Source organism: Filicampus tigris, chromosome 11 (assembly GCF_054856515.1).
Source record: "Filicampus tigris isolate MCC_2025a chromosome 11, RoL_Ftig_1.0, whole genome shotgun sequence".
In the NCBI taxonomy this organism is placed as follows: domain Eukaryota; kingdom Metazoa; phylum Chordata; class Actinopteri; order Syngnathiformes; family Syngnathidae; genus Filicampus; species Filicampus tigris.
In genome coordinates, this window is record NC_141227.1 from 5,337,382 (window position 1) to 5,481,560 (window position 144,179).

The 144,179-nt window shown below is 39.2% G+C and overlaps 3 protein-coding genes across 17 annotated transcripts in view; 1 reads left to right on the top strand and 2 right to left on the bottom strand.

Annotated features, from left to right (window-relative positions):
• Positions 1–4,709: 4,709 nt before the first annotated feature.
• Positions 4,710–88,900, bottom strand: rims1a (regulating synaptic membrane exocytosis 1a). 14 transcript variants are annotated; one of them, XM_086046088.1, is made up of 32 exons: positions 88,442–88,900; positions 84,575–84,649; positions 71,385–71,595; positions 69,197–69,208; positions 50,736–51,004; positions 48,170–48,858; positions 40,507–40,547; positions 39,494–39,607; positions 39,269–39,368; positions 38,634–38,757; positions 38,120–38,137; positions 37,057–37,103; positions 34,765–34,880; positions 34,553–34,683; positions 34,130–34,301; positions 33,792–33,945; positions 33,448–33,501; positions 28,733–28,892; positions 27,868–27,972; positions 27,336–27,395; positions 24,240–24,329; positions 22,333–22,416; positions 18,637–18,746; positions 18,320–18,438; positions 16,952–17,112; positions 16,605–16,819; positions 14,398–14,430; positions 12,600–12,765; positions 9,677–9,789; positions 9,368–9,469; positions 9,082–9,221; positions 4,710–7,106 (listed from the first exon to the last, which is right to left on the bottom strand). In XM_086046088.1, the coding sequence occupies exons 1-32, from the start codon at positions 88,591–88,593 to the stop codon at positions 6,888–6,890; spliced, it is 4,356 nt and encodes a 1,451-aa protein (XP_085902214.1). In that variant the 5' UTR covers positions 88,594–88,900; the 3' UTR covers positions 4,710–6,887. The 14 variants fall into 14 exon arrangements, with proteins under 14 accessions (XP_085902214.1, XP_085902213.1, XP_085902217.1 ...); XM_086046087.1 differs by having other exon boundaries at positions 28,733–28,895; XM_086046091.1 differs by lacking the exon at positions 33,448–33,501 and having other exon boundaries at positions 28,733–28,895.
• A 5,257-nt stretch (positions 88,901–94,157) lies between these two features.
• Positions 94,158–113,026, top strand: asrgl1 (asparaginase and isoaspartyl peptidase 1). Its single transcript, XM_086046102.1, has 7 exons — positions 94,158–94,268; positions 98,675–98,881; positions 100,256–100,398; positions 102,185–102,339; positions 106,443–106,564; positions 107,514–107,624; positions 112,089–113,026. Exons 2-7 carry the CDS (start codon positions 98,695–98,697, stop codon positions 112,298–112,300), a joined length of 930 nt encoding a protein of 309 aa, XP_085902228.1. The 5' UTR covers positions 94,158–94,268; positions 98,675–98,694; the 3' UTR covers positions 112,301–113,026.
• A 28,667-nt stretch (positions 113,027–141,693) lies between these two features.
• LOC147139498 (opioid growth factor receptor-like protein 1) overlaps positions 141,694–144,179 on the bottom strand; it is a 20,240-nt gene continuing 17,754 nt past the window's right edge. For both annotated transcript variants that reach the window (XM_086045780.1, XM_086045781.1), the window contains exon 7: positions 141,694–144,179. This exon is cut by the window's right edge and continues 941 nt beyond it. The gene's annotated coding sequence lies outside the window, so the exon portion shown is untranslated.

Genomic DNA, 144,179 nt, shown 5'->3' on the forward strand with positions numbered 1-144,179 from the left:
ACCGCAAAGCGGGGTGGAATATAAAAAACGAAAACGATTAGGGATGTCTTGATATCCAAATGATACGATGATATCACGACATGAACCTCACAATATAATAATTATCAGGATATTGTGGGGAGGTTGGCGATATATAAAAAGCTCACGATACTATAAAAAAAGAGCTCATATTGAAAAAAAAAAAACGACCTATGTTAACTGTCAATGGTTTTTTGAAGTGCTCCTGAGCCACATGGCATTCATTCACGTCCTTGCCACTTTTGTGCAGAGATTCTCTGAACATTTTAATGATGTAGAAGATAAAATTGATACATTTCTTGCAATTGTAAGTTTGAGAAAAGTTGTTCTTTAAATTGCTGAACTACTTGCTCGCACAGTTGTTCACAAAGTGATGAGCTTTATCCCAGCCTTGCTGAACAGCTGAGCCTTTCGAGGATGCTTCTTTTGTATGCAATCATGACACCCACCTGTTTCCACTTAATCTGTTCACCTATGGAATGCTCCAAACGGGTGTTTTTTTTAGCTTTCCTCAGCTTTCCCAGTCTGTTGTTGCACCTACCCCAGCTTTTTTGGAAGGTGTTGCAGGCATCACATTCTAAATGAGAGAATATTTTGCGGGGTGGGAGGAAAGTACATCAGTTTGAATATTAAATATCTTGTCTCTGTCATGTATTCAATTGCATATACAGTAGGTTGAAAAGAATTTGCATTGTATTCTTTTTTTATTTACGTTATACACAGTGTTCCAAGTTCATTGGTATTAGGGCTGCTCGATTAAGCGATTTTGACCCGAAACCGAGTTTTCTGGATAAAATGATGTTAAAACGTTCAATCGGCACGTTCAATTTTTTCATTTTTGGTGTATCTAAGCCACGGTAGTTTCCTCTGCATTTCCGCTTCCTCCCACGAGCGCGCATACCGGAAAGACTACAACACTATCCATGGCTACCAGCGATTCTGCTATTTGCTCAGGAAAGTGAGCGTTTAGTTAATAAATCGGGTCAAAATAGATCTGTAGTGTAGTGTGTGCCCCGCATGTAGAACACAAGCGAGCAAGTAACTCAACGTCTGAAAGGCGTCCCTTTTTTTCTCCTCTACAACGGACCTCTGTCGGTGCATCCGTACTTGACAGTGCATTGTATCATTGAGTGACAGTTGTGCACTAATCATTGATTTATGTTTAAGTAAGACCCGGGAGAAAGGTGAAAGGCTAGTCACTATAGCTGGTTGGCAAAATGACTTCTCTCATGTTGATTTTCGTTTTAGATGGGATATGCACTTTCTTCTTTCATTATTGGTTTAATTAAGAACAGATCTGAAATCTGTTGTGTACGTAAAATGTTGTTAATCACAATGGATTGTTCTGTGTGTATTAAGTAAAATTGACTGGCATTTTGAGTTAAAAAAAATTAAGTTTAAATAAAAGACATTCAAAATACTTCATTTTTCATAAAGTTTTTATTTTGCAAAGAAATCGTAATCGTAAAATCCTGTTTGAGAGAAAATAATCGGGATTTTCTTGTTAGGCAAAATCGAACAGCCCTAATTGGTATTGTGGTTTGTTTGAGTGTAGATAAGAAGCGAATTAGCATAACAAAGGCGGTGCGTTGAAATACTGTTAAACAGCTTGCATCACAGTTCTGATGTTCAGGATTCCTCCAGCCTTCCTGTGTGGAGTTTGAAAGTTTTTCCCGTGGTTACAAATGTTTTCTCTAGGGACTCCAACCTCCTTCCACATTTCCAAAACATGCATGTTGGTTCACTGAAGACTAAATTGTCCAAAGAGGTGAATGTAAGTGTGGATGGTTGTTTGTTTGTGGATGGTTGTTTGCCTGGCAGAGGTGGGTAGAGTAGACAAAAATTGTTCTCAAGTAAAAGTACTGTTACTTCAGAAAAATATGACTCAAGTAGAAGTAAAAAGTAGTCATCCAAATAATTACTTGAGTAAAAGTAAAAAAGTACTTGGTGAAAAAAATACTCAAGTACTGAGTGACTGTAGCGTTTCATTTATTTTGTATTTTTTTAAAAACAACCATTCAATTAGACGAAAATACAAAATAATCATCTTCAGGCAAATCAAAGTCCATCGAATCAATAAAATGAATTACATTTAATTAAAGAATAACCTAAAATAATCTTAAGGTAAATTCCAGTACTTTAATAAACAATAAAATAATAATAGTATAAATAAAAGAAAAAAATTAAGCACAAGCAGCACAAAATTTCAGCCCCTGTACTTTTTTTTTTTTAACAGGCTCCGCAGGCAGAACAACAAAGTAGCCCATGAACTCGTATAAACTGTGTGTGTGTGTGTTTCAGTCGGTGTGTATGTGACAAAACATGCAAAAACAAACAAAGAACCTCCTCTTCTGTGTCTGCATAGTCGGCATTGCTGCGTGACATTTTCGATGCGTTTCATCCGAAAACAACTTTCCCGCAGCTGAAGTTGAATATGATCACGTGATGAGACTATACGTCCATACGGCTACGTTTGATTGATGAAACACGGTCACATGGTTGAGTCACAGGTCTCTGACCAAGTAAATGCGCCTTTCGCTGAGAGAGAGAGAGAGAGCGAGAGAGAGAGCGAGAGAGAGAGAGAGAGAGAGAGAGAGAGAGAGAGAGAGAGAGAGAGAGAGAGAGACGTACGCGGAGGGGATTTAAGTAACGGTTCAATGTAGTCTAATGTAGCGAAGTAAGGGTGTAGTTTCTTCTTCGCAAATCTACTCAAGTAAAAGTCAAACATATAGTGATTTAAAACTACTTCTAGAAGTACAAAATTTCCCAAAACATACTCAAGTAAATGTAACAGAGTAAAATGTAACTCGTTACTACCCACCGCCGTTGCCTGGCATCCAATCTAGTTAAAATGTTAATATGCGTGTTAAATGTTTACATATACAACAGGAATACAACAAAATGCTGTCCATTTCTTCTGATCTTCCTTGAGATGGTTTTGCTGCTTTATTGGAGCCCAGCAGTGATTAATTAAACGAATTGGACTTGATTAGGAAAGGTCTATATAACACCTGGCAGCTTGCAGTGCATGTCAGAGCAAATGAGAATCATGAGGTCCAAGGAACTGTCCAAGCACAATATCTGGCCAAAGTTACAGAATTTCTGCAGTGCTGAAGGTTCCTAAGAGCACAGTGGCCTCCATAATCCTCAAACGGAAGAAGTTTAGAAAGACCACAACTCTTCATCGATCTGGCCATTCAGCCAAACTGAGCAATCGAGAAGAGCCTTGGTGAGAGAGGTAAAGAAGAACCCAAAGATCACTGTGGCTGAGCTCCAGAGATGCAGTAGGGAGATGGAGAAAGTTCCACAAAGTCAACTATCACTGCAGCCCTCCACCAGTCGGGGCGTTATGACAGAGTGGCCCGACGGAATCCTCTCCTCAGCGCAAGACACATGAAAGTTTGCATAGAGTTTGCCAAAAAACACGTTAAGGACTCCTAGACTATGAGAAATAAGATTCCCCAGTCTGATGAGACCAAGATTGAAGTTTTTGGTGTTAATTCTAAGCGGTATGTGTGGAGAAAACCAGGCACTGCTAAATTAACTATAAACTTTGTCCAGAGAATAAATAATGTCAGAATGTAAATCATGAATGAAATGATCAACATTCTCAAATTAATTTACATACAAATAATAGTGATGGATAATGTATAATTGATAAATGGTCTAACGAAACAGATAGATAGGTAGACAGATAGGTCGATACGGCATGTGTAATGAAAGCAAAAATATGCAAGTCAAAACTGACCTGGCTAAAATTTGTTCCTTTTTCACCAAAAAATAAAAATAAAATATTTAGAATCATTCAAAGTTCAGTTAGTTTTAATTCTCTTTACTACATGGAGACAAAGGTTCGAGGTGAGTTGAACAAAAAAATACCAACCAAAAAACGGTAATAATAAACGAGCACATCGGACCCGTAATTAAGAGGGCTTATTGTAGTTTGTTCAATTGGATTTACCGTAACTTGACGTCATCGGCCACCGGACGGCTTCGAAGCAGACCGTTTGCATGTTGATTGCAGCAGCCAATCAGACCGTTTTACATACTGCGATTGATGGGATTAAGTGACATAAACAATAACTTCTCAGCCATTTTAAACACAACCGATGGTGTGTGAAAGCAGATGAAATCAATGAGAGTGAGAGTTAAAATGGATGTCTATTCAATTTTGCTGTTTGAGGCTCATGGATTAACAGGAAACTATGACTGCAGTGATCGTTTAGTTTAATGCTACAGTGTCTAAATGAGATAATGAACTCCCTTCCTGACTAAATTTTGATATCAATAAATTTGTGTTACTGTCTCAAAATTTGTAACGCTTTACCAGATCCAGTAGCTGTAATAATATTACAAAAAACTTTAGAGTAAATCCTATTACTTCAATACTGCCTAAATGTAGTATTTTACTGTACTGCGTTACTTTTGTAACAGTTGCCCCCAACAATGCGTTGCCACATCGTTTTTACATAATACGATTTTAACCATCTAAACGTATATAAATTGGAAGAAAACCATTGGAAATATGATTGTTTCCTCTTTGTTTTGTTTGAGTGGTCCAGGAGAAAGCGGAAAGGAAGTTGTACTTATTAGTCCGCAAAGACATTTCTTTGCATTGTAACACCCACTACACAAGTCCCCGTTGACAACAACAGCTGTAATAATGAGGACTCTTCCTTGGAAAGAGCAGGTATCTTCTTCCGCACAGTCTTTTATTTGTAAATAATAAAAATGAACTCTTGAATATAAAACATACACGTCAGTAGAGCCACATCTGTTATACAAACAAGAACTGTTGCAGTGAGTACTTCTTCGTCTTTCATCTAGCATCATCATTTGGGTTTGGGGAGTCATGGGTTGTAAACAATCAGTATTCGAGGAATAATACTGACAAAGGAAACGGCAGCCGGCCACACTGCCAAGATTTTCAACACAAACATTTGCAACATAGGTCTGTAAAATCAGATTCTTCATTGGCTTTAGAAGTCCAGTTCCAATCAATAGTAATAAAGGGGAGGTGGGGAGTTCGTGAAAGGAAAAACAAAGCTTCAAATGTTTCTACACTTTTGCTTTAACAACTTGGAGAGTGGATGAAGAAAGGCCTTTTAGCGCACCCCCTTGTGGCTCTGCGCCGCTCAGCAGCTCGAGCTCAGCAAAGGGTGCACGTTCCTCTCTCAAAAAAAAACAAAACAAACAAAAATCAGGAATGTTTGCGTGTCACTGACATTTCTCTTGTTAATAACTTCTCATTATTTTCTATGTACAAGGTGTGCATGTGTGTTTTGGAGACAGGCAGATACACTTTTTTTTTTCTATATTCATATATATCTCTATCTTTATAATTTCTCTCAAACTCTTAAAAGTACTTCATATACATGTAGCTGTTCACACATTCTCTATTGGTCTGGAGCCCGACAAACTGACGTTACAGTTACATCCTCATCATCACCAGGGTCTCAGCTATGCTCCGTACTACAGAACAGCACTGTTGTTCAAAGGGCTTAAAATAAAAACTGAAACAATGAGATTTTACCGTGGAGGATTCCTGATATGGATACATTGTTTCGACCCCGAGTGGAAGGTGTGGCCTGGGAGGAGTGGATCCTCCCTCGTTGGTCCGCTCCTGCTATTGGGGCGGGGGATGGCTTGGCTTTTCTCGGTTTGTATTCATATTCAGTACAAGCAAACTGTACAAGAACATGCAACATACAAGCTGGCCTAAAAGTATGTGGAACTAACACACATCTTATCATTTTTTTCCAACTTTTTTTTTTTTTTTTTTTTTTTTTAAAGAATTGTTTGTTAGTTTCTCATGTAGTTAAAAACAAAAGACAGCGAGAGACCAAAACGAAAGTGAAATTAAAGTAAGAAAATAACCATGCATGCAGCTGGGCATTAGGACAGGACATCCCGTGATCATGCTGCTCCCTTTTACAGGGGAAATAGAAGGCGGGGAAGACAGGGGTAGCGGGTGTTAGGGTTAGGTTGTTCGGACAAATGTCACCTGATAGTGGCTTTTGCTCAAAAGCAAAGCATTGCTCTAAAACCAAATAAATACATTTAAAAAAATAAAATACAAAAAGAGTTTGTACCATATGGCACCATTCTCTAGGCTAAACAAAGACAAACATTCAAAATGAAATATACAAAGCACGTAATCAATTTGGCCTCTTTTTGTTTTGTTCGGACAAAGAGCAAAACCTTTTTGTCTCCATCATAATAAAGGACTCAAGCTTTTCTTGTGCTTGTGTTTATGTCTCACAAGGCAAGGGATGACTGTTTGTGTGTGCGTGCGTGTTTGTGTGTGTGCAGGCTCCTTTAACTGAAAAAGTTCTCTACACCATGCCGAATGGCAGCCTCTCGTGCTCAGCTACACTTCCACCGTTACCTTGGCAATGCCAATGGACATCTCATGCAGCTGTTCATCTGCACGAAGGTGTGTCACTTTGAAATTTGACCAACTCCGACCCAAGTGTTTATAGCACTCGTGGCTAGTGAAGGACTTTGATCGGGTGAACAAAAGTAAACATACACAAAAGAGAATTGACAATCAAACTAGAAAGAAAATCTCCATCTTGGAGGAACAAATGTAGGCAAAGGTTTGCAAAGAAAAGGCTCAAGTAGAGTAGATAAAGAAGTAAAGGTGTGAGAAATGATTGTCAGACTCCGACTAAGCTTTGATTGGCTAGTTCTTTCCCGCCTGCTCTCTCTCTCTATCACTCGTTTTCCCTGTCTCTCCGTCTGGCTTTTTATTAGTAGACCGAGGTCTTCCTGTCCAGTTGCCACCCTCCGCTCCATTGGGGTCCAATAGGTATGTTCCTCTATTTTGTCATTTAAGGGATTTTGGACGCTTGACGTCATCGCGGTCACTAGGACCGCACACCCGGAGGTGGTCCTGAGCTCTCCAATGATGTCTGAGACGCCAGTCGCGTGAGTGGAGCTAGAGTGGGATCTACCAACGAGGATGGCGGAAAGAGTTTGTACCATCCAATCACCGTGCTTGATAGGTCCAAATCTTCCAATAAGATCTGTGCTACACCCATAAAACATTTGTGGTCCAATCGTCCATAGTCCCCCCACACTATCACCTAGAGGAGAGAATAGCAGAGTCAAAACAGTGTTTGGTGGAGGCCAAAGGACAAAAATACAAAAACAATATGATTTCTAAACAACTATATTCAGTGGTACCTTGACTTAAGAATGTAATTCATTCCGTGGCCATGCTCAAAACTCAGATCCCTTGCGCAAGAGTACAAGAAATTAACAGGTTTTATGAGGTTTAATTAACTGAAAGTCACAAATGAACGCATGCATGCACACACGCACCAGGGTCGAAAGTTTGGGAATTTATTATCGCTTGCTTTCATTCCATTTTGACTTTTTTTTCACCAAGTTAATTACATTTTAATAATTTTAAGAACGGGTTTGTTAATTTTGATTACTTTTTAGGTTTTCAGAAACGCTTTGTTTTAGTTGAGTTTTTTGTTTTGTTTTAGGATCAGTCTTACTCTTTTTTTTTTTTTTTTTTTTTTTTTACGGGGCATTTCTATAGTGCAGGGGTGTCCAAGTCTGGTCCTATCCAGACTGTTTGAGACGTCTCCCTCTGCCAACACACCTGATTTAAATGATCAGGTCATCAACAAGCTTTATAGAATCCTGATATTGAGCCTGATAATTTGAATCAGGAGTGTTGGAAGAGGGACCCTGGAAAAGTGCGCGTTTAAAAAATAAATAAAAATAAAAACAAATAAACATTCACCATAAGTATTGTGTATGAAAACTCAACAAAACAGCGAGCCTAGTGAGTTCCAATGAATGACCTTGCTTGCTTGATCCTATTGCGCCTCTCTGTTATGTGCACCAGCAGTGAATGACCAGAGCACTGTATTTCCAAAGTCAAAGAAATGGAACTGTACAGGGGCTCCCCTGTACTGCAAAACAAAGAGTTTACAGCTCGTCACAAGAAACAAGTTAATAAAAACATACACTTGCAGCGCCGCCAACGAAAGCACACCCAACACCGTCACACAATAGCAGTACTTACCAGGGCTTCTAATAGTACAATGACTCGCTCTTTTCGCTTTCTTGGGAGCCATACTGAAGGCTAATTTATAGCAAAAAAAAAAAAAAAAGATATCTGAAATTGGGGCATTCCTAAGTCAAGGTACCACTGTAATTACAAAATAATTAAACAAACCAAAGCAGAACAAGGGCATGAATCAGTCACAGTGACAACCACAGAACAAAAACGGGAGGGACAAAAAAACAATTGATCAAACCGAAGGGCCAAATTGACCAGAGGACCTCAACCGGTGGCACTTCCCCGCCACTTTGGTTTTTTTAAAGGATTATTTCGTAATCAAATTCCATTCATTTTAGACTACCCTTTCAAAACCAATATTTTTAACAGAAATATTTTTCTGTACTGTATTTGAGTTCAATAATTGCTTTTTAGTCCTCATGGTTCATTGTGAAAATCAATAATAAAATGATTTTGTTATTAAGTTATTCCTAAATCATATTCTAGCTGATTACAACAAATAGACAAAGATTCTACTCACAAAGAAAAAAAATATTTGTAACCAAATTGTAAAAAGATGCTTTATGTGATCATGTTCTGGACTTTGAATGAAAAAAAAAAAATCCTGGACCTTTTTTATGTGAATTTCCCTGAGATACACTATTTACAAAGAGGTGGTGACACACAAGGGCAGGTAAGGAGCCGAGGGGAGAGAGGGGCAGTGCGAACGGGACACAGGGTTGACAGCACACAGGGGATCGGGTAAAACTAAAAACACAAACCACAATACTTAGTCCAACAGAAAATCTAGTGGCTGTTGGGAAAAAATGAAGAAAAGAAGAAATGATTTGAAAAATCTTCACTCCATAAATAGATACAGTTATTGTCTAGTTTAGATATGGTAAAGCCTTTCTCATTTATTAGGTTGCAATGAGAAGCTATTTTTGATGGTTCAGTCAGTCAACACCGACGCTCACCGACGCTCACGCCTACACACACGCACACACACACACACACACACACACACACGCTCATGAGATTACCTGAAGCACCTTGCCCTGGGGGCTCTCATCAAATAGCAGATGCTGCTGGTACAGAGGCTCCAGGGTCTTTCGTGCAATCTTAGTTTTCTTTTTGGCTTTACAAGTTCCATTATCCAGCAGGTACACCTTGACGTAGGGAGCTGTTGATGCAGCAATGGAGTCAGACAGATTTAAACAATAGGCATAACGGGATGATGAAATTGAAAAAGAAACTGTGAATATGGCGAAGTCGTGAAAGAAGAGGGCAATGGAATGAGGAGGAAGGGACTATGGAGATTTTGGTAACCTGGGAGGGATTTGGAGCCTGGTTTGGGGGTAAGGCCTCGTGCCCTGATCACCTCCACCTCCAACTGTCCTTTCTTATCCATCAAACCAATTTGAACGTCACCTGCATATGTGGGAAACACATGAATAACACATGCTTAAATGTAAGTAAATATAATCATACTGTACCATCCTTAACATTGACTAGGCCATTTAGCCACATTCATTTTCTCCAAAATGGTCTCAGACATGTTTCTCAATGAACATAGAAAACAAAACAAAGCAAAAGGCTCGTTGGTGACAGTGGTAACATAAATGGTGTAACGCTCACCCATTGCAGGCGTTGCCAGTGTTTGGCGGCCAACCAGCTGACCGGGGCCTAAACCATCAAGGAAGTCACTGAACTGGCTGTCAGCACCCAACCTCATTCCTGAGAAGATAAGACTGATATATACATACAAACACACACACATGTACAGTGCATTAGTTCACTGTTGCCGAGATGATGAGATTGTGAGCAGAACACAGGTCACAGTTTTTTTCAAATCACATTTAAATTTTGTGTGTTTGTAGTTTTGTTGTTTTTGTTTTATTCAAGCGGACCTTATTATTGGAACTTTATTGTATAGTACAACATCCTCCTCTAATTTGCAGATCTTTCAGTAAAATGTTGTGATGTCAACACTGCATTATTGCTTTTACAGTGTATAATAGGTGTTGAACCGCCAAGTTGATGCATCAACTTTCCCACTCTGTAGTGACGGTTCTAATTTGAAGTCGATTAATCGGCAATCACGGGCGGCACGGTGATCGACTGGTTAGCACGTCAGCCTCACAGTTCAGAGGTCGTGGGTTTGATCCCGGCTCCGGCCTCCCTGTGTGGAGTTTGCATGTTCCTCCCACATTCCAAAAACATGCTTGGTAAGTTGATTGGACTCTCTAAATTGCCCCTAGGTGTGATTGTGAGTGCGGATGTTTGTCTCTGTGTACCCTGCGATTGGCTGGCAACCGATTCAGGGTGTCCCCTGCCTACTGCCCGAAGACAGTTGGGATAGGCTCCAGCACGCCCCGCGACCCTTGTGAGGATAAGCGGTATAATGGATGGATGGATAATCGGCAATCACGAGTTTAGGCATTAACAAAACACACACTTCACTGAAATCAACAGGTAGTCAGTCGTCGCATTAAACTAGCAATTGTGCCTCTCATGAGCCGAAATATTTTTACTGAAAGAAACATGTAGCATGGTCACTTGCAAAATATCCTGGTCTGTTCTCAAATGTAACTAACAAATGCACATCCCTCTGAAAAGGCACCCTAACCGGAACTGAAAAGCAACCTGCAATACTCCCATCAGTAATTTGCGAATTCCCCAAATGCCCTCCTGTAACAAAGAAAGATAAACAATATACTGTAGTACTGTACTCTACTATACTTAGACAATGAAACACAAGTTGTGCAACTGAGTGACCAAGTTTGTGTTCGGAGGCGCGCACATCGCGAGTTAATGTCTGAAAAAACATCTGTGACATCATGAATTAATCGACTTGACTATAATTGCAAAGGCTGTGCACGAATCAGTGGTGACTCCAATTGAGATGTAAATTGGCGGTTAAAAATGAACCCCAAATCAGAATTTTCTGATTTAAGTCAGGGTAAACGGGTCATAGCTTATTGTCCCACGTATTGTCAAAGAGGAATGTTTGGGTGGCAACTCTCACATCTGTATCTGCATGGGGAGGGCAAATGCGTGAAAAAAGCACGCTTCATTCAAGCACAACGCAGGGAAGCAATTGCGTGTTTACAGGAATATTTGCAGGCTAATGAGCAAATTCAACTGTTATTGCAGTTGTAGCAGTCATTCAATAAAGCCCAGCTAGGCAGTGTATCAACGCCCATTGCCTTTGATACTTCACTGTTGCTCCTATTAAAATGAACTAACACAACCCAAGCCAACCTAAAACACCGTGGAGGTGCACCATAAGGATAATGATGTTGAAATCAAATTGCAGGAATGCAGAGCCTAAGTGGAGAAGAACTAATCACAAACTGATGCAACACCTAAAATTGCCCAGAAAGTAGACGCCCATGTCAGAATTTGAGTAAAAAAAAAAAATGTAGCGGAAAATGGTTGAGTAGCTGAAACCATCAACTAACTCCCTTGACTCAATACCATCTGACTTTTTCAAAACTATTGTGCAACCTGTACAATCTGAGTTACAGCAAATAATCAGTTGCTCACTTCAGTCAGGCAAGTTTCCCAAACACCTGAGAGTACTTTAGCTCCTGTCAAGCCACTTCTAAAAAACAGAACACTGGATACTTCCTTGCTAGCAAATTACAGACCCAGCTCAAATCTTTCCTTCTTAACTAAGAAGGTGGTTTTAATCAACTCAGCATTTTCTTGAACTCCAATAAACTCTTCGATATATATCAATCAAGTTTCCGACCTCATCACATCACAGACATAGCTCTTATTAAAGTACTAAATGACATAAGACTAAGCACTGACTCAGGAAAGGTGCCAGTTCTAGTCTTATTGAATCTTAGTGTTTAGTGGTTCAGGTCCTACTTGGAGGAAAGGAGTAGTTTTATGACCATTGGAAGTTTTAAATCTGGTCGAATATCCATGACATGTGGGGTCCCTCACAGGTCAGTCCTTGGACCCCTTTTGTTCCATCTGTGTAAGCTACCCTTGGATCAAATTATTCAGAACACAAATGCTATCATGGCTATGTAGATGATACGCAGCTACTGTATTTATCAATCTGCAAATGTGCTTACAAAAGTAGACTACATTTTAGATTCGGTAAAGAGCAGGTCTAAATGGTAACACAGGTGGTGTAATGTGATTTTGGTGATCGAGGAGCAAGCAGAGAAATTCTGTGCTCCTCGGATATGTGTGTAATTAAGTAAGTCTACTTTTGCTACTTCCATTCCACATTGACGCACAACGGGGCAAACGCCTCATTCTGCCTCATTCTACCTGCGCAAAGTCCAGCAAAATACCAAACTAAAGAAAACGCCACCCATGCGCAAAGAACGCGCTTTGCACTAGGATGGCGCTGGGAATGATAATAGGGCCACGTGTCCGATAAAAATATCTGATTGGTGATGCGGCATTAGTTTAAGCAGGCTGTGTTTGTCGATCGTTGTGACTTAAATGATGATCAGATCACGCTGTATGACCAAGTTATGCATAAATCCAGGTCATTCCAAGAGATTCATATTCTTTTTCTTGCAAGTGCACTTACTTTCCCTCAGAGCTGTAGCTGTTCATGCTGCCATCAGTGGATTCTCTACTGGCCTGACGGTTCATGGCTGACCCTCCTCGTGGGTACTCCACTGCCATGCCCGTCTCGACGCTCCTTTGGATACTGCTGCTGCCAGCCTTAGCCACCTTCTTACCTGCTGACGCCTCTGTAGCAAACAAGAAAAACGTGTTTATCTTCCTTAATTTTTGCATGTGCTCTTGTAAGTGTGTAATGTGTTACTTGACTTTTATGTTGTGTATTCCTACAGAGTCAAATAAAGGTAATGTAAAGTAGATGTATTTATAGTTTCGCAGGCAAACAAATCCTCCATGTGACGTTATACAGTATCTAACCAATTTGCACACCTTGTGACTTTGAAACATAATATTTTAGGTAACAGGGTCACTACTGTAAATGGTAATAGTCCCAATTACCATATCTTACAGTAGTTTGCACATGTTTAAAATGTGATACTTCAAAATAAAAGGAAATCATGCAATCACCATACTTTGCATCCAAAAATGATTGGTTCAGCCCTTTCTAAAAGCCATCTGTTTAAGTTGGATATAGACATTTGAGTGTCGGTAACTGTTTAAGTAATACAAAATAAATTGAGAAATCCATACATAACAAACAGCTGTTTTATTAGCTTCTTCAAGAACTGAACCACACTCAAAACCTTTTGCTGCATTCAAGATTTCTGGGAAGTTGGAAATATCCCTTCTGGTGATCACAAGGGCTGTCATCAAAGTGTACCAGTCAAACATAAACAATAAACATGGTGGGAATATGATTGATTAATTAATTGTTAATCTTCCAGGAAATGTAACCAAATATCCATCATTACTTTATACAGAATAATGTTTAGTGCATTTCCTCATCAAAGGTTGGAGATTTCCATCTTCCCAGCTTCTTGGAATGCCGCAATAATGCTGTTGAAGTGGACGGAGTAAAGAAGCGTGCTGAAGACAGAGGTCAGGAAGGGCTGGGAGTAGTGACAAAACGCAGCTCTGGTCAAATCTATTTCATCTCTTGCTGTGAATTTCTGTCTGGATTATATATATATATATATATATATATATATATATATATATATATATATATATATATATATATATATATATATATATATATATATATATATATATGTACAATATATTCAGAAAGAAAAACGACTATTTCTATGTTACTTGCAGCGTAGTGGTACATACTGCTGTTTTCATGCACATCATACGGGTTTGATTCCTGGCTAGTGCCCCAGTACGCAGGCACTGCTGGTCCGAAGTCCAGAAAAAAATGGGTGGGTTGTGCAGTATGAGAATCTGGCATAAAAAACTGTCCCAAACAAATCATGCCAGTAGTAACTCTCTGTGGCAACCCCTGATGTGACAAGCTGAAAATTGCAACATGATAGTTGGTCAACTTTTTCTTTAAAATACAGTATGTAAACAAATAAATCGTCGCTGTCATGTGAAAAACACTTATCTCCATTTTTTTTTCATTTTCTAATTTTTATATGAATGGTGTTTCCGCGTTACAGAAATCGCATTAATGTGAAAAATAAAAAAGTTTCCAAAATCGGAGATAAGTGTTTTTCACAGGATGGCGACGAAATAGTAGTTTTCTCAGTTCTAACAGCTGAGGCAGCTGCTTCATAATTTTGTTTTGCTGTGTGACTCAATGGGGTGTAAACTAAATTACGATAATGTGAGTCTTAAATCTAATTTGAAGCATAACTCTACTTTTCTTATTGTTGTAACTTTCTTTCCATTCTACACTGTCTTTCTAATTTGTTTACCTTTCTGTCTGTCCACCGCCTTACCAGCCGCTTCTGAAATAACACATAACAAAACCAATGAACAACAACTAAAACCAAAGCACCAGAAAGACAGATAAATGTATTAGCACGTATGACAGATAGTCTCATACTGTCAAGACAACAGATACAGTACATGTATTATTAACACACGGTAAGAGAAAAAAGTCCTCACACTGACCATGCGAAACACAGTGGCCATTACTGAGGTGCTTTATTGATGCATTCTTGAAACAGATATTGAACCTTCATGCATCACCAGTGTGTTCGTTCCAGGGATGTACACTGTATACACTTTGTATACCAATTATATAAGGGAAGTGCTAGCGTCTAATGTCATTGACAGAGTAGCGCAACACACACTGCCTTTTTTTGGGGGTAGCGTGGGATTATTTTCCATTCAGTGACTGTAGGTGTAAATTTGAATGTTTGTCTGTCGTGCCCTGTGGTTGAGTAAGCAACCAATCCACGTTAGTCTGCCTTTTGCTAAACGTGGGATGGACTTCATCGTTTCCCAAACTCCGAATCAGATAATAGAAAATGTTTGAATGGATGGATGGATGATGGAATAGCTGTCCACTGATTAAATGTATTGTAATTTGTTTGCCCTTTCGATTATCCGCCTTCTTCTCATGCCAACTTGAAGAATCGGTAAAGGAAAGCACACCTTGATAGCAACACAGAGTTCAAAATTAATATGCAGATAGGAAGTTAAATGAACATTGTAGTTTTACTAAAGAAGTTATGTTTATTGTCACTGTTGGGGGGAATCCTCATGTCTCCAAAAGCACTACTTTCCAAAGTTGTCAAACACTGCATAGTAAAGTTGGTATTACACCTTTTGTTGTTATCATATACTGCACCACAACATTGATTTGAATGTTATGGATACGTAGTCACCACAAGCCACGCACATCAAAGTTGCACAGAGCGACAGTTCCGACAAGAGACAAGGCTTTTTAACACTGAACAAAAGGTAATGACTGTGATTATGTCATTTTCCCAAACTCAATGTAACTGTTTAACTACGTGAGCAAATCAAAATATTAGAAACAGCTCCCAGTATGATGAAATAATAACAACAATAATAACAATAACTTCAATTTACATAGTATGACATGTCATAGTCTGTCTTTTGAGTTTGGTTTTTGACTTTAGTTTCGTGTTTTTCCTTGTGTTCCTTTGTCTGTCCGTCATTAGGTTGAGTCCAAATGTGCTTGTCATCCCGGTCCCTGGTCCAAGACAATCAGCTCCCTCCTACCCTCTGTGTCTTGTTCATGTGTTCCTCGAGGTATTGTCAACTTGTCTGTATTTAGTTCCCCGCTTTCTTTCAGTCCTGGTTGGTTCGTTGTTGTTTGTTCATGGTCATTATTAGTCTGTTGTCAAAATCAACTCAAGCCCTGTCCCAGTGTTTGTTTAGTTTCTTTTTTAACCTTGTTGTTTTGGAATTATTCCAGTGCCTTTTTGGCCTTTTCCATCCATCCATTATCTATACCACTTATCCTCACAAGGGTCGCGGGGGGTGCTGGAGCCTATCCCAGCTGTCTACGGGCAGTAGGCGGGGGACACCCTGAATCGGTTGCCAGCCAATCGCAGGGCACACAGGGACAAACAAACATTCACACTCACAATCACACCTAGGGGCAATTTAGAGTGTTCAATTAACCTGCCATGCATGTTTTTGGGATGTGGGAGGAAACCGGAGTACCCGGAGAAAACCCACGCAGGCACGGGGAGAACATGCAAACTCCACACAGGGAGTCGGGATCGAACCCACGACCTCTGAACTGTGAGGCGGACGTGCTAACCAGTCGACCACCCTTTTTGGCCTTTTCTTTTCTTTTAATTAAATACTTTATATTGCACTTCATTTTTGCCTCCTGCTTTTGGGTCCTCCTCCACGCATTCCATGACAATAGAATATATGCCCGTAGACAGCTGGGATAGGCTTCATCACTCTCGCGACCCTTGTGAGGATAAGCAGTTCAGATAATGGATGGATGGATAAAATATCGAAGAATATATAGAAAATATTCTAATAAAAGCATTCATATGGATCTTCATGATGTTTAGTACACTATTCTTTTCTACTATGTAAAATGTGATTGTGATTGGCGCTCTACCATTTGTTTTATCAGTCAAAACTTCAGTGAGGAAGATCTTGCATGATATTTTGAGTGGTCTCTGACCTGTCTGGCTGAGCTGCGAGGTACTCCGACTGCGCCTTGATGGCAGGATGGCAACAACACGCTGGCTGAGGCTCGAGCGACGCTTTTTAATTCCGCTTCCCAAGCTCCCGAGGGCGGTGTCTGATTGGCTGCCGTCTGCATGCTCCATGCCATAGATCTCGCCACTCACACTGGTGCTCTTCATTATGTGGCGGCCCGTCGCACGCATGGCTCGACTGATCATTGATTTTTACAAAATCAATCACATCACATCACTGCAATACTAATTTATTCACAGAAGTGGAGTAGTAAAAGTGACGTCTAACACATGCTTGAAAAGACTACCGCATATGATATGCTGTCAGTACCTTAAGCGTCCTCTGGGTCTCTCTGACTGGATGGACATGTAGCTGGTGCTACTAATCCGAGAGGCACTGCTGGTTCGAGAGATGGCTGATACGTCACTGACATCACTGTCTGAGGACTTATGGGAAGCATTCTCACTGCTCGTCCTGTGGTCCTTGAAGAGCTGCAGGAAACAAGCATCATATAAATAATGATAGTGTAGTGGTTCAAATGACTGACATTCATGCAATCATTGCTTAATAACCGAAGGTGTAAATTTGAGGGGCAATGATTGACCGCCTTTGTGTATCTGACTTGCAACAAAGAGGACAGTGTGCTTTTTTCAATTTCAACTATTTGTTGGGGGGTAAAGTACAAAGTCTGCTGTATCAAGAGTTGACTTCCCTCTACATGAAGAGGTTGAAGTGAAATTGGGACCCCAGGGTGTGACTTTGAATGAGCTGTTAATAAATACATTCATAAATTATGTAGAAATTGATGTCTTGCTCTCTGTATCAGTCTATCAATCAGTCTTTAAGTGGTCACTTTCCAAATCTGCACGCATGCACGTCCATACGCATGCACACAGGTCTCCAATGCTGAAACAGCCATGCTTAAAGTCCTATTTTCCAAAAAATATTGTTGATTAAAATCCAAGATCATAATAGTGAAGACAATCAAGAGATAAATACACTCATTTCATCGCAGTCCAATGCAAATGTAATCTGAACAACATTTCTTACATTTGGGGGGGGGGAAAAATCAACACAGTGTCGTGCGTAATTGAGTCATTCTTTTTAGCTCCCTTAATAAGAGATTGAACATTATTTCAGGACAACATTGTATTGCTGTTGTCAGAAGCTACAGTTTGTACTGTATATATATAGTATATATATATATAAAATTGAGGCAGAGATGGTACCATCTTGACTATGAACATAATACTTTAAGTTAAAAGTTCCAATAAGAATGACTATTATCATGTTAAAGCATTCATTTATTAAAACTAGAGCCAAAATGTTTAAAGTGTTACTGCAAAGAGCCACATTTAGTTGGGCTGCCATTACATTCAACAAGAAAACGTCCTGTTTTGAATTTCATATTTTTGTTATGCTCTGATTTTTTTCCCCTCTCATTTTGAGAGTGAACTTGGTAGGCAACATAACTCAACGTTTATTCCTTCCTTCTCATTTGCGTCAAAGTGCATGTAGCTGTTGTGAAATTCGCTTCATAAATAAAATTGTATTGTATTGTATTGTACTTTGCAACAGCGTGCGTTGGAACAACATTACTAAGATGTGTTTTCAATGGTTCAGTGAGATTCAATAATGAGATCTCCTTCTACTAACTTATTCTGGAACTCTCAACGTGAAAGATGACTTGAAACTCACCTCCCGTTTGTTCTTGAGTGCTCTGTCTAGGTCCTGCTGGCTGGAGTTACTGGCAGCTGACATCCGGTTTGAATGAACTCTCATTTGGAGTTGGCGGATGCGCTCCTCTGCTACCAGGGCTGGACAAAAACACAAAATAAAACCCAGATTTTATCTAAAGGACTTCTGCTATAACATCTGGTATTCTGGAAGATAGCTATGCGGTTTTGGATAAGTTTCGCGATCCGTGGTTTTGTTTTCCATAAACACAACTGCTCATTTGTACTTCAAAATAGTAAGAGCAGTCTAAACTCATACATAAACCTGTTAATGTTTACCTTGTTCTACACTGTTGCTCTTGGGGGGAAGCTGGGGAAGCTGCCTCACTTTGCGAGATGAGGATGATGTCACTGAAGAGGAAAGAGGTGTACCACCTTGGTGGTGTCCCCTATTATTAAGTAACAAAGAAAAAGGGGAACAGACAGATGAAGGGATAATTTGAGTAGAAGAGACAGAAGAAAAAATACACAGAGAAAATAAATTAAATGCAAAATAATCATGTAAGGCAATACAATAAATTTCATGAAATAGTTTACACTATGATAAATATATAAAACAGAGGAAAAAAAATACTACGAGGTTGACAAAAATATATATTTTTCTTAAAGCAACAACAGCAACAACAACAACAATCGGGGAAAAGGTGGCAAAAACATATCCAGCCATAGAAGAAGCAAGGTGTAGCTTGGTCAGCAAATGAAGCAAAAAAATATTCTTGAAACAAGACACACACACACACACACACGCGCAGACAAAAAACATTCTCATAGAAGGTGGAAGTGGGTGAAAGTGGAAATATCGATGCATCTGTTTGCAAATACTTAGCAAAATATCGCACATACTTTACATTTAAAACAAAGCAAGAATAAAACAGTTCAAAATATTCATTAGGGAAATACAGTGACAAAATCATTACTGTTTTTACACATCCCTGGGTGACAGAGAGAGGGACACACAAACATGTCCACACTATACAATGGTAATAAACACAAATACAGAACAGTAGAACATTCTGAGGAGGTTTGGGGCTTGATATGTCATATGTAACAGGGAATCAAACAGAGAGAGCTTGTTTCTGCGACAGTGTCAAAAGTAAATGAAAGAGCATTTGCTTCCCATTGGATGATTCGAGGGAGAATCCCCTTTCCAAAAGGTTGCAGAAGGAGCCCCTTAAGATGAAGGATTTACGCTGGTGCACACACATACAGTACAAGAGTGCAAAAGATATCAGAAAGCAGACAAAAATGGGGAAATTAAGACGAGAAAATACAAATATATGCCACAGATTATAAATAATGAGAAATGCGCATGGGGTGGGGGCGGGGGTGTCAGGAATGCCCAGTGAAACGTAGCACGTCTCTCAAATTCACAAACATGCTGAATTAGACCACCATCCAGGCATGAAAATGACAATGCGGACATTTTTACGCCGAGCGCAGACTACTTTCTGTTAAATTGTCGGATAAGTCGGGGAGGAACAACACGGCCCCGTAGACTCTAGACTTGACCTGCACTGGCACGAAAATGAAATTACGAACGTTTTTACACCCAGCGCACGGTCACCAGTCTAGCAAAATAATGCCCCGAGACTAAGTGATGTTCATTAATATCCTCAGTGAATATGGTAAATGTAGAAAAACATTTAGCGTTAAAGAGTAGAACGCAGCAGAAAGAATCTGCTCTGCTGCTGGAGATCTCTCATTCAAGTGGATAGGACCCCGCGAGCAGTGTTGGGGGTACTGGGTTACAAAAGTAACGCAGTACAGTAACAATTACATTTAGGTCGTAAAGAAGTAATAGAACTATAACGAGTTAGTCTTAATGATTTTGTAATACTATTACACTTACTGAGTTTCGTAACGTGTTACAAATTCAGGACCACAGCACAACATTTAATCGTATAAATTAATTAGGAGAGCAGTTTATTATCTCACTTACAAGGGAAGCTATTTACTGAAGCGATTTCCAGAATCAGAGCTTCTTTTCTCACTGGGAACGTAATGCAGCAAAGTTGAATGGAATGCTCATTTGCTCAAGTGCTTCATTTGTTTATAATCATTGATCAGCATTTTCCATGGCTGAGAAGTTATTGTTTGTGACACTAATCACTGTCATGGTTTCATAAATTAAAATGTAAATCATACAACAAATACAAGCAGGAAAAAACCCCAAGTAAAAAGCAGCGAATAAATTGCGAAGAAATAAGAGTCATTGTGCTTTTTAGACATGATTGTGATGACATGATAATGAATTTTGTGCAATCAATCGCAGTATGTAAAACATTGGTCATTCCTATTGGCTGTTAGCAATCAAAATGTAAATATGTAATATATTACATTTTGTAAGTAACTTGTCCAACACTGCCCGTGAGCAAGCAGTGCATGCACTTGCCAAAATTTTACCATTAATCCTCAAATATGCATCCATTAGCTCATATGAAATTGTAAATATGATTCTGTGTTGTTGTAAAAGACTATTATGTTTATTGTATATACCGTATATGACTTTGGTGACAGCCGGCAGCTGGCTTGTCTAAATCCAGGAAATGGACATGTGTGGCGGAGTTCCGAGCTGCCTCGCTTTCGGCCAATCATATAGCAGTAACGACACGGCCCTGCTCTGTGATTTAGAACCACCACTGAGATGGTTCTGAAAAGTGGTTCCATTGTAACCGCTTGGCCCCAAAAAAGTCGAATGGAAACGCGACCATCCAGGACCAAGCTAGGCTGTTTTGGTGTGGTGTTTTGGTTAATGGAAAAGCACCGTTGGTGACGTAGTGGGTGTCATGAGGGTGGTATACAGTATATAAAAAGGGACTCTGTAACAAAATTGTATGTGTGTGTACCTCACGGAGGGGAGTTTTAGGCACCAAAGTGTAACATATAGTGTAGATGACAGTCATGACACACATACAAACTTGATGCCACTGAGAGTTCTAAGCCATTGTTGAGGACTAGGTCTTTGGAAAAAAAAAAGAAGTTGAGCACATAGAAGCTGCAAATGCAATTCCCAGAACAACACCACCACCAACAAACACTGTAGGTCAATGCAAGAAGCAAACACAACTGCGCAGAATTTCACACCAAAAGCAGTCCAAGCTTCCGCAAGTTAAAATGAGCACAAAGTAAAACTTGATAAGGGGAGGAAACAATATGAAACCAACAGGACAAAATGTCAACACTATCCACGACCAGGAAAACAAGCCATCGCAACTCTTGGTAAAGAGACCGGAAAGATGCACAAACACAAAACCTTTACACAATGTGAGTGACAAACAGTGTAGAACTTGTCTGTATATTGGCAAGTTCTACATTGTATGCCGCAGTCATTGTGACAAAGTCATGACCACAGAGTACCAGGCATTTAGGATAAGAGAGCTAGCAACAAAATAATCATTTGTGATTTTATCCTGTATTTGTTCAAATAAAGGACAACATTTACAGTCGCTGCTGCTGTTATATGGTAGTTATATACTGCTTTTATATGTCAATGTAAAAGCAAAAGAACCACAACTTCACAAGGATTTCTTGGTGTGAAGATTTAAATGTGCAAGAAGAAAACAAAAAATACTATTCAGTCCAAAAAATGCAATTCGGTTATATCAGTGCTAGATAAAATCACTTTCTAATCAAAATTATTTTTATTTAAAAGTTAGATTTGGTCTATTTATACAAGTTTATCAAGAATGTTTATAAAAAGTGAATCAAAAGTGTACAACGTATCAGTGTTGAACAACTTACACACAGCAGCTACAACTTAACACCTGTTTGCACCTAAAAAAAAACCATGTGAACTCATAACTTGTAGTTTGAGAGAGGAATTAAAAACAAGAGGTTTTAATTGATGGAATTAATTTCTGTATAGTAAAGTGTTTTTAAAAGTTACAAAATAAAGATATTAAGTTGGTACTCAGTGGTGTCAAAAGTCAAGTTCAAGAGAGTTGAGAGAGAGCTCATGGGTCCACAAAAGGGTACCTGTCATCTTCAGGGGAAGCATGTTGGATAAAAATCCTGGGGCTCGGAGGACGTCTCCGGGGCAACGAACGGGACAATGATTTTCTATGTGTGCACAAGGAAAAAAATAACTTCACTGAAAAAAAGGGATTCTAATATCCATTCATATGTTTCGTTTTTTTAACAGACAGTCTGTCAAATAACATCATTTTACAACACCATCAGTATTTAAAATTCATATTATAGAAATCAAGTCCTGTGTAATGCTAATGGTGGGGAAAAAAGTTGCTTAAGTTAAAGTAAACTGCAAGTATATAACCTCAATAAAACTGATGCATCTCCTAAAACTAAGTACTGATGATGTTTTATATTTATGTCATTCGTATGCAGTGGGCCAACATTTGGCGCACCGTTATGACACTGTCAGAGATATAGTGTATATGAGATGTGCTTTTATTTTTTACCACTTGAGAGCAGCAGAGGCAATCCTATTTCCTATGTTCTCTTTGCTTCAGTGCTTTACTGACTATTCTAAAATACCACCAGTAAACTTCATCTTTTATACTGCAGTAAACATGGGTATGACATAAACAAGGAATACATTCAAGATTCAGGCTGTAGATACCAAGACACAAACAACTGCAATTGTTTAGGACAGCAATACCAGATAGTACACAACTCAGTCTCATCAAGCATACAAATTTGCCTGGAAATGATGAAGGACTGTATCTGACATCAATTACTAAAGGTCATTCTCTGGATTAAGTGCACATGAACTGGATGAGAGAATTAGGAATGTAAGACTGGTGAAATGAATCACAGCAGAGAAGAATTAGATCTTGAGGTGTACAGCAAGAAATGTACCGGTAATTGTCTTTCACCAGTCGCAAGTATAAACTCTTAACTTAAAGTGGAAGTCAACCCAAACGTATTTTTTTCAAGAATATGTTCTATGCAGGCCCACTAGTTGAAATAAGGCATTCTGATAAATATTGTTTGTGTAATAAGAGTTATTCCACCCGTTTTTAGCCATCTCTGGGGGCGGTCATTTTGTCACTTTTGTCGACTGAAAATAACATCAAAGTTGCTCAGGGCTCAGGTAACGACCAATCAGAGCTCACCTGTTTTCTGAAGCTGATCCATGATTGGTCGTTATCTGAGCCCTGAGCATCTGTGATGTCATATTCAGTTGGCAGAAGTGACAGAATGGCAAGCCCCAGAGATGAAGCGGGTGGATTTTGCAGCTTAACTCATGTTCCACAAACATAATATTAATCAGTTGGCCTGCATAGAACATCCATCCATCCATTATCTATACCGCTTCTCCTCACAAGGGTCGCGGGGCGTGCTGGAGCCTAGACTGGAGCAGTCTTCGGGCAGTAGGCGGGGGACACCCCGAATTGGTTGCCAGCCAATCGCAGGGCACACAGAGACAAACAAACATCCGCACTCGCAATCACACCTAGGGGCAATTTAGAGTGTCCAATTAACTTACCATGCATGTTTTTGGAATGTGGGAGGAAACCGGAGAACTAGGAGAAAACCCACGCAGGCACAGGGAGAACATGCAAACTCCACACAGGAGCCGGGATCGAACCCACGACCTCTGAACTGTGAGGCGGACGTGCTAACCAGTCGACCACCGTGCTGCCTGCTGCATAGAACATACTCTTGAAAAAAATATGTTTGGCTTGACTTCCACTTGGATCAATTAAATCTTACTGTCCAAATCATTTGAATGAAAACTATGTTAATTTAAACACAAGTGAAGACAAAGGAAATTTGGTCAACAGTGAGTGACTTGGAGTGTTCTGAGAGTGAAGCAAAAATATTTTTGAAAAGTGGGGAAAAGTGCAAGAGAGTAATACCAAAGGCTAATAGGGACTACAGCATCACTACAGGAGGGTGGTGGATACAAAGCATGGTACCTTTCCAACTCAGGTGAGGGGACATGATTATCTGGAGTCAGACAGTTGGTGCTAGCACTCCTAACCCTGTCCAGAGAAGGCTGAAGATCACTAGAGGCATCACAGCACAACATGCCATCCAATGGAGGAAGAGGAGGATGGAGAGGAGAGACAGGGCAAGAGGTCAACCACAAAGAGAAAAACAATGGACAAACACAAAACTTACTTCAAAAGAAAGTTTGGCTGGATTCACAAAATGAGAAGTCTGAGAACTAAGCCATGCCTGGCTGGAGGGCAGAATGATGTGTCTGGATGTGTCTTTAGGGTGTCATTACCTGAGTTACCAAACTCACTGTGCGATGAAGGTACATTTTACCAGGGCGGTGATTCCAGAACAGAGCTTATCTTATCTTTTGACATGCTTGCACGGTACACTGCTACTGATCAGGGGCGGAGCCATGGGTGGGCCACTGTGTGTACAGGCCCACCCAGATTGACAAACTGCCCATCTAGTGATATCCATAAAAAAATATTTTTAGTAAATCATTACTAAATATTTTTGAATTTGTGTTTCATTGGGTTTTTTATTTTATTGACTATTAAGAATGACATAATTGTGGTTGTCTAAGGAAGATATGTGCTTCATATTACTCCGTTTGGCATTTTATTTGAATATATAATTTGTCGGAACAAGAGGATGGTGCTCAGTGAAAGAAATATTCAGGACCACCCTTATTTTTCCAGGCCCACCCGTGCTCTGGCCCCGCCCCTGCTACTGATCACAGCAGATTTCCCAAAAATCAGCATGCACTGCAAACAAAGAACAGAATTTAATCTAATTGGAACAGAAAAGAAGTGAGGATCTCTCATTCTAAATAAGTTACTGTAATTCTTTATCTATCATAGTGACATGATTTGAGAAAGGTTGGTCATATGCTTCAAACAAAAGAATGAAACCAAATTGATAACTTGATACAATATAGTGTCATCACAGCAAACATGGCCAGATCTGTTGGCATTTAGAAAAAAAATAGTTTGAAAACACGTTTTGGTACAGTATGAACAAATTACCATCATTCAAACATTGTGATAGCCAAAATATTTACCTTAAATCAAGTTCTTATTTGTTTGTCTTTTTACTAATGGTTTTGTTACAGCTGTGGAAAATTACTAAACATCCTCCAAAGATTCTCAGACTAAGAAAGGCCATTCCCAAAAATACTCTAGTAGACGAGAAATACAGCATACTAAATGAGCAAGTCTATAAAAATGGTTGAAATGTCACTTGCACTATGGCGGCATTCTAGAATTCTGAGTTGTATAAGCTATACATTGGAGAAAAAAAAAAATTATATATATATATATATATATATATATACATATACATACATACCGTAGTTTAACTATGACATACATGACACATGTAAGTAGGATAAAATCTTTCAATATGAAAAAAATACCATACGAGGGAACACAAGTCATAAGTAACTCTCAAGTCTTAGCCTTAAAGTTTTATGCAAGTCCCAAGTTACTGTGCCAAACAGCCATCAAGTAAAGTCTAGTCCCCACTTAAGTTCAAGCAAGTCGAGTCAATTCATTACTTGGGTTACTCAGGTCAACTCATGTGATCATGCTCAATCATACATTTATTCATTAGTCACATGGCTCTCAGTACCTGTACTTGCATATGTTCGCTGTACTAACACGTCCACAATCAGATTGTACAATAGTCCCAAAATGGTCACAAACCAGTCTCTGTGCTGTCTATTACTTTATTGTCTTCTTAAATAGACACCTAACCAAGTCAATGAGCTAAACTGTGCACTTACTTATTAACATAGCTTACCGTTCCTTTGTGAATTCAAAAATAAATTGAGTCGTATGTTTTGAAAGCAAGTGTCAAGTCCTAAAATTGTCAACGAGTCACGTCATGTGGCTCAAGTTCCACACCTCTGCTATGGATGCATTTTAACACATGACGTTTGTTTGAAGCATATCAAACCCTTAGACTTACCTTCTCATGTTATTGTATTTTTGAATAAAGGTGGCATCTTGGGTGGAAGTGTTTTATTGTGCCTAGTTGACCTCCTGAATTATGGTAAGCATGCATGCCAGCAACGGAAGCAGCACAAGATTGCAGGTGAAGGGAAGAAAAATGGAATTATGTGTGGCTGTTCGGACAACAGAGAGAAAGAGTTCTGCAGGCCAAATGAAGAGGAAAGTTTACCTTTGGTTATATGCAGCTGAATATTTTGTGGTATAAAGGCATGTGCGATAACAGATGATTTCTACATTTAGAAATGTAGTGCATGATGACTGGTTTTATCATTTGATTCTGTTAGTTATTGTACTATGACTGTATATCGATTACATTTGTTTTTATTATTATTGTTATTAACAGCATGGTCTTTCCCAAGTCATACTATACGTTTGCATTTTTTACTGCCAGGAGATATAATGCCAGAAAAGCTTGATGGTTGATGTGATTATGTAATTTACCAACAAAGGATTTGTGTAAAGATGTATGGTTTTCCTATGGATGAGCCGAGGTGTTTGACTCTTTGACTGTGATCATAGGCATATGACTGTACAGGGAAGAAGCATGCTGATCACTACAATCTTGATGAAAACTTTGGCAACGACTCAAGTTTTGTGTACTGCTTCAGTTTTCATGTTTTCGATTCACAGTGCTTCAATATTGTTGCAATTGTTATTTTTCTTTTCCCCAAAAACTTTGGTATGCTCAACCAAACTGCAAAAGTTCTGATTAACAGTTAACATTTTATTTTGAATATTCATTTTGATGATTCTCAAAATCACTCTCAAGTGTAGGAAACAGTAAGCCTCAACCTCTAGTGCTCTCTTGTGGCTCACAGGCAGCATTGCAAGCGAATTACATGTATGCGATCCACTATGTTCTTTTGGATTTTTTTTCTTTCAAAAATGTACCAATTTTTACGCAACTTAGCAGTAAACATTACTGCTTTACTAATGACTGACTTTCCCGACAGGTGCTTTAGCTACTACCAAGGTGTAAAATGAAATATCGCTGTAAATCCTTACAAATTCACACCCAGAAGCACATAGTATGGAATATGACATGATTGGTCAGGTTACCTTAAGTGGATGCACTCAGCACTTTTGCCTCGCATTGATTGGTGGATCATGATGCCTTCACTGTGGTAACCATGGGGATGGATGACACATGAGGATATCAACAACAATTCCCCAAAACAGGAGAGCAAAGGGAGAAGAGAGTGCATTGGAACGAGGACGCCATACACAGACACAAATGTAGACATGAACACGCACTTGCATGCCAAACACACAATGTACAGTTTTGCAAACAACTAATCAGTAGGTCTATGCTATAGCACCAAACCCTATTCAAGGTCCAAATCAACTAGGAAAAGGCCACATTTGCATATCAAAAGTGCAAAAAAAATAAATAAATCAATAAAAACCAAGCATTTTACTTGACTCATAGAATGTGGTTTCACCATCAATGACATTCACACACTCCACACATTGAAATGTTTTGCCACTTTCCAGTATTGCCTACAATTAAGCTATCAGTATCGCTCTAAATAAAGGTAACACAAGAAGTGAGCATACTAGGACAGGACAAATGCAAATTCATGGAAAATACCTGTCATCCAGGTATTCCTGATCTGTGTGGTGACCTCTAGCAGAGTCGTAGTAGTGGGTCGGAGACCGAGAACGCCTGGAGTGCGAAAGCTCGTCGTCTAGACTCCTGAAAAAGAAAGACCCTGAATATATAATTAAAGATGAAAATGACTTATGTCGCTGTAGTGGTCAAGCAATATGGCAGACAATTCTTGGCTGGGCTCATTTGGCTCAGACTGTAAAAGCAGAGCTGGCAGCACAATGAGTTCCGGAGTAGTTGGCCAATTCATTAGAAGATGGCCTCAGTTTGTTGGTTTCCAACATTCCTCCTCTCTCACACGCTATCATATATACTGGGGAAAAAAAAGGTGTGTTTGAATTTACTCAATTTCATTTCGTCAAGTGGTTGCACGAAATAAGATAATTTGGATACGGATACATTTTATAAATAGACTAGACTATGCTACTTACAAAATGTATTTGGATTCAGATGTTTTCTTGATTGTCATTTTGGATATCACTTTCAAAGAACTTAAGAAGCCATTTTGTCTTCTGTCGACTGAAAATGACATCACAACTGCTCACAACGAACAATCACTCAGATGCAGAAAACAGGTCAGCCGTGAGAGATGGCTAAAAACTAGTGCATTTTGATGCTTACCTTATATTCCACAAATGCAAAATTAATCAGAATGCCGTGTTTCAACTAGTGGCCCTGAAGGGAACATATCCTTGAAAAAAATATGTTTGGGCTGACTTCCGCTTTAAAGTAACAGCGTAGCCCACTATCTCTGAAATGATCAAAGTACACTCATACACTTTAGAGGTCACAGCATTGTCCCTTTCAATGAAACAATACATCATATTCAAATCATGTAACTTCCCACCTCTGTGCAGGGACATTAGCTGGTCGGGAACGCAGATAACCCTGCTCCTCGCGGTGGGGGGATACAGAGCGGGAACGTATATGATGTGAGGGCGTCCTCTGGTGCTCGGGCACCTCCAGCGTGGACGTGGGCTCCCGTTGTCGCTCCCTGCCACGTCCCTCTGCTGTCACGTGCCATTGATGGTGCATGTAAACGCATATGGACACACAAAAAGCAGTCATTCACAAGTAAAGTAAATGAACATTTCAAACACTGTGCGTTAAGCATTTTTTCAACCTTTATACGCAAAAGATTTTGAGATCAGCAAGGGATGTTATGGAATATGTATTGTGACATCTAACCATTATATCAGCAGGAACTGGAAATGTTGTAGACTGTTACTTGTGACACCCAAACAAAATAAGTACAAAATCACCTGGCCATTTACTATTCAGACGCCACATACACTGAAAGTATTCAAACAGTGGGGCTAATAACTTTTTCCCTATTTGGGTGGGACATCAAAAGATGAATATGAGACAAGACATCAACATTTTGGATTTTATTTCCAGGTACATGTAGGTCTGAACTTAGAAGATCACATCTTGTTTTTGAATCTACCCACTTTCCATGTACGCTAAAGTGTTGGATCATGTCCTTTTCATATTGAAAATCGCTTAATTTCTACTAAACTGATTCTTCCCAAAAACTATTAATGTGTAATACACTAACAACCTCAACACTTGTGTTCCTACCACGAAAACCAGAGATCTGTCTATGCATGGAAAGCAATTGCGAAGCTGAGTGAAGATGGAGAATCAATTAGAACATTGCGCAACATTGGCACTGGTACAGATGCTACACTGTAAGATACAAACCATTAATTAACAAGAATAATGGAAAGTTCAGGATGGAATTTGCAAAAAAAATTACAGAGATGAGCCAAAAAAAAAAAGAAAAATGCTGGGGAAAAAGTTTTAAAGATTGATGAGATTAAGCTTACCCTTTAGCAAAGTGATGGAAGGGCTCAAGCTTTGTGAGTAAAAACGGATATGCTCATGATGCCAAATGTGCAAGCTCATCTGTGAAACAATGGCTTGGCTCGGGCTTGCATGGTTGCTTCTGGGACAGGCTCTCTAATCTTCATTGATGACGTACAGGGGTCGTTGTTTTACGATGCCAAGATGTTTTGAGGGTACGACCAGCATGCTATGAACTCGACTGAGCAGCGGCGTAAGAATACTTTGTCACGCTGGAAGAGAAGGCGCGCTCAGTTACCACCCGACTTACTGTTTTTCATTTGCTTGTTTAATATGTATGTCCTCAAAGTGCTTTTCATACAAATATTTACTCTAATTATAACTTCATTACTGCGTTACTTTGTTTACGGGAAGCGGTGCATACAATTCAGGGGCAAGTTGCCGCCGCATGAAGAGAGATTGTTGGATATTGAGGACACCCCGCATCACTGTGGCAGCAGTAAAATTAGTTAAAGAGTTCTACAAAAAACAGTCTGTCTGCCTATATAAACAAAGATTCAACCAAACTGATTGGGAGGTCCTTTGGGGCAACCAGTGTTGTGTTAGCATGTTACCTGATAAATAGGAGACTAAAGGGAGTATCCCCTCTAGACAAATGATCCAAAAGTGCAGTGGTGAAAACTTGAAAAAACACCTCAAAGAAGCTTGGTGATGTCTTGATGCACTTGATTTGCAACTGAATAGCTACTGAAGCCTATCTGTTACAATGATCTCACCAAAATGCAGTTTCATTATTAACGTGTTGTGACTCAGATCCATATGTAAATGACTGGAAGCAAAAGGTGAACTTTTGATCTCTTGTCTCGTGTTCATCTTTTGATGTCAAATCTAAATGTGTTTAGTCAATAGCAAAACTAAAGAAATCAATCTCAATGCTCCAATACGTTTGGAGAGGAGTGAATATGGAAGTATGTTAACAATACGCAAACATTTAATAGCACTTAATAAGAGTGCTGTTGTTTTTTGTTTTTTTTTAGAATTGCGTTCTGTATTTGGAAATAATAAAATAAATCATTCTTTGTTGTTGCAGCAGAACATCATCTAAAGATAAAAATAGAAATAAAGAGAGTGATCAGCCTTGAAGGCATATGTGCATCCTTGCTGGGCTTTGTTTTGATCCCAAGGTCCCTGGCTTCATTTCCAACAGTGCAATACCTCAAAGCTTGCAATGGCCCACTAGTTTCTCTTTGAGTGGGTCCACCATTTTTCCTTCCCATTTATATCCAACCAGACACACCAGATGGTTTGTTTTACAAAACAGTTTGTTTCTCAAGCCCATCTGGGAAAGAGTTGATCTAAGGTGTTCAGAAAGAACAGGAACTTTTGGGAAAAAGTTGGAAGGTGACTGGATGATGGTAAGACTTTTCATCACAAAAAGCTATCAGTGTGGTTCTATGTTTTTTGTTTTGTTTTAATGAAGAAATGTTGCTCTGTTCTGATCAAATTGCTGCCAAGAAATACACTCAGGTTTTTTAGTATTGCCTTTGTTGATAAGCTTCTTTCTTGTTTTGAACACACTGAAACCAACACAAAACCAATAACTATTGCCTCTTCGTTTGAAGCTCGACAGTTACCAGGATTGACTAGCAACATTTGTAGCAACAGTAAACTTAGCAAGATGAATTTTTGAGATTTCATACTAGTATTCTTGTGAATCTGTGCAACTCACAAGGTTAATTAATTTACGTATTACTTCTATCCTAAGTATCACACAAACGTGATGTGATGAATTTTTCAGTCAGCTACTTCAAAAAATTAAAATGTTTTGACTGATGTACAGAAATATTCTGAAATATCCAGTGACTCTGACAATTATTATTTAGCTTTTGTACAAGTAGAGAGTTGAAATCAGTTGTCTATAAAAATGATATAAGAACAAGCTGAACTTGGAGTCAATAGCAGATAAAAAGAGAGGACACTATAATTTATTTGTATTTGTTTACTTTGTTTAGTTTCAATTCTGTGGTTTCACTATTTAGAATCCACAAGGCGTCGCAGAGGCGCTGGTGGCATAGAGTAGTGTTTGAGCACAGAGGAAGAATAATATGTCATTCTGGGATAACAACAACTAAACGTGTGTCTTTCCTATTCTTGCCCGTAGTTAGTAAAACACACAAAAAAGATCATCGAAAGCTTTCACAGTTTTAAAACACTAGCACTGAGCACTCTTTGTTTGCAAGAGTGGTTGAATGAGATTGTTTTCAGGCAGAAGTGTATAAACACAGAGCTGGGCATCGTCTATCCGTCTATAACCTCTGGGCGGTATTCCCGGCAGACACACGTGGGCCCAGTCCATGCCATCGTCGGCGACAGCCAGTCATTTTCATGTCATACGCAGGCGTCGCAAAAGCACAAACGCCGCCAAAATGGGGCACATGTCATTGCATCTGTGCGAGCAAAAGGTATACGAAAATGTTTGATTTTTTTTTTCTTTGTTGGCAGCGTGTGAGGAGTGGGACACCTGTGTGTGACGTGGTACCGTTAAGTCCGCTATCGATGCCGTTTGGCTGACTCAGACCGACCGGGCAGGTCTGAAATATAGACAGGAACTCATAGACGGACTAAAGCATAGACGAATGCCCGGCTCTGTGTCAAACATGAGTTTAAGTTGGAATGCTAACCATGCTAACTATAGCGGTTTTGGCACATGGCATAGTGAAAGAGAAACAAAGAGACTACTGAACTGCCTGTTGAACTTAATTCACTTATATTTTGAGAAGATTTTCTCATGTATGTTTATTTTCCAGTCAGTGTTTGTAGCAGATACAAGTAAAAGGTTTAAAAAGGGGTCGACTATTTTTTTTGTTGATAAACTGAATAAACGAGTGCCTATATATTGTCTTCATGTCATTTTAGTGCATGTTTGTTGAAATTGTGAATTTGGGACAAAAACCGTCTGTGTGGAGCTATCTTCAGGTTAAAAACTGCGCTGCATGTGAATTTGGCTTTCAGTCCTCTGATTGAACTAGCAAGGAATCCTGTCATCACTTCCGGAAAGTCACTCTGTCGCGTGGGGTATATATGTGTCTCAGTCTCGTAAACGCCTCAGTAGCAAGTTGGAGTTGGAATAGCACCATTTGCGAACATCATATCGATCTTCAGGTTAGTTTGGTCAGTTTATCAAACATATCATGTCATAGTATAGAAATTATTTAGGTCGTTTGTCACTGCAGCTGTCAATCACAGTCAGACCAGGTTTATTTATAGTTTATCAAGCAGCATTAAAGAGAGGTTTTGTTTTGTTTTGTTGAATTAAGGTAAATAGATTTACTGTATTTTTATAACTCAGGTTATGGCCATGTTTTGGAAAACAAGACTGACAAAAGTGAAAGGGCCCTATTTTTGTTTCAAGGACAAGTGTAGCGCAAAGTGCAATCTAACTGTGTTAACATGGGTGGAGTTTTCTTTCTTTTGGTATTTTGCAACAGTAGAATTAGGAATAATGAGGCATTTACGCCATTATGCACTGTTATGGGATGGAACATAGCCGAGTCCCGATCAATCAGCTCTCACGTCAGTATCAACATACAGTCTACAACATTATACACAGGTGAAAGTGTTATATGGTCACTTGAGTGAATATTATGTTCAGCGTTCATTTTCTTTGACATTTCACTCCAGTTATAAGCATACAAAAACACGACACAGAAACAAATGTTGGAAACATTGCATAGTATAAAAACAATCCCCACCCACCTTTAGAAACTACCGCTGTACCCTCAAATTCAGGTTCTGTTACACGCTGTGAACCTACATACACACAGGCACACGCACAAACACACGCGTACAACATGCGTGCACACGTGCCCGCACACACACGCACACACACACGGTCACACAAACAGGCATGCACACATTCCAGTACACAGTAAGTATTAGGGGAGGGAAGTAAAAGCAGACATTAACATTGACGTACAGTACATGTTATACAAAGGTTAAAAAAAAATTACCCAGCGCACACACACAGAGAACATGACAGCGCTTAAAAACAAACACTCATAATTAAGTACAAGTTACAGACACAGTCATGCAATACTTACGCTGCAGCTTCCTGCCAGGGTTGTCTGTGTGTATGTGTCGACGAGACAGATATGGAGAGGGTCGGGGGAGCGGTATGGATGAGACATCATGCGTTTGTAGGGGATACCAGTGTGGCTTGTCATCCAGCAAGGCTGTCTCCAGCTCGATAAGGATCTGTCAATTCAAAGTCTTCATTGTAAATAACTATTGGTTAATTAATTTGTGGTTTTACTTTGAATAAGTTCAAATACTTTAGTAATTGCTGTCCACGTAATTCTTATATGTTGGCTCAAAAAAACAAAAAACAAGACAAGCACATAGCGCAGTGTATGCGTGTGCATTTGTGTGTGTGTTTTACTTCTCCCATAAAGATGCTGTCTTCCTCTGGTGATCTGGGCTGGTCCCACACAGTCAGCTCCAGCATATGGTTGCGGAAATCTCTACGATGAATGTGAGTGTAGAGAAATGTTTGGTTCCACTTGGGTTCGCAGGTCTTCTTCACTGCTTTTGTCCTACGTTTACTCTTGTCACTATGTTAAACACAACCAAATACAAATGTGAAGATTTTTTGGGTGTTCACTGTTCAGCAAACATCATTGCTGATGATTAAAGCCAGTGTGACGTGCTGTGCCTATAAGGACAGTGTATTGAGCTATGTAATTCATTCCAAGGACTCAAATAAACCCCAAACTTACAATATTTTTAACAAATCTTTTTTGAGGCCAATTTAGAAAATGTCCCCTTCATAATATAAAACAAGAATTTGACAGCTCAGCTGTACCTGCGATCAGGAAGAAAGTACATTTTGACATATGGGCTTCTCGGTCGTCCATCAGGTCGGAGAGGGAGCTCTACCGCCTGAAGCACATTGACTATTAGCTGGTGACCTGCTTTGTCGTACCAGAGCTTCACCTGCAGGTACATAGAAACACATTTGGTCCAAAGACTTGTCAATGTGAAACAGATAACGAATAAACGTGCATACACACTCACAGAAAGTTTTCCTGGCATTAGCTGTGGAGCGTCTAGAATCATTCTCGGACTGGTGGGGGATAAAAGGTTTATTGATGGTCTCTCCATCTTCTGGGACTCAAATGAACTTGAACCTGCTATGAAGCAAAACGAAACAGAAAATCATTTGCAAATCTCAGGAATTGAAGGTGTTAATGGGAAATGAAAATAAAACATGAAAATGACAGGATTTTTAGAGTTCCTGCAATGCTTTGGAGTATTTTTTTTGTTTTCTTCCATTTGTACCTAGGGGTTCAATTGTGAACCCTACAAGGTACTTAACCAAAATGTGTACCTTGGACAATAAAAATGGACCTGTACCCGTTTCACTGAGTGTGTACCAAGGTTACTATAACGAAAACTAACAAAAAAAGTCAAATTAAAATTGAAAAAAACTTTTTTTAAACATGCACTCAATAAATACTCTATATATTAAAAAAGAAGCAATTAATCCAGTACTAAAATTAATAAAAACTAAATTAAAATGAGCATTTTCAAAAAATGAAAACAAACAAACTCACCTTAAACTCTAATTTAAATTATGTGAATTTTAAAAACAAAAGCCAAAATGAAATGAAAACTAACAATAATGAAAAATACTAAATGATTACTATTATTACTACCATTGGTACACAACACATTTAATTACTGCGTGAGAATGCAGTTATAATTGTTCATAAACACTTTTCATCTGAAGTGCCTTCCCTTGGTCAGTTTTGGAGAGCTGCTAAATACACCACTATATTCACAAACCAGCCATACTTAGTGTCAACGTGGTGGATTTTAAAGGTTGGAACATACACCTTTTATGGCAGAAAGTGACACAATCAATCAAAACAGTTCTGCTCCTGTTTGACAAATAATAATGTCAAAAAAGGCAAAAGAAGCTGCAGAGATATACTATATATTTATATATATTTGGCATTACACACTGCGTGCATAGCATCTTGAGTGTTAGTGCTTTTAATGGACAGTACAGCACCTTCTCTATTTGGATGAAGTAGCTTGTGAAAACTGTCAGATGGCTGCTGTGTTATTTCAGGCCTATCCATAATAAAAACACTGTGATTGTTCATGCTTCTTAAGAACAAAAGAATATATCCCACTCTGTATGGGCAGATGACCAGAAAAATGCTGGTTAACTCAAAGAAAAATAACCATACATATAAGAAAGGTCCTGGGAAATCTGCTGGAATAGAGGGAAACGGCATAAACAATCTGGAATTGGACCAACAATTTGGGGAAGAATATGTTTCTGAAGTGGAGTTTAAACCAACATCATTTGTGATGTCACACAACAGTGAAAATTGGAACAACATGATGCTCAGTACATCCTTCCATCCACCCATCTATTTTCTATCCCTCTTTTATTCTCACGAGGAGACTCGCTCACCTGAGTTTGGGAGAGAGAGGGGTTAAACCCTGGACTGGTCGCCAGTTCATACAAACAGATATCATTTTACACCAGAGGAATATATTATTATATATTCAATGTCACTGACTGTTGTTTCTGTCATTAACTGCTGTTGATACCCTTGGTCGACCTGTTCAATGTATGTTGCTCAGTACACTAGTTGTTTCTTTCTTCTTCAGGACATTGCAAATTGTTGTATTCTTTTATCCCCAATGTTTGTGCAATAGCTTTGATCAATTTTTCCTCTTCTCTAAGCGTCAAATTGGCTTGCTTTTCTCCCATAGACAGCTTTCAGGTCTTTTCGTTTGCTTAACAGCAAATTCAGTTTTTACAAGTGAAACCCAAAGAGGAAAAAAAAGCACGATCTAATGTTTATGTAACACTTGAGCGACTAGAAACACACATCAGTCAGGTGTTACAATACTTTTGTAATTTGGGTGGCTTCATATATAGGGTGCTCTGTCCTGAGTTATTCAAAACGTCAAGATGTAAATACCATGAAATGAAAGCTGGAATTCTGAAGTTTTGTCTCATCATCTTTTGATCTGAACCCAAAAGTCGTCAGTGTACAACAAAGGTGAAGGAATTGGACTTGCCATTCCAACACAATTGGAGGGGACCATATTTACACATGTATGATAGGTAAACACAAGTCAAACATAACTTGAGAAAATCCCCTGCTCACTTAATGAGGCAGTGGTTTGACTATGGAATAGTGTATCTAATTTTAATTTATCTCAGTGTGAGTTTTTCATTTATTTATTTTTTTCAATTTTAAAACAATTAAAAGTTGACGAGCATCATAGAATGGATGGGGTTCAACTTTGGAGATTCCACTGTATAACATAAGAGATACCTACTAGATTCTAATGGCGGGTGGGATGTGTCTGGAATTCTTGGGATATCACTGAAAAAGAATAAGCAAAATGCATGATCCATTTGCATGTTTACAACTGGCTGGCTTGAATGCAGTAAAGTTAGTAGTTATGTGGATGCACAGGCTTACATGCTTGATTCAGAAAGTATTCAAAGTGGTTAGACGTTCAAGCTAAAATATCACGGTCACAAAACATGGCAAAACAAATCATCATGGAATGCGGACATTTCTTAAATGAATACAGTGTGTTGAAATTGAGTACTCATACATTCCAGCACTAAATGGTGTTATATCATCAAGCTAATACTACAAGCACTAAAAATTAAAACACAAGCTTTACAAAACCAAACAAAGCATGGTTATGTGAGGATCTATGCATATGATATAATGTTATTTTGTATCATTGTGTTTATCTTGTCCCTGATGACGAAGTTCAAGATTCTTTGTTGCATGAACTTTGGCATTCTTGTCGTTTTAATTGATATCGGGTTTTTTTTATATATTGATCTCTGTATCACCGATAACTATAAGTGGTAGTGGTGGGTGATGGAAACTATGTGGTCAATACTACCTCTACTACTACAACTACTAATAGTAATAATAACATTATTCTTATTCTTCTTATTATTATTACCGTCATGATGATGATTATCACTATTACACAACATACATATAGAAAAAGTAAATAAAGCAAGGGTCATTAAAATCAACTCAAATCGTGCTTCAACAAATCCAGCAGCCAAAATTTAAAATAGCTGGGTTAGCAAAGTTTGGAGCATGAAAAGCATCAAATGATTTCTTCTTGGAATGTTGGCTTATTTGGCTTGTGGAAAACAATTCTACTTTAATAGACAACTCCCATTTTGCAGCCCTTTGAGTTAGAAAATATAACTGAATAAACAATTACAGCGATTTTCAAAGAAGCCAATTTGCCCATATGCTCATCTGTTCTTTTTGGGATGCAAAATGTCACTAGCAATATGATACTTATTTTTCCATAAGGATGAAGGATAAAAAGGTCCTAATAAAATGGTAAGATTACTTACTGATATTTTCTATACACCCTTTGTGAGTGTTTGGAGAGAAATTAATACATTCAACTTGTGTTACAAAAAAAGCAAACTTGTATATCAACATTATTAAAAGCAATATCAATAATATTGAAAATAACTTGTCAAACCTCTAATACAATATCAATAGAAACAATATCAATGACCTTGAAAATAACTGAATTTGAATGTCTGCTATTAGTTGTTATTGTTAATCATGAATTTCAAATAATACCTAAGTAATTTTTTCGGTTGTCTATAGAACTTGAAAAACGGAATGAAATCCTGATTATAATTATTAATAAATTAAAAAAATTCATCAATCAAAGCTGGGCATTAGTGTCATTGTAAATGTAGAATTTTTAATACAGTTTTTCTTTTTTTCGACAGTCAAGTGTACCAAATGAGGTATTAAGCGAGTGATTATCTTTGAATTGTGTTTTTGTGTGTACATATTCTATCACATGAGCTGTCTTTAAAAATCCCATTAGTTTAGAAACATACAACTTACCCAATAGGCCGGGATACAACTAGCTCAACTTGAGGCTCTGCTTGAGATTCCAGGATGATGTTGTAAACTTCCTTCATAGTGGCTCCTGGTAACAGTTTCCCATTCCACTGCAAAACTTCATCCCCTGAAATTAAATGTTTTGTAATAGTAGGTGTGAAAGTGATTTTATGTGATTAGCATTCCAGAATTAGTATTAGATTGTTAAATCTCACTTCAATATCATGGCATAAGATGAACATTTCTAAAAAGGCTAAGTTGAGCAATGCACTGTACATTTTGAAGACATTTTTCAGTTTACCCACATTATTAGTTTTTTTGTAAAAACTACAAATTCCCAACAACAACAGAAAATTAAAAGGAATCATGACCGATGTTAATAATGTTGAAATTGCAGTTTCATTTTGATAGTGTGTGTAAATATTGTCAGATGGTGTTATGTGCAAAGCATATAGTAATTGCAAGGAATATTGAATATATGTATTGTATACATATATTGTATATGTACTGTTATAGTGCATTTCAATTCGACTGAGAGTTGTATTTTATATTAAATAAATAAATAATCTGGTGGCATCCTGAAGACTTGATTAATTGGGCTTTTTTTGTATTTTTAAGGCCTCAAAGTTTCAGTGTACCTGCTCTCAGGTGTCCTACCACATCAGCCAGGCTGCCCTTCTTGACCTTGGTGATGAAGGCACCTAATCTCCCTGACTCTGTTATTCTACCTCCAACCACCTACAAAGAGAAGCAGGCATGCCATGAGGAACATGAAATATATGAAACGCATTTGTAGAGGCTCCTTAAGCAATAACTTTTATCTTGTGAGTGTGTATGCCGTAACTGTTTGTTTCCACCCTGACCTTTAATCCCAGCAGAGCCCCAGCTTCTTTTGGCATGGTTGTGCTCCTCTTACTAAGGGTGATTCTGCCAATCAGATGGTCACCCTCCTTGGATGGTTGCCAGGTTACAGGATGCTGAAACAAAAACCAGGAGCTGGCTGGATTTAGAACTGTGAGATGATACACTAAGATACATTAAATAGTAACAATAAGCAACATGTCAACAATAGAGAAACACTACTATATTTCTTATGCTTAATACCACAGTGTATGCTTTTCAAAATAGAATTGGACAAAAATGTAAATTTTAATTTGAAATTTGAAGTAAATTATTGGCGCTCGGCTTGTTGTCTTTTAAATGAATTATTATATATATATATATATATATATATATATATATATATATATATATATATATATATATATATATATAAAAAATGTCTCCAATGTCAAACCCACGAGAAGCTTCGCCCAGCGAAAACTGCATTCCCAGAGAATATGTGGAGAGGATTAAATAGGACAGGAAAATTGAACCAATTCTTCTGTATATGTGTTACTCACCAATAGATGGACTATCGGGTGTTAACTGAAAATTGCAGGTGTTTGTTTACATTCAAACTGCGCTTGTTTGCATTCACATGTGCAGTAGCTTGAAGCACACGTGAGTACTGTCATGCACACTAGGATTGCGAGACAATTTCAGTATCCTGGCCATAGTCATATGCGCTCTCTGTTCCCTCCTAATGGTCATTGGAGAAATTCAATATGAGCCTCTCTTTCATCTACTAACAGTTTCACGCAACATGATTGGGTAACAAGAGGGAATACAACTCTCCACCCCCTGTACGTGGAAGGTAAATGTAAAACAAGCTCGCATGCATTTTAATAATAAAATAATACTTTACTTAGTTATCTATGATTGCATATTATTTCGATTATTGTCTTTTGTGTTCTATTCAAAGCACATTGTTATAGCTGTGGTTGTTGTTATATTGCTTTAGAAATAAAGTTGAGTTCAGTGTAGAAATACTTACATGCCACACAGTGGGGTCATGAGGGTAGCATTCCCAGTCGCCTGCAAGAGGAAGATGAAAATCGATAAAGTGACGGTGAGACAACCTTTACAATATACGCTTAACTAGTGTGGATAGGCCTACCGAACTGGGTAAAACCTACACAAAAGCAAATCCTAAGTCATTCTTGCCAAATTCAGAACATTGCTTGTAATACATTATCAATGGGATTACAATGCACTGAATATTCAGTCTTAGATATGTACTTTTATGTATTGTAACTTGCATGGAGTGTGAGAAAGCCATTTTAGGAGCTGCTTGTTACTCAAAAAAAAAGAATAAATAATCACTGTTACATCATGAACATTACTCTAACATGGCTCAAGTAATAAATACAGTGAAGAAACTCTCATCAAAGGGTTATTTGATTCACCATGACTACTTTGTATCCAAGTCACAACTAAGGTTATTGCAGATAACGCAACTAATAAAATAAAATTGAAAAAAAAAAATAGAAAACAGAAATTTAGGAAATAAAATAATGAAAATTATCATTTTTAAATAAAAGACAATAGCTAACTGAAGTTACAGTGTCATTTATAAAGATAACTGTAATTATAGCGAAAACGTCATTAGTTTTCATCCTCGGCAAAATCATGCATGAGCTTTTTCAAATGTATTTGTTTTGGTATTGCTGTAAGTCAGAAGAAGGAAGGTTAACCAGTCATTTGACAATTGCACTTTACTTTATTACGCAATACTTAGTGTAGCGATTACTAACACCTTTCCGGATTTGCCGTTCCATTAAGACACAAAAGGACTCCTTTGTGGTCACCTTCCAAAGAGTACCAGGGAGTCTGCTACATCTCCGAGGCGGGGGGATAAGAACCCCCTCCCGGGAATGGGAACATTACACTGACAAATGACCACAGTTAACCACCAGAAATTCAATAAATTTGTGTACAAGCTTCAAAGGAGGACACACCTCATGAGGCCTCCTTTGTTTATGTTGACCCTTGCTGAACCATACTCTTGTCTGGTCAAACATCTAGGATCAAGTGCCAACACAAACCAGACACCAATTTGACATTTGACACCCAGCTCAATGGTCTTGCTCTGGTGACCCCGAAAGGAGGGTACAGTAACATCCTCCGGACAGAGCTAACTTCTTTTTACAGTTACCTTTGTCGGATGTCGTTAAATTTTGGAGTAAATGTTATATTGTTTTTTTGTTTTTGTTTTACTAGGAACATGGGTTTAACTACATTTACACAACAGTAAAAATGTAAATATTTTACTAGAAAAATTGTAAATTACACTGCATGTAAATGTGAGCAAATAAACTTGAAAAGTCACCAGATTGACGCACAGTCTACACAGAATGTCCAAAAAATGCTAACCATTAAAGTCTATGTCATTGCTGGTTAAAGAGGAAGCCAACCCAGAAATGTTCTTTACAATAATATGTTCTATGTGTCTCCACTAGTGAAATCACAGCATTCTGATTATTATTGTGTTTGTGGAATATTAGTTAAGGAGTAAAATCCACCCATCAGTTTTGGCCATTTTGCCACTTGCTGTCGACAGAAAATGACAGAAAACAGGTGAGCCGTGATTGGTCGTTACCTGAGCCCAGAGCAGCTGTGATGTCATTTTCAGATGACACAAAGTGGCAAAATGCCACCCCATGGGATGGTTAAAAATGGGTGGATTAAATCTTACTCCACAAACGCAATATTTATCAGAATGCCTTGTTTTGACTGGTGGAGGCTAATACAACATATTACTTGACTTGACTATTAGTTGACTTCCCTTTAAGGGAAACAAATCATGCTATTTGTTACTGATTGAAGCAGCCTTGATTATTTTTGTCAATTGGCATGAGAAGCTCTGAAAAAAATAAAAAAAAGAAAATATTCAATATAATATTTCAGACTGAAGAAAAATATTATTCAGGGATTCTTCCAGCTGTACTTTCTTCTGTACACATGTGCAGGGAGGCGTTTTTGAAATGTGTGCAGCACTTCAACGCCATTGTTATGACATGTAGTAAAATAAGGGTAAAACAGAGCCAAGCATTCCTAGGAGCAGGCAGACAATGAGGAGAATGGGTTGTGACAACTTATAGTGGCATTACGTAATCTTAAAACAAACTATGTTCTCAGTTTCATAACTCAAGCATGAATGTAATTCTGCGCAATGTTGAGAATGTTACGTGTGCAGTCGTAAAAAGGCCCGGCCACATAGAGTCAGGACCCCATGGTTGGAGATACAAGTAAATTACTAATATATGCAAATATGTATAATATACAATCAGATCACTAGTGATTATCCAATCTTCAAATTACTGTGACAATGTTCGCTTTTCAGTGTTTGACCTGGTAGTGGTTAAGAAGATGTTTTTACATAGCAGGCGCTATACTGACAATATAAGACTGACAGCATATTTGAGTGTGCGTGTGAGTGTTTCCATTGTGATCTCACAATGATTTTAAAAAGTCAAATGATTTAAAAGCCTGCGTGCCTCTCCGCTGCCAGCAACCGCATCTCATAATTGATCCTGTCTTAGTCTCAAGCTAAAAAAGGAAGCAGTGTCTTGCTGCCTTGTTGGAGTGTATACAGTAAAACCTGCTCTGACAAAAACTCAATGTCAAAATACTCGGTGTTTGACTTGGATGTCGCAGGCATGTTTAAGTCGGCACTGTTTGTGTAACCTGAAATATTGACTCTGCCTTGTAAATTGATGCATTATCTTGAATATACAGTGGAACAGGGGCGACACTAGGTCTTATGGACGAGGGGTGCTGAGCCCCCAGGGGATGTACAGGATGTGAGTGAGTGCAAAGCGCGAGCACTAAGTTTCACAAGCAGCTAATGAAGACTGATAACACTGTGTACAAGTCAACATCAGATGAGAAGTGTTATTTCAGTTTGTTTTTTAATACAGTACACAAACACAGGAAGTATGTGTACAGCATTAACCACACAAAAAAATGTATTCGATCAACAAAAAAATTACAGAGAAACGTTTCCCTTTGAGAAGTTCATCATGTAATCAAAATTGAATTAACAGCTGCAATCACCAGCTACTTGGTGGGTGGAAGCATCAAAGAATGCCTTCTGTTTATGAAGGTGGCAAATTGGTCTGTTACTATGTTGTGACTCTGCACAGAAACATGACTTTGGCTCACAACACAATAAATGTTTGCTCCGAAATACTTTTGAAGTCATAGACAGGGCAAGGTTCTACTATGGCACCCCCATCTGTCCGTGATTAAACATAAACTTACCCCATTTTTTTTTTTTTTCTAATGACGATCGTTTTTAGTTTGGACACTTGAATGTCGGTGGGATGTTGATTAGCAATTTACTGCAGTTTAAAATGTCATGTCATGTCATCTTCCAAACCGCTTATCCGAAACAGGGTCGCGGGGAGTTGCTGGAGCCTATCCCAGCCGTCAATGGGTGAAGGCAGACTACACCCCGAACTGGTCGCCAGCCAGTCGCAGGGCACATATAGACACTGTCACTGAGCGGGAATCGATCCCACGCTGCCCGCACACAACTCGGGCGTGTGTACCACTACACTATCAGCGGACCGGCAGTTTAAAATGATATGGTAATAATACAAAAGTTTGAGTATTTATACTACTAGTGCTTATAATAATAATAATGATTATGCTAATATTGATAACAACGTGTGATGTAAAGGTTAAACTCATTAAATGCTTTAGACAATTCTAACCAATACAACATCCAACTAGGATCAGGACCCTATTTATAAAGTGAATTAGACTATTAATAGCAGGAAAAAAAACGTTGCCTGTCAGATGTAAATGCTATCAACAAATAATAAAAGCGTACATAGGGAATCTAAAGTAGACACCATGTTGAGTACAGTTAATCTCTAGAAATTATTTTAAGATCTCCTTTGCGACCCAGCTACATTAAACAAAAAACGTTGAAACGTTTTTTCTTCTCCCCAATATCCGTTTTGGCGGCCCCTGGAATCCCTGGCGTTTGCCTATTTGCCCCAATGGTCGCAGATTATATTTTGGCACAAATGTGCCTAAATGATTCAAAAAAAGCATTACTCAATGATGTTTGAATTTAATACCGGTAATAACAGTAATATTCAATTAGTAGTCTTAAAAATGTCTGGAACAGGCTAATTCATCTTCTATTTATCTCTTGGATCTCTCCTCTTTCTACTCATTACTTCCCTAAAAATAATCTAATGTTTTATAAATCTAATATGATGCACCTTGCCTGAAATGTTTCATATTTCATATCCATATTGAGTTCGATATTATTCCTAGAGATTTCTGCATCACAAACGGCTCCATCTGTGAAATCCTTTTGACTCACATTTCTAGTCTTGTAGATATCACTTTGCTTTTTGCTCTCTCAACTCATTTACTGATTCCTGTAGTTCAATATGGATGGAGGATTGATATTATTTGTCCATTATTATCATTGTTGTTGTTATTATCATCCACTGATGACGACCATAAATGAATGAGCTCAGCTCCTTTTTAATGGTGTGAATTTATGCATTGAGCTTCAGCCCCCCCCCAACCTAAGTGGCCTAACAATGCCATTGCAGTGGAACTTCTGATGTCAAAATCCCCTGAATTTCAAAACAGAACATTTGAAAAGAAAGTAAATTTGAAGGCTTCCACATCATCGTTGTGAATTTGAATAATTGTTTGTCCATATGTGCCTTGTGATTGGCTGGCTACGAAGTCAGCAAGTATGGGCTTCAACTAGCCTGCCACCCTAAAGAGTAAAAAGTAAATGGATGGTGTATTTGGAGCTTGTCTATTTAAAACAAAAGACCGGCAAAAAGACTCTCAAACGTATCATTTTGTGTGATGGACACTCGTCGCTATTATTCAAGTGGTATGGAATTTACTGTACATTGTAATTTATGTAAGAAATACAGTACCAAAAAAATACATTGTTATCACAATCAAAGCCAAACTTTCAAAAACAATAAATGGCAAGTTTAAGTATGCATATCATTTGTACTTACAGTACTTTATCTAAATGTAGGGAGGAGCTTAATGATTATTTTAGAGGCTTTTGAAACACTTTGTAAGCCACTCCTCGGTCTGATCAAAATAACAAGCTCTGAAGGTAATTCATACTAAAAACATTGAACTACTTACAATTAGACATTACACAGCTCAACACACTATATTTCTAAAACACAAGAGTCAGCCTTTCTCTGAGAACTGACTGATCGGTTATATGAGCAGCAACATCCCCGGTTCTTCGAAGCATTATTAAAATTAGTAATGATATGGTTTCATTTCGTGCTATTGCTGTTCAATGCTCAGCAATGAGCTGTAGTTTTAAAGAATGATGAATGAGCAGTGATGTGACATCACCCCAGTTGGAAATAACAATGTTAGAGTGTAAACAGCCATGTCTTCTTAGGCTTGAGGACATAGTTTGCTATGTGAGGCCACACAAGGTCAACAATGGAATCAAATGGGGTCAAACGGATGTATCACAAACACACGAACATGCACACACATGTACACTCTCAGAGGAACTGTCACCGCCAACTCACTCCCTTAGGGCCAAGATGAAAACAATATCATATGACACTCAGCAAAGCATTTAGACACACTAAAACACACAGTCTAACACACACTTGTTAACATGCACACTGGTCACAATGACAGTCAGGCTGCTGGCGCTGGCCTGAAGCATAGATTGTGTGTAAAGCCCAGCAAATGTGCTAAGCACTGCAGTACAAACAAGATGGACAGAGAATAAATGTGGCATTTAAAATCATCTGCAGGTTGAACATGACATTTGTACTCATGTCACACTAGCTTTCATGAAAGGTAGAGATGGGAAATCCAGGTCCAGAAAGTAAAAACCCTGCCACAGTTTGGCTTTAGCCACAGGTGCTTCGGCTCAACCGGCAGGTAAACCAGATCAGTTGATAAAGCCAAACTGTGGCAGGGTTTTTACTTTCTGGACAATGCTGAGTTGCCGGTCACGGCAAAATGACGACTGCCTGGATTTAAAATTGGTCCAAAAGGTTTCAGAAAATGGATGTATGGATTGTTGGAAGAACACCAGGGGTTCTGGGTTCGACAGTGGACGGTGAGGGATCCTGGAGGTTAAAGTAAGTTTAAACTTAAAGTTTTTCTGCATTGCAGCCAGCGCAGGGGTGCTCCAGTCCAGTCCTCAATGCCCCTATCCAGCCTGTTTTCCATCTCTCCCTGCCTGCAACAAATCTGATTCAAATGATCCGCTCATCAGCAAGCTTTGCACAAGCCTGATAATGATCGTGATCAATTGAATCAGGTGTGTTGCAGGCAGGGAGGGATGGAAAACAGGCTGAATAGGGGCTCTTGAGGACTGGACTGGAGCACCCCTGGGTTAGGGCATTGGAATGTTTTCAAAAAAGTAATTTTGCGGTTTGGTAAAGCGCTTTGGACAACATATGGTGTAGATAAAGCACTCTAAAAGTGCACTTCATTTACCATTTACCATTGTGATAAAATTGGATGTTTCATTTTATGACATGTTTCTTTGCAAAACTGCAAGTAGTAACCCATTCGAACTTGGTTAAAAGGTAAGGTCGAAGTTTGCAGACGGAAATGCAAACGTAAGCCTGTTTAACCCATTCAAGCCTAAAGTGCCTGACTCAACAGCTCCCCAAAACCTAAGGTCATCTTTGGAATTACCCTTGAAAAACTGAAGTTTTCCCAGAAATTCAACACTTGCAAAATCTCAGCTCCTGTAGCAGATAGAAACATCATTCCAAAAGAACTTGAGAGCTTAGACATGTTTTTCACACAGGCTCGAGTTTACTGTTTCAATCGAATATGTAAAAATAAAGTGTCAGTGCAAGAGAAGCGCTATTTTTAATTTTTAAAAATCAAGTGGTAATTACCATCCTCTCTTCTGTTACAAAGACATTGATAGTCTTTGTCTACAAACAATACAAACTACAACAAAATATTTTAACCATATATCACATTCGACTGGTTCCAATGGTTTAAAGTCCACAAGCGCGTCGACTATATCACTGCCGTGACTCATTTCAGAACTCCCACGATCAACGGCATCCTCCATTATGACTCCAAATAATTCTGGAACATCCTCCGTGGGCTCACGACGTCGTCACATGTATATTCTGAAGCATTTCATTGGTTAAGATAAGATAAACAGACCGCACATTTTTAGTATTCACCCCCCAAAATATACAAAAGAATATTGAAAAATTAAAAATAAAAGTCAGCGACTATGGTGCCAAACCGTGAGTATGCGGGGGTCAGCTGTAGTTTAGCTTTTTTATTGTGGCCTACATTTGGCTTGTGAGTAGCTTCAGTGTAGTTAAGATAAATTTAATGTAGAACAGCTTGTAACTGAGTTTGATCAATTAATTAGAAATGTGAAAGAAGAACTTTCTTTCAAGTTTGTTAAGTAGCCAAGCTTCAGGCATTTTAGCAAGAAGGAATGGACAGCTGTTAGAGAGGCTTGTCTTTATACAGTGACTTTAAAATAATTGTAGTTCATTATATTTACTATTGAATATAGATTACTTTCTGATAATGTTGTTTGCAAGGTTTTAATTGTCCTTTCAATCATGAGTGATCCCACTTCTGGCTGTCACACATATTAGGTGACACTAACGACACAAATGAAGAAGTCTCACCTCTCTCGCTCACACTTTCGATCTCAGCATCCTCACAACTGCTGTATTCAGGTGTGGTCCCTCCCTCTTCTTCTGAGCTGCTGACACTGGTCTGCCTCTTGCCTCCGGCCCCCAGCCCTCGCTTCGATTTGTAGGGTCTGGGTGGTGGTGGACGTAAAGATTCCGATTGATCTGAGCTGAGTGAATCATTGCGTAGCATGCTGTCAGCCTTGTTCCTTTTGGTTCGTTTCACTACATGTCCCTGATCAGGAGCTGATCCAGGCCCTGAACTCAGAGGTTCTCTGAGTTGAGGGGTGTGGTCTTGTTGCACAAGGGTGTGTTCACACAGTCCACCGGCAGTCCTCTGTCCAGACACTATACCATCCCTCACCTCCACCATAATTCCTGTTGCAATGCCTTGTACTGATACAGCAAGGCCCCGGCCTCCAGAAGGGACTGGCCCTGATTGATGAGGGGGGCCACCACTGTGGCCCATGTGTTGGTAGCCCCCCTCTTGTGTCCGTTTCAACCCACCACTTCCTCCTACTGGATCAATCTCCAAAGAACGTCCTTTTGTGAGCCGCCGGCTTTCTCTGTGCTCCCTGGATTCACCCCGTAGGTCTCGGTCCATGGAAACCTGGGTCTGCAGCATGGATTGGCCTGACCTGCGCTCTCCCCGACCAGTTCCTCCACCGCCTCTTCCATTTCTCCTAGTAGAATGAATATGTGCAAGGAGACCAAAAGAATAAAACTATCAACGAAAAAGCATGTTTGGGGGTTTTGTAGACTCTTATCTAACTAACTGTCATCCCTGATGTAGACCTGGTCTTTTTTTTTGTACACATGAGGATTGAGGTAGTTCATCAGCTGTTAAAGCATTGCATTGACCAGTCATAAATCTTGAAAAACCATTGTCACTAATTGGGGAAGATCCCGGAGTTCTTCCGAGTAGATATTGTAAGGATTTTTCAAAAGACTAGACGAAAATACAAACCAAATTGAAACCAAAATGTATCTGTTTCACACATTAGATTTGCTTAAATAATGTACAGCATACTGCAGGGGTGTCACAACAACAAAAACTGAATCAGAAAATCAGTTTTTATTTAAAAGTGCATTGAATCAAACCGTTCCACTTACATACATATTGAATTGTCTATTATTGAAGAGAGGTATATCAGTGAATGGGCTCTTGACTGCCTCTCAATGGTGGCATTTTGCTCCTCAGATTTGAGACAGTGCAAGTACATTTTTCATCTACTCTCACCCATGCAAATTTGGTGATTTATTTTTTCTTCAAATTACTATTTAATATTATTAGTATTTTTTAAAAGGACAATGTGTAGGAAACCGTTCCACTTTAAAATATATCAAGATACATATTGAATTCTCTATTATTGGAGAGAGATATATCTCTGAATGGGCTCTTGACTGCCTCTCAATGGTGGCATTTTGCTCCTCAGATTTGAGACAGTGCTAGTACATTTTTCATCTATTCACACCCATGCAAATTTGCTGATTTATTTTTTCTTCATATTACTATTTAATATTATTAGTATTTTTTTAAATGTGTAGGATTCCGTCCCATCTAAGTGGTCAACTAATAGAATACAACGACCTAAAATGGAAGCGCGTGCATTTTGTGCCTCCGAGAGACCTCACATCAGAAGCCTACCAACAGTTTCTTCAGCAGAGGTGCAAGAAAAATGTCATCATAAATGACTTCTAGTATGCCCTCAAGTCATGAAGTAAGTGCATTGCATTTGTTACACATGCAGTAGTCATGATGCTTAGGAACTACGCTCGCTAAGTTTATCTCCTTCGAGTCCCCTTAGCACAAAGATGGCAGCGAAACATGGCAGCCGCCTGTAGGGGAGGCGCGCCCCATATAATATAATAAGAGATTACTTCACCTACGATTATACAAAAATAATTACGTTGATGTGATAGAGCATATTTTTTGCATTTTGTTGAAATGAATAGTGGCTTTTTAAAATGAATGATCATTCAAAAATCTAAACATTCTACACATTGTCCCTTTAAATATTTTTTGTTGGTGACAAACCTCTGCTCCACAATACAGTAATTCATTTATTAGTAATGAAAGTGAAAATTAATGGAATGAACATTTAATTTACACGTTGACTTACAGTGTGCGCCCCTAAATTTTCTACTAGTGCCCTCAAATTTTCAAGGTAAGAGCCACTGCGCTCCGAGCAATAAAGGTTCATCTGGACCCTTGCAAGTTAATTCATATTGTAAAATGACAAAAAGAAATTCATTGCATAGTAACGTACCATGATCGAATTGTAATTCCACCGAATTGAACCAAATCGCTCCACTTTAAAATGAAGCGTCCTTGAATAGTATCACAACCCATGTATCAAGATAGATATAGTTTCCTCTTTTATTGGAGGGATCCACACCACGGGTATACTATACAGTATATGAGATGCAATGCTACTTTGACAGGAGTTAAAAATATAAATTCAGAAAATCGAGCTTTGTTCCTTTAAAATTTATAAGATTCTCAAGTGACTTTTGGCATTGTTATTGGTTTTAAATGCAGTTTGGTTGCAAAACGTACGTGTCTCTTGGTGGTTCACTTCGTGACCGGACATCTGTTCCAGCTGTGCTCCCGGGTGCACTGGCTGGGTTGGGGTCTAGGGATGTTGTGGAGCCCGGTGGGGCTTGGGAGTGGGATCGGAGCTTCTTCTCACCAAGGGTTTGGCACACAGATGGCTCACTGATGGCTGAACCAAGACCAGTGGGCTTTCCTGACGGACCGGTGAACCATTCGCCTGGCTTGGTCAGTATTTCCTGTTGTTTTCGGCAGTTATTACAAACCCAGATGACCTGCAAAAGTAACAGTCTTATTTAGAGATTACACACAAATAGCAATTAGCAATTAGCAAATAGCATTTTTTTTTTTAATATTCAATGTATACTGTATATAACTTTGCAAAAATATGTCATTACAGAACTGTAAAACAACTACCAATCATGGAAGCTTCAGATGAACGACAAAGAGAAAATGTAACATTGCACTTCCTATCTGCACTGCAACTAATGAGAGAATTTGTTCCTGCTTCCAGCTGCCTCCTTTTTCCTTTTTTTTCATATTCTTCATCTGCAAACAAGTCTAAGTACCTTCCACCTGTTCATCACGTGAGACTCCACTGACCAAACTTAAGTCTAGCTTTGCAGCCCATTAAGGCTTCGGTTTGGTGAATACGAAAATTTAATGAACAGTAGCAAACTTTTTCATAAAGTCCTCCACCTTTCATTATAGTCATCATTACCACCTTCTCACACTTTCATTTAGGCTTGCTGAAGGATAGGATCTTGTAGTATGTTTCAATAGATGTACAGTAATTAAAAAACATTGTCCATACACATAAGTCCAGCATGAATTTTGTGTGTGTGTGTGTGTTGGAGTCAACGTATTAACCTCGATTTTGGTAAAAGAACTCCCAATTCATTTTATTATAGCCCCCTTCATGTTTTTAGACTGATTTAACAAGGTTTTTCGTCATCTACCCTCTAAACCAGAGATGTCCAAAGTCCGGCCCAGAAGCCAAACGCGGCCCTTGTACAAATTTCCACTGGCCCACAGCCTCTGGCTGTTGACTACAGTTTTATATTTCACAAGAAGATTGCAGCAGAGCTGTGGCCGCACTTTTGGGTGCTTTCGGAAATACGCTCCAAGCATGCTCTGCCTCTCTGAACACACCACTCTCAAACTTGTGTTAGGTGTCAGAGTGAACCCGTCGCTACATGACCTTTGTGTGGCCCTTTCTAGGCCATTTCTAAAACAGAGACTGTAGTGACGAAAAAGAAAGTTGACAGAGAGGGCCGTTGCTTCCAGGACAAGTGGAAATTGGCATATTCTTTCACTGAATTTCAAAACAACTGTTTCTGGCTAGCTCGCTCAGAGACTGTGGCTGTTTGCAGGGCATTCAATGTCAAGAGTCACTATCAGACAAAACATGCAAACTACAACAAGGTGACTGTTAACGAACGCTGTAAAAAATTAAAGAAACTTGAAGCTGAATAGTCCGCCCCAACTTATTTTAACCTCACCAAAACTGACCCTCTTTGCAAAAAGTTTGGACAAGCCTACAAACCAAAATTTGATGTGGTACCCCTAGAGGCGATCGGGAGTAATGCAGGCATTCCTCACGAATCGCTATTAATTACCTACCCTCGTATGAGTGACCCCCTATTCTTGCTTCACATGTGCGCTGCACACAGCAAACGTGTTGTATTAAGTAAATGCATTTTCATATTCTTGTCATATAAAGAAAGTGAAAAGTTTATTTGGCACATGTGGTTGATGGAGATTGAAAGAAAAATGTAACGAAAAAGTGAGACTGGAATGCAAGGCGAGCACACATGATGCCGTGTAATCATTGTCACAGAGGAACATTTCTTTCCGCTGAGTGTGCAGTTCACATGAGTTCAGGCAGCCTGAGCTGCCTTTGCTACCAATGCATAAAAACGCAAATGATCACACTTTGGCTGGCTCAGTCAAAAAAAAGTCAGAGCCCTCTGCTCCCCGTGTAATTCAGATCAATTTTTACAAAAAGTGAGTGTCAAAACTTTTATGTTTCAGTGTGTTTCTGTCAAGGATCACACTCTTGATGACTACAACACCGGTTTATTGAAAAGAATAAATAAGTTGCCGGTAAATAAACAAACAATAAGCAGAGAGCGTATGTCATTACTTGCCATCCCACAAGCCCTGGTGATTGGCTTAGCCATAGATAACATCAAAAGGTACAGTGGCCCATGTGTGATAAACAACATTTAACCAAATAATTTACGCTGAGTTAGGGAATTACGGCCACTTTGTCCTGCTTTTAAAATCTGTTACAATGTAATTGCACACAAGGATCTGTTGAAAATTTTAAGTAGTCATTTGGGACTAAAAACCAAAACTGCAATAGAAATTTGGAATGCGATTGTTGAAAAATGTAAATTGGAAAGAGGGACAAAGGTTTTAATCTGGTTCGCATTTGACGACAGGTTCATTCCTGGGGTAAATGATAAAGGGTAAACGTTTAGGCCTGGGGCTTGAAGTTCTTGTGACTTACGCATGTGACTGATTGACGATCCCAGGGGTCACCAACTCCGGTCCTCGAGGGCACTTGTCCTGCAGGTTTTCAATCTATCCCTGCTGTAACACACCTGATTCAAATGATCAGCTCATCAGCAAGCTCTTGAGAAGCCTGATAACGATCCTGATCATTTTAACAGGTGTGTTACAGCAGGGAGAGATTGAAAACCCTGCAGGACAGATGCCCTCGAGGACCGGAGTTGGTGACCCCTGGACTATCCAATGCACGGCCTACAATTAGCTAGTTGAAAGCTACTAAAATATTTTACTTGTGGACACATTTACTTGAAGAATAGAATGAGAACCAATACTACAAAAATAAAATCCAAATTTAAAAGTTATTGGAACCACTCGAATAATGGTTCAATTCAGTTCTCGTACCACTGCAAAATTAAAAAGTATTGTCAAATCAGTGCCTGTTTTGACAGGATTTACATTGCATGAAATCAATTTTGCAGATGTGTGCTGCAAACTTAAACATGGAAATTGTCAATTATTTGTTCTCTTTCTGGTGTCTAATATTTCATTTAATTTTAAGAAACCACAATGTTTTATTAGCCTGCTTAGATTTAAAAAAAGGCAAGTTACAGACCTGTGAAATGATGTAATGATCTGACATTTTTTTTTCAAGTTTCTAGTTCACTTGTCTGCCTTTCAATAGTTTCAGCAACTTACATAGTAACTTCTACAGCATTAAATTGCAGGTTGAAAATATGTCAGTTTTGAGGGATTGTGAGTGGCATGTTTCATTGTCTGACATCGGACAGAGTAGACCACTTAATTCCTTTAGAAAACAAATGGTGACAGATCAATAGCTATTAGTTACAACATTGACAGTTGATATTGACGACGAATGTGATTCCATCCCAGAATAGATATGATGAATCATTGTGCAAAAGAGGAAGTGCTGCACGAAGGCCCTGCAACATGAGCGCAGTCATAGTCATAAGCCCGCGTTTATATCAGATTCAGTGATGGAGGAAGTGGGGCTGGCCGTGAAATACAGACACACAGAGGATGGAGGAGGAGAGAGATGGGAGGTTAGAGTCAGTCCGTCTTCTCCAGCCACCAGGGTTCTCATTACTCCTGAACACTCCCCAATGACTATTTAAAGAGAACTAAAATAAAACACTCTGCCGTCTGCCATACACACCACCCCTTTTCCCCCCATCCTCTCCCTCCACTCACGCTCTCTCTCACCCCCTTCTCTTTCACGTCTCCCTCCTCCAGATTGCTTTTGATTAAAGCTACAAAAGCTGAGGAGAAAACAGCTTTACACCGACGCCACAGCTATATTTATCCTGCCAAACAGCCCAGCACCACCAGGGAAAACGGGAAAGTGTATTCAAATACACACACGCACACACACACGCACACGCACACGCACCCTCATGTGGGACACCATATCTTATTTGTTGAAAACATCCTCCATGTGATTTATGACGTGTATGCCTGCCGGATCGAAATATTTTTAATACGTTTGAATTACTAGGGAGGGTATCAGGAACTCATTGATTCAAAAAAATATTCAGTGAACTAACGTTCATCACAGGAGATCCAGACTTAACCGCGATAAGTGGAAATCGGTGATACAGAAATAACATGTAACATTTTATTTAAAAAAAATAATTGTAGTAAGTCAAAAAGGTTGTCTTTCTTGTATTTTTAATATAAACCTGCATTCTTATCTAGTATCTGCTGAACATAACTATTAAAGTAACTTATAATGTAACTTAGTTACTTTTAAAATCAAGTAGTCTAAAGTAACTAAGCTACTTTTTAAAGCAAGTGATAAGTAAAGTAACTCAGTCACTTTTCTCAAGGTAAATGCGGCAACACTGGTCTTCAAGAGGCAGAGCCCGATGGAAAGCACAGAGCTGGAGAGCTCAAAATATTATAAGTCTGCGTGTGAGTGTTTGGACATGAGCTGTGGCCAAGAGCAGCTGCTGCGTGAGTGTGCTCATTATGTTTATGTGTTTAACCGTTCCACTTTGTTCTGTTCCAGTTTTGAAAAAAAAAATGTGAAAAGTGCATAGGTGATGTTGGCTCTCTTTTCTTACAGCCAGGATTTGTGATGCAGACCAGTATGTAAAATGTGCTATGTATGTAGTGGTAAACCGCAATATAGCAGAAAAAGCACACTAGGTTGAGGAAGGATAGTCAGAAAATGGTAATATAAACGTGTAGTGTATCAATATTCATTTCAGTAAAATGTCAAATTTTTCCCAGCATTCTGTTGTACAAGCTTTCTCAATTGAATCATCCAACTGATATTGTCTGTCTTTATTATACTTGACACCAATTGGTTAAATGTGTTCGAGAAAATATCAACTTGTACACTTGAAGGCAAAAAAAAATTGATTGTGATTTTTAAAATTTTTTAATGATGATATTTTTGAATATTTGCATATTACGCAGCAGGACAATATTTGATGATGGATGTTAAGAAAAGCTCATTGCTGCATGACATGAAACTTTGCATTGTGTTCATTATGATGTCTAATGCAGTGATTCTCAACCAGTATGCCGTGGCACATTAGAGTGCTGTGAGAGATCATCAGATGCGCCGCGGGAAATGATCAAATGTCAATTATTTTGACAAAAAAATATGTTTTCTAATTTAAAAAAAAAATTTTGTTCATTTATATATACCAATCACGTATAGAAACAGGCAAAACAATAAACTGTTCTTCCACAAGATGACAGAAGATACATAATGACTCTGTACATCCACCTTTTGTGAATCATTTTGCTTAATTGGAGTCCCGTGAGATTTTCTCCAATGTGGAATATGTGCCTTGGCTCATACTGATCAAATGTATTAGTATACAGTAGTTATTTTAAATAACAATTTGAATAACTTCATGTTGACTGCTGGAATTCTCATTTTAGGTGTTGTGAACAAACCTCACAAGCAAAATTAAATTATTGCATCTGTTGTAAAAAGCCAACAAGTGATTGAATGTGAATCACAACCCTATGATGACTTCCAGTGAAGTGACACATGAACGAATTTGGGAGAAAAAGACGTGTTACAAAAACATGCTACTCCTTTCTTTTTAACTTTCTATGTCTTCTAACTTCTGATTATTCTGTTTGCATGTGTGGTGGCTATTTGCAAATGCGATCAGTTCAGGAGTAGGAGTAACCGACAGAAATATCAATGTGATTAGGGAGAGTGATCCGTCCATTCATTTTCTATACATCTTTATTAGGGTCGCGGACAAACTAGAGTCTTATCCAACTGAGGAAGAGTAAACCCGGGACTGGTCATCAATCAGTTGCAGAGCACATACAAAGAAATAGCCATTCATACTCACATTCACACCTACATGGAATTTAGAATGTTAATTTAACCTAAAAAGCAGGTTTTGGGGATGTGGGATTAATCCGCAGTATTTTTAAGAAAACTCTCGCAAGCAAAGGGAAAAAATGTGAACTCCACAAAGAAAGCCAAAATCTTTTGACAGTTACAGTGGGTCAGAAGAAAAATTTTGTAGGGAGTATTTCACACAACAAATGACCATAATGCTGCAGACATGGATATTGTAATCCCAAATTGTAGATTACATCGATGGTGAGGCAGAACTATACAAGCACACAAATAGAAACACATGCACAAAAAAAATGGTGACAACATCAAATACATATACATGTACAGGCAACAATGAGCATATGTGGTATGTGATCCACATACACATGCGCGCACATGCACACACACGATGCTGACACAACTGCAGCAGCAGCGTGTCACATCACCGTAGTAAGATCCCCTGAGATCAGTTTGTGAGTGAAGGCGAACTACAGAGAGAATAGCTTCTCCATAGATGGAAACTAGGACACAAAGCCCGTGTGTGTTTGTTTGGCGTCCTGCAGCATCTGTGCCTGTGTGCACCAATATGTGCGTCCGTGCGCATGTGTGTGTGGGTGGGTGTGCATGTGTGTTGGGGTGCGCGTATGTGTGTGACGGGGGGTAAAGGAGGTCTGCAGCCATATACAGTATGTGTATCAGTGCTCATATGTACATTATATGAAACATGTGGTGCTTGTGTATTTCCTGTAGAGAAATGCAATTTTTACGCACAATTTGTGGTATGAATTTAAAAAGCAATTACTTAATAAAATGTTTTCCACATCGTTGTGTTGTATGTGCATGTGTATGAAATAAGGAGAGGTGGGCATTCAGTCACACTGATGGATCGCTCTGTCAGTCCGTCACTGACATACGCCCGTTTTGATGACGAATGATGGGACACTTTTTAAAAATGACGGACTAGTGAATGACGGAAGTGGGTTTTCATCCATAAGTGTAATCGTTATTAACCGTTGTGGACTGACTGACTGACTGTCACTGATGGTTTTTCGAGCGCGTGGGGGGACAGACTGACGGACTGACGGACTTCTGACGGACTAACTGATGGAATTCTGACTGACAGACTGATGATGCAACAAGTTTGTACACTTGGATTTGGGGATCCTCTGCCATTCTTCTTTGCAGATCCTCTTCAGTCCTGTCGGGTTGGATGGTGACCGGTGGTGGACAGCCATTTTCAGGTCTCTCCAGAGATGCTCAATCGGGTTTAGTCAGGGATCTGGCTGGGCCAGTCAAGAATGGTCACAGATTTGTTCTGAAGCCACTCCTTTGTTTTTTAGATGTGCGCTTCGTGTCATTGTCCTGTTGAAAGGTGAACCTTCAGCCCAGTCTGAGGTCCTGAGCACTCTGGAAGAGGTTTTCCTCCAGGATACCTCTGTACTTGGCCGCATTTGTCTGTCCTTCAATTGCAACCAGTCGTCCTGACCCTGCAGCTGAAAAACACCCCGACAACCCAGAACATGATGCTCCTATCACCATGTTTCACTGCAGAGATTGTATTGAGCAGGTGATGAGCAGTGGCTGGGTTTCTCCACACATATCACTTAGAATTATCACCAAAAAGTTCAATTTTGGTCTCATCAGACCAGAGAATCTTATTTCTCATAGTCTGGGAGTCCTTCATGTGTTTTTTCTGCAAACTCTATGCAGGCTTTCATCTGTCTTGCACTGAGGAGAGGCTTCCGTCGGGCCACTCTGTCATAAAGCCCCGACTGGTGGAGGGCTCCAGTGATAGTTGACTTTGTGGAACTTTCTCCATCTACCTACTGCATCTCTGGAGCTCAGCCACAGTGATCTTTGGGTTCTCCTTTACTTCTCTCACTAGGGCTCTTCTCCCACGATTGCTCAGTTTGGCTGTACAGCCAGGTCGAGCAAGAGTTGTGGTCATCCCAAAATTCTTCCATTTGAGGATTAGAGGCCACTGTGCTCTTAGGAACCTAAGTGCGGCAGAAATTCTTTTGTAACCTTGGCCAGATCTGTGCCTTGCCACAATTCTGTCTCTGATGTCTTTGGACAGTTTCTCAAGATTTATGTAAATATCTTTTCCAAGCTTTGTAAAAAAATGTAGTTGAAAACCACGATTAATCGCAATCAATTATAGATAATTTTGCGATTAATTAGTTAAAAAATTGTAATCGCTTGACAGCACTAATATATATATATATATATACACATATATATATATATATATATATATATATATATATATATATATATATATATATATATATATATATATATATACACATATATATATATATATACATATATATACACACATATATATATATATATATATATATACATATATATACACACATATATATATATATATATATATATATATATATATATATATACACACATATATATATATATATATATATATATATATATATATTAGGGGTCAAGTGGTACGCTTAAATCATGGCTCGGTTTCTTGAAACTTTGATTCGGTATATTTTCGGTGCAAAACCACTTCATTTTGAAAAGATGAACGGTACATTTTGTAGAAAAAATAAATAAAAGCGAACCATTCGGATGATATTCTAAGAAATTACAGCAGGATAAAAAAATACACTAACAATAATTCAAAATACACTCACAATAATTCAAGTTAAAGACAAGTTGTCATTGCAGTACATGTATACACTTTTTGTGATGAAAAAAAAAACATAATAGTTACAATGCCAACTATATTAACGGACTCAGGCTTGTTTGCATATGCCATAATAATGCCATTTAATCCATGCATTTATGATTTATCACGGCTTCTGGCGTACTGCCTGCTCATCTGCGCCCCCACTCTCCTACTTGTCCGTGTGAAAACCCGCCTACTCGCGCGTAAGCTCGCGTTGATAATAAAAGCTGATCAGAAACGGTACGCAAGTGGACCGAACCGAACATGTCGCACCAAAATGTATGAATACACCCACGTATACATCATATACCGGCGCCGACCAGAGATTAAGCCACATCCATCCATCCATTATCTGTACCGCTTCTCCTCACAAGGGTCGCGGGGCGTGCTGGAGCCTATCCCAGCTGTCTTTGGGCAGTAGGGTCTTTGGGCAGTAGGCGGGGGACACCCTGAACTGGTTGCCAGCCAATCGCAGGGCACACAGAGACAAACATCCGCACTCACAATCACACCTAGGGGCAATTTAGAATGTCCAATCAACTTACCATGCATGTTTTTGGAACGTGGGAGGAAACCGGAGTGCCCGGAGAAAACCCACGCAGGCACGGGGAGAACATGCAAACTCCACACAGGGAGGCCGGAGCCAGGATCGAACCCACGACCTCTGAACTGTGAGGCGGACGTGCTAACCAGTCGACCACCGTGCCGCCGATTAAGCCACACGCAAAAATTAATACAAGTTTATTAAAAATACCCTTCAAGCCTGAATTAAAAATAAAAGAGCATTTTGAGTATAAAATGACTCTGTAGTTATATTGATTCAATCGATCGATGACTTAGAAAAAAAAGGTGCTTTGTCGATATGTGGCCGGCATCGATGTGCACCAGTTCAGTGCCTATCAACGTAGCAAGATCGCGGCGCAGGCACATCGATACATCGACTAGATAGATGTGTAACCTTGTCACATTCCCAATTAAAGCGAGTCCATGCCCATTGTTCGTTATTTTGAATCTTGTATTTGCTTTGGACTTTGTTGATTTAAAGCGTTTGATTATCTCCATTTTTGTTCTTTAGAGAATTAATTCTTTTTGACACTCCTCGCCTCCCTGCCTGCCTGCATTTGGTCCTCCATTTACCATGTTAATCCTAAATCGTGACAGTGCAGCAAGTCTGAAATTGAGGAAAACATTTGTATTTTGACTTTGATGTATTTTTACAATCCTATTATCTACATGTGCCCTGCTCACTGGCGACCTCTGCCCAATGCCAGCTGATACATACATGCTCATTCACAGTCTTTCGCTTTCCCATTCTGTTCAATTTTATTATTTTGGTTGAAAATACATTTATTCATTTGTTTAGACAATTATCATGTAAAATTGTGTTAACAAAACAATTAAAATTAGAAAATGAAGAATAATCAATTTGCTGATACTGTATTGAAAAATTGGTCAGATTTCTATCCCTAGTTCCTACATTTGCTGCCTTCTTTAAAGCTAACCATAAGTCATAATTGCCCCTGTTTTGCGCCATACAGATATATCAGTCCTGTTTTATCACTGCAGTAAAACATCCAGCAATGCTTTTATAAAGTATGAATGATCAAGTTTCAAGTTCCTATCACCTGCAGTCACAGTCCGTCACTTACTGTATTGATCACCAGAGTCATCAACAACATCCAGTATCCACTCAAGCAGACAGTTTGTCATATAACACTCCCAGGCTACATTATACTTTCTACTAATGCATTTGATCAAGCAGAAACACATCAAATACTTGCCACTTATCGGAAGAGAAAAAAATCCACATTTGGTCAAAAGCAAGAAAGGAGGTGGAGGGGTGGGAACAGGAAGTAGTAGCAGCCAATGACAGCTTGACGTATGGCACCGGCAGCATGCGACTGTGGGCGTCTATAAATCCTGAGCTAAGGATGAAAGACTGCCACAAAGGAGATTAGTGTCCACAGCAGCTAATGAGGTACTACATCAGCACACCACAGCTCTCTCGCAACACAAAACACACACACATACAGTACATGTACAGTACACATTCACAGACATTGATGGCTAATACAGAGTAACACAGTACAGTAACAACAGTTCAAACAAATCATTCCCAGAAATACTGTTCAATGCATGGTTTGCACATCTATGAACAGTGTTGCCACAGTTATCATGAAAAAGTAACATGGTTACTTTACTGATTACTAGATTTTAAAATTAACTACATTAGATCACAAGTTACTTCAACAGTTACGTTCAGCAGATACCGACAACCCTGCTTGACAAAAATGACACCCAGTTTTGCCCAAACATTTATATTGGCATTTAAGGTCATTTGAAACGTGCAGTGTAAATCCAGCCCGAGTCTCTGCTGGTAAAAGTGGCACTACCATTTTTTCGGACTACAAGTCGCTCCAGCATATAAATCGCATCAGTCAAAAAATTCATCATGAAGGAAAAAAAACATAAGTCAAAGGATAGGTACCACATTTCACATTTGAACAGGTTCGGTTCCGATTCTCTGTACCTGGGAATTGATACAGGTACTCATCAGTACCAATTTTCTGTACTTTTTTTCAGTTTTTTGTTAATAATAAATGGTAATTTATTTAATAATAAAATGTGAAAGAAAATTCAAATTTAACAATTGTATTCCAATTTAACAATTATTTTTCAATGTATAAAATGTTACAAATAATAAAGAAACCTCAAGCATTTAAAACAAATGAGCCAGAGGAAGACATAAAACTGTCTGAAGGTAAGGTGTAACATCTCACAATTAATAAAGTATAAATAATGCAAACAATAAATTAATATTACGAAATAAAAAAGTGCATAGCAAAGTGCTTTGCAATGAACAACACAAGGAATGAAGCTAAACACTAATATAAGGAACGAAGGTAAATAATTCTATTAATGTTATCTTCGTTCATTGTGCAGTTATTTTTCAAGAACGCAAGTCCTACCGCATGCCGCGCGATGATATCGAACCCACCTTGGATTGAATACATCAGCAAAATGACAGTTGGAAGAGGATATGAATAAGAACAAAAATAAAAATTGCCGTCAAATTCATCATTTGGCGCCAATTCAAAAAATATATTCTGGATCAAAATGATGGGGTTTTTTTTGCATGTGAAACCCTAGGTGATGTAGGTGATGTCATTACACTGGTGAATGTAAAATGCTGCATTCATGCGCGCCATGGAAAATCGACAACTCTTCTACTTCCGCTCAGTCACAACTTAGAAAGACACGATTCAGAACCAAAATAATGATCATTGGGTTTCACGTGAATCGTTGCTCGGTCTTTGGTACTCATCCCTATACAGTATACTGTACAGTAAGCCATTACATGGCCACATCACCGCTGCCTGCCGGCAGTAATGCACCAAAAGTAATTGCCAGCCACCAAAAGAAAGTAGAAGAAGTACTAGTAGTGATGCAAGTAATGTGTGACGTATTGCTATCTTAGCATGCGGCTTCCTTCCACCACAACAAGGGTTTACAGCACCTATCAGGATTCTACCTTCGGGCACAATGCGACACGGGAATCTAATTAAGCCATTTTACACTAAAAAGAACAACTTTTCAGTCGTTAGGGGTGAAACTTTCGAGTCCAACCAGCACTCAACACAATTAGGGAATGGGGATTTGGGTGCAAGTCCAAGTTCTAATCTTAAAGCCGGGAACGCATATCTGCGTGTCTACAACTAAACCCGGGAGAGCGTATATATTTACTACTACCATTTACTACTCGTAATTATGGCCCTTGACCATCTTTATGCTATTCAGTAAATAACATTTGTGTTAAACAACAACAAAAAAATTATAAATTATTGATTCTATTTTGACAGCCCAACACATTGAAACAGGGTGCTGTTTGGAAAGTCCATATAGCAACCTGGAAATAGAATTTCCCTTAGGTTGTCTGTAACTTTCCCTGGTGTATACCTAGATATTTATCGATGGGCACCACACAGTGAGACCATACTGTATGTTTCCTAGTGTATGTGTATATTTCTGCAATCATACGGAAATGTACAGCAAGAGGGAGAAGAAAGATAGCCCCCTTAAGACCAGTCAATGAGAGACGTACTTTGAGGCGGACGCAACTCGCGAGACTGGCAATCAATAGTAATCATGAGTCGCTGTGGCATTAACAGGATATGGCACATCGCTCAGATTTTTCTACTGTGTTGTGTCGTGACACAAAGCAGCACATCATTTCTGAATTGGATCAATAGACATTTGCAATACATTTTGGGGGTATTTAATAGCACATTCCTGTCACCACTAGATTAATTTTTGTCAACCCGAGAGGTTAGTCATCCAGTCATGGTTGAGAAACCAATTGAACAGATCAGCACTGTAGCAGTAGGAGTAGGTAATTTTTGTTTCAGTGATTTTGTGAACAGACAGGTTACACTCCACTGACAAAAAAGTTTCAACACTTACAGTATGTATATTCCAATGTAAACTGTTGTTTCGTATTTGACTTTCCTGATTTCATTGCATTTCCAATCTAATAGTGTGCTTTTGTTAAGATACAACCTCCTTGACCCTGATAAATTGACTTTCTAAAGAGAATGGTGAATCCTCTTTGCTAGTAACCGGTGCTCGGTTGTGTCTCTCTCTGTTACTCGAGTTGCCATCTTAAACAAATTCACTTCCTTAACAATTTCTCCAAATTTCCATATTTTTACATTTTTTCAAGAAAATTACCATGGGATAAGAAATTATGCATATTGCTAAATTGCACAACATAGTAGTTACTCGATAACCATAATCGTTAATAAATTATATCTTACATATTTTTTTATTCTGATGTATTAATTGCATCATCCTTGAATCACCCCTGAATCAAAGTATATGAGATTTCAGCGTGCCATTGTCAAATAAATCTATGTATGGATGCATTAGACTTTACTGATTCTGTTTTCAACTTAAACAAAGCAAGTGTATTAAAATCAGATTAATCATATCTCAAAAGTCAACATTTAAATTCTGCACTTTATTTTGCAAAAACAAAATAACATTGTTAATGGACTGGATTAGATAGCGCGGACAAAATTTTGGTTTCCAATTAATACAATGTCCTTCACATTCCACAACGTCGGACAAATAAAGGTTATCTTATCCAACCATCCATTATCTATACCGCTTATCCTCACAAGGCTCGCTGTCTTCGGGCAGTAGGCGGGGGACACCCTGAATTGGTTGCCAGCCAATCGCAGGGCACACAGAGACAAACAAACAACCGCAATCACAATCACACCTAGGGGCAATTTAGAGTGTCCAATCAACTTACCATGCATGTTTTTGGGATGTGGGAGGAAACCGGAGAACCCGGAGAAAACCCACGCAGGCACGGGGAGAACATGCAAACTCCACACAGGAAGGCCGGAGCCGGGATCGAACCCACGACCTCTGAACTGTGAGGCGGACGAGCTAACCAGTCGACCACCGTGCCACCCCGGTTATCTTATCTTATATCATAATATTAATATTAATAATATCATAATATTGATATTAATAATATTAATATACTTGTAACCTCAGAGGCCCGTCTAATTTGTTTCCTGTCCTATGTAAAGCAGCTGTGTAGAATTATTTTGTATTGTTTTGTCTCCAGACACCTACTAATTTGCCTGTTATTTTGCCATTCAACGTTGGTTACTTATTAGTACAACGCGGTTACAGTCAAAACTATGTGACAAGTACACGTTATCACTCAATCACTCATTTTGGGGTTTGTCATCTACATGTCTGTCATGATAGCTTAGCAATTAGCAAGGCTTCTCCATCTTTCTCTCTTCGTGAGAATACTACTAGTTAGAAGTGTATCTTATTCGCTGCCACAGAGGCAATGATTAATGACTTGTGCTGTGTTGACACTAGACGCAAAGTGAACTTGTGGCCCCGCATCTTGTTTAGCCACGTCAGCTAGCCAACGGTAGTTTGTAGGAACCATGCACCGCGCATTCCCTGATACAAACAACGGAAAGCTGGGAGGTTGGCCAACTGTTAAACGTGGACATGCCTATTTTTAATGTATTTTTAAACAATGTGGTCTTAATTTCCAGAGCTGGGCGTTCCGCCTAAGTGACCGGTCCATCTATCCGTCACTGACGGATTACCGTTTTGCTGACGTTTGACGAATGACAGGTACAATTTTAAAATAGATGGACTAATTATAGTCGCAAGCCCCTTTATTTAATCCGTCATTCGTCGGTAGTCTGTCATTGCTGTATTTTTTGTGGCGGGGCTTCGAGGGCCGGGCAAGCAACGATAGTGAGTTTTAGTTGCCGAGGGTACAGATTTGAGTGATGGACCAGGGCCATGAACAGTTGCCATGGCACAGTGAGTCACTCTCTCTGTTCAAGTAATCGTCGATAGTCCTTTTTTGCGATGAGGCTTCAATGGCCGTGGCGAGGCTGTTTGTGTATAAAGAGACACGAGACAGTAGTGTGCATTCAAGCCTGTATTTTCTCATTCTAACTTCATGTACCCCACACTTCCCCCCTGCTGCTGGGACATACCATTACAAGAGGGGGAGGGCAATACCACGATTGCCTATAACAGAGGCTTCCGTTTCGCATTGGCCCTGCCGAGGTTTGCAGTGAAAGTTTAGTCGGACTCGCCAAAGGACAGCCGTTTAAAATTAGAGGCAGTCCGGCCTATAGACAGGTACTATTTTGGCAGACTACATCATCCTCGAAGGGAGATCTTGCAGTTTACCTGCCAATGTCATGCACGGATTCCAGCAAGTCTAATTCTGTTTCTGCAAATGTCAAGTACGTGTACTCGGATGTGTTGCGCTCCGACCACCCTGATTTTAATGTAAGTAAGAGATGGCACTATAATTGGCAGGGAAAAGGCTACTTCCATACCACAACGCTGCCGACTCACGGTTATATCCAATTCTACCTGGAAAACTTTAGCAAAATACCAAAAGACAGTAAACGCCACCCATAAGCACCGCACTAGATTTGCACTGGGAACGAAAACAGGGCCCCACAAGGCTACTAAGGAACATCCGTTAAATGGATGAATCAGGGAAAATAACAGCAGTAACGAAAGACCCCAAAACAACTGTTAGGACATCAGTGAAGGCCTCAGAACCTATTGTTTGCAGAAGACTTCATCCTGTTTGAAGAGGCTACACCGGAAGATGTTAACTACTCATTAACATAAAGAGTAGGACGCCCAGGCTGCAATTTAAAAAAAAAAAAAAGAAGTAGAGTTGTTCCTAAAAGAGGGCGGTACAGTGGTCGACTATTTAGCAAGTCTGCCTCACAGTGCAGGGGTTGTGAGTTTGCATCCGGCCTCCGGCCTTCATGTGTGGAATTTGCATCTTCACTGTGTGCCTACGTGTGATTTTTCAATTGTGGGCCCATGTTCAAATGTCCACCTGCCTGCAACCTCTGGCATAAAAATAAAAATGTGTGGCCTGTCAATACTGTTAAAAATACACAGGTACGAAAAAACTATTAGCTATTTCACTGGACTGCAGCTGACCCGTGGCCGCACTCTCGGTGCGTTCGGAAATATGCTCAGAGCGCACTCTACCTCTCCACTCGTCGTGTTAGTGCATTTCCGAACACACTCCTTGCAAATTATCCTTGTGTGACCCTTTCCGGCCCATTTCTAAAATGGAGACTGTAGCGAAGAAAAGCAAAGTTGAGAGTGAAAGTGGCATATTTTTACCACTGAAAACGAAACAACTGTCGGCCTAATTTTCTGTGGGAATGTAGCTGTTTTCAAGGAATTCAATATCAAGAGGCATTGCCAGAAAAAACAATGCAAACTACCACAAGGTGATGGGGAATGAACACCATGAAAAATTAATAATAATATTACATACTATATGTACATTATTTCACTGTTTATCTGTGGGATGTTATATAGACGGGTGTATGCCTTTTCAAATCACATACAAAAATTAATTTACCAAATATAGACTCCAATTAAACAGTAGAAACAGCTTAAGGATAGTCAGTGGGAGCAGGCGTGTAATTTCTTATTTTATATTTGAAATAAATTAGCAAAAATCTTGAAAAGAAAGATGTTTTTCATTGTCATTAAGGAGTGCTGTGTGCATGTGCATAATATTTTTACGGGGGAAATAATGAAACCCATTTTGGAATAAGGCTGTAACATAAAATATGGTAAACTGAAGTACAGTGGTACCTCTACTTCCGAACGTCTCTTCAGACGAAATTTTCAAGTTACGAAACGCCTCAACAGGAAAATATTGCCTCTAGTTACGAAAGAAATTTCAGAATACGAAAAGTAAACGTATGGGGTGATACTCGCAGTACGGGCTGCTCCGGATTTTCCTGAACGTAACATACTCATAGCTGCTCTGCCATTGACTAGCCTAGCATCTTCCTGGCATCCCATTGGCTAAGAGGGACCTCTTCCGTATGTCTCTATGTGTGTGTGGATAGATAGGTAAATAGATAGATGCAGCGTCCTCGTCATTCGCCCCTCGGGCCATGAGGTCTTCCAATAGTTTTACGTGAATTAAAAACGAGGAAAAGAAAAAAAGGAAAAAAATCGTTTTTTGGTCCATACAAACTTTTTTGTCTTTATTAAAAATGTCAATCTCAATTCACTCACAACATAGAACCACAAAATGATCACAACACACTCATACACTTGAACTGTGTAGTATAACAAAAATGAAAATAAAAGCGAGAAAAAAATATTTAAAAAAATAAATAAAATAAAATAAATAAAATAATAATATTAAATCTACTCAGAAAATAAACCCATCATATTATGTATGACACAAGCCTTCTTTGTTCTAATTCTATTCAATATCGTTGCAAAATGTCCCATTTCTTTTACATACATCAAAAACAAAGAGCGATATTTTAAGAATCTACACCTATGAATGAACTGTTTCGCCATTATAATCAAAACGTCATACACGTCCTGTTTCATGTGTTTTTCTGTCCCATATCTAATGTCCTTGTACTCCAGTTGAATAAAGTCATGGTCCTTCTCAGCCATCCAATTGTGAAAATCTTCCCAAAAGTTTTTGATATGTATACAATCAAAACATAAATGTTCCAAAGTCTCTATATCAGAATTACAAAATACACAACAATTTTGTTCCACATTAAATCTCTGTTTCAAAAAGTCACCACACGGGTAGATATTATTCATCATCTTAAAATGTGTTTTTTTTGCTTTTGGTGATATGGGTAGAGTAAAGTGCTTTGTTCTAATTCCAGCTTTAATCTCTTGAGTGTATTCTTTTAACAGATTATTCCTTTTTAGAGGTATTTTGTCCATACAAACAAAGCAAGATATAATAGAAAAGTATGAAAGGGGGATGCGTTTGTTTGATCTCGCCAAAGAATATGACCGTAATGTATCGACAGTCGCCACGTTATTAAATCAGTTGTTTACAAAACGCCAGGCAAAAAACACTTCTGAGAGAGAACATGAACCAAAGAGGGCAAAAAGCGACGAGGACAGCAATTAAAAGGTAAACGACCATCATTTTTATTCCTTACTCTATTCTTTGGTTTTTTTACATTATGTACAACTCTAATTTATTGTACAATAATCTAATTGCAACATGTATTTGTTACATGTTTTCATGCATTTTTATGCTTTATAAAACATTTATGTCTGAATATTGGGGGGTTTGGAACGGATTAGGGCATTTACATGGAAAACGCGTCTCTACTTACAAAATGTTCTACTTATGAAATTTCTTCCAGAACCAATTAATTTTGTAAGTAGAGAGAGGTACCACTGTATTGTGAATGTGCTCCGGATGCATTTAAGTACCAAAGATGCCAGTGAGACTGATACACTGATACAATCCTACGTCCTACTTCAACATGTATGTGACACACATTTTTTTTTTTAAACAAAAACGTCAGTACTCACCACTTTGTCCTCCTTCAGTCCAGTCAAGCCATACATGTACAATGGGAGAAAGTGAGAAACATAGTAAGGGTGCTGAAATCAGTGACTCTTCAATGTAGCGCATAGAAAGTTGGTTTACTAACTGATTTATTTGTTTGTTTCTTGTTAGAATAGATACACATCTTAGGCAAATAACAAAAATACAAGTTACTTATGTGGTTCTAATAGGTTCATACGTCTTACCAATATCCAAGTGCAAAGTGTGTAACAGTGGACTTTCACCCAATGAATAAAACTGCCGCCCACCCAATCATACCACCTGGGACCCCATGGTAGGCAATAGTAAACTTCTGGGTGTGTGTTTAAGTCTGTGTGCGATCATTAAATGCCACACCGGGAGCATAGGGGAGGGGTCGAAAGGACACACCACTTATGTCAGTGGAAGTTGTAACGCCTTTAACTAACACACACCACTCCCCCGCTGCGTGTTTATAGGGCACCTCTGCACCCCTGGGAGACCCAGACAGAATGGGAGACTACCCCCTCCATCAGCAGCTCAGTGTAATGCCCAATTAACCTTTAGCAGCTTCTGCCTGGGTCGCATAGTGTATTGACACTGTGGTGGGATCACACTTAAAAAAACAGCATGACTATATCAAATATACTGTAACATATACAATATAACAGCAATAAACACATATACAGTCCATATGGCACATGGGTGAGGTCAGGCGCATTGACGTTGTTATGTAAGCAGAGCTCAGCACTTGACCCTTTTTTGCCGGTCCGGCCGTGACCCTCCACCCTTGACCTGAATACCCTTCCGGCCTCGACCCACCGCCCTTATTTATAAAAATTATCACCCCCGGGCCGGACTAAAATCCACTTCCAGCCATGCTTAATCCAGCCCTTTTTAAAAATTTGTCAGCCCCCACCCCCCACCCCAAAAATGCTCCGGATGCAAGTAAGGGTTAGGTTAGGTGTTTACTGCAATATATTAGAGACTTTGACTTGTGATTACCCACAAAACGTTTTTACAAAACCTATTTGATACAAGTTATTGTGACTTCTAAATTGCACATTGCACTTCACCTGCCACAACATTAGGTACAGATACAAAGAAGGTCCATTACAAGTGCTGAATCAAAATGTATGGCTTCATGTTTGTTTCTGACACTGTTAAAGGGGTATAAATATCAAAATGTCCACATTTTTTGGGCTATTTGCAATATTTTTAATATCTAACTAAAATGTAATGCCAATACATACTGTGCATCTGTGCGATATTCACAGAGTTTGTACCTTAATAGCAGAAAAGACATTATTGTAATTTTTCATCAGTATTTTATTTATTCCAAATAAAGGTTCCCTTTGGAAACAGACTTTGACAATGTTAATGTAACGGATGCATGTAATGTTTCTCCTTGACAGATGCACTTGCTGGCCACTTCATTGGCTACAATGGCACAATCCAATGATATCCAATAAAACTGTGTAACAAGCTGCCGAGACAATGTTAGTTTTAACCCTATCGGGAAAAAAAGATGCATTCGTACTATATTAGTGGTGGTGTTGGTGTGGCCTTAACCATACTGTATGGTGTTTTCTAAATTTTGATGAGGAAAAACAAGAGTATGTTTTGGATTATCCTATGTGCGGCTGTTCACACTGAGTCACTCCAAATGCTGAAGGAGTTTTAATCCCTTTAGCTTGATAAAGCTGTTCATTATTTGGCAAGAATTTTGTCTGCTCTGGTTTCAATATATTGATGTCATCATGAAGAGTGACCAGTCTATGAGGATATGGTTGGGCTACAGTGCACATTTATTGAACTGACGATCTCATACAAGGAGATGTCTCAACTGAAAGTTAATTGCTTTGCAGATTTGCAGATAATAATGCATACTGACACAAGCTTATGGGAGAGATCACAACTAAGTCTATCCAAACTGCTGTGTTACTCAGGACAATTTATTATCGATGTCTTGCATTTAAAATTTTCATTTACATATTAACCTTCAAGAATAATATTTTATGTTTTTGTTTCTGTTTGGGGCATGGAGGAAGTTGTGTCACTGAAAAATATGTTGTTGTTGTTGTTGTTGTTGTTGTTTTTGTGACATGGCAGAATAGAATGTCACTTTGGCACTGTTTGATTAAAAACGTCCATGGAAAATAGAAGCAATAGAATGCTCTCTCTTTATCTCACCGTATTGGATCGAAGCGAGACCCTCCCTCCGCAGCGGGCACAGAACTTGGTCTGGCAGTACGAGCACAAGTTCCCACAACCATCTGCAAACTTGGTCTTCTGGCAGATGCCGCAGGTTGGAGCATCATCTCGGTGAACTGCTGAGCCTGCTGCAGCTGTGGCCTGCCTGATCACTGTCTCCCTGTAGCTGGAAAGCTGCTGCTGGATGCCCCTAGGACATATAAAATGTTTAGTGAGTGCTGGATGAACATGTAGGAACATGTAAAAGAGGACTGAGGGAGATGTTTACAGGCACGCATTCAGCTGGAAACCATGAGATGCCACTTAATGCAATACAATTGCTAATTTTCTTTAAAGACGAAGTCAACCCAAACATATTTTTTTAAGAATATGTTCTATGCAAGCCCACTAGTCGAAACAAGGAATTCTGATAAACATTGCGTTTGTGGAATAAGAGTTAATCCACCCGTTTTTAGCCATCTCTGGGGGCGGCCATTTTGTCACTTCTGTTAACTGAAAATGACATCACAACTACTCAGGGCCCAGGTAACAGCCAATCACGGTTTTCTGAAGTTAAGCTGCAATTGGTCGTTAGCGAAAGCCTTAGTAGTTGTGATGTCATTTTCAGTCGACAGAAGTGACAAAATGGCCGCTGAGATGGCTAAAAACGGGTGGATTTTGCTGCTTAAAGCGGAGGTCAACTCAAACATATTTTTTCAAGAATATCTTCCCAGCAGGCCCACTAGTTGAAACAAGGCATTCTGATTAATTTTGTGTTTGTGGAATATAAGTTAAGCAGCAAAATGCACTCGTTTTTAGCCATCTCTGGGAGTGGCCATCTTTGTCTTCTGTCGCCTGAAAATTACGTCACAACTGCTCACAACGACCAATCACGGCTCAGATTCAGAAAACAGGTCAGCCGGGTGAGTGGGTGAGAGAAGAAGAATTCTAGAAAGAAGGAAGTGAGGAGAGCACAAATAACAAACAGCTAAGGGCTTTAAAAGGATGAAGGAAATGTAAAAAAAGGATTTAACAACATTTAAAAAAGAGAGAACAAAGGTATAACAAGATGTTGCTGTTACCTCGTCACCCCATGTCTGTGTTCTATTTCAGTACCTGAATCACAATCTGATTTTCATTTTTCTACATATACGGGTTATTTATACAGGCGGCCCTCTGTGACATTGCACAAGACAGCCAGCTCGGTTACGACCAAAGTTATTGTATTTTTATTTGATACCATTATGCTTATGGCCAATAAGTATTTTAATACAAATATTTGCTATTAGCATGGCTTTTTGAGATTACAAATGACACACAATGAATGAATTTGTACAGCGCCGTGAAAATTTGACATCACGGGGCACAACAAGACATGCTCAATCACCACCATACTTATTTTTTTAAATGTTGTTTTTTTGTATTTAATGCCTAGAAGTCTTTTTCATCCAAATATTTAGTTTAATTGTGACCTTTAACTCCCCTGGCCCGTTCCTCAACAGAATACAGTAAACCCCCCTCCATCGCAGGTGGATTTATTTTTTTGTACAGTTAATAACTCTCTTTTAACCTGTTTTTTATACTGGCATTTTATAATGTACATCTTTGGGCATGATTATTTATGTACACTATATTGTCAGATGGTAAGTTTGCTAGTTTGACCAAAAAAAATGAATTTATTTACTGTAAACACATAGAGGGATCGGTACCCTGTGACACTGTTTGTATAGTATTTCTGTTACCCATTGCTCTTGTTCTCTCTCAATATATTATATGTGTTTAAATGTATTTGTATTACTTTTGAAAGAATACTTCAAGGCCTAAAAAAATAAGTGCTGTATATGCTATAGTAACATGCGTAGAGAGTGTTTAAATAGGATATTTCTATTTCACTTATTGTGGGAGTGGTCTGTACAAGTATTTTTTCAAAACATCTGCTGTTAGCCTGCGCCTGCTATTGGGTCCTCCTTCCCGCATGAATCCAGACACTATATTCATGTACAAATTCGGGATATATCCGCTTTCTCTTGTGTGTCCTATCACATACACCGAGAGGAAGACCCTGGGGCCTGGGGCCCTACAACCTCCCATTTAAACACACATAACACCTAAAAAAGCATACACGTTTGTACATAACACACCGGCACACCCACCCCTACACTCAAGGAGCAATAGCCAAAGGTCACAAAGAGGTCACTTGCTGCTGCTGCACTGCAGGATTTACAATCGGATCCATGGCTCTCACTGTGCATGAAATATTGTAGTCTGAAGATGGTGGAGGCATAAGAACAACGAATAATTGTTGCTGTGCTCTCTAACATGTCATATCAATGGTGAAACTTTATCACCATTACCTAGTCAAATTCTCTCTCAGCTATTGAATATCATCTCCGTGAGAGCCTTCCACATCTCTCAGTTAGTTGTCCATGAAAAGTTAACAAAAGAGTTAACAAAAACAGTAACGCATTTGTTTCCAACAATGGTTTTGGATGAGAATCCGGAACCTCAATCATAGCACAATCACGATAAAAACACAATTGGAGAAGACCTTCTGCTTGGCATTCAGTACTTGTGTCCAAAATAAGGGAAATAAAAGACAAAGCACTCAGTCCTTGAGGTTCATTACTGCTACAAAGCCAAATACTGGCACATTGTGTCTACAGTCCTTAGCTTTTAGAAAGCACGTTGGCATGTCAATGGGATTCAGAGCCAGCTTCAGCTATCCCCTGTTGGGGTTTGGTCCTCTGTGGCTTATGTGAGTCATTCCCCTTGTACTTGGATCAACATTCAAATAGGAAGTAGACGCAAATAAAAGAAAAAACGTGAAGATTTTGTGAAACAGAAATTCACCTAATTGCCATTAACAACCTACATACTGTATCATTGCTGTCCTGTGAAAAACACTTATCTCCATTTTTTTTTTCATTTTTCTTGTTTTTATATGAATGGTGTTTCCGCGTTACAGACACCGGATTGTGAAAATAAAAAAGTTTCCAAAATTGGACATACGTGTCCTAGCCCATTAAAAGTGCAATAAATATTTGATTCACATCAGTTCGTTACCACATCTGATGCGAGTAGTTCCACTTTACATTTGACGTCAACTTTCAGAAGGCTTCCATTATGTCTTAAAATGTGTCTGTCTCTAAGCGTTTTATGCATGCAAAGCACATCCACCCACACTCATTTTAGCACCTTATTATTTGCTGCAAATACTTTAGCACCTTTTTTGAAAAAGTATCTGGACTTTTGAAACTTGCATTGTGCTATGACACACCACATTTCACACATTCCACATGATCATTTGCACCAGATGGGTATGCTTATATATTGTTTTAATATGTTAAAATTATTATCTATCTTTGTTATAATCGACAAAATAATCCCATTTGACATTTTGATACAATATCCACAAACCCTACATGAAAAAATGGGCATTTCATTTAAATAGACACAGCATATATTGTAGAAGAATATGCAAATGTTGTATGTTTGGTGCGTAAAGGAGCTAAATTGTCTCTTTTCACAATTCAAAACAGTTCCCAGGTGTCTTACTAACATGTATGTGACCTGTTTAAAAAAATGACTCAAGAATTACAGTACAAGTTTAACCCTCTATCTTTCGCCTCACTTAAGTCATCCTGTTTGATAGGGTGGTCTTTCTCACTCAATTCACATACATTTTCGATACCATGATGAAGTTAATGGGTCTGAAAAAAAAGTGAGCATGTTTACTCAAGGATGTTGCACTTTAGAACCAAGAGGCCAGATTTTTAAAAAATGTAAATTCTTGTCAATTGGGACACATAGCCAAACACAAACCCCTCACAAATAGTCAACAGTTTTGCCAAACATTCGAGTATGTGCCACTTGTCAGAAGCTGACACTGATTGCTGGTTGTTAACTAACGCTTATACACACAGGTGGTGGGCAATTCACAACATTTTGCTGGTCCGCCATTTGTCATCCGTCAGCGGCCAGGGTACCCATCCGTCATTTTTTCAGTCCGTCATTTTTCGTGACGAACTGAATTGTAATAGTCAGTCTGTCAATCTGTCAGACAGTCCGTCATTTAAGTCAGTCAGTTCCTCCATCAGAAGTCCATTGGTCTGTCAATCAGTCCCCCCAAAAAACTCTGAAAAATGGACGTTCGCCTGTGGTGGACTAACGGTCCGTCAGTGACGCACTGACGGACCTTTACTAATTGACATGGTTAGTGACGATTACACTGACAGATGAAAACCCATTTCCTTCATACGTCAGTTCGTCTATTTTAAAAGGTGTCCCGTCATTCGTCAATTGTCAGCAAAATGGGAGTCTGGTCCGTCAGTCTGACAGAATGCCCACCTCTGCTTATAGGTATTATTGGTTTCCAAGAACACTCTCTGCAGCCCTGCTTAACTTTTGCCTTCGATGTGATAATATTGGGTTCTTTAGTATGTTAGTTGATATGGGATGACATTATAAATTGTTGTCGCATAGTCCCATTTCAATAAAATTCAGGAAGGGTTGTTTGGAAAAAGGCAACTAACAAAGATTAACTTGATTGTGTAATTTCACACATGATGGACTGGCAGGCACCCCAGAGACCTACAGTGTTCAGCATATATGAGTACACCCCCCTTGAAAAATTGAAAGATTGAACATTGAACATACGAACAATTTCCAAAATTTTGACAAAATATGTTTTGTACAACGTCCGCCTCACAGTTCAGAGGTTGTGGGTTCGATCCCGGCCCCGGCCTGCCTGTGTGGAGTTTGCATGTTCTCCCCGTGCCTGCGTGGGTTTTCTCCAGGTACTCCGGTTTCCTCCCACATTCCAAAAACATGCATGGTAAGTTGATTTGACTCTCTAAATTGCCCCTAGGTGTGATTGTGAGTGTGGATGTTTGTCTCTGTGTGCCCTGCGATTGGCTGGCAACTAATTCAGAGTGTCCCCCGCCTACTGCCCGAAGACAGCTGGGATAGGCTCCAGCACGCCCCGCGAACCTTGTGAGGATAAGCGGTATTGATAATGGATGGATGGATGTTTTGTACAATATGTGTTTAACTCATAACATGAAAACAAGGTTGATAATAGAATGTATAAATTACAAAATCTTAAATTTAATAAATTTAATGAATGCGAAAAATTAATGCAGCCCAGAACAAAAACGACTATACCTAGTATTTTGTATGACCTCCATGATATTTAGGGACAGCAACATTTCTCCTAGGCCTGGAATGAACAACTTGTCAGTCTTTTTTCGGGGTCTACTTCCCTTATAAATTTGTGAAGAAAATGACGTGTGTACAAATGAGCAAAACTTGTTTGCATTCAATGGCCCACGTTTGTGGGAGTAGTATCCCACAGAAAATCTTGATTCTGAAAGTAAACTAAAGGTGTTCTTACAAACCTGTTGGGGTGTACTCATTTATCCTTGGCACTGTATTTGTTTTCCAAGCAATTAAAATGTAATTTTAATTCCCCATCATATGTGTTTTTTTTTTATTATTAGTGAATTAAATATAATAAACATGATGATAATGCTAATGTGCTCAATTAAATGATTTCAACAATGATTCAGGGAGTTCAATGTATGCTGCTGTCATATTTATGAATGAAATATGATGACACCGCCACACATATCAGTGGAGCGCAGAATCTGTCTGCTGGCACTTTGACCAAATTCACCACCTGCCCTTCATTTCACCTAGTCCAAAGTGTAGTCTTTTTTCTGTCACCATATTGTCAGATAAGCATGTAAAAGAAAATGACCTCGGTCCACCGGAACACCCAGCATGGTGCAACACATTCAGCCAAAGTGACAAACACGGAGAACTAGACTTCAGCACGAAAATGAAGATGTACCAGTTTAATACGCCGAGCGCACGTGTGCCTGTCTACGAATATAAAGCCGCAAGTGTCTGTGATGTGACTCACTTTTACATAACGCCTTTGTCATTAGTAAGCATGTGTCATTGTAATGTTTGAGCATTTTAATATTGATAGTAGTTTATTTGTTACACTTGTTTGACCATTACGAGCGATATGTTGTACTTAAAAGAAGTCTCTAAAATTAATAACGGTTTTATGGTGGACTCTATTTCTGTTTTATATAGAATTTTTGTTCCAAAATGCGAACAAATCTGTAGTCGGCCGATGCCTCAGAACAGATTTCGACCTTAGAGGTTTCACTGTACATACTGTATAATATGTGCTAGGGCCATATGGAACAGGCACATGCAGGCGCTCTCGCTTGATCTATCAAGCTGAGACAGGAGACAGGGGACGCTATTCCAACTTCCCTCACATCCGTTACAGAATTTACCCTGCTGGGTTGCTTGTGTGTAGTCCTCACTACCCAATACAGCCGACCCACCTTTCCAACCTCCCTTCAATGTTTACTCACTTTTTGAGGCGATGGTCACTCTTTGAAGTGTGTGTTTGTCTCTGGGAACGCTGTCCACAACACATGCAGTAAAAGGGAGACAGGCGGGAGGGTGGAAAATGTGTTTATCTTATACAAGTGTATTCATTTTATACAAGTGTATACATTAGAAACCTTTTACATCACCAAATTGGGTGTCCGTAATTCATATATTTTCTTTTCTCTGCTTCTCTCACCTCCCCTTCATCTTTCCTGGCCTATCCATCATTTATTGCTCTGTTTTGTTATATGAGAAGTACATACAGTGTTTTCCAGTTTTGCTGAGATTAGGGCTGCAGCAATCGAATACTTTGGTATTCGGATATCTTATTGAAAATTCTATACAATAATCGGGTATTTGGATGAAAATAAAAACATTTTTTTTTTTTGCTTGGTTATAAATACAGAACCCAAAAACATATTTTCAGTTATTAATGAATGACCAACTGGTTTTCATTTTTAGATAATCAACACTTTTTACTCAAATTTAAACTGTACATAGCAGCACACTATTTTCCGCTCTCGAAACAGTGAGATTTTAGACAAATCTCCCCATATATTTTTGTCCTTGAGACGACTACAATTTTGCAGACTAAAACAACACACTTGAGTAAGCCTAGTTTGTTCAAAAGTGACCAGTACGAACGGCAACTGCGACAGGCTGTCAGCATCAAGGTGTGCAGTCATTTGCGTCTGTTATGATGACGTCCGACTACACAAATGTAGCCCAATTTTGGGTCGACAGACATGTCGCAGACAAGCGTAGTGTCTCGTAGCATTCAACGTCTTGTAGTATCCAGTCTAGACTGGTCGTCTGGCATCTGGGATGCTTCATGACCACGACAACAAAAGTCTAGCATGTCAGAATTTTTGTTCAGTTTGCCGCATAGTGTGACATCAACATTGAAACCACACAATCTCATAGTAGATAAGTAATGAAGGTAGCTGGTGGCATATGCCAAGTAAAAGTAATGACAGGAAACAGAATCATCTTTCTTGTCTTTAGAATTTCTTTTCTCATGACGTATTGTAAATATATGAATAATTCATTGTAAGAACTTCACAGCAGATATATTTTTAGCAACATCCGTCCATCTATTTTCTGCACCACTTGTCCTCATTAGGGTCTTGGGTTAGCTGGAGACTATTCCAGCAGACTTTGCAAGACGCGTGGTACACCCTAAATTGGAGGCTAGCCAATCGCAGGGTGCAACCATTCACATACACATTTACACCTGTGGACAACTTAGAGTCTTCTATTTTTCAATCATCAGTTTTTTGAAATATGAGAGGAAAGTGGACCCCTGATCATTTCCATCATTGAAACACATTTGTGTGGACACCTGTTTCTGGCAAAATTTATAAAGCACAATCATTTGCATCTCAGAGTCCAATTAAAAAAGGCATATACTATAGCACTCAAACCCACTAAGCTGTTGAAATGCCCAAACAATTTTTATCAGTACTCTGTATTAAATATATATTACATATTGGATATGAGAAAAACAGCACCATCTGCTGGACCTGCCACTTCACTGACACCCTCTACCGCCAGTGATCACAGGTCGGCCTATACTTAAAAAAGGTGAACCAGAAACCATTTCAACAGCTTTGAAAGGTTTAGAAATGGTACCACCTTATAGGAGAAAACAGCCTAATATATTAATTACTGGTTTGGAATTACTCACATTACTCATAATCAATATTACTAGCTGAGTAGGCATTAAAAAATTACTATGGTAAATGGCAGGCCTGAACTGTCATAGCTAGTGTATTAATTAGAGATAGACCGATATGTTTTTTTCAGGGCCGATACCGATATTGATTATTAGTAGTCAAGGAGGCCAATAACTGATATATCAAAATATTTTAAAAAGTAAAATTCTTAACTTACGGTAGTTCAAATGTCTTTAAGCATACATTTATTGAACATTTTTTTCAGATTTGCATAATGTTGATTTTTTTTATCATTATTATCGCTATCAATATACTGTATACTGTATACTGTACATCTTTGTTATAAAATTCTAACAAAAAGTTCAGGGGGCACCCAGGGTCATCAGCATGTCTTAAAAAGTTAAATGAAAACAAACAATCGGTCCATATAGGTAATTCCTCCAAAATTTCAAAATGACAGATATTTTAAACTTTCACATATCTTTGTTTTGATTCCAACACAGTTTTAAATTCATTTATTATCAACCATCAGATTTAAAAAAAAAATTCTGATGCCAATATTCATCAAAATCGGTCAATCCCTATTAAAAAAAAACATTCAGAAAGACATACATGTCTGTTTGGGGATTTTAATTTAAGATTAGATAAATCATTAACAATAAATACAACGAGAGAAAGAAGAACCTGACAGAGGAGCGGAGAGGAGAGAGGGGGCAGGAGGCAGATGGAGGAAGCACCAGAGCCAACAGCAGAGTGAAGTGGGCAGTGTGCTCCCCATACAGGGCTCCATATGGCCTGGTAATGCCATACACAGCCTGACACAGACACAGCATGTATACACGTCAATGTACAATACCTCAAGGAGATGGAAGGCCCACCCCCCTTCATTCCCTTCAAGGGTGACTTTGTGGACCACTTTATTTAAAAGGTTAAACAGTATAATAAATCCTCAGACATTATTCTGCCAAGGCCAAACAATTCTAATTTGGATCAGCACCAACCTGTAACACATGGTACTATAGATATCATGTCCTGCTTACTGTATGCCAGAATGTTGTCATTAAGATTCATGCAATTTATTGAGAAATGTGAAAAGTTTAATAGGTCTTTAATGCTAAGAGAAATTCTATAACTTTTGTTTGTTTGTGTGATGGGTTTTTTTTTGCATGTCATGTTGTATTTACACCTGTTTTTAAACACAGCAATTGATTTCAGTTCACCTAAAAAAAACATCACACCTTTGCGTGATGTTTGTTCCTGTTTTGGATTTTTCATAGACACTTGAACCCCTTACATTTTAGTAACACTCCCTCATTTCGAACAGCTTCTGATTAATGTAATTAATGTAATGAAAGTAGATTGTTGTTACTCTGTACATTATTTGTGCTATTTTGAACTCCACTAGGTCATAGAATTTCTGAGTATTTGCTTTGATAAATAGTTAATTTGTTGGTTCTCTATAATTTAATTGATTTATTAATCCTATTTTTTGGGAGTTTCTGTTTTGTAGGTGTTTCCCCATATTTCCACATTTTCTCAGAGTACTCCAGTTTCCTTCCACATTCCAAAAACATTTAATTGAAGACTGTAAATTGTCTGTAGATGTGAATGTGACGCCGTGACTCTTGTGAGGATAAATGGTTCAGAGAAAGGAGGGATGGAACCTTGATTTATCCAGGTAAAGCAATTGAGAACAGTTTCTCATGTGCAATGACGACCTGGACCTGTGCAGGGAAATTCCACTGGATGTAAATTCCAAATACAAATACAAGAAAATTAATCTAATTAATGATTGCCAAGTTCACACCAAGTGAGACATTAGTAAACAATGCACACAATGAGGAGAGAAGACACTCGACAACAATATTGTCTTTTCACTTGCAAGGAGAGCGCAGGGAAGTGTACGATTAGAGTTCCTAAAACCCTCTGCCCGGCTCCCGCGCCCACTCTCTTTTTATTTTCTTCGGAGTCCCTGATTACAAAGGTGGAACATTATGAACTTGTTTTGTCTATGTGTGTGTGTGTGGGGGGGGGGGGCTTGTGTGTGTGTGGGGGGGGGTGCGTGTGTAGGTGTGTGCGGATGCTTGTGTGTGTGTGAGCCATTAGCATACATATGTGGAGGCAAAGCACATCAAGCAAGTTGGGCGTAGATTTGGAAAAAGCCACAAGCTAATAAAGCTAACAGGCCTTGTCCACAGGAATCCAACACATGGATAATAAAATACATAAATATTCTTACAATGATGTATGTATATGTTGATTTCAGTTCACTTGTAACCCACACAAACCACAACAAACTTACCAACAATGTACAGCATTTTGTCTGTCTGTCTATTTTGTTCATTTATTTGGTTCACCGCCTCCACCAAATGAATACTGTATGTATCTAAAAACAAAGAGTAATGGCATAAAATAATCGTAACAAGAAACTGGTAACAACGTGAGAATTTGGACTCCTAAAACTGACATACTGTAATTTCATGTAAAACTGATCTGGATGTTTTCAAGGAAACATTTAATGATATTTTCTAGAAGAATTGCTGTGATAGCGACATACGTGTTGAAGTCAGTTATTGGTACAAGTCTGCAGTTGCATCTCACAAGTCATCACAACTCTACCACGCCCCTAGATGCAAGGCTTCTTAAAGAAGACTGATGGGCCTGCTCATTTTTTGACCAGCCACAAGCGCACCAGCTTTAAGATTGTCAAAATCCAGCAGCCCATCTAAAGTAAATGATGGTAAAATGGGACTCTCTCAGACATCTCGATATGAAACAGAGATTAAGTTAAACGTGTCCTTCTCAGGCAGAAACTCACGGGAAGACCAGGATAACAGCCAATCCCTGGAGGAACTCAGGAAATGACTCCTTGCCAATCTCAGGGCTCACAGCACAGCACACTACAGGGCTGCTGGGCCATCGCCATGGTACCGGGGAGATTTCTCTTCCACATTTGGTGATGTAAAGTATAAACATCCTTCCATTTTAAACTACGTCTGCATGATCCATTTGACAAATAAATCAGTATTTCAGTCAGGGGATGGGACTAAAAAGATCACCTAAGTAGGTGTGTGTGCAAACATGGAGTAAGTAACAAACATAATATGATTCGTACAATGTTTATGAATAAAGAAATAATTAAAACTAAATAAATTTTAAACTCAAGATCAAAGGAGGATTGATCCCATAACTCCATGTTTAAAAGCGCATCACTCTATCCACCGTGTGACTCATTGTGTCACACGGTGACTGCAAAAAGTAGATACAAAGAAAAAATGACTGAAAACTGCTAGACTACTTAAGCAATCTAAGTATTCTTTTTGAACGTACAGTGTGGACTTCCTAACTCGCCTGTTAACTTCAAGATCACTACAAAGCAGCGCGAGGTCTCCAGCTTTATGAGGAAACAATAGGTCGAATGAACCAAAGAAATCCTCCACACAAACCGAGGCCTCGTTTGTCATCGGTCCGGTCACTTCGAAGACTCGACACAGACCTTAACATCACGACTTGAGGGGTATAAAGACTTGTCACTAAAGAAAGTATTAAAGGTTTTACAAAATCCAGGTGCCTTTCATTACAGCAAGACAAACTTGACCTGGATGAGTAAGAATGTACAAGTTACCTTTGACATTTCTGTAGTTGTTTTTTAACTTTCTTTAACTCTTTGTTTTTGAATGCTGTTAAATGTACTTTGTTCTTTTAATGATTACACATTCAGTTACCTTGTACATGAAATGTGCTATATAAATAAAGATGCCTTGCCTTTGAATCTAATAATCAACCCATTGGATACATACTGTATATTAAGAATGTGGAATGTACCTTGAAGTACAGAAATTGACTTATATTGTCACCCCATTTTTAACAGTTTTGTAAACCACAGCTAAAATAGAAAATGAGAGGTTGTACGTGAACAGTATGATTATTTTACTGACTATATCGTTCTGGTTTTAGAAGTAAAGCACCTGCGGAAAGACACAAATAGTATAATGTTATAAATGACAGCACTACTGTTAGATTATTCAGAGAGGCAGCTGTGCCCCACCTGAGTCTGTAATTCCATATCAATCTCTGCCCCAACGACACACATACTCCACACATAAAGTGTGCAGGGGTAAAACATAGACAAGTGTTATCCTTTGATCATTGTATGGCAAAAAGAAAGACATTACTCACTGTAGAAGTCATGCCGAATTACAGGCAACCTGAATTTCAGAACACAAATAAGCCGAGAGGAATGGAGATGCTTATATTACTTCAAAGCGAGATGACAGTCTGTTTCAAGTAACATTGGCAATTCAGGTCTGTATTAATGATCAAAAAAACTCATGCAAGCACATATGCACAACACCCACACACACCCAGACAGGGGGAAAAAAGGCACCACACCAATGTGTTTGGAACAGAAAATCCATAACCTGAAGTTGTGAACCAACGAAGTGGCTTGTGTGTGTTATGCATGTATTTGAAATCTATGGATCAAATAATCTCAATCTCAACAGACCCTCCACTACCAACCATTTCCAAGGATGAACCTCACAACCCTTAATAGGCTGCTTGCACATAACGCAGTGTCATCATATCCGTTGTAAATAATGTAATGTACACTTTTTCGGTTTTGTTCAATATGACAGTCATGTAATCACAGTCTCAAGTAAACAGCCGTGCATGATTCTTTAAAAATATATATTTTTTTCCCCTAAAAACAACAAACAATACCATGAATATTGTTGTCTTCCAATGTGCACATTCACATTGTCATTCAACATCAACAGTGTTTTAAGCTTGGCTACCACGTATTTCAAATTAATTTAAATTTAAATGTCCATCATTATGCTGGAAGCAGTTGTAGTAATCACCTGACAGAGTGACATATACTGCATTGTACATACACGAGTCAATCTCAAAACTGACACGTTTTCTCTGAAATATAATTCTTACAGCTGCAGTTGTTATCCTTGTGACTCATCCAAGGTGTAATATCGATCTCACAACAAATGTGAAACAAAAGAACAGACAGTTATTAAGACAAATACAAAAATCTAGACTGACTTCTTAGTTTTCCGTTTCAAAGTCCCATCAACTGAGTAAGCCACTCACCGGACATCATTTTGCTGCGGAGGTTTTTTCTGCCCAACCAAGTTGACTGTTCTCGCTTGAATTGGCTTTTCTTCTCTGAAATACAGAAAATAAGAAAAGGTTATGACTTTGGCTGTACTAAACATATAAACTTTTGTTTATTGACAGTTCATTACGATTTTAAAAGGACTACTATTTCACATCCTGTAAGGCATTTGTATTTTTTTCCTGATCTTATCTGATTTTCAGACTAAAACAATTTGGATTGTGTATAATGGTTGATGTGCATAATCCAACAGGTTTTCAGCATGACAAAACAACTTGTTACTGTCAATAATTCAAATGTCATTTTATGTTTAAGAAACATTGCATAAACATGGTAAAATTGAATCAACATGTTTCATATTTAACAGTAAGAGTTGAACTGATCAATTCCTTCATTAAACGTGTCACCTAAAAATGATACTGACAGAGCTTGGCAGTCCGCCCCGGACAGACTCCCATTTTTGGGACGGGGGACGGGGGTGACAAGTTTTAAAAAAGGGTCGGACTAAGCAAGGGCGGAGGTGGATTTTAGTCCGTCCCACTAATCGTGCATCATGCGTGTGACGTGGTAACGAGGCGGCCAAAGTTCATCTCAACTGACTCAGCGAAATGGGCGAATGACAAATATTGCATCAGAACACTTCAAACGCGCCACTAGTTACCCAACTGTGCAAGAGATTTTTCAAGAGCAGATACAGCACGAGTTCTACTAGTACAACAAGTGATGAGACCCAGTAGCGCGAGCAGCGTCAGAGCTAGCACACCGGCGAGTGACGTTAGCATGTCGCTTGACTGTCCGCTGCTGGAGGAATACGTTGCTTTAGTTGTGCTAAAGCTAATGCAAATAAATATTCAGTCACATCATGTTCTCTTCTACGGAGCCGCCTTCATTAATTGCCTGCACATCGCTTTTCATGTGCTTCCCAGTAGTCACATTTCACATGAATATTCTGCCCTCTATTGGTTCAACACATGTAATACCATGGATAATGCCACAGGAGTCAGCCATTTCACCTCATTGACGGAAACACGCCCAGCCTGTCTTGTGTGTGTAATCAGGGATATTTTTGTTAACTAACTGTTCACATTTAGTACCCTATCCCTTTGCTTGCGAACTATGTCCTTGTGTGGGACCATAAAAATCTCTACCAGCGTATACATTTAAACGACCCAGAAGTGGAAGTCTCAAAATAACCTTGCGTTATTTTGCAATAATTATTTCATAAAAAATGAAAACGTCTCAAGTTAAAACGCAAACGTTTTGCAATAAAACTATTGCGTTATTCTCAATCTTAAATATGTTCTTGATATCACGTGGTTCGCTCCAGTCGGCATCATCATTTTCATCACATCATGACGGGCTTATGTTGCAGCTAAATGCTATCTTGGTTAAACAATTGTAAACAATTCAATCCACTCACTATACTTCCAGCCGGAAAGTGGATGTGCACAGAAAATTAGCCCGTTTATGATTTTTAAATAATGTTTATCAGTGCACAGAGTTTTTTGGGGGTTGTTGTATGGGGGTTTTGTGGTCGGACCGAATTGCAAGGACGGAAGCGCTTTAAAAGGGCGAGGACGGGAGGGTACCCAGGTTACGGACGGAGGATGGAGGGCGGACCGACAAAAAAGGGTCAAGTGCCCAACGCTGGTGGTATATGTGGGTTCAGACAAAAGACCATTGTCTATAGACAAATTGATTAAAGCCCAACTATTGGGTTTACTGTTTGAACCATTTACCCTAGCTTGATCGTTTTCAAAAAATTTTCATATTTAATGTGTGATTTAAATATTCAATTATGTATGTGTCAAAGCCTGTAATCTCGTTAGATTTTTCCTCGAATGCATACTGCTATATAATTGGCAATGCTTAAAATACATGACACATAATGTGCTCAAAATATGCAGCACTTGCATATTATTGTAGAAAAATTATACAGTAGAATAATGCACACAAACATCACAGGCTCGCTAAAAATTACTGTACACTCAATCCATCTCTTCCAAGAAACATTTTCTATGTGGTTTGTGTGCCCTTGTGAGGAGGAAAATAAATGCATCTAATGAAGCCAATGATATGTTTCTGTACATTTAAAATAAAGTAACATTTTGAAATAATTATTGACATCCTGTTAAAGTTGCCGAAACAGAGTATTCAAGTTTTCCTCTCTAGATCAATATACCAACCCTGTTATTCTGTACATTCACTGACCATGTACACTAATACTATATGGCTAAAGTATTTAGACACAATTTCTTGAAGGTTTGGCAAAAAAAAAACCTTTCCCTTATTTTGTAATTCATTAGCATTTTTTCCAACTCTGTGATAATTTTGGGGGTTCGCTCCCATTGTGTTCCAGTGTGACTGTGCCTCATTGCACCGCAAGTAAGCACCACAGACGACGGCTTGTATAAGTTTGATGTGAACTTGACTGGTCCAAACAGAGCCTTGTTCTTCAACTGTGATTAAGGCCCTCCAAATCAGATATGTCCGAACTCACAAACTCGCAACTTGTAAAAGATCCCAGCTGTGAGTTAACTGTGTTAAAGCAACGCAGACTATATGATCTGTGTCCTACATGTCTTGTTCCTGTCTTCCTGTCATCTACTGTATGATATGACATGTCTGAATCCTTGGCTTCTGAAACATTACTAAAAAATGATACATGGCCACTTAGAGCTGGAGCTATATATCGGACATTTCCTACTTTAGATGCATTGAATCGATCCTCCATTCCAGTGCTGGGCTATCAGTCCACGCAGTGTGCTTAAAATAGAACAGAATCGTACAGCTTGAGGAACGTGTATCTTAGGTGGGTCATCCTATCTGCTCGGCTATGTGTGCAGCATTGTGCAGGTACTATAAAAAAAAGGCTTCAACTTCATGGATTATGTGGTAGTGGGGAAAAGGGCTGCATTTGGGTTGATGTCCGTACTGATTGCAATAATATACATCGGACCTTTATTCATAGATGCATGGAGACCATCTAAAGGAAGACAGAGGTGGATGCACACAGTGGATACAAGTCACTCTTGATTGAAAATGACATTAAACAGGCACCTTCTCCCCACTCTGTTATTGGCCTACTGGTTCTATAACAGCCTGGCTGTTTGCAAGAGCTCTGGCCTACATATCGTGCATAAGGATGGGAAAGGCTCAACCGCACCCCAGAGCTGGGAACAGCAGCTGTTGAGATGGATGCTGCACAGATAAAAGCCAACAGGGAGGATTTTACTTTTACTATGTGCCGTGTCAGGCATCAGTGAGCTTTCTGCTATTCCATTGCCCTCTTCCCGCTGCATCTGTCAATGAAATACTTCAGGTTACAAGCAAATTCAGTCCACTTGACTGAAGCATAAGCATGACTCATGGTGGTGATGCTAATGAGACAAGTGCAAATGAGAAATAGTTTCTATTTCTCAGAGAAGAGAGTAAGTGGATTGTCATGCTGCTGGTGATGCGCTGTGTAGTGACACACTCTTCATCCAACCATCATCCTGAAGTTACCCATAGCCCAACATCGGTATCGAAACCTGATCCACGCCTGTTTTCACTTGTTGTCATTCTTTTATTGCAGTATGTGCGTGGGTGTGTATGCATGTGTGAGTGAGAGAGAGAGAGCGCGAGAGAGAGTGAGAGAGAGAGAGAGAGAGAGAGAGAGAGAGAGAGAGAGAGAGTAGCAAAATATTCACACCGGTGCCATGCACACACACATGCATGGTCAGATACAGAAGAAAAGAGCTGTGGTACTGATGATGAAGCAAGAGTTACACAAGAGAGGAAGAGGAGTTCTCTCACACACACGCGCGCACACACACACACAGAAATCTTCTTTAGCTTACTTTAGCATGGCCTCCTCCTTTGCTTCTTCCTCCCGTTGCCGAGCCAGTACAGCCATGATGATCTTCCTCTCATCCTCAGTCAAGTGGCTTAAGTCGGGCTCCGGGATGGCCTGAGCGACGGGTGGACCCCGAGGGCCTGCTGAGGCGAACATCTTGCCCACCACCACCCTCCTCTTCCTTACCCTCGATTGGGATCACGGATCACGAAAACCCGCTGGCGGAGCCCACGGATCACGACATGGCCTGCGGATGGAGCAGTTTAAGGAGAGACTGATGCGGAGTTCCCATGGCGGTTGGGGGGAGGCACCCGGCGCGGCAGCAGCGAGGGCGGCGGCGGCGGTGTGATAGTAGCTATGACAGCGATGGTAGTTGTGGTAGCGCAAATGTTCCGGATTGCCGTTATTGCCTCTTCTTTTCCCTCTTGCAGCTCCGGTGTCGAACCCCCATTGCCCCCCCACCCGCCCACCTCTCCCCTCCACCACCTCTCTTTCACGGGGTGCCCATTTCTCCGGCGGTCGGTGCGGACGCTGGCACACGGGGATGATCCGGGTTCCGGCTGAGCAGAGGAGAGGGAGGTGGCGACGGAAGGCGGTCTCCGCTCGACCACTGGCCTGGCTGCGTCGCTGCAAGGCGAGGCAGACACTTCTTGCTGATGCTGATGCTGATGCTGATGCTGCTGTCAAGGAGACAGAGCCGTCAATGGGACCGCAGCCCCTCAAGCGCGTTCACTTTTCTTGCAGCAGGAACGCGCCGCCCTAATTTGAGAATGGGGGGCTCCACTCGCCGGGAAAATGCGCGCTCACGGCTGCCTGTCGCACGTATGAAAATAAAGGGTTTCCTCAGGGGCGAGATATCAGGTTTTCCCGCCCCCACTGACTGTGATGTCACAGCTTCGGTACATCAATAACTTTCAAGTGTTTTGCGGCTCCATAAGGCAATGCATGTCTGCAAGATAAAGTCTTTTAAAGAATAACCTTTATTTTTCCTATTAACTTCATGTAGGCTGCTCAATCATCTTCTGCTCTTTTTGGTTCCTGTCTCTTTAAGGCTTAAACGTCCCCCGCAAGAGAACGACTTTCTCTGATTGGTCAGCTTTAGGAATCCTGTAAAGGAGCATCACACTATTCAAGACTGCCCTGTCATTTACATGAAAAGGAGCACAACATTCATTGGCTTAAGTCTACATGAGCACAAGTACAGTAAACCCATCTCCATCGCCTTGGTTACGTTCCTGACTACCCTTGCAATAAGTGAAATCTTGTGATCCCATACTTTTAGTTTTGTTTTTACCGTAGTTACGGTACTTCATTTTTTTAAAGGTCTTTAATTAAACACACTTTAAAAAACAAACAAACACATATTCAAACATACTGAGAAAGAGCAAAAGAAATTAATAAGATAAAATTGTACAAACAGCTGTAACGGTGCAGATCCCTCTGTGTTTACATTTTTTTTTTAATGTAATTTTTGTTTTCAAAACTAACAAACGTAACTTATCATCTCACAATATATATTAATAAATATGTCCAAAGATGAACATTATAAAACAGACTTTTGCAAAGTATGGCCGGGGGCCACATCCGGCCCAACCACAGCTGACTGGCCCTCACAGAGATCATCCAGTGAGGTCCAATAAAAGTCCAAATAAAACATAAAACATGGGGTGCTTTTGTTTTGAAAGTTGGGATTTTTTTTTTATTATTGGCCCCAGCGAGATAGCAAGCAAGAGCCTCAACTTGTGTCTGCCATGTTGCCAACTCAGCAATGTTTTCGCAATATATTAGTGACTTTTCCAACCCCTCCAGAAACTGGAAAAAAAGAAAAAAAAAAAAAAAAAGAAAACAAGACTCAAGCAGAAATGACAACAGTTAGCGATATTAGCAGCGCTCTTATTTCCTGCACAGTGGAGGAAAGAGGCCAAGAGGCCAACTCCTGACATTACCAGAGCTGGGCATTCCGTCTATATGTGACGGACCGGTCCATCTATCCGCCTGTGAAGGACGCCCGTTTTGCTGATGGTTGACGCATGACAAGTAAAATTTTTAAAATAGATGGACAAAGCATAGTCCCAAGACCATGTATTTAATCCGTCTTTTGTCTATAGTCCGTCTTTATTGTCTATTTTTCGCGGCGAGGCTTCAATGGCCACGGCAAGGAACAATGCTGAGTTGTTGTTGCTTGGGGGACAGGTTTAAGTGAGGGACCAGGCTATAAACAGGATTCCGTGGCGCAGAGAGTCACTGTGAGTCACTCCATCCATCCATTATCTATACCTTTTATCCTCACAAGGGTCACGGGTGTGCTGGAGCCTATCCCAGCTGTCTTCGGGCAGTAGGCGGGGGACACCCTTAATTGGTTGCCAGCCAATCGCAGGGCACGGGGAGAGCATGTAAACTCCACACAAGGAGGCCGGAGCCGAGATCGAACCCACGACCTCTGAACTGTGAGGCGGACGTGCTAACCAGTTGAACACCGTGCCACCCTGTGAGTCACTCTTTCTGTTCAAATATCACCTGTTTTCTGAAGCTGAGCGTGATTAGTTTGTTACCTGACCCCTGAACAACTGTGATGTCATTTTAAGGTGGCAGCAATGTCATTTTCAGGTGGCTGCAAGTGACAAAATGGCCACACTCTGAGATGGACAAAAAGGGTGGATTTTACTGCTTAACTCATACTCCACAAACACAATATCAATTAGAATGCAGTGGGGCTGCATAGAACCCACGCTGCAGATGGATGGTGAACAACGGACTCCCGGTGTCTTTCAGGATTGATTTTAAGGTGCTTTTATTAGTTTTTAAATATCTTAATGGTCTTGGGCCATCTTATTTATCTGATCTGCTTTTATCAAGTCAGCCCTCGCGGATCCTGAGGTCCTCTGGCACCGGCCTTTTAACTATTCCTAGTGTGAGAAGTTTGAGAACCATAACACACAGTGAGGCTGCATTCCGCCATTTTGGTCCACGGCTATGCCTGCCAGAGGACATTAGGTCTGCAGAGACTGTTGATATTCAAAGGGAAGTCAACCCAAACATATTTTTTTCAAGAATATGGTCTATGCAGGCCAACTAATTGAAACAAAGCATTCTGATAAATATTGCATTTGTGGAATAATGGTTAATCCACCCGTTTTTAGCCATCTCCGGGCATTTTGTCACTTCTGTCAACTGAAAATGACATCAAAGTGTCTCAGGGCTCAGATAACGACCAATCACGGCTCAGCTTCAGAAAACAGGTGAGCTGAGCCCTGAAAAGTTGTGATGTAATTTTCAGTCGCCAAAAGTGACAAAATGGCCACCCTCTGAGATGGCTAAAAAGGGGTGGATTGTGCTGTTTAACTCATATTTCACAAACGCAATATTAATCAGAATGCCGTATTTCAACTAGTGGGCCTGCCTAGAAAATATTCTTAAAAAAATATGTTTGGGTTGACTTCACCTTTAAGCGAAGGCTCAAAACATAAATGTTTTTTAAATAATGTATCTTTTTCTTTTGATTTAGAACTCTTTTTACTTTACCTTACTGTTTTTCGTTCTTAGCTTCTGTTATTGTTTTGTCTTTTAGTATCATTGTTTTTTGTTGTTTTTAGCTTTTATCTCCAGTATTTTCCTCATGGGTCGGGCCCCGTGCTGAGAGGGGTGGCTGCCCTTCCCACGGGGGGCGCCCCCATGGGGACTGCTTAGGTCCAGGTGACCGGGGTACCTGCACTATGTGTAGGGTCTGCCCGATTAATCTGTGATGTCTCTGTGATGGTGGCGCTCCCTGTGGCCGTGGGCTGTCATTCCTCTCAGCGTGGATGAGCTACCCTTGGGCACCCTTTCCTAATATGGTTTCGCTGTGCCTTGCCATGTCTTTTTAATAAGTTTATCAGGTAGTGTTTATGTGTGTGTTGTGTGAGTGTGTGAGTGCTGATGTGCTTGTGGATATATGTCTTTGTGTATGTTGGGAGGGAGGGAGCGGGTCTTCTTTTTATGTGGGATTTTAATGTTTTTATTGCACAGCACTTTGAGCTGCATTTTCACATATGAAAAGTGCTATATAAATAAAATGTGATTGATTGATTGATTGATTGATTGATTGATTGAACATATTATTTTAAAGAATTTTTGGGGGTTGACTTCCTCTTTAAACAAGATATTCTTGTTCAATGATTTGAAATTAATTTTAGCATTTTGTCTTGGGATTTAACTATGAACAATGACAAATCTATGATATTAAAGTCAAACCTCAATTTAACAGACCCGGAGCTACAGACTCCAGATTTAACAGAAAAAAAATGTGCAGATAGTCATAGTGTCTGTCTGCATTTGGAACTAAAAACGCCTGCAGTCATACTTAAGTTAGCTATTGTCGATGTTTCCTTTGTCGATCGTTGTGCAAACATCAGAGCTGGGCATTCCACCTAGCCGACGGACCGGTCAGTCTAGCCGCCTATGACGGATGCTCATTTTGCAGGTGAAAAACAAAAAACGAGAAATAAAAAAGATAAAAAAGATGGATTAAGGATAGATAGATAGATAGATAGATAGATAGATAGATAGATAGATAGATAGATAGATAGATAGATAGATAGATAGATAGATAGATAGATAGATAGATAGATAGATAGATAGATAGATAGATAGATAGATAGATAGATAGATAGAAAGAAAATGTGATTGTCACAGTAGCATATTGACAATTACACCCAAAACAGGAGAAAGCATGTTATTCCTTGTCATCTTCCACACCGCTTATCCTGGACAGGATCGTGGGGAGATGCTGGAGCTTATCCCAGCTGACAATGGGCGAAAGGCAGACTACCCCCCGAACTGGTCGCCAGCCAGTCGCAGGGGACACACACAGACACCGTCACTGATCGGGAACCAATCCCACGATGCCTGCACACAACTCAGGCATGTGTACCGCGACACCATCAGTGACCACAGGAGAAAGCAACAAAGTGAAATGAAAATAAATAAATAAATACATAGAATTATATAAATAAATAGATAAATGGCAATATTTGAGGGATACCCAATGGAAATTAACATGTTTAAGCAAGAAGAAAAGGGGATACAGATGTCAAAGAATATGAGACAGAACTTTTCAGAAAAGGACACAGAGATTACAATTCTTTAAAAAAAAAAAAAAAAAGTGTGTGTAAAGTGGTTTTATTACCCATTTTGGTTTAACTGCTACTGGGTTATACACAGAGGTAAAATGTGTAAATATTCCATGTATGCATGTATGTCATGTTATAAAAAGATCATTTTTATTCTTCTTGGAGACTGACCCCAGCTCAGTTAAATATTGTAGACTTCAGTGACTGCCAGCAAAGTGTGCCGTGACAGATCATCATGCAGGGTTGCTGCTGGAAACGATTTAATATCACTCAATATGTCCAAAAATATTATTTATCCATTGCAAATATATCTTTGTTCATCTGCCAGTGATGTATCGTCGTTACAGGCAGAGCAATTAAATGCTCTTCCATTACATGGCAAAAGGTACAAGCTGTTGCTATTCATACAACAGAAGAAGTTATGGCTTTCAGTCAGCATTGTGTTCAATGAAACAGGCCCATTTAAATAAAAGACTTGATCTTTTTTCCTTTATTCTGTGTCATTTCTGTTTGACGCTTAAGAGACTATATGGCTGTCAAGTCCAGCTGCTGTCTAGTGTGATATGCCCTCCGTTAGAGGGCGTCATGCACCTTCCATGTTGGTTTTTAATGTTTTTTTTTTTTTTTCGATTGCTGAGTAAGGTGGAACTGCACAGGCATTGAGCGAGATAGTTCAAGATATGTCACAATAGTAGTATCCATATTGCGTCAAGATACTTTTCGGTAGGTACTGCTTCTTATTCTTTTTCAACATGGTACGTTATAAATAAGATATGGTCATGTGACGTTTTGGACAATTACAATTCGTATTCTTACCTAATACACCGTTCTGTGCATACTGTATCTGTCTGTTTGCCTTCCTTCTCTGTCTGAAAAGATATATTTTTCTTTAAATTTATATTTACGTTTTGTAGCCGCGGACTTGTTGATAAATTTGACAATTGCTGTCATAACAGTATCATATATTAGCCACCCCGTTGCCATATTCTTTTTCTCTTCTCAGTTTGTGGTGTATATTTTAAGGTGCAGATTATACGCGACATTTTTAATCTGTAGTTCAAGTGGTAGCCTCGTTGTAAACCAGCAACCTTTTCTAACCTATTACTTTTTACCCATGCATTTTCTTCGATCGTACTGTGATTTTGAAAAGGAAGATGCTTTTCTGCTGTCGGCTGTGTAAAGAGATTAATGGTAGCTGGCATATTCAAGAGTTTTGTCTGACCACGATCGTCAAAAGCAAATGATGTTTCAGCAAACGTATTGTTCAGATTTTTGTATGGTGCATGCCTACAATTGAACATTTCTGAAACAGAGAAACTTTTTTCACGCCTCAGGGACGTCAGCTTGTTTATGTATAAAAAAATGAGCTATTTGCAGTATCAGCCATCCATCCATCCATCCTCGGTATACATCTTATCCTCAGAATGGGAACATTAATTTAATTTAATTATAATATTTTTGTACCCTTCTCGTCACTAGTATCTTCCTATACCGAGCCAGATGTAATACCAGGGCAAGGTATTCAGATGGCACATCCAAATTGTCTGAACTGTCTTTTTTTTTTTTTTTAATGAAATAAAGTATCCTAGCCCCGATACCATTATATATGGGTGTCACAGTAGTTCAAACCAAGTAAACAATATGTTTTTATAGACAAACTAATAATGCAGACAAATTACTTTTAACTATCCTGACATAAAGAGTGTAAAATCTAAAAAAAATAAAATATCGGAAATTACTTGAATTTCAATACAAGATTATTGTAACAACAGAATAAAGATCTTGTTTCGTATTAGCCTGTATACAAAACATTGTTTTCAGGAAGGCCGTGATTTCCTGTTGTAGGTAATACTGGCCACCAATCAAACAAAAATCACACCGCTGTTTCTTTATGTTTTAATGTCTAAGCGATATGCAACTCAACATTGGTATTCCACATGACAAAAATAGCTACTATTATCAAATAAAATAATTATAATGATAATAATAGTAATAATAATAATAAAGTTTATTTATGATATCCATGCCTCAAATGGGGGAGCACGGCCTCTCATGTCCCATGGCGACAGGTCTGTCAGCTGCATAAAAAAACATCAATGATATTATCGTAAATCATGATGGTTTCTGAAAATAATATATCATTGTAAAAAAAATTGTCATTGTCACAGGACTTGGTGAGTGACCCACACCCATCAGATTGAGTGGAAATAGCTGTGGATGATAAAATAAGAATGATTAACTCCTTGAAAGTTAAAGTTATGGCCTGATTTGTTCAAAAGTCCAAACCAATACTTTGACACAGAGCACTTCAATCACCAATATGTTTGATTGAGTTAGCAGAGTTGTTGCATTGTGATTCAAATGAAGAACAGGTTGTTAGTTAATCATTTACGTGTGAATACTGCCTGAAAAGACAGGCAGCAATTTTGTTTTAAAAAGTAGTGACCTTTAAACCTATAAAAGTGTGGTGTTGAATGTGATGCAGTGGAAAATTTGGGTGCATCTAGTTTTTGTGTTGTTGCACCAACGCAGAGTAGTTGTGTGCGCTTGTGCAATCAGTGTAAAAAGTTAGTCTACAGTCCTAAATGTCCAATGAATCAATGATACACAATGCAAAAGGAAGTAAAACTAAAGTGCTTAACTCCACTCCAAACAATGAACACCAAAGTTATTGCAACACTTATTTTTGGTACTGTGTGTCACGTAGTGCTCTGCGATATGGACATGTTCTTGTTGTTGTTGTTGTTGTTGTTGTTGATATACAGTATGGTAAGTAAGGTTAAAAGAAATAACAAAACACAAATGTCCAGTGAAATTAATACCATTCAAAATATCTGGGCATACAACAGAGGTGGACATACGTCTAAGCTTTAGTCCATCTATGAGTTCTCGTCTACATTTCAGACCCACCCGGTCGGTCCTAGTCAGCCAAACGACATCGAGAATGGACTTACTGGTGCCACTTCACACGCAGGTGCCGCACTCCTGACACGCAGCTAAATAAAATAAATAAATAAAACAGTGTTGTATACCTTTCAGTCCCACTGATGCAATGACATGTGCCCCATTTTGTTTTTATTTTGCTGATCACCACGCTATGCGTGTCTGTTGTTTTCATTTGATTTTTTAAAAATTGCCGCCGTGTCTACTTGTGCTGCGTGTGACGTGAACATTATGTTCTCGACGCCAATTATCTGTCGCCGACAAGGGACGGACTGGTACCACGTGCATCGGCCGGAAATACGGACCATACGTCATAGACGATTCCCAGCTCTGGTGTACAAGCAGTATTTAAGGAATGCACACTGCTGTTATCTGCATTGTAAAGCATTGTCTTTACTAGCAATGCGGTAAACGAGTATTTGCCGTTGACGTAGCTCACTTACGATGTTAATGTAGCGTGTCTTAAGGCACACTTGTCACACAGAAACTCACAAACAAACATTGTTTTTTCTCCCAATACCAATCAGCTGAAAAAAAATTGTGATCAGCCTCGATTACGTGATCGGATTCGAATTAGAATAATTCTAATGACGATCAAATTATGTTCCACATTAGTTAATTCTTGCGTGGTGACTATTTCAGGCCAGGCAAACATGTGCATGTGTCATACTCCACTGATTTTTTTTTCAGTCATTAGCTCTAAGGCATCAGTGTAATAAGTTACTGTTACTTGGACTCCTTTTGTCTTTGAGTATCTTCCTAACATGCAAATTGATTATTATTACAGACCAGAAAGTCTTACACCTTTTCAAAATAAAATGCTCCTGTCAGGATTTGGCATGGAGGTGGACCCAAATGCAGGGAGGCGAGGCAGGAGGACTGTTTATGATATTTTAATGAAAATGAAACGAAATACACTTGACCGGTTACTGAGGCTTGGGGTGGTTATAAGGCTTGGCTTTGAAGTGGTGACAAAGCTTGATTTGGCGAGGTGACGACAACCGGCAACTCTGTCACCATCAACAACTCAGACTAATACAACAAATGCAAGGACAACTCTGACAACAGCGACTACACGACAATGACACGACAAGAACTGAACAAACACTAGCAACTTAAATACAAGCACACTGACGAGACAACAAGAAACACCTGGACAAGAGACACAAGGTAGGAGGGAGCTGATTGGCCAACACTAGGGAGTGGAGGGCACACAGGTGGACACAACAATCATGTCGAGACAGACACAGAACACTGAGCAAAACATGAAACTAAAGAAATCCCAAAACCAAAACAAACCAAACATGACAGCTCCTCTCCACACCGCTTACACTGATATACCAATACCAAAATAGCTCATACAGCCATTTGGTACAATTTGTCCTGAAGAAGTCAGAAATCATTGGTGCACTCAGTAATAAACGTCAAAGTAGACCAAGTTAAATAACGTCAGTTATTTATGCTAGAAAAATTGTGAAATCTTAATAAACGATGGAAGGGAGACAAAGAAGTACATTTATAAACACTGTTGAATGTGGTAAGTGGTCCCACGGGAAGAAGAAAATAAATGTATAGAAAACATGCACTGATTAGGCGAGCTGTATTGATAATCTGTAATCAAATATAGTCAAAGCCCTCTAAATCAAACAGATGTGAATTGTGGTGAGAGATTCTCACAACTAAAAATATTGTTAAATTGTAACTTTAAGCATTGCCTGTAAATTCACATAGTTAAGGTGTCGTGATGCTGACAGTTTAGGCTCTGGAAAAAGTTCAGGATCTCAATCAAATACAGGTAGTTTGTTTTAGAAGATAAAGGTCAACCAGTACAAGAATTTATGATTTCAGTAAAATGAAACACAAATGAAAGGGACAGGACAAGTTTGGATCACTGGTTGTCTGTTACAAGTCAGTTCTTATCTGTCTACGCATCAGACACCAAACATATATCACCAACAAGACAAAATGTTGCAAATATCCTGTTCACCCTTCAACATAAATTTGAGTCCAGATCAAGAATTTCCACTTATCCCAGGGGAACAAAATATATTAATACTTCAGTTGACGGATACTCTTTTGCAATGCACTTTGTTTACTTTTTAGATTGAGTGGAAAAAAATCCTTTTACGATACAAATAATACTTGGAGTTAGAGCCTCATGTTATACGTACTTGTTCTCGCCCCAGCTTTTGCAGAGGTGATTGACATGCTTCCTGTAGTAGTGGTCCAAGGAGGGGCTGGCTTCGTCCCAATAGAGAAATCTATGGAGTCCAAGGCTGGGGTTTGCGCAGCTGCTCGAGCCGGCTATGTTGTCCTCCAGAGTGGGGGAAGCAGCATGGATGCTGTGGTTGAAGCTGTGACCAAGTTGGAGAATAACCCCAGCTTCAATGCAGGTGAACTAACAGCATTGTGCAGCATCTTGATCTTTTATGTATACATATGTAAATATACGTATTATATATATATATATATATATATTTTTTTTTTATATATATATATATATATATATATATATATATATATGAGGTGTAACGGTACGCTAAATCACATTTCGGTTCGGTTTCTTTGAAACTTCGATTCGGTATATTTTCGGTACAAAAAAACCCAGATATTTTTTTAAATGTTTATTTTGGAAAGATGACAAATAAATAGTACATTTATTTTTAGAAAAAATAAAATAAAAGCGAACCATTCGGGTGACATTCTAAGAAATTACACCAGAATAAAAATTACACTAACAATAAAGATCTCTTAATTTTGTAAATTATTAAGACATTGAAATCTTTAAACACTTAGCGGCAACAATCTAAGACACATCTAAGTATTCAAGTTAAAGACAAGTTTTCATTACAGTACATATACACTTTTTGTGATTAAAAAAAATACATACAATAACAGTTTAAATGATTGCTAACTGTATTAAAACTATTTTTATAATGAAATACAGTAACTTTAAAAGTCCTTATGAAATGATTTACACTTTTTAGGCATTGAAATCTTTGAATGTTCAACAGCATATTGTAACGAATTAGGTTATCTGTGTTGTGGTCGGATTTGTGTTTTGCTGAGATGTGGTGTTTCCGAGGTTCATGAATGCATCGTACCGCTCGCGAGAGGAGCAGTGGAGAACGAAGAAACCAGTTGTACTTTGTTTTTGGCTAAAAATACAGCTTGCTTCCTCGTCTAAGAAACATTCAAAGTCGCATATTCGTTATTATGTTAGACGTACTAGCTACAGCATAGCCGCTGATCTCATGTAGCAATGTTGGCACACAACTTTGGGACTTATACACGGACATTTACCCATCGCCGATTTTAACTAGAAAGCTGGAATGTTCCCAAACAGGAGACAGCAGTGTAGGGGGTCCTTCGAGCTCTGGCTTGTTTGCGTATGACATTATAATGCCATTTATCCTTGCATTTATTATTTATCACGGCTTCCAGTGTCCTGGCTCCTGTTTAATGCCGCCGCCCTCCTCTCCCCCGTGCAACAGTCAATATTGCACGTGGACCGAACCAAACGCAAGTGGACCGAACCGAACATGCCATACCGAAACATATCAATACGCCCATGTGTACCGTTACACCCCTAATATATATACATATATTCGAGATGTCAAACACTTTCTCAATTACAATTTTCTACGAAGCTAACAGATATTTACTTGAGTAAAATCTTGTAATTAATGGCTTAAGTTTTGTATGCATCACTGTTTTTATTGTCTATTGTCTAGATTCTGTTCATTCATCTGGAGTTGTATTTTTAGGATGTGGGTCAGTGTTAACCACCAGTGGGAATGTGGAGATGGATGCCATTGTGATGGATGGGAAAACTCTGGCTAACGGTGCTGTCTCTGCTGTACGCAATATAGCCAACCCTGTGCAGCTAGCAAGACTGGTAATGGACAAGGTAAAAATATATGAGGATTCACGATTGTTATCAAACACTTCGTGCACTAAAGTATTGAGGAGGGCTTGAAATATTCTTGCCCGGAAATATACATTTTAGTAGCAACAATCTATTTTTTTTTAACAGTGTTTTTACAGAATCCAGTGTGTCAACCCTGAGTTAACCAATCTGACTTGTACAAGTACCAATTTGAGATTCATTCACCTTTTTATACAGTACATATATATTTCATCCAGCTCACAAGCTTCTCTGAGATGTCAAAAATGAATGCAGTATAGTTAAAAAGGCAATGAAATGTATAAATCGTTTCTGAATGAAAATATTTCGGTTGATTACAAATATGAAATATTGTTATCTACTTTTAAATAATGGCCCAAGTCTTTTTTTTTTCAGAAAATTCACAAAACTGTGCCAAATACTGATTATATGATGAGTTCATTTCAGTGGTTTAATTTAATTATCTGTTTAACTAAGGCTTTATCTGATCTAAGCAGGGTGGCCAGCATCATGAGATGTTTAAGGCAAAAAACATATTTGTCAAAATAGGACTTGCGTAGGCCATTATTTAACAGTAGTATACAAGGTGACAGTATTATATGTCACCGTTAAATTGATTAATGGTATTAATGGACAAAGGTTAATTGCCTTAAAATCCCATGAATTTGGGCTAAACAATTATGGAAAGTAATCTAATTGTGATTTTATTTCCCAAATAATTGCGATTGCGATATGAATTGCAAATTTTTTTTCAAGGTACTTTCTTATGTATTTTCCAATAATTAATCTTTATTGCAACAAACAATCTCAGATCTCTAATGTTTTATAGAATACTGAGGTAAAGTCAAATGAAGCATTACCTATACCGCTTATCCTCACAAGGGTCGCGGGCGTGCTGGAGCCTATCCCAGCTGTCTTCGGGCAGTAAGCGGGGGACACCCTGAATTATGTTGCCAGCCAATCGCTGGGCACACAGAGACAAACAAACATCCTCACTCACAATCACACCAAGGGCCAATTTAGAGTGTCCAATCAACTTACCATGCATGTTTTTGAAATGTGGGAGGAAAATGGAGTACCTGGAGAAAACCCACACAGGCACAGGCACAACATGCAAATTCCACACAGGGAGGCCGGAGCCGGGATCAAACCCATGACCTCAGAACTGTGAGGCGGACGTGCTAACCAGTAGAACACTGTGCTGCCGCATTGATTTATATGGAAGACATTTTATCTATTACAATTAGAGGCATAACCTTAATATTTTGATGTGCAGTTAGGTAAAAGCCACGACAACATAATTCACCCACACAGGTATGCTGTTTATACCGATAAGTATATACTATACTGATACTATATTGCAAAGGCACAAACTCAAGTGCAGATTACAACAATAATGTAAACAAATCAGTAGTTTTGCCACTTCCCACATGTCACTTTGTTTCATGAATCATGATGTAAACTTGTACTGCACCTCTTAATCACTCAACTTCGTACATAGACATTTTATTATTATTACATCATAATAATCTAGTGGCTCTACCACTTCCTACGCGTCACTTCATTTAATGAAAAATGGTATATAAACGTGGACTGCACTTCATAAATCACTCACTCAACTGAACATATAGATGGATACATAAAAAAACATGCATGTATAAATTTAAAGCTAACTGGGGTAAGCTCTCCATTTATTAACACACACAACCAAATGACATGTTTGACAAATATTTTTTAATGTTCAAAATTCAATTTGTAATCTCTTACAAACTTTGATTTCTTATTCTAGACCACTCATAACTGTCTGACAGCACATGGTGCTAATCATTTTGCCCGGGCCATGGGTGTCCCTGAGGTGCCACAAGAATCACTCATCACTGAATACTCCCGAATGCGTTGGAAAAAAAACATGGCACCTGATGCCAATCCTGTGGAGTGCCAAATGTAAGTTATGTCATCTAATGCCAGTTTTAATCCCTTCAGATGTTTCCATTCCAAAAGAAGAGACAAACATGGTATATTTTCTGGTGGCTGTATTAATTAGTCACATTTGTGTTTATGCATTGCAGAAATTGCAAACTGTATTTTTTTTTTTCCATAAAAATGTACAGTTCTACCGAGATAAGCTTCAGCAGAGATACCTCATTCTAATTCAGACTTGATAATTAAATGGAATCAAATTCTATCACAGCCCATACTTTAGCAATCGCCTTGGGCTTGAGTGGAGAGCCGTCTGGAGTCTATAGAAGGACTGCCCAACCAGTAGATTGCGGTTGACTGGTAGACCACGGACTGCTCCCAAACCGCGAGGGGTGTGGTGGGAAAAAAATTGTGTTAATATTATTATATATTTTGTTTTAGTGTATGATACAGTTTGCTCACCCTATCAGTCTCACGTCCACAAAAAAGTCTTCTTTTTAAAAATGAAAATGAAATAGAAATTCAAAAAAATGCTAAGCTGAGGCAGTGGGCCAGAATTTTTACTTACTGATCATCCCGTTTTTATCCATCTCAGTGTGTGGCCATTTTGCTATTTGACAGCAAGTCGCAAAAATAGTGGCCCCCTGAAATGGATGGAAATGGGTGGATTTTGCTGCTTACCAGTAATTCATATTCTACAAACGCAACATTAATCAGAATGGCGTGTTTAGACTAGTTGGGGTGCATAGAACATATTTTCAAGAAAAGTTTGAACTTGACTCTTTAGGCAAATATAGCATCAAGTAGAAGTAACAGTTACTTCTGTTACTTACACCAAAGTTCATAGTTGCACTTTGCATCTTCGGTAGGTGCATAAAAAGTTTCAGCCAAATCCATCAAGTAGTTCCTAACCTCATGCTAGTTAGGGCCTTTCAATGAGAATTTTCATGAGAAATAACTTCAAAATCGAAATTAGATTCCCCATGGCCAAGTACATGAATATGTTAAGTTTTGTAGAGATGTTGAGAAATAATTAAGTTATACTGTTTTACTGTAATCTGAAGATGCTATTTTGACCAGATTTTCAATGCAATATAACACTAAAGCTTTCCCTAGAAAGGCAATTGTTCTAATATAAAAAGCTCAATTTCTGTAGAATGCTTTATCCGATTTTCAAAATTCTTGTTGTGTTGCACTCAGGTTAAAGGGGCCTTTCCAGTCAGAGTTTGCATTTTGACAGATTTCCATTTTTTGGAAATCCTGTCACGTTTGCCAATCAAATGGTCAAAGACCTCCAGCAAGAGATGGTTTCTGTTCGGTTCTAAAAGCACTTTAGTGCAATTTGGTGTGTAAATCATCCGGCCTCATTCTGCTACAGTCTGCATACGAGTGCCTTAATTATCCTAAACTACTATAGCCACTTCCAGGTGCTATTTTAGTATCAGGGGTTTAGTGGTGCTAAGTTCCCAGCCAGGAAAATTGCTATTTCACTTTTTTGTACAAATTAACAAAGATGGGCACTTCAGTAAATTTTGCCGGGCCACCCGTTCATTATCGTCAGTCCGGCATAGTTTCAATTCCAACAGAAACTGTCATCGTCACTCCATCATTTGAATTTTAACCGCGTTTCCACCATCGCTAATTTACAGTTCATCACCACTATTTTAGCACTGTCAGTTGTCTGTCGTTGTAAAGGAGAGGCTTTACTTTAGCCGGCTGCCTGAGATGAAAAAAAAACAAAAAACAATGGATATAACATCTGTTGTTATATCCAAAAACAACAATGTATTAATCTGTCACGTTTTAGAGGTCCTGGGATTTATTATTAGGGGTCCTTGAGCACCCCCAAAAAGAGGAATAAAATAGAGACACCCATGGCCACTTCTACTTTTCTATTCTACGAAGTAACATGTTTGCAGCAGTGCAAGATTACTGATAGCATTGCCAAATAAGAGGATGACGCAAGGTATTATTGATATGCTCCCACCACTCTAAAAAATCGCTATCTGCATAGATAACACCGTTGATATAACTGATATATCTTGGGTTTAGCATGTTTGCAGTTTGCACCTGCATACCTAATCAATATTTGCTGCCTTGTTTGTTTAGGTGTCTGATAGTTGCAGCTTTTTAGTATACCCGGATAATAATTATAGTTGCGTATCAGTAAACATCAGTTTTTCTCCCTTCCATGTTTATTTGTGCTGCTTTTTTCACTTAGCACTCACTAGTCCATACATCCCTAACTTCCTATTTACATTCTTGTCACCAATAAGTGAGGAATGTTACGTACATGATTTGTTCTGATGAATTGTGTTATGCTTGGAAGACACAGACATTGTGCAAACAACCAGTGCATTTCGGACCCAGATGCAGACAGGACACAGAAGTGGAGAAGTAAAAAGTCTGAATATACAAAAATATAAAGTAACGAAACGGAGCAATGCTGGATGCGGAAGGCATGAAAGGAAGCTTGACATTCTGATAATGTGTCGCTGAGCAACTCGAGCTGAAATACTGACAGACTGTCTTTTAGTGAAAAAAGTTGACTCAACACTGAGACCCTGTACTGACTATAGTAAAGTCAGTGGTACTGCTAAAGCAGACCTGTATCCTCTTCCCAGAATGGTGGAGTACATTGACAAGTTTGCTCAGCTTGGCATGTTAGTAAGTTTGATCTCCGAAAGTGATATTCATTTGGAAGTTACGTCTTTTTATTAGAGCTCGTGAGTTTGCTGCCTATATTAACACCTTCTGAACTGTTTTTTTTTTTTTTTACACAGTGTTGCCTTTCGGGTTGCGGAATGCTCCAGCCACCTTCCAGTGACTGATGAATGTGGTTGTGTCCGGCCTGGAAGGGTTTTCTGTGTACCTCGATGATGTTGTCATCTATTTGAACTCTTGGAAGGAGCATGTCCAACGTGTGCAAGCCTTGTTTGAATAGCTGGTGTGGGCCAGGTTGACTGTTAACCTTGCAAAATGTGAGTTCGCCAAAGGATTTTGTTCGTGCAGTGGAGGCAAAGATTCAGGCAGTTAAGCAATTTCCACAGCTATCTACAAAGAAAGAACTTACGTGCTTCCTGGGAATGGCGGGGTACTATCATGATTTCTGTAAAAACCTTTCCGATGTAGTATCCCCCCTGACCAATCTGTTAAAGGCTAAGGCGGAGTTCATCTGGTCCACCCAGTGTCAGCAGGCTTTTGAGGCAGTTAAGGGTTTCCTGTGTTCTGCTCCGGTGTTGGCAACACCAAATTTTGGCTGGTCCTTGAAGTTACAGTTAGATGCTAGTCAAACTGGTGCTGAGGCTCTGCTTCTGCAGGAAAATGATGAGGGTACTGAGTGTCCTGTGAGTTTTTTTTTCTCACTGAAATTTAAGAAATATCAACAAAACTATTTGGTTATTGAAAAGGAGGCATTTGGTCTCATCTGGGCTTTACAGCACCTCAAGGTCTACGTTGGTTCTGGTTTGACTCCCTTGACAGTCTTTACTGACCATAATCCGGTTTACATTTTTTGAAATCTTTGCAAAATCCCAACCAGCGGCTAATGCTAAAAGAAACATCAGTGTTAAGGACAATATTATTGCTGATGCTCTTTAATGTTGTTTCTCTGCTACCCTCTGCCGCTGTCTATTCCTCCTCCTCTTAAATTGCTTCTCAGGTACCAGAGTTCCTGAGGTGGAGGATGAATGGTTAGATGGAGGATGCTGGGCCGCAACTTGGAGATATGGGGAGATGGGACTTGAATTTTTTTTTTTTAGTCTTGGCCAAGTTTGGGCTGAGGGTTAGAGCTGAGAGTTTGTCACAGCCCCTCCCCTGTAATGCTGGGGCGGTTCCTCAAGCAGGCAAAGGAGCCACTTGGCTCACCCACCATAAATGTGTGCTCTTCATTAGTCACTCTCACTTTTCTGCCCTCAGGAAACACTCCTAGTTCTGTTTGTTCCTGCTTTTGTTTGGTTTATTTTATGACTTAAAGTTACTTATTATTTACAATACATAATTCAACTGGCCTACGTTGGTGTCTGCGTCTCCACATTTTTGCCACATGCTTTGACCGTCCTGTGACACTACGCGCTCTTGCGCTCTCGCACTCACTTCACTGCCTGAGATCATGTTTTGTTGTGTAGGGGAAAGATGGGCACTGTTGGGGCTGTGGCAGTTGACATCGAAGGCAATGTAGCATGTGCTACTTCCACTGGTGGGATTCTGAACAAGATGGAGGGACGTGTGGGTGACACACCCTGCATAGGTTAGTCCTGCAAGCAGTAATGAAGTTGAAAGGTTTATGCAAATGAGGTGTAACGGCTTTTCTTTCACAAGGTTGAGCGAAGACCAGGGGAAGCATTTAATGTAAATATATATACAGTGTGTGTATATATATATATATATATATATATATATATATATATATATATATATATATATATATATATATATATATATATATATATATATATATATATATATATACAGATTAATTAATAATACATAACTGTGTAAAGATTTTCTAAAATGGACTTCAGCACCAGTCACTTAGCAGTTAATGTATGATGTGAAGTTAGCTGCAGCCAACTTAGCTTGCTTAATATGTGATTTAGGTGGTCGGTTATCTTTCAAAATACTATCCAAAAACTTGTGCATTTCACATGCGCAAGTTAAACTTAAGGAGTCATGCGATGAGTTTATTTCATGGTGAGGTCTGGTACATGTTCTGTACACTGTACTGTACTGTTCTGTACTGTAGAGTGTACAGTATATGCTGCCAATACAGACATCCATCCATTTTCTGAACCGCTTATCCTCACTAAGGTCACTGGCGTGCTGGAGCCTATCCCAGCTGTCTTCGGGCGAGAGGTGGGGTACACCCTGAACTGGTCGCCAGTCAATCGCAGTGCACAAATAGACAAACAACTATTCACACCTATGGACAACATTAGTGTTCAGATGTGATAACAGACATTACTTTTGAATTTATTTACACATGAAGTAAAATAATTGTGTCTCATATGAACAAAACAATTACGGTATGTATTTTTTTACCCATGACTGTAGAAGTTCTTTGTAGGCGAATGCATGCATGAATGGAAAAGGGACTATAATATTTGACTTCTGCTTTATTTGTTTTATTTGTTTAATTGAATAATACTAAAGAGAGAGGAAGCAAGAGTTCTGTAATGTTTATACTGTATGTGTGCCAGGATGTGGAGGCTTTGCTGATAATAAGGTGGGAGCTGTGTCAACCACAGGCCACGGAGAGGCCATTATGAAGGTTACCTTGGCCAGACTCATTCTGTTTCACATGGAGCAAGGTACTGACACACATGCACACACATACACACAACACTCATCCATATCATTACATTTATTTAAAAAATAGATACTGTATATGTTTGTGTCGACATGAAAACTGTTCATTCCATACTGGCTTTTATAAAACTCTGTCCAAGATTTTACAAACTGAAAGCAAATGTACAAATAAAAACTGTCATACTCAACCCCACCAGCATGAATTATGTTGATACTAGATGGCAAATACAACATTACTATTGCATTTGCCACTATTGTTTTTTTTTTTTTTCTACATATTTTTGTTGCTCTAAGCCTTACCTTTACTCATGCGGTGTCATATAGTTCACACACCAGGTTTGACGAATACAAGTTAGCAGGGGTGTAACGGTACACTCAGGTGTATTAATACGTTTCGGTATGGCATGTTCGGTTCGGTCCTCTTGCGTTCGGTTCGGTCCACTTATTAGCGCAACCTTACGCACGGACGCTGACTGTTGCATGCGGGAGACGAGAGTGGCGGCACAAAAGAGAGAGCCAGGAAAGAGCCAGAGCTCCAGTCTCCTGTTTGGGAACATTCTGGCTTTCCTGTTCCTCATCGCCGATGGGGAAAGGTGCGTGGATAAGTCCGAAAGTTGTGTGCCGACATTGCTACAAGAAATCGGCGGCTATGTTGCGGCTAGCACATCTAACATGCACGGCGTCATCCGACCGTGAATGTTTCTTAGACGAGGAAGCAAGCAGTCTTTTTAGCCCAAAACGTCAAACTCAAATAGCGAGATTTATCATATTGTAGCGTCTTCCAGGAACACGCCGTCAGACGTAGTTTAATTATCACATTTTTATTAATCCAAGTACAACTGCTCGCGCTCTTCTTTCTCCGCTACTCCACTTGCTTGCAGTACGATGCATTCAAGGACCTCGGAAACATCACAACTCAGCAACACACAAATCCGACCACAACACAGATAACCCAATTCGTTACAATATGCTGTTGAACATTCAAAGATTTCAATGCATAAAAAGTGTATACAATTATACAATAAAGACTTTTTAATTTTTTTTCATTATAAAAAGAGTTTAAATATAGTTACCAATAATTGTAACTATTATTGTATGTATTTTTATCACAAAAAGTGTATACATGTACTGTAATGTCTTTAACTTGAATACTTAGGTCTGTCATAGGCTTTTGCTGCTGAGTGTTTAAAGATTTCAGTGTCTTAATAATTTACTAAATTAAGAGATCTTTATTGTTAGTGTATTTTTTATTCTGGTGTAATTTCTTGGAGTATCACCCGAATGGTTCGCTTTTATTTATTTTTTCTAAAAAATTTACCATTTACTTGTCATCTTTTCAAAATAAACTTATTTTTAAAAAAAGAATCTTTTTTTTTGTACCGAAAATATACCGAACCGAAGTTTCCAAATAAACAAACCAAAACGAAATGTGATTTAGCATACCGTTACACCCCTACAAGTTAGTCATGTCAAACCAATGAACGGCACTATACAAGTTGTTTTTGTGTTCAAACAGGTGTAAAAGAAGACATTTCAGGACCCACACTAACTTTTTTTAATGTGGGAGCATAGTGGTCCCTAATTTAAATTTTACAGACACAAACAGAAAAGTGAAGGGTGCACACTGTAAATCGATTTGAAAAGTAAATACTGGTACTGTATTCAAATTTCCTCTAAGTTTTTTAAAAAAAAAGTATTTTTTATTTTTATTTTTTTACAGTATTACTGATAAATACATTAACAATAAATGCTGAAACTTAATTGTCTTAAAATTGACATTTTTCGTGCAAGTTTTGAAACCACATGAATATAACAAACATGTTATACAGGCTGTATAACACTTAAAATGTAATGTTAATGTTTAGGCCAGCAGGGCCAGCTTCATCAGCAAATTCTGTGTACCCCACATGTTGGGGGTATTGACAGTAGAATTTGCAGTTGAATGAATTTGTCCTCGTGGAATACCTCAGGCAGGTGAACTTGCGTAGCCACTAGGGGTATAACGGTTCACAAAAGTCACGGTTCGGTACGTACTTCGGTATGGGGTCACAGTTCGGTACGGGTTCAGTACAGCAATAAGTCTCAAATGAATAAGACTAGGTTGTTTTTTTATTTAGTTTTAACAGAGAGCAAGTTACAATTCAATTTGCTATAAAGAAAAAAACATTCCCTGTTATAAAGGCACAAAATAGAACAAAAACTTGCGCATTAGGGTTGTTCATAATTAATAATAATAATAATAATAATAATAGGGCGGCACGGTGGTCGACTGGTTAGCACGTCCGCCTCACAGTTCAGAGGTCGTGAGGGTTCGATCCCGGCTCCGGCCTCCCTGTGTGGAGTTTGCATGTTCTCCCCGTGCCTGCGTGGGTTCCCTCCGGGTACTCCGGTTTCCTCCCACATTCCAAAAACATGCATGGTAAGTTGATTGGACTGTCTAAATTGCCCCTAGGTGTGATTGTGAGTGCGGATGTTCGTCTCTGTGTGCCCTGCGATTGGCTGGCAACTAATTTAGGGTGTCCCCCGCCTACTGCCCAAAGACAGTTGGGATAGGCTCCAGCACGCCCGCGACCCTTGTGAGGATAAGCGGTATGGATAATGAATGAATGAATGAATAATAATAATAATAATAAAAATAATAATAAAGTTTAAACACAGGAAAACACCCTTTCTTGTATGGATAGAATGAGATTGCAGGTAAAGTCAGGTAGCACTTGCCAACTAGTAACTTTAACTTCATTACAGGCCTAGATAGACCAAACTGACGTCGGGGGTCGTGAAGCGTCTTGGCATCTGAATGCGCTGTCTTTTTGGTGTAATGGCCACTGTCATAGTGTCAGAACCCGTCTGTAAGCGTCTTGGGGGTGTTTACGTATGTTGAATCGGCGTCGCCAGTCGTGACATTTGGTCACTCTGATTGGCTGTTACCTAGCAAATCAGCGCTCGGAGCACCATCGGAAAGTGACAAATGCGGAAAAACAGGGAGCACGCCTCCGCTGCCTTAATCTTCTTACAATTACAAGAGCGAGGGTTGACAATGTAAGTATTTCACAATACTGCGTCAAGAACATGATGGTTTACTTAGCGTGGGAGTTCATCGTGAGCGAAGAATAGAGCTAAATGCATTGTTTACGTTTTTATAATCCGCCCCTGGCCAACAGCTTTCCGGTTGGATTTTTCTAACCATGAGAAATGGTGACTATCGCCGCCGATGGTATGGAAGGGTATTAGATCTTATGCATGCGCAGAAGGTACTTTAATGGTCAGCGTTGTCTGTCGTTGCGGTGTATTCCTCCAGCGTGACGTGCCGATAGCCGGCCGGACGCCACAGGGGGCTGTCACTGTTGGCCAGCGTCTTTTTGGTCTATCTAGGCCTTTATAAGAGCAGCAGAGGACAGCTCATGCTCCACCTCGGCTCTTGTGCAATTGTATATGACAGTGACCACGGTCTTGCTAATATGTGCCCGGGATGGATCATTGTAACAGGGCTCTAGCACGTTTAATAAACATTTGCCGATTGCTTCAGTAATTACTAATATCTTTGTCTCTGTCTGCTTTCACTTCTCCAGGCTGCTTAAAAGTAGTGGGGATAAGTTGTTGGTGTCGAGCGGCTTTCTTTTTTCTACCCCTGGTATCTGTATCGGGGTGATGCCGTCTTACATGTGTTAGCATGTTTGAAATGTTACCTGCAACATACCGCACGGAGGTCAAACAACGCCGACACACAGCTCTTGTTCGCTCCACCGCTCACACTCCATCGCCGTTGTACTCAAATTGGAAGCCGAAATGTTCCCAAGCGGCTGATTTGTATAGTGCAGACGGCTCCTCTAGCTCTATATGCTTTCTCCCGCACTCGCCATTTTTCATCTACATTTGTTTTGATCTATTTCTTCTTCAAACAACAAATGTGGCCATCGCTTGGTCTCAGGCGTTGACTTTTTTTTCCACCAGACGTATTCGTCGTTTGACTGCGTGCACCGGACCGCGAAGCCCCTAACGAGACGGTACGAGACGAATACAAAAACCGTTACACCCCTAGTAGCCACTCATCCCAAAACACATACTTATCAGGATTTGTCTCCTCTGGCATATGTAGTTTATTGGAGAGAAAGTAAGCATTTATAGTCCATTGTTCATTTTTTACAAGAGGTATGTGAAACCTGTATCTTTGCGCTATAACTCGAAGACCGGCCTCTTTTTATACAATAGCAAATCACAGTGGTCATCCACATTGGTGTTTGCGTGTCACTAATAAACACCATCCTCATTTACAAGCTAGAGTACCTTTACATCCATTTTGAAGGTCTTATTATTTTAAAAAATTGCTATGACGTTTTTATAAACATTCTTAACATTGCAATAATCACTGCATCCTGCATCAGATTAATTTGCAGACTGTCATCTGGTGACCTGTCAACTGACCATATTCATGCTTTTTTTGTGATGATGAAACATTCTGCCACCAGGTCAGTCAGCAGAGGCAGCCTCCGACTTGGGCCTGGCCTACATGAAGTCCAGAGTGCAGGGATTGGCTGGGGTGGTGACAGTGGATCCACAGGGTCAATGGGCTGCTCGCTTCACCAGCCATCAAATGGCCTGGGCTGCAGCCCAAAAGGACACCCTACACCACGGCTTGTACATCGGAGAACAATTTACCCAAAGCATTGATGAACCTTGATTGAGTGATTGATTTATTGACCATATAAACGCAACATCAAAGGCATGAAAAACAAAATCAAAGAAAACAGATCAATACATATCATAGTTCAATACAGTTCAAATGTTCAAATGAGAGAAAACACAGCATTCAGGGAGCTTTGCTGTATTAATTTCATTGTTAAAAATTATTTTTCACAAAAATGTATCTATTGTATTAATTTCTTTGTTTAAAATTATTATTCACAAAAATGTATCCATCTGTCCATCACTATGTCTATTCTGGGTTTTCATATATGGACTGTCTTCCTGGAAGTTCCATTATGGGCATACAATACGAAACAGCATTTAAAGCTTTGCATTAACACCACAATCAGAATCAATTTATTAGAAATATTTAATCATAATGAAGTTTGAAAGTATAGTCACTTTAGCGTTGTTGATGAATTTTGCAGCTTAATCCACATTGATGATAGTTACAGCTTGTGGCCACTGGAGGCTGATGTAAACAAAACGCTGCAGTATGAAGTGATTTGACATTACAGTACAGTATATTGTTCGATGCATATCCCTGTCCGTATATTGTTACTTGACATGGAAATATGCAGAGCTGGGCACTTGACCATTTTTTGCCGGTCCGGCCGCGACCCTCCACCCTTGACCTGGGTACCCTTCCGGCCACGACCCTCCGGCCATATTCATAAACATTGTCTGCCCCCGCCCCATTCCGCCATTCGCCCCCCCCCCCCCCCCCCCCCAAAAAAAGTGTCCGTGGTTGACGTCGCCGCGGGAGAGATGCTAACGGCAGAGGCGTTTTAAAGATCATTAGCTGGCTAGTTTACAATTCAAAGCCGCTGTGGACACGCTTCAAATGCGCCAGTAGTACTTACCCAACTGTGTGTGCTTACTTGCATTGCGAGCCCCGGGGTTGGATTTGTCGTATTGTATGTATAATTATTTGGGTCCAACAGACGGCCAGAAGTCGCAGTCAACAAGTTACTTATTTTCCACACTTCACTTCCTTCACACTTCCCAGCCTTCAAAATAAAAGCATACCAGCAAACCACTATACACAGCAGATTTGCTATGGCGTATTCCCCAAAGTAGGGAAGACGAGACAGAAGAAGTGCATGAACTCCACCTTGATGTGCCGGCGTCCTCTTTGAGTGCTGCGCGCAGCTTAATATACTCCCGGATACAAGTTGTTTTGAAACAGTTGAGTTCCAAGTCGGGGGGCGTCGCTTCAAAAAGACAGCGACAACAATGGATATCGTGCCTGCTACAACCATAAAGGGACCGAGATGACTAGACGATGCATTTAATTTTATTGCGAAAACAATCTGGAAGGTGGCGGCTAAGGTGGAATGTGGGAGAGTAGCTTCTTTTTACACATACGCCGCTGCCAAACTAGATTGCTTTGTAGCAGCAACGAGCTGCGTGGTGCATTCTCTCCTCCGTGTGGTAAACTGTATGTCATTGCAACATGTGACATAATGGACCACTCAGAGCAGCAACAATTCCTGATGTGTGCGTGGCATGTGTTGCAGACCTGTCGCCAACAGCACAATGCGTCGGTCATGTGAATCAATGCGGCAGTTGTCGCTCTCGCTGTTGCGGGAGTAGAAAGAAGCCTAAAGAGAAGCCTTTCACCGAGTAGGCTGAGATTAAATTTGGCGGCCTCGCGAGCACGTCACACGCATGAGGGCCGATTAGTGGGCCGGACTAAAATCCACTTCCGACCATGCTTAGTCCAGCCCTTTTTAAAAATAATTCAGCCCCCACCCCCCGCCCCAAAAATGGACATCCGCCTGGGCCGGAGGGTCCGACCTGTCCGTCCCAGGGACGGACTGCCCAGCTCTGGAAATATATTACTTATTACATCAGATTACAAATAAAATATTGAGAGGCATTTGTTTTTCATGCTGTTTTTGTTGTAATTGCTTGATACCATTATTGTTTTGCATATGATTGGAAGAACAGCTCTGTTTTCCAGCCACCCATTTTCTATACCGTGAAGGGTCGTATGCTTATGGGGGACAATGCGGGACGCAGCTGACGCTCACGATGGACACCAAAAATGCATATGACACAGCTTGTCAACTGTTCAGTAACATATAATATAATAAATTGTGAAAAAATAACAATTATAGATCTACAAATAAAAACACAGAACACAAAATTGCAGTTGAAATTATCTGGAGGTACAAAAATACAACACAAACTGCTAGTAAAAAGGTAAATATCTGAGACATTAATATCAATAGGACAGGGGCGGAGCCAGAACGTGGCTAATGGGGGGGCCTGGAAAAATCAGGGTGGGCCTGAATATTTCTCTCACTGAGCACAATCCTCCCGACACATCGTATATTCAAATAAAACAAACTGAATAATATGAAGTTCATGTCCTCCTTAGACAACCACAATTATGCCATTCTTAATATTCAATACAATAAAAAACACAATGAAACACAAATTCAAAAATAATTTCATAATAATTTTCAAAAAATGTAAAAGTATATATTTTTTTTCATGAATCTTACTGGGTGGGCAGTCTATCAATCTGGGCGGGCCTGTGCACACCCAGGACCAGCCATAGCTCCGCCCTTGCAATAGAAGCTCACAATAAAGGCTGAAATTAGTCAGTCTCATCATATTTTGAGGTAGATGCACTTTAACAATAGTCACAAACACAATAAAACCTTGTCAAAACTCAAGTCAACATGTAGAGCATGAAGTGCAGTAACAATTTACTACAGTAACAAAGACAATCCAAACAAGACAGGCTACTACAATTACTGCAATTCAAATTATTTTCAAATGAAACAGTCACAGCATAAAACGAAAAAAAAAAAACAGGAAGTATATCAAAAATAGTCAGGAGATAACAATACTGTAACTATACCATCAATTCAGTTGTAAACAAACGTGTCCACCATAGCAGCACTATGCACTTCCAGAAGCAAGGAAAGCACTGAAGAAACACTTTAGGTTATGTCCATCACAACTCAAGTCTTTCAGTTTTCTCCATAACAGCAACAGCAGCCACAAAGTTCACAGAAAGCTTTATCTGACTTTATCTGGCTTTACCCATGGACAATGAGTTCCCAGACCTTGTTGTAACTGCATTTAATTTTCTTTGCAGTCTTCTTACTTTCCTTAGAGTCTTCCATTTTCATTAATTCATCACAAATTACTGGAACGCGTCGCTAAAATGCTTGTTTTTGGTAGGCGTATCTTTAAAAACAACTATTGCCTGCATGTGCGCCCGGTTGTTTGATTGACAGCATATCCCTGCCTCTCACAGTCCCGCACACAGACAGTCACACCCGCTCAGACACCATATCCCCCCCCAACACACACACACAGCCTGAGACCCGCCCCCATAATAGCCACCACTGTGTGTTGTCTGCTCTCAGCACACAGGCATTTAATAAAAAACAAGATTTTAGACGCACGTTTGAAAATTGGTGCCTACCGATCAGACATGCGGGACAGCAAGTCAATTTGTGGGACGCATCAAAAATCATTAAAATGCGGGACGGTCCCACGCAAAATGGGACATATGGTCACCCTAGTCGTGGGGAGCTGGAATCTATCACAGTGGACTGTGGGTGAAAGGCAGACTACCCTTGGACTGCTCGACAATAGACGCAATAAGCTTAGGCCCGCAGCATCAGTGGGCATTTTCCCCTGCGTCCTCTTATTTCTATTATGTATTTTTTGTTTTGAGTAGCAACTGCAAACCTACAGGTATCAGGAACTAAAAGCAGATAAAATACAGTAAACCGCTGGCTGGACGACAAAAGTGTTTACACTGAAAGCATCAGTTAGATGTGGGGATTAGTTGACACAGCACCATGGTGACCCACCGACAACATTCCATTAACTTTTTGTTTTCACATGTAAAATGTAAGAAATGACCGCACACTAAGTAGCCATATGCCATTCATTGTATATTTATTCTCGCAGGACAAATCAATAAGATTAATCTAAAAGTAATGTTTAGGTTCTGAACAAGGTTCCTGATTGACTGTTCATGCAATATTTTTCTTGTGGTGCAGGATGATGTCATTCACTTAAAAGTATAGCTAAACACAAATTGTTTTCTGATAGTCAATATGGGTTCAGAGCAAAAAAAGCAAGCTATTGGAATATTTATTGATATTAAGAAAGCCTTTGGTACAATTAACCATGATATATTAATTAAAAAACGGAACGGTATGGCATTAGAGGTAGTGTGTAAGACTGGATCAAAAGCTATCTACAGAGTAGATAACAGTTTGTGAAATTGGGTGATGTTTATTCATCTTATTTGGATATTGGATATTATTTGGATACCCCTCCAAGGGTCAGTTTTGGGCCCAAAACTGTTTATTTTATATATCAACGATATTTGCAAGGTATCAGATGTACTGAAACTGGTGTTGTTTGCTGATGATACCAACATTTTCTGTTCTGGGGATAATTTAAAGGACCTAATGGGTGAAATGACAGAAGAAATGAAAAAAATGAAAATCTGGTTTGATAGAAACAGACAATCTTTAAACTTAAACAAAACAAAAATAATAGTGTTTGGGAATTGCAGATCAAATGTACGTACACAAATAAAGATAGATGGGGTGCAAATTGACAGGGTTCAAGAACATACATTTCTAGGTGTTATAATAGAAGAAAAATTGAGCTGGAAGCCACATATGAAATATATACATATCTATAACTATCAAGAAGCATATCAGTATTAAATAAAGTAAAATGGAAACTTGATTACAATTCGCTCCGCATTCTGTACTGTACCATAATTACCACAAAACATTCAAAAAATGTTTAGAGAGAGAGAAGGGGGTTATAAATTAAGGGGGGAATACAATTTAAAAATTAACGTCATTCCCACGAATATGAAAACAATTTTGTATTTCATTTTGTGGGGTGAAATTATGGAACAGTCTAGGTGAGGGATTGAAACAATTTGCAAACAAAAAAATCAATTTAAAATGAAATATAAATGTTATATATTCATGGAATACAGAGGTAACGGAAGTGGGAGAGAGTCACTCGGTGTTAAGGAGTATTGTTGATTTGTACTTAGATTACTATGTTTACTATAGTTTGGTTTGTGTGTTTAGTTATTGTTGAATGATGGGTTTTGGATCTTGTCTATGTGGATTTATCATGATGTATATACCTGATAAGTATTCATCATTAATTTATATTAGCACTATGTTGTGGTTCATTATTATTATAGCTATTATTATTATTATCGTTAACATTATTTTTAACCATAGATGAAGAAAAGAGATATAAATTAAGAAACAATGGACAAGGGGTGGGATTTAATAAGTCTAGACTTCTTCCCACTCCCTTTTGATCATGGAAGACTTTTGTTAGGTGTACTTTGGTTTGATTTTTGATTGTTGTTATTATTTTTTTTTTCATATTTTATTTTCGTTGTTATTTTAATAATTGTTTTTTTCTCTCTTCATGTTCAAATAAATCATTAATTCATTCAAAACGCAAATACCATTTTTGAATGTTGAAAATGTTCGTCTTTATTTATTTTCAGTCTTCAGGAAACTGCATCTGTCTCTCAAATTATTCTGACGAGCGTATTATTATTATTATTATTTGTATTTGTATTTGTATTTTGGTTTAAATTTGTGCGCAAACGGTGTTTTTATAATGTGATACAGCCCTGCCGGAAGTAGTATCAGTTTAATATACAGTAACGTGTCTTCTGACTGTAAAATTAAAGCATAATAATTTAAAAATAAAAGTGATCTTTATCCGAAATTTTACCGAGTAGACTTACCGTACCACATTTTAAGAACTAGTAATAAACATAATACAGTTACATAATTGAATCAAGTTCCATTAATTGGTGTGTTTTTTTCGTACAACTTACAAAAACATGTATTTTATTTTGACGACAACCATCTCGACCGGAAACTGAATAGCTTTGAAGCTACTATGCTAAAGGTGCAAAGAACGCTACTAGACACCGGTAGGAAGGAAGAGGCAGGACTCTGTTCCACTCTTGCACGAACAAAAACCTTTGGCAGTTTTGAGGACTCGATTTCCGATAAGAAGTTGGCCTAAGGCTAGACGTGATGTGAAAATCGCTTTAAAGTAACCGGGAGAATTTGATTTAAATACGCGACAACACTCAGTTTATCCTTCTACGATTAGTTGTGAAGAACAAGTGACCGACAGTTTTGACAGAAGACTTAAGTTCGCTTTTGACCGTCAAAGGCGCCTTTACATTAAAATCCCTTTCAAAGAATTTCTTGAAAGGAATGGAAACTGCCATACTATCCTGTTAATTATACTGAAGCAAAGCTGCTCCTCTTCTCCAACTGTTGTCGGGTGTGCAGTAGTCATGGTGAGTTAACGTTAGCTCCGGAATTAGTCACAATTTTTGCACTTTGCCATTGTTTTTAAAAAGTGTTGGATATACTTTATTCACTTTTTAGTTCACACAATATAAATTGTCATGTTGTATTCATTCATTTTTTTGCTGTCTGGTAAATGTTCTCCTAACTCCTAAAAGCTATTTCCCGTTAATGACAAGGGTGGTAGGGTATATTATATTTGACATTTTGCAAAGCACAATTCTAATTTGTTTGTTTAAAAAAACAGTGGTTGTTTACCACTCTTGATATTTGTTTTTTGTTTGTTTATTTGTTTTAATAGATGTTAGCTCTCTTCAGGCTAGTTTGGCTTGATGATTGATCAGTTGTGACTTTTTTCTAAAGTCGACTTTTGCGTGTTAATTTAAAGAACCAAATAAGAAAATGTGACCCTCGGAGCGCTGCCTGTTCATGTCTCTTCTCTTTCCTCCCTTGGGACGATGACTGCTTTGGTTCCCAGCCGAATACGGGTTAGCAAGGCGCAGTGGGGGAAGTTTAGTATAATCCCCAAAAGGTCTAACTGAAGCCCAACTATGAGAACTAATGATCTGTCTACTTGGGACAGTTACACAATGTCAGATTTTGTTCAGCGGAACAACATAATTCTTAGCCATCATCACTGCAGTTCTATTAGTCAAATTGCTTTAATCGTGTGGACTGTTAATGTTCAGAGCACTTCTTTACTTAAGTGCAATTAATTACAACTTGATTTTGTATGTATGTGTGTGTGTGCACACGATGGGTTGTTTGTGTTGATCCAGAACTCTGGGCCTCTGTGTTTGAGGAGGGGTCTCCGGCCTCTCTGAGTTGACCTCAGAGTTGCCATGGAAATGACAAGAGTCACTTCCTGAATTCTCAGCCCATCCCAGAGTGCCTTTGCCAGGGAGAATAAAAAGGGTAGCGAAGTGATTTCTATTTCAGTTGCATTATTCCCAGCCTAAAAATGTAATGAATCAGCACTGCTAAATAGTGCACATTGGAGGCAAGTTGAAAAATAGAGTGCAAAAGAAGACTTTCAATGAATTAGAAACATTCTTTTTTTGTGACTGTTCATTGTTTATGTACAAGCTACCAGCCTCTGATTATGATATTGGAAGGTAAGATATTTCGTGTCACTGAGGTGCATGCATACATACATACATATACACATACATACATACATGTGTCTTTTTGTAACATTTTACTTTATTAAGCTTTGATAAAATGTCTTGCAATAACAAGATGAAACTTCATCTTGAGCTTGGACAACCAGCAATATGCAGTGATTCTTTCAGGCACAGTAAGTTGGAGTTCACCTGGAGCCCAATAAAGAGATCTCAAAAATAAAACAGTTGTAATTGTGCGTCTGGACACTAGCCTAGACAGAGGCAGTGTAACAGTAACAGTAACCGTGTAATAAAATGGACAGATCTTTCTGACCTTCTGTTTTGTGTGCTTTTCAGTCTTTGATAGCAATTCAAGCAAATCACCTTGGAGTTACAGTTTTGCTTGTACGCCTACAGGATGTTTCCATCCATCCATTCATTATCCAAACCGCTTATTCTCACCCTTTTGCTTTTAAAAATGTCAACTCTACATTGAAATATTTCAATGTATGAAATAAAAAAACATTACTGGGAGTTATTTATAACCTCGCTTTATAGTATTGAATGTTCATGGAGACTGAGGAAGTGTTTTGTGCAAGCTACCCAAAGGGTGCCAAGGAACATTAACTTGCTTTGTAATCCTTTAGGAGTCCACAGTGTTAATAATCAAAGTTCTGGTTACACAGACCACCAGCTCTGTTAGTGTTCAGGAAGCTGTTCGGAATATCCGGTGGCCTGTTAAATTGCTGACATGGACCGACGTGCAAGGTCAACCTGTCAAGGATAGAAAGCTGAGTGAAGGAAGAAAGGAGGCTTCTCTGATAAAGAATGGAAACTTTTTTAAGAAATCCTGTAAAGGTCAAGGATAGTTACGGGATATTTTTTTATGTTGAAGATTTGCACCTCTGCCATTATTACAGTGTCCTTATTTGGAGTTAATACATTGACAATATACCAACCCACACTTAGTGGAAAAAGCATTAATAACTAAGAAAATGAAAAAATTATGAAACGCTGTCATTTTTGTGAGTTTTTCTTAGGTGTTCACTTTTTAAAGATAAGTCGAAGTGTATGGGGTGTCATAATGCTCTTGCATACCCTCAGGCTTAATTGTGGAAAGTCACGCTGTTGACATCAAGGCCATTCCAGGAAGCATGTAAATGTAAAACCCACTAAGCTGAGCTGTAACCAGCAGAATGGAGGTTGTGCGTGACTCCAAGAATCCAAGTACCCAAGTTACCAATTAAGTTGTAGCAAAAAAAGAAAAGTATCAGTGTTTCTGACATAGGTTATAGTGTGTCAATTTTCTAAATGTTGTTGTAGAATGTTTTTCAAAAAGCAATGCAGCGCCCGCATATTTTGGGGTTGATAGTTACAAAAGCTGTTATTTTGAAATAATAAGCCGTTTGAAAATGTTTCCCCAAAAAATGCTTTGCATGCAGCCATTCCTCCATGTTGTTCAGTGCAACGGAACAGGACTTTTCTACAGTTAATACGAATTGCATGATCCTGCCCAGTTTGATAGTACAGACCCCAATTCCATTGAAGTTAGGATGTTGTGTAATACATAAATAAAATTGGAATACAACAATTTGAAAATAATTTTCAAACTATATTCAATTTAATACACTACAAAGGCAAGATATTTATTGTTCACACGGATCTACTTTAGCGTTGATGGTTTTTATTTTGTTTTTTTTTTTTGGTACAGGGATAACAAAAGATTGTTACGTTGTCATTTTTGCTAGTCTATTTATTAAAGTAGTTGCAAGAGAGGTCGGAAAAGTCACTAAATCTAGCAAAAACGCAGATAAATTGACAACAGTGCAGACACAATCTGTAGCTCTTGCGTGCTACCTCATTTGTACTATCTTACACACATGCGTGTAAAATAAAAGCACACCTTTCAAAATAAAAGCACTGCATGTTTTACATTTTACTTTGACTTCATGGTCACTGTGGGCGGGCCGGACGTGGCCCCCGGCCATACTTTGCCCAGATTTGACACAGCCCAACTGTTTAAGAACAGCTTTTTCTCAACATATAAATTCAAGGAATTTAGGGATATCATCATCTACGTGACCATAAAATCATCGAAAGATTCTTAGAATCTGGAAAAAGCTGTGCACATGAGCAGCAGCAAAAATAAAAACATCAAATGCCGGTGACCTTCCATCTCACAGGCGGTACTGCCTTAAAAACCAGCATCATTGTGTAAAGGATATCTCCTTGTGGGCTTCAATAAAGGCATTCTTATTCTTAACTCTTGAGAAAAGCATAGGTAACACAGTTCATGACATTTACAAATACAAGTTAAAACTCTACCATGCAACGCGAAAGGCATATCGTTTCGACAACACCCAGAAACGCCATTAGCTTTTTTAGTCCCAAGCTTACCTGGACTGACGCAAAGTGAAAAAGGTCTGACGAGTCCACGTTTCAAATAGTTTTGGGAAATCATGTGTCTGCTATGGCAAAGAGGAAAATCACTACAGTATTCTGATTTATTTTTGCCAGCGCACAATTTAAAAGCCAGCATCTGTTATTCTGTTTGTGGTGTGTGTTAGTGTCTGTGAAGACACCATTCATTTATTGCTGAAAGTTGCAGTACATATAGATTTTGGTGCAACATAAATTGAACATCCTAACAAGATTTTTTTCACGGACGTCCCTGCTTATTTCAGCAACACAGTGCTAAGCCATATTCCGCACGTTAAAACAGCTTGTCTTATTTGGGAAAGAGTGCAGGTACTAGACGGGCTTTCCAGCAATCCAGAACTGTCTCCCATTGAAAATGTATGTTGCATTATAAAACGCAAAATATTATGACAGAGACCCGGGACTGTTGAGCAACAGAAATTGTACATCAAGCAGGAATGGGAAAGAGTTCCATCTACAAAACGTCGACAATTAGGCTAGGTTCACACCGCAGGTCTTAATGCTCAATTCAGATTTTTTGAAAAAATATGATTTTTTTTGTGTAAGCGTTCATATTAAATTATAAATGCGAGGCAAGGCTTTAATATCTAATTTCATGGAGACATCACTAACGATGACGTCACGTCCTAACCGTGCGTAAAAAATGAATCTATCTGAGCCGTGGCTAAATTACTACGATTGCCATAAATGTTTGTGCTTCATGTTTCAAGTGGGATTAAATTAAAGTAAAATATTAAGTTAAGAGTGAAACTCAAAACAACTTTGCAGATTCGATCCCCCTGCGCGGAGCGCATCTTGGGCTCCGGATGACGTCAATGTCGGATATATGCGCCCTGGTGGCAGTTCAGACCGCGAACGCATTGGAAAAGATCGGATACGTATCCGATATAGGAACACATATGAAAGCAACCCAGGTCGCATTTGAAAAAATCGGAATTGAGCCGTTCAGACTGTCATAAAAAAATCAGATACAGGCAAATGGGCAAAAAAATCCTATCTGTTTTATTTGCCTGCGGTGTGAACCTAGCCTTAGTGTCCTTAGTTCCCAAATACATTGAGTGTTGCTGTGAAAGGGAAGGTGATGTAACATTAGGGGTGTAACGGTACACATGTGTGTATTAATACGTTTCGGCATGGCATGTTCGGTTCGGTCCACTTGCGTTCGGTTCGGTCCTCTTATTAGCGCGAGCTTACGCATGGGCACAATTGACTGTTGCATGCGGGAGAGGAGAGTGGCGGCACAACAGTGAGAGCCAGAAAAGAGCCAGAGCTCAAAGGTCCGCCCAGGTAGACTGCGGTCTCCTGTTTGGGAACATTCTGGCTGTCCTGTTAAAATCGCCGATGGGGAAAGGTACGTGGTTAAATCCGAAAGTTGTATGCCGACATTGCTACATGAGATGGGCGGCAAGTAGCACGTCTAACATGCACGGCATCATCCGACTGTGAATGTTTCTTAGACGAGGGAGCAAAAACGTCAAACTTAAATAACGACATTTTCATATTGTAGCATCTTCCAGGAACACGCTGTCAGACGTAGTTTAATTATCACATTTTTATTAATCCAAGTACAACTGCTCGCGCTCTTCTTTCTGCGCTGCTCCACTCGCTTGCCGTATGATGCATTCATGAACCTCGGAAACATCACAACTCAGCAACACACAAATCCGACCACAACACAGATAACCCAATTCGTTACAATTTGCTGTTGAACATTCAAAGATTCCAATGCCTAAAAAGTATATACAATTTCCTAGACTTTAAAAAATTTTTTCATTGTAAAAATAGTTTTAGTAGATCCATCCATCCATCCATCCATTATCCACACCACTTATCCTCACAAGGGTCGCGGGGCGTGCTTGAGCCTATACCAGCTGTCTTCGGGCAGTAGGCGGGGGACACCCTGAATTGGTTGCCAGCCAATCGCAGGGCACACAAAGACAAACATCCGCACTCACAATCACACCTAGGGGCAATTTAGAGAGTCTAATCATAGTTTTAGTATAGTTAGCAATAATTGTAACTGTCATTGTATGTATTTTTTTTCATCACAAAAAGTGTATCTATGTACTGTAATGACAACTTGGCTTTAACTTGAATACTTAGATGTGTCATAGGCTGTTGCTGCTGAGTGTTTAAAGATGTCAGTGTCGTAATAATTTACAAAATTAAGAGATCTTTGTTAGTGTACTTTTTATTCTGGTGTAATTTCTTAGAATATCACCTGAATGGTTCGCGTTTATTTATTTTTTTCCCCCAAAAAGTAGTTTACTTGTCATCTTTTCAAAATACACATTTTTTTTTTTTAAATCTGTTTTTTTGTACCGAAGATAGACCGAACCGAAGTTTCCCAGAAAAACGAACCGAACCGAAATGTGATTTAGCGTACCGTTACACCCCTATGTAACGCAGTGGAAAACTTTCCCCTGTCCCAGCTTATTTGGAATGTGTTTCAGGCATCAAATTCAAAATAAGTGATTCCGTTTAAAAATTAGATATGTTTTCTTGTAGTGCATTTAATTGAATATAGGTTGCAAACGATTTGGAAATTGTTATTCTGTTTTTATTTACATTTTCCACAATATGCTTCAAGGGAATTGAGAGTTATTCATAGCTTTTGGTCTGATTTCCTTATTATTTCTTGTTGCGGTAAATAATGTACTAATGAGATGTGGGAAAAGTGTTGTTGCTCAGATGAACATGTGAAACTCTGGAGTTTCACATTAAGAAGTGATTGTAAAGAGTAAAGTGTTTTACAGGTTAGGATTGTTTAATGTCAACAGGAACGCCAGTTAACGTGTTACTGGCACAGTAGTTAGTTATCCACTTTATTCACTGTTGGACTTGCATTAATGACTGTCAATCACAAATCAGGCAGCGTAATTCATTATACTGCAGTCTTTCAGGTAACTTTCCCCCCCAAAAAGCTGCAAGACTTCAAAGGTTCTTTTCTGGCACATACTGTAACCCAGCTAGAGCTCAGGTGATATACTGACCCATTAATGGCATTCAAATGGCATGCTGGCCCTGTCATTGTGTCGATGTAGTGTTCATGTCAGAGTGGATGAAAGAACAAACATATCTCTGTGGTAAATTTGACCATTAGCATAGCAAGAGTGAATTCACGCAGCCTTGGTGGTTACATAATGTCATAAATCCTGCAGCCTTGCTGGAAGAGGACAGTGGTCTCTTTTAGAGAGATGCAGGTACTGTGGGTCCACTGTCATTCAGTTCCCCTTGTTTGAACAGTTCCTTTACATCTTTGTGCAGTTTATACTCAACTGTGAGGAGTAACAGCTGTATGTAAAATAAACTAGTGTTATGTTTTATTTGGAATTCAAAAGTTAGTGTGTCTGATAGTTAAGCTTTTGGATAAAATATCTGGTTATAGCCATGTACCTGCATAGGGAATAGTACTCAAATGGCTCGAACTGTCTGTTCTTTTTTTAAATAGACAAATTGTGTGTCAATACTAACATGCCAAAAGGCTGCTGTAAATGAATGTGGGGCTTCAAATGCATCACAGTTCATGATAGCATATCCCATGCCAATGTGCCGTCTAATGGCAGCAAAGAGGATGACACCTCTGATGCATCACTTAGGGTATGATTCGAAAACCTTGTGGATGTTTTATGTTACTAAAAGTTTTCAGATGATTAAGCTATCGCTATTTACAAAAAGCTAAACAAACGCATGCAAACCAGACCTGCAATGGCAATTTGTGAAAAGCCTCAACAAACATGCACACTAGCTGCTTGTCCTCCTGGGGGAAACTGCATTTTGAATACACTTTGTGTACGTACAGTATAGTGAATGATAATTAATACTGGATTCAGTAGTGCTGAAGTCATTGTACTGTAAACTTTGTTGAAGAAACATTTTAAGCACAAACACTACTAGTCACAACACAGCATTGTCTTCCTTTTCCTTTGTTTACAGCTTGGACTAGTCATGTTAGCCCAGACTGGATATCGCCCACATTTTCACGAAAACACATTTTTAGGCTCCAAAAACACAGTGTCATGTAAAGTTTATCTGGAAGGACTTTAGGCTTTCGTTTGAAGGGCATGGACTCAAGTCTCGCTACAGACAAAAAAAAAATGACAACTAATTTTTGGAGGGATGCTGGTCAACTAGCTGGCTACTGTTAAGGTGCTCTTGAGCAAGGCACCGTACCCAGCCCCTCCAGCTCAAGTTGTCAGGGGTCGGCCATTTTGTCACTTCTGTCGACTGAAAATGACATCACCGTTGCTCAGGGCTCATAACAACCAATCACAGCTCACCTGTTTTCTGAAATTGAGCCATGATTGGTCGTTGTGAGCAGTTGTGATGTCATTTTCAGTCGACAGAAGACAAAATGGCTGCCCTCAGAGATGGCTAAAAACGAGTGGATTAACACTTATTCCACAAACGCAATATTTATCAGAATGCCCTGTTTCAACTAGTGGGCTTGCATAGAACATATTGTTGAAAAAACATTTTGCGGTGACTTCCCCTTTGACCCATATTCCACAAATGCATGAATCAGAATGCCATGTTTCGACTAGTGGGCCTAAAATTTCATAATTTTATGAAGAAAATTTGGGGGTTGACTTCCCCTTTAACCATCTTGTGGAATGTTCTTTGCAAAAATACAGTTAGAAATACTTTTATATCTTGCAGGGTTCTGCTGTTTATCATCCATCCGTTGAAAAAATGAGACCCTCTGAATAAATAAAGAAAGTGAAGTGATGAAAATCCATTATTTTTTTTCCAGCTCCACAAGATATCGGTCAAGCCCCCACTAAGCCCCAGGAGAGAAAAAAAATTATGTTGGAGCTTTGCCTGTGCCTCATAACTGCAATCCTTATAAAAAAGATTAATCGAGAGTATCATTAAACACTCAAGCAATAGATGGAACTGCACAGAGGCTAAAGGTAATGTCAGTGCTGCTGAATAACAAAGTATTACTAAAATAAAGAGATATAACTGAGCACTGTTAGAAATACAAACATGTTTGGTAAAGCTATCCGTGGCAATTCTCGGAACAGTGCAGAAAGTGTCCAACTGTTATCCTGTGCAACCACTCTGGTGAACACATTTTTAAAACTTGTGAGAAGAAGTCACACAAAGCCAGAGAGTGCATGCAAACCTCATCACATAAAGGAAAACACAGATTTGAACCCTTCTGCGGTGACAAGGAAAAGAAAGGCAATTGTAATATGGAACTAATTGCGTTTAGACCTGAGACTTACATCTACTGCAGGAATTACTGACTTATTTAGGGGCATATTCTCCATTTTGCTTAAATCAGAAAAGGCGCACTAATGCACACATTTTTGGCCATGCAGATTCTCCCATCGACTTAAATGTGTCACTTACGCACCTTTATGAAATGTATGCTCTGTTGCTGGAGTGACCTTGATTTTAGAGTGTGGGTTTTCCCTGACAAATCTCGCGGGGCACATATTCCCACACTTCCGAGGCTGAACTGAGATCTAGCGCCTCTGAATGGTGAAGCATCGTATTGCACGTTTTGAGTCGTTTCACTGCCGCTGACAGCGGGCGATGACTGATCACCGGGCATTTGGGCTGATTTGAGCCGACTGGGCGGGTAGCTTGGCGGCGAACCTGGCCCAGATCTGAAAATAATCAGGTGTTGAATTGCAGCATGAAGCAATTATATTTGCTGAAATCAAAAGCTATTTCAGTAAAAAAAAAAAAAAAAAAAAAAAAATCTTCACAGGTCAAACTTTATTTTAACACTGGACCTTTCATTTAATAGCAGCTTTGCAAGTTTTGCAACTGTTGAGCTTGTGTTCGCAGAATCTAGTTTAAATTTATTTGTAGGATATCAAAGCAGCTGTTTGCCTCCCACACTCATAGATCTTTGAGGATGCTCTAAAGTTTCTGAACAGAGTCAAGGTCAGGGGAGGATGGGGATTGCTTCTAAGTGTTCAGTTATGAGATTTGGGGGGGATTTATTAATAAGTGAATGCAAAAACACATCGTTGCCTGTAGATGAGTCATGCAGACAATAGCGAAGATCAGTGAACCTTTCAAATCCACTATGCAAGTTAATTTCACATTTAAAGTGTAACATATTTTCAAAATGGATCTCCATGGAATTCCCATGTCTCAGGAAAATTCCACAATCCAGAGATTAGAGCCACCCTCAGATTTCACCGAATCATGTCTCTTTGGTTGTTGCGCACGAATTTTCAAGTTTTCATGGTTGGTGAGTCAGACGCCTAGACAGAAGAATCGCCGCACTTTGAAAATGCGCAAGGAAGTCGCGTAAGAAACCAACTTAAGTGCAAATGTGAAAATATACCTAGAATGCATTGTATACAGGTAGCACACATCTACACAAGAATGTTTTAGAGGTTTTTTTTTTTTTTCTTCTTTCAAATCGCAACTGTGCAAGACAGAAACCGTATTGACACCTGCCGTGTGTTTTGTGACGGTTACGCAAAGGCTCTAGTGTTTACTATGTTATCACTCGTTTTAAGGAGGTTATCACATTATTGGGCAACGTCAGCATTGTAACATCTACAACAGTTCGATGGCACAATAGCAACAATGTACACGTCTGAAATGTGTGAACTGTAAACTCACTTTGTCATGCATGATCCGGCATGAATGTTGGCTGATAAGCCATGCACTTTGTATTTCGCCTTTTCCTCATACAAAAGGAAACATTCTCCTGGTCAGTGCATAACAGTGTCCATCAAGAGTACTGAACTTGAGAATACGTAGCCCTTTGCCATTCCACCTGGCAGTTTTACCTGAACGAAAGGTGCACCAAAGTAAATTTGATGCTGTACTTGAACCATTTGAAGTATCTGCATAGTTTTGGTCTCTTTTTGAAGATAACACTTTGAATTATTCTCCTCAACTGTCAGAATTTTTTCAAGTGCTTCTGGCACTGAATTATGGAAGTTTGAATACATAAAAGAAGGCCGACCCACGGCCTTCTATGTATGGCAAAGGGTTAAAGTAGGTTGTCTAGTAGCAATAGTTCTGTGGTATCTGAGTAAGATTTTTTTTTTTGCACAAGTAGCTTTTGTTCAAGAAAAATATATTTTTAATTAATATCACCAAACTGTACTTTTGAATGAATGTCTCACACCTCATTTACTTTTGCAACAAAAGAAATTACAAAACTCAATCGATCATTGATTCACTCTCATATATAGCGCCAGTCAATTACAGTGGTACCTCTACTTACGAAATTAATTGGTTCTGGAAGAAATTTCTTAAGTAGAAAATTTTGTAAGTAGAGACGCGCTTTCCATGTAAATGCCCTAATCCGTTCCAAGCCCCCCAATGTTCAGACATAAATGGTTTATAAAGCATAAAAATGCATCAAAACATGTAAGAAATACATGTTACAATTAGATCATTGCACAATAAATGAGATTGTGCATAACGTAAAAAACAAAGAATAGAGTAAAGAATAAAAATGATGGTCGTTTACCTTTTAATTATTGTCCTTGTCGCTTTTTGCCCTCTTTGGTCCGTGTTCTCTCTCAGAAGTGTTTTTTGCCTGGCAATTTGTAAAGAGCTGATTTAATAACGTGGCGACTGTCGATACATTACGGTCATATTCTTTGGCGAGATCAACCAAACGCATCCCTTTTTCATACTGTTCTCTTATCTCTTTCTTTGTTTGTATGGACAAAAAAAAGGATTTTCTCCTTTTCTTTCTTTTCCTTTTTTCTACGTAAAACTATCGGAAGACCTCATGGCCCAAGGGGCGAATGACGAGGATGAGGACGCTGCATAGACCTATCTATCACATATCTTTCTATCTACACACATAGACACATACTGTAGAGGTCCCTCTTAGCCATGGTATGCCAGGAAGATGCTAGGTAATAGCCAATGGCAGAGCAGCTATGAGTATGTTGCGTTCAGGAAACTCTGGAGCTGCGAGTAGCAGCCCATACTGTATTTTTACCTTTCGTAACAAGAGGCAATATTTTCCTGTTGAGGCGTTTCGTAACTTGAAAATTTCGTATGAAGAGACGTTCATAAGTAGAGGTACCACTGTACATCATATTGTCGTTTGCATTGAGACTTTCAAATACCAGAGCTGGGCATTCCGTCTATGTGGCGGACCGGCCTGTCTATCCGTCAATGACGGATGCTCGTTTGGCCGACGAATGATGGGAAAAAAGTTGGGGAGGTGGGGGATCGGGAAAGTGCTATTGAAGTTTACAGTTGCAATCGCTGACGGAAGCCTGTTTCAAATCAGAAGCAGACCGGCCTATAGGCAGGTACTATTCCCCCCCTCTGAAAAAAGACGAATAACGGACGACGGAACACCCTCTGCGGACGGATGGCGAATAACGAACGCTCAATTTGTAATAAAATGCCCAGCTCTGTCAAATACTGTGAGGGAATGAGAGTTTAGCACATACTGTACACCTGCCCCTTTTTGCTTTGTTCCTCGTTAGGCCGTCATCTGTCTTTTAGCTCCTCACCTCTCTCTCTCTTTCTCTCTCTCTCTCTCTCTCTCTCCATCTCTCCATCCCTCCCTCCATTCTGTATTAGCTGGTTGCCAAGAATCTGAGGAATGCAAGAATCCAATGTTCTGATAAAGTTTGCTTTGTTCCCCAAGAGACCGTTGTGTTTGTGTGTGTGTGAGAGAGAGAGAAAGTTTCAACCGGAAGTGTTGTCGCCCAACCTTATGCATGTGAAAGCAAACCAATGGCCTGCTGTGAACACATACATAGAGCGTACATGCTGTTCTGTTCATGCAATTAGTCTTAAAATAACATGTACTCAAGCATTCCTGAGGCATTATGTTTGCACTGCATTGTCAAGCACCCATTAGGACTTTTCACAGAGGCCTCTGCTTGGAGTTAAGAGCATTCAGACAATCAGGGAGTGAGACGGTGAGTGCTCCTTAGTTCCCAGGGGGAGTGACAGGACAGCGTATCAAAAAACTTGCTGAGTCTTTCTACCTCATTAAATGGCTTCTCCTGTTTGGTTGTTGCTCATGTAGTTGCAAAGTTAAAGCTAATGATGAATACTACTACTTAATAAGCATTTCAAAGCAGGATGTGGCAATGTTAGAATCATGATGAATCCCATGTCATCAAGATCTGTTGATGTTTTCCAAATCTGCTGATTTAGGAAAAAGGCCAGCTGAGACCGTCAGTAGGTCTCATTCTTAATGGTGACCTGTCCGTGTAGTCAGCAGTAGTAATGTCGGTGTGAAAAAAACAGCTCTTCGCGTCGTTTTTTTTTTTAAGTGAGCAAAGAGAGACTCCTGCATATGTGAATGCTCAATATGTATGTCGTCTTCTCTGACTGCGCGGAGCAGAGGGGGGAGGAGCGGCAGTTACGCAGAACACAGCGGAGGGAGAGAGACGAGTATGCAAACAATCGTAACATCCATCCATTATCGATACCGCTTATCCTCACAAGGGTCGCGAGGAGTCCTGGAGCCTATCAGTAGGCAGTAGGCGGGGGACACCCTGAATTGATTGCCAGCCAATCGCAGGGCACACAGAGACAAACATCCGCACTCACAATCACACCTAGGGGCAGTTTAGGTAGTCCAATCATCTTACCATGCATGTTTTTGGAATGTGGGAGGAAACCGGAAGACCCGGAGAAAACCCACGCAGGCACGGTGAGAACATGCAAACTCCACACAGGGAGGCCGGGGCCGGGATCGAACCCACGACCTCTGAAATGTGAGGCGGACGTGCTAACCAGTCGGCCACCATGCCGCCCACAATCGTAACATTTAACAGATAAACATGATATGTGTTCAATATATCTGAAATTCAATTTTACCTAAGAACATTAACGTAATGTCATTCCAGACATGCAAAGGCATTTCTCCACGACAAACTATACAATTTCTGCGATTCATGTGTAAGAGATTGTCACTAGTATATAGACACATAAGGAATAGTTATGAAAATGGGTGACAGCAGGAAAAGCAGAAAATAAAATCTGGACACAGTTAAAACTTTATTGACAGTCCAAAAGCAGAGTTTAGCATCTGTAAATGAAAAAAAAAACCCATATAAACAAAGGTGCCAGTGTCTCTAATGCAGATTGAGACTCAGCAACATCAGTTGCTCCTGATGTTGGAGAGTGTGCATTGTAGAAACGCCGGACTCTTCTGAGAGAATCTTCTCCAAAACGCATAATTTCCGACAGAAGAAACCGTATCGCTCCTCAAAGCTGCGGTACTTGGTTTTTCCTCAACGCCACGCTTAACTGTGGGTACCTGTTATTTGGATGCAGATTTGTTATTTATTTTTGGATTTACACATTTTAATTTAAATGTTTTTGTTTTATATATTTTTGGAGTGATTTTGTGTTGTTATAATTTAAATTTGCTTGGTGGAAAAATGTTAAAAGCTTTAAAGCGGAAGTCAACGGCTGACCTGTTTTCTGAATCTGAGCCATGATTGGTCATTGTGAGCACTTGTGATGTCATTTTCAGTCGACAGAAGACAAAATGGCCGCCCCCAGAGATGGCTGAAAACTAGTGGATTAACACTTATTCCACAAACACAATATTTATCAGAATGCCCCATTTCAACTAGTGGGCTTGCATGGAACATATTCTTGAAAAAAAAAATGTTTGCATTGACTTCCACTTTAAGTATTAAAAGTTCAATTGTAAATAATTAAATTTGTGTATACAGTATAATATTTTTTTGTAGACCTTAAAACTTTCACAGCAGAAGTGAAAGTGTTGTGAAGGAGACTGCGAACAGAGTCGGGAACTGAAATTTAAGTGTTTGTGTTCATGTGGAGGGCAAAAAGGGCACAATGGGAGTTCTTCATAAACATTTGCGTGTGAATTGTAATTTGATTTCTTCCGTCGTGTGTGAATGTGTGTGCACACGCTGACCTGTGGGAGTGTGCATGATGGCTAAACAGAAGTTGAGAGGTGTTTACATGGTAAATATGTGTATGTGTGTGGGATGGGAGTTTGAGGCTGTGGAATGTCACATGCTGACAGGATGCTTAGCGAACAACAATGTGAAGGGAAGAGCCATCGTGGAAACTAGTTTAGTCTAGTGCTTTGCTACTGGAGACAAGCAGTGGCACCCACAATCTTAAAGTATGATGTAAATGTACTTTTTAATTGCCTATATATACTAATAGTTGCGTCTCTAGAGTGCATGCCAGCGGATTGAATGCCTTGTGCATTTGTTCAGTGTCTAATGTTCCTTATATATTGTTCAACTTCATTTTCCAAAATGCAAAAGCGTGGTTTTCAATGAGTGTAGAAATGTGTGTTCTTAGCCGACTAATTTTAATGATTTAAAGATTAATGATGTGCATTCCATTTGATTTTGTTCATAAGTGGATAGTTAATAAAGCCAAACAATGTATGTTCCAAGCAAAATATAAAGATTGGTTCCCCACAAACAAAAATAAAATTAGAAACATATTTACCTAATTTGTTAGAGAATTGCAAAATAAAACAAATAATACATTAAGGAGATCCTTCAGAAGATAAGTAATATCTGTATCTTTGTTAGAAACTGTGAAGTATTTTAAAAGATACTTCTTTCATTGTATTATCAAGGAAATATTTTGCAGGGATTGTCCCAAAGCCGGGATTTACGTCAGCAATACTCGTCGTCGTGAAATGACGTCAGTTAGGAAAAGTAGAGTCGAGTGCATTTGAAACGGTGCTGTCCTTTGCCCCTTGTTTGAAAGGAAGCACCTTTTCATCTCTCCTTGACCTGATGACACATCCCAACAAAGGTGGCATAAAGGTTAGATTTCACTTTCCAAAAAGGCCCCTCTCTTATTTCAACAAGACAAGAATAAGGGTCATTCTTGATCCTTGGGATATTTTGGTAGTCACGGACTTGCTAAGACACCTGCGAAATGTTTTAAATAAAAAAATAAAAACTGTATATTTTCGCTGTTCTGTGAAAAACACTTATGTTCATTTTTTATTTTTTTTTTTTTATTTTTACATGAATGGTGTTTCCGTGTTACAGACATTGCATTGTTTTTTTTTTAATTCCCAAATTGGACATACGTGTTTTTCACAGTAGTCACAGCAACGATATGTCTCCTGATAATGTGTAGCAAGAGTTTGTCGTTGCTTAATTCCAACTTTGTGCATTTTTTTCCATTCCATTTTTCACTTAATGTATGTGTCATTGCGAGTCCCATAATTGCTGTCCGTAGAGAACGTCCAGGGTGTTCATTGATAGAAGGTGTAACATTTAACGTAATGCGTTGAAGTGCTTTGTTCTCTCCTCAAGACAAACTATCATGAACTCTCATTTCTTTCAGGCCTCTTTCTACCGCGTGAGAGAAAGGGAGCAGCGCCCCAGGCCAGTGGAATCATGCAGTACCTGGTCCTCACAGTAGTCTTGCTTTCATTTATTGTATTAATATTGTTAAGCTTGCTGTATAGAGATACTCTTCCAAGTTTTACCAGGTTGTTTGGCAGTTAGGGCTACTGTAAACATCCTTGACTGGAAGCTGGTGTTGGGTCTTGGGGCTTTCAGTCGGATGTTTGCAGCAGCCACCTGCTAGTACCGTCCTGTGGACACAGGACACTTCCATACTACACTAGGATAACTTGACATATAAAATGCACACCTACTGCTGTTTTGACTTCATCATGCGACCAAAGCAAGAGGCTGGGTGCTTGCATAAAAGGAAAGTCTATGGTATGATGCAAACGTGGGCGTGTCCTAATTTTTGTACAAAGTTCGTGGCACAAAGCTTGCTGCACGTGTTTGACAATTTGGCAGGCCAGTCTCCGCCAAGCTGGGCGTGCCGTCACAGCATAGGGAGCGCCGTTGGTGATGTGCCTGGCGCAGTGACAATTTGCTGGCAGAAAGTTCATCTGAACTTATGACTTCTCGGACCACGTTTCAGTGCCGGTGCAGGGTAGACACCTGGTCTAACATGACATAGTATATTCATAGAGAGAGTTGGGAATAGTGCCTGTGTGACGGACCGGTCCGCCTATGACTGACGCGATATTTGAAACGGAAGACTCACCATGGCATGGAATTCTCTCATCGAAACTAAACTAACGGCGAGGCTTCCGAGGTCCTGGAATTTGGGGTGGTGTGCTCGTGCAGTGTTTTTCAAACCTTTGAGTCAAGGCACAATATAAATGTTAAATTTTTTATAGAAGCATTTTTTAACATTGAAGAATGACGTTATATTATAACGTCTTGAAGAGGAATTAATTTCCCACGGCACACCTGACAATATCGGCACAGAGTTTGAAAAACACTGCTGGTGGTATGGTAGTTTCTCAAAGTTGGTAGTTGGAAACGGAAGCCCGTTTAAAATGATAGTCGGACCGGCCTATAGGCAATTACTATTTGGTCTGGCCGGACAAAATGGCGGATAAACGGACGGCATAAGGCCACCCCGGCTGTAGGCCGAAGGCGATAAACAGACCGCAAATTTTTAGTAAAATGCCCAGCTCTGTTCATACATATGGGAACAGTGGCCATCAAACCCTCTGAATCATTGTAGAAAGCAATTTATTGAATTCATTATTATTACTATGTTCCTATTTAAATCCACTCACTGGGTGACATAGCTATGATGATCACGTGAATGATCAAGGGTGGGGTGGGAATCTCCAATTGCCCATTTCACAGCACTTCCACCATTTCGAGACAGTGTTTAAAGGGAAGGAGAGGAGGTCCTTTGATTGGCCATGGTTGAAGTCAGAGCTATTCACTATGAAAATGAATTTCAGCCTGTCAGAGAATTGCTCAGATACATTTTTGCCTATGTCAGAAGTTTCACTTGTTGCTAGGCAGAACTTTTTTTTCGGGGAGGTCATTCATGTTCACTTTTCTTTTTCCTCCCTTTTCCTTTTCCCTTTCTTCCAATACTTTACAGCAAAGATATGAGTTTTTCTACAAATAAAGAAGGATAAGTTCACCATCTGCAGAATGCTGCATGACAAAGCTGCTTTATTTTAGGAACGTTTTTTTAGAAATATCAAACCATCAAAGCAAGCAAAGTCAATATCAAGTGAAAGTAAAATCCTAGGCCAGGGGTGCCCAAGTCCAGTCCTTGAGATCCCCTACCCAGCCTGTTTTAGATGCCTCTCTCCTCCAACACACCTGTTAGTTGCTCCCGAGGACCGGGCTTGGGCTCCCCTCTCCTAGACAAACTGGTAAGCGGAAATATGTGATTGCATGCAGTGATACTTGTCTTTTCCCAGTGGATGGGAGCGGCCACATAAGTCGAACTGTGTAACACACCACAGGACCACAGACATGGAAGGAAGGACGGAAGGAAGTAGGCGTGTCATTATTACAAACAACCTTAGCGCCACATCCATCACACCGTGCTGTGCTTCTTGCAGGTTTTGTTTAAACAGTTCTCAACTTTCTTCAGTGGTCATGGAAAAACTGGGGAACAACTTATTCAGATGTATAATAATGTACACTACAGTATCAGCTACGTAACCGAAAAGAGGGACTTAAATCAGGCACAACTTCTTACATGTCTGCTCCTTCATTCATTTTATTTTATTTCTTGTATGGAAATGTGTTTACGTCTCACTTAAATGCAAAGACCTCTGAGTGCAGGAAGTGTAAACATCCTACACTCTCGGCATCCACCCCTGGTGGCCGGGAGTGGGCCTGTTTGCGCTGCATGGCTCAGGAATTCAGCTATCTGTTGGAACCAGAGATCCTATCAGTGATTATTTATTTCTATGGTTGGGACAAGGTACGCAATAGGCAATTAGCGTATATACTGTATACCTAAAGTCATTCTTTCTCATGTATATTCAGTGAACGGAATTTTCATTGAATGTGTCATATTAAAGGATCTTAATGTGGGGAAATACCTTTTTAAGGGCAGGTAGACCATATGTGTTTTGATATTTCGCATTTTGTATATATAATTCAAAGAGATAAACATCAAAGTCGGTAATGCATTTAATTGATGTTTTAATAAAGTCCCACCACTGCTTAAATGTATCACTGCCATCTTTTGTGTGGTATTGCATGCAACAGAATTCGTTTCAGTTGTTGCTGTTTACAATTTGTAATATGCGAAGAGTACAGAGTTGCTGCTGATCGGATTTGTGGTTTATCTTCCAAATAAAATGTGTTGCATTATTTTTGGATCCTGTATTATTTTTTTGTTTTTTTAACAATATTGTGAACATAACATTAATCATGATATTTGTTTTATTTTTTATAATTGTGATAAGATAATTCCATACCTACAGTTTCTAGTCTCTCTTGTAATGATCTTGAAAATGGTGACATGTTAATTTGGCCCAAGCCTCCATGGGGCACCAAAGTTTTATTTTAGGGCCCTCTATTCTTCTAATTATATTGATTATTCCAAATTGAATTTCGCTTTAAGGAATAATAATGAGTGTAATAAGACATTTAATAAATACACAAGAGCGCATTGGGGTTGATTTATACAACATTCCAAGTGATGAAATAGTAAGTGGGATAGGCCTACTCAATATAACGGAGGCCTAAAAATAATAATAGCAAAACGCCTTGCAAGGTGCAAGAGCAAATACAATCACAGATTACAGATACATTACCAATCAAATGTTTGGGCATGGTTTCTCATTCAATAGCATAAAAAAGTGTCTACAATTTCTGACTGGTAGTGTATAAAAAGGTAAAATACTTTGTATACAAAACAGTATTAAATAAAGAGTGGAATGTCAGGCGCATACTTCAATACTGAATCATGTAACTCCAGAAACACTGACAAAAAATAGTTGTAAAAATGTGTAAAAAAAAAAAAAAAAAAAGCATAAGAAAATAATCAAAAACTATTTAATCCATTGTTTAGCTGTTTTTTTTTTTTTTTATGTTACTCTGTTCTTCTCAATACAGTACTACTAAAAATAAATTGAACATGCAGGCTGTTGAATGGAAATTGCTGTTGGGAGCCCCTTAGTGGTCACATGGCCCTAAGCAGGTGCTTAGTTCGCATATCCCTGTGCCAGCTCATGATTCGCAATCATTGAATCTGGACTACAATTTCTGTTTTTTCTCCCCACGATAGTGCATCTTTCGTTTTCAGCGACCAGAATTGTACAGTGTAGTACAGGCTTAAACAAACAAAGAGATGTTTGAGTCCTGCATCAGCAAAGGGCTTTGTGAAATTCCTCTGACATCCTTGCGAGTGCTTCGGAATGCTCACCATACAGTCCAGCACAGGAAACAGGGAGTGGTTCGTCTCTGATTGGCTGCTTTTCCTGACCCAACAACCTGGGTCATGACTGGCCCGCTGGAGCAGGAACTGACACACATACAAACTCTTCACAGTACTTCAAGAATTACAAATTCATTAACATTTTTTACATTCCTTTTGTTTGCATTGGAGCACATAACAAGTCAAACCTGATCATTCCACACAAAAGTCCAAAAATGGTCTCGACAAAGCACCTGATCAAAATGACAAGAAATAACATGTTGTTCAAACAACACACGAATGCCTGCTGGTTGCATCTGTGATTGGCTGAATGTGCATGGCCGAAGTGGTGTGTTGGGAGAGGCAGAGCGCTCTCTGAGCGTATTTCCAAAATCACCCGAGACGACAGCACGGTCACACGTCTGCTGCCATCTTCTTGTGGAATACAGAATAGCTTTTTATATCGGCGCTGTCCTCCATCTCCATTTTTTTTTCTTATTTTAATGTGAATGGTGTTTCTGTATTACAGGCATCTCATCGTTAACATTTTTAAAAATTCCAAAATTGGACATATGTGTTTTTCAGGGACAAAGAGGTTGTAAAGGTAAAGATCTAACACAACTCTCCCTCTCGCTCTCTCAGGAACAAATGGGCTGCAAAAGTAAACACATGTAAAACAGCTTGCGTTTAGTTTATTTTCTCCTGATCTACGATGAAGGACTGAGAGTAAAAGGAATATTGTAAAACAACTGCTTAAGGTGCAGCAGTGTGGAGCACACTGTGCTGGCAAGAAATGATGGACAAGAAGACAGGGAGCACATGGAGATGCCATCTGTTGTTTGGCAACGATTCAGAGGAAAGCGTCAATTTAGAGAGGCATGGCATTCTCTTACACAAACATGCACACACACATATGATATAAAGGAACCACAGACCCAGCATGCATAAACCAAGTGTAAAGTTCATTATCATGAGATAATTCTAATGCACTGAAATAGTAGATGTTAGGTAAGATTTGGATAATTTTGACTTTTCATGACCTTCGTAAACCATCACAATGGATTTAAAATCTAGATGTTATTGATGTGTAGACTTTCAACTTTATCCTTAGAAGTTTCACAAAAACATAGAATTTACAACATCGGAATAAATGTATTCCTGTATCATTCCAGAATGAGATAAAAGCCAATTTTCAAAAAGATGAACGGTACGCAATGGAGAAATATATTTATGAATCACGAGCTGCGGGTCTCATAAGACCTTCCTCGTCTCCAGTGGGCGCAGGGTTTTTCTTTGTAGAGAAGAAAGACGGAACCCTGCGCCCTGGCATTGACTACACTAGCCTAAACTCTATCACGTTAAAGACCAAGTAGGCCTACCCTCTGCCACTTTTTGATTACGCATTCAGCCCTTCTCATGGCGCAACAGTGTTCTCCAAATTGGACGAAACACCTATCACCTGGTGAAAATCCGTGAGGGCAATGAACGGAAAACTAGCCTTTTTGTTGGCCTCACGGCACATAACAGGGGGAAATAAGTATTTGATTCCCCGCTGATTTTGAAAGTTTTCATACCAAGAAAAAAATGAACAGTCTCAGATTTTTATGGCAGCTTTATTTTAACAGTGATAGAAAGCTTATCCCCCCCAAAATCGGAGAAAATTACATGAAATGATACAAATGAATTTGCATTTCATTGAGGGTACTAAGTATTTGACCTCCCAGCAAAACACAGTGGCAAAACCTTAGTTAGCAATCACAGCAGTAAGAAATGTCTTGTACTTACTAGGTTGCCACTCACACCAGGACTAATTTAAGTCTACTCATCTCTGCATATCATCTTTTATATATAGGTTTTGAAGATGGTCTTTGGAAACTTGAAGTTTCAGCTCTCTCCATAGATTTTTTTTTTTAATAAGGTCAGGAGACTGGCTAGCAAATGAGTAAAAAAAAGCAGACGTATTTGGAAAGTCGGTATCTTGGAAAGATTGGCAACCACTGGGCTAGGCCTTTCAATGTCTTTGATGTGCCTCTTGGAACCACTCCTTTCTTTCCTTGGCTGTATGTTTTGGGTTGTTGTCATGTTGGAAGACCCACCCACGACCCATTTTCAGTGTCCTGACGGAGGCAAGATTGTCACCCAAGATTTTGCGATGCATGACCCTGTTTCTCTTCCTGTCAATGTGGTGGAGTCGACCTGTCCCCTTAGAAGAGAAACACCCCCAAAGCATATGCTTACACGGCCATTCCAAGGTTAATTTTTTCTTCCAAACATGACGAGTTCAGTTGAAGTCAAAGAGCTCGATTTTTGTCTCATCTGACCCAAGCACCTTTTCCCAATCTCCCTCTGAGCCATTATGTTCATTGGCAAACTTGAGGCGGGCCTGGACATTAGCCTTCTTGAGCAGAGAGACCTTGCGTGCACTGAAGGATTTTACATCATTGCGTCTGTGTATTACCAATGGTTTTCTTAGTAACTGTGGTCCCTGCTGCCTTGAGAGCATCAACCAGCTCCAGTGTAACCAGTGTAGTTCTACGCTGATCTCTATTCATTCGCATGATCATTGAGACCCCACAAGGTGATATGTGTGCATGGAGCCCCCAGCCTAGATCGATTGACACTCATGTACTTCTTCCACTTCCGAGTAATGGCACCAACAGGTGTCAACTTCTCATCCAGCTTCTTACTTGTGGTTTTGTAGCCCATTCCAGCCTTGTGCAGGTTAAAAATTTTGTCCCTGACATCTCTAGACATCTTTTTGGTCTTTCCCATGGTAGAGCGATTGGCATGTCACCGATTCTGTGGGCAGGTGGCTTTCTATACACGTGACAATTTGGGGCAAGTGTCTGTCATGCAGGTAATGACTTCACTGAAATTAGGAGTACTGTATGTCAATGGTCTGTGAGAGCCAGCATTGCTCGTAGATGGTAGGGGCTCAAATACTTCCCTCAATGAACTGCAAATTCATTTTTATTTTTCATTTCATGTAATTTTCTCAAATTTGGGGGGATAATCTTTTGGTCACTGCAAAAATAAAGCGGCCATTAAATTCTGAGACCGTTGTTATATTTCTTGGTATGATAACTTGTAAAGTGAACAGTGGGACCATACAGTATTTATTTCCTGTACTGTATATGTATATAAATGTGTGTGTGTGTGGGGGGGGGGGGGGTAAATTTTGTAGGTCTGGATAAATATTGTAATTAAAATAATGATTGTTTTTTTTTTAAATTTTAATTTAAAGTTAATTAATCAAGTTATAATTTGCCCAAGTCCCTCTAAGCTCTAAATACAGTTTTGTGAAACCTCATAGATTTGTGTAAATAAAACACAAACTAAACTTACATCCACAAGCCCAATTTTTATTTCATATTGTGCACATTCATTTTGAAATAGTGTGTCCTACATAGTCTTACTAATACTGTAAAATCCATAAAGTACTAATATAACAATAGTGAAACATGGAACAATCCTATTGATTAAATGAGCCCAATACAAACTACTCCAAGATGTTTCCGACAGTCTTCCACAAAGTTGAGATACAGTATATTCCTTTATTTAATGCAAATAATTACTCATCCTGAATTCACACAGACACACACTATATATATATATATATATATATATATATATATATATATATATATATATATCCTATACAAAAAACAATGCACAAGAATATACTATCCTTTCAGACCAATAAAATACAAAAGAGGCACTTAATAGTATCAGTTATACGCACCCCCATACTGTACTGTATATAGATAATACCTACAGTATGCTAAATAGTCAAATGGTTTAGCCCATGTGAACACACATTTCACCTGAAAGGTTTATTTTACAATTTTATCAAATGCAAGGCTGTGGTACAACCAAGCCTGAAGGAAGAACACTAGTCAGGAAGTCAGTGAAGGCGTTTTCTCTTTACAAACACAAGCATCTGCCAACTCTTATTTGAAAACGGTGTGATGCTAAGGCCTGTATGGCTGAGTAAAAGACATGCTTTCTGTGGTGCTTGTTTATATTTGTCATTTTAAAAAAAACTAAAGTGATGATGCCAATACAGGATCTACATTTAGATACTCAATAGAGGCTAAGTTATAACACAATTAATATCAGTCCAATATAAGGCTCTGGTCACTCAAACACATATAAACAAAACAAGAATTGTGTCTTTTTTGAGGGGGGGAGTGCATGTTGACAACCTCATAATAGAGTATTAAAAAGTCACATTGATGGGCTCATAGTTCATACACAATTCACTATCACAGTCAGTTTGTCATATAGCCTTGCTGAAAACTGCCTACGTGTACCACTTGTTGAAATGTACATACAGTAACTTTAAATATGATTGTGAATCCTAAAATGTATAGGTTGCACTTGTGTATATACAGCAGTCTCTACAGTTCAACAGCAATATGACGTAACCTCACTGCGCTTTTAACAGGAAGACGACGATTGTCCCAAAAAAGTTCAGCACACCACACATCACTCGACTGAGGCCCGTTATTTGCAGCCGGTTGGGTACAGAAGGCTTCAGGTGACACAGGCAGCCATATTCCAATGTCACATGTTCTGCAAACCTTCATTCCTACCTTACAAAGGGCCACATCGAAAATAAATGTAAAACTGCAAAAAACAAATTTGGCACCTACTAAGAGCACAAATAACGTTTAACGGCTCCCAGTTACGATGGTCTTGATGCACCACGGTGACAAGTTTTGCAAGTTTCACTGTTTGTCAAACTAATTAACTTTAACTTGGGAGGGTTCTCAATATTTCTCATTGCTCAATCTACATCTTTATTCTCATAACATTCCAACTTTATTCTCTCATAGTAATACTTCTTTCCTTGAAATCTGACTTTTTTTTTTTTTTTAATTGTCTGACTATTTGCGTAATCAATTTTATTTTCAATGTAGCCCGAAACTCCATAATAGTTCACTACCTACAGTATAATACATGGAGGCTTGTAGATTTTGTATATACAATGGAAACTCGTCCAGTAGCAGTCTTGGCTTTTCTTTTCAGGCAAAAAAGATACGCATTATACTATATTTGACAAAGCAAACCAACACTATTGATAATTTGTTTGTAAATAATATTTGGAGGTACTGTACAACACACTTTACAAATGAGTGTCATGATTAAGGATCTATAAATTGTTTATGCATATAAATTTGATGTATAACACTTTTAATTGTTTATTGGATGATTTGGATTTACGAATACTTATTTTGAATACCTACCTATTATTTTCAGTCACAACAGTAGATCCTGAAAGCCAGGCACTAAAAATTAGATGTTGCAGAAATATAAGAGTTTTGGGTTAATCAAGACTGGAACGCAAACTGTTTTTTTATTCCCTTGAAGTACATTTGGCTATTTTTGTATCATTGACCTGCAGTTATTTATTGCATTAAATCTTTTTAAAAAGACAGTAGTGATGTCACTAAAAATGCATGGCCCATGTTAAAAGCCTATAAATACCAGTGAGTCACATTAGCGTCTTTGCAGAAGGAGTGCATTGTCTTTAAAAGGAGTATTGAAATATAACATATATGTTTCAACTTGCACCTACTTTAACAGCGTTCAGTGACAAAACCTGAATTTTACTCTAAAATATATACTGTATATAATTGATAAAGTATTGCTATGTGTTCTTATACTACTTTGTATGATCCTTTACGTTGTTTACTCAGTTTGAAAAGTAATAATAGAAAGGTTCTCCCTGAAATCTCTCTTCACATTGTTATACAAAGTAGGCTTCATCCTGGTTCCTACCTCGGCTCCACTTCCAGGGTTTGATTAATTGTATCAGTGGATCAGCATG

Excerpts from the sequence above, each read along its gene's own strand:
- rims1a (XM_086046087.1), bottom strand. The coding sequence starts at position 88,593 with ATGTTCGCCTCAGCAGGCCCTCGGGGTCCACCCGTCGCTCAGGCCATC. Across the intron at positions 28,896-33,447 it reads TACAGCGGTAGTTTCTAAAG|CAGAGGGACGTGGCAGGGAG; the intron begins GTGGGTGGGGAT and ends GGCACGTGACAG. Across the intron at positions 24,330-27,335 it reads GCTGAGTGCATCCACTTAAG|TGATCTTCAGCCTTCTCTGG; the intron begins GTAACCTGACCA and ends TGATGCCTCTAG.
- asrgl1 (XM_086046102.1), top strand. The coding sequence starts at position 98,695 with ATGCTTCCTGTAGTAGTGGTCCAAGGAGGGGCTGGCTTCGTCCCAATA. Across the intron at positions 98,882-100,255 it reads TAACCCCAGCTTCAATGCAG|GATGTGGGTCAGTGTTAACC; the intron begins GTGAACTAACAG and ends TTGTATTTTTAG. Across the intron at positions 106,565-107,513 it reads GGGTGACACACCCTGCATAG|GATGTGGAGGCTTTGCTGAT; the intron begins GTTAGTCCTGCA and ends TATGTGTGCCAG.